At 41.5% G+C, this 131,586-nt stretch overlaps 2 protein-coding genes across 3 annotated transcripts; both read right to left on the reverse strand.

Annotated features, from left to right (window-relative positions):
- Positions 1-34,578: 34,578 nt before the first annotated feature.
- On the reverse strand, positions 34,579-37,892 carry kcne4 (potassium voltage-gated channel, Isk-related family, member 4). Its single transcript, XM_072255486.1, has 2 exons — positions 37,777-37,892; positions 34,579-37,577 (listed from the first exon to the last, which is right to left on the reverse strand). Exon 2 carries the CDS (start codon positions 37,538-37,540, stop codon positions 37,103-37,105), a length of 438 nt encoding a protein of 145 aa, XP_072111587.1. The 5' UTR covers positions 37,541-37,577; positions 37,777-37,892; the 3' UTR covers positions 34,579-37,102.
- A 1,626-nt stretch (positions 37,893-39,518) lies between these two features.
- Positions 39,519-119,175, reverse strand: acsl3a (acyl-CoA synthetase long chain family member 3a). Of its 2 annotated transcripts, XM_072255484.1 has the most exons (15): positions 119,089-119,175; positions 110,545-110,963; positions 79,474-79,651; positions 71,444-71,553; positions 70,475-70,613; positions 67,916-68,066; positions 64,814-64,937; positions 64,355-64,426; positions 61,260-61,399; positions 59,785-59,957; positions 56,186-56,260; positions 53,732-53,923; positions 52,099-52,213; positions 49,190-49,347; positions 39,519-42,415 (listed from the first exon to the last, which is right to left on the reverse strand). In XM_072255484.1, the coding sequence occupies exons 2-15, from the start codon at positions 110,881-110,883 to the stop codon at positions 42,258-42,260; spliced, it is 2,124 nt and encodes a 707-aa protein (XP_072111585.1). In that variant the 5' UTR covers positions 110,884-110,963; positions 119,089-119,175; the 3' UTR covers positions 39,519-42,257. The 2 variants fall into 2 exon arrangements, with proteins under 2 accessions (XP_072111585.1, XP_072111586.1); XM_072255485.1 differs by lacking the exons at positions 39,519-42,415; positions 49,190-49,347 and having other exon boundaries at positions 52,105-52,213; positions 53,739-53,923.
- Between the last annotated feature and the right edge of the window lie 12,411 nt (positions 119,176-131,586).

Here is a 131,586-nt window from a genome sequence, read left to right on the forward strand (position 1 = left end):
GGGAGAAAGGTATTGCTATTAAAGCTGGAATTCACTAACTGACCAAAGAAATGGAGAGTTACGTAAAGCAGAGAGAAAAGTCAGAATCACGTGTGACCAATTGCCCAGAGGTAGGAAACAGGCTGGTTATTAGAAGCTCGGAGGAGGTAAAAAGGGAAATAAAAGGAGCAAAGTGGGGTTACGAGAAAAGACACTGGCAAACAAAAGGGAACTCAGTGACCAAAATGGAGGCCAAAGGGCCAAGGTATTAAGTGAATACTTCACATCAGTCTTTACTGAGGAAGAAAACTCCCTCTAGACTCACAGAAAAAGAAATGCATAGTTGGGATACTGAAAGAGATGCAGGACAGCCAGATGTGCTTAAGAGGATGAGTCACCCATTACACAATTTCTGCATCCCTGGCTGCTGAAGAAAATGACGGAGGAAATTTGGAAATTGTGATTCAAATAGTCCATTTGAAAGGTCAAAGGTTGATGTTTACAAGAAAAAAACATTCATCTTTAATTTCTAAAGAAATCTTTGACCACATTCTTACTGTAGTGCATTGCTAAAATATTAACAGTAATGTAAGGATTACATTTATTATCAAAGTATGTGTAAGTTATACAACCTTAAGATTTTTACAGGCAGCCACAGAACAATAACCTGGAAAAAAAACAAATTTAAAAAAGAAAGAACACCCAGTGTATAGAGAAAGAGGAAAAAAAACAAAGCATAGAAGCAATAGAAGTAAACAACAGCATTCTGAAGCAAATTGAGTACATGAATCTGAATCCCAGGTGCATCCGGAGTAGGTCCAAAGCCTCAGCCTCAGTTCAGAGGAGCAAATCACCACGAGCACAACCTCCAGAGCAGTTTCACAGTCTCAGCACCCTGGAAAGAGGAGTGAAAATCGCAGGAGAGCGAGTGAAATCAGCCCGACCCTTGCCACTGGCCCCAACATCCTGCCTTTCCAGTCTGTCTGGGCTGGCATTTAAATCATGCAAACACTGGACCCTGCCTCGCATGAGGACCTGGGCACCAGTGCAGTAATATGCTTTGGGCCTAGTCTGTGCCACCCACCCAAAGCCATTCTTAACATCTCCAAATCAGCAGGGCGCTCAGAGTCATCCAACTCTGATACTCAATATTGATGGATATGGATCAAGTGCCAAACAATAGTTGCAATTTTAAGTGGGGTCATTCTTTAGAAGTTGAGTTCTGATTGTGTTTTAATACTGCAATCTAAAAATAAATAATTTATGATTTTACAATACTTTAATACCAACCCATCATCTAAATGGGATAGGTTGATTTCACAACTGTTTGAGGCAGGATAAAAGGCCCTGCATAACATTTCATACATTGCATCCGTATCATTTCTACCCTACAAGTCCGAGAGCTCTCACTACAACATACAAAAACTGTTAGAGTATTTCTTTCTCTCTAGAACAAACAGGAAGTGGGATTTTCCCTGGGTTTGTAATCCACCTCATTTACTTCATGTGCTCAGAAGTCAGAGTCCAACAACAAGTGAAATGGAACATACAAGGCTGCCAAGACAACATTTTTTACTCAGTGACTGCAAAAAGGATTCAGAGACTCCCCACAAAGAATATTTCATGTCTGTTGGCAGGATTTTATTTACTATTTTAAACTTAATTTTTCCCCTCCTCTTCTGCTCCAATCCAACAAAGAAATGCCTACAGCAAGCATGTCATTTAGCAGTGATTACTGAGTAACGCAGCAGTGTAGTAGTTAGCACAATGTTGTTATGGCTTGGGGCACCAGAGTTCAATTCCAACGTCCTCAGTAAGAAGTTTCTATGTCTTTCCCTACATTTGCTTGGGGTTCTTCTCAGTGTCCAAAGATGAACTGGTTAGTAGGTCGATAGGTCATTGGAAATTGCCCTGTGACTGGGCTAATGTTAAATCGGTGGGTTGCTAGCAGCACGGCTCGAATGTCAGAAGGGCCTATTCTGTGTTTATAAATAAACATATGAACTAAAAGCGTTTCACTGCTTCCAATAGTCGAGGCTTGTGCATCCAAGTGGCACAGTGCACTGATTTTAATGTGTTTCTTTCTCAAGTATTCAGTTGTTAAGTTAGTTAGACCATAAGACACTGGAGTAGAATTAAGCCATTCAACCCATCGAGTCTGCTCCACCACTCAATCAATTTATATTCTCTCTCAACGCCATTCTCCTACCTTCTTCCTGTAACTCTTGGCACCCTTATTAATTAAGAACATATCAACCTCTGCTTTAAATATATCTAATGACTTGGTCACAATGAATTCCTTAAAATCACCACCCACAGCCTAAAGAAAGTCTTCCTCATCCCGTTGTATATAGACATCTTTCTTTTCTGAGGCTTTGCCCTCTGATCATAGTTTCTCCCAACTGAAGAAACATCCTTTACACATCCACCCTAACTAGGCCTTCCAGTAGGTTTTAATAAGAGCCCCTCCCTCATTCATCTAAGCAGCAGAGTCAACAAATATTCCTCATACTCTAATTCCTAGGAACAGTCTCGTACGTCTCTCTTGGGCCCTATCCATTGCCAGCACATCACTTTATAGCTGCAGAGCCAAAACCACTCACAATATCCAGAAATTTGTGGTAGAAAAACAATACATCTGCTTGAAAATTTTGTATACATTTATAAAACTATCACATTTTAAAATCAGTCAAATGAATCTCAAGGTGAAGAAGAAGCACATAGAAGTGAGATAAATTGGCTGGTTGAGGGGTGTTACAACAACAACCTCACACTCAACATTAAGGAATTGACTGTGGACTTCAGGAAGGGAAAATCAGGAGAACATACACTCTCCCACATACCAAAGTAGTACAGGTTGAGTTTTAATAAGCAGTGGATATGCTATGTTGGCATTGGAATCAAGGTGACACTTATGGTCTGCCCTCAGTACATCCTTGGTCTGTGTTAGTCATTGATACAAACAACTCATTTCACTGTATGCTTCAATGTACATATGACAAATAAAGATACTCATCTCTTTTTATTTACATTTCCTGACATATCAGTAATAATATATTTGATTCTAATTCTCAGTTTGCATTCCCAAAAACAGAAGTACAATAAGCAATCACTGTTGCATTCTGTATAGGAAGATGCATTGCCTACAGTGACATACCAGGAAACTGGCATGAATCCAGCAGCAAATTGGAAACAGATTAGAGGTTTTGGTGCTGGGCAGACTGGACCAAGTGCTCAGGCTACTCAGCACTGAGAATTAAAGCTAAGGCTGTACCCCACAAGCATATAAAGTGTAGCACACGAAGTGTAGCACACACAAAATGCTACAGGAACTCAGCAGGTCAGGCAGTATCTACAGACAGAGATAAACAGGGCGCTGGAACAAGGATCCAATCACAGACCCAGTATTATGCACACAGTGATATTAATTGAGTATCAAATCCCAAGGTACAAACAAAGTCAGCATTAAAGTTCAATCAGAAATCAAAACATCTAGAGAAATCCAAAAACCAGAATCAGGAAAGGGGCAGGGTAGAAAGGCTCAGGAAAACTCACTGGCACAATCTAGCAACAAACAGGTGAAAACACAGGACTGAAATACACTGACAATAAACAGAGAGGCAGATGATAGGTGGAGCACAATGAGACACAGGTGGCAGCAAAACAGGTAATAATGAGAAGCAGATGAGAGACAGAGTACTCAGTAATACAGGGGCCGAGGTTGAGCAGGAACGGGAACAGGAGCACATAGCAATACAAAACCACAAACTGACGGCTAGGGGGAGACACACAAAAAGACTGAGTTCAACTGGAGGTACTGACAGTTTCAGACTGAGACCCTTCATCAGGACTGGAAAAGAAGGGGACAGCAGACAGGTTAAGAAGGCCAAGGGTGGTGGGGGGAACTGTGTGCCTTCAGGCTCCTGTAATTCTTTCCTGATGGTAGCAATGAGAAAAGGGCATGTCCCACTGAAGGAACATCTTTAATGATGGATATCACCATTTTGAAGCATCGCTCCTTGAAGATGTTCTGTATATTACAGAGGCTAGTGCCCATGATAGAGTTGACTAAGTTTACAAGTCTCTGTAGCTTATTTCGATCCTGTACAGTAGTCCCCTCCCATACCAGACTGTGATGCAGAAATACAAAACTGTAAATTTAAGTGAAGACAGTGAGTGTTAACATATTCTTAATGCTAATGGCATTCACGTTAAAGTTATTACTATAAAGCAGACACAAGCATTCTGTGATCTGAATTTTCTACATTTATGAATTTAAATTTGAAATTAAAATATCGCTTTTAAGACAGACAATTCTTATACTTTGGAGAAGGAGCAGGACTTGAACTTTGGAAAATGTAATTTTCAAAATCAGAAGTGAAGGGGACAGAAAGCAATACAGCTGAGTAATATGAAAATACAGTGCCTATAAAAAGTATTAACCCCCTTTGAAAGTTTTTTTGATTTATTGTTTTACAACATTGAATCACAGTGGATTTAATTTGACTAAAACAGATCTCTACGGAGCCATCTAAATTAATTACAAACATAAAACACCAAATAATTGATTGTATAAGTATTCATCCCCTTCAAGTCAAACACACCAAATCAAAACTGGTGTAGCCAATTGGTTTTGGAAGTCACATAATTAGTCAAATGGAGATCTGTTTTTGGAGAACTGTTGTGCAGTCAAGGTGTTTCAATTGATTGTAGTAAAAATACACCTGTATCTGGAAGGTCCACCTGTGGATGAGTCAGTATTCTGGCAAAAACTACACCATGAGGACACTTGCAGTACAGTAAAGTCAATTATCAAGAAATGGAAAGAACATGGCACAGCTGTAAATCTGCCTAGAGCAGGCTGTCCTCAAAGACTGAATGACTGTTCAAGAAGGGGACTAGTGAGGGAGGCCACCAAGACAACTCTGGAGAAGTTACGAGCTTCAGTGGCTGAGATGGGAGAGACTGCGCATACAACAACAGTTGTATTGGTGCTTTACCAGTCACAGCTTTCTGGGAGAATGGCAAAGAGAAAATAACTCTCATGAAATATCACTAGGGTTTGCCAGAAGGCATGTGGGAGACTCTGAAGTCAGCTGGAAGTAGGTTCTATGATCTGATGAAACCATAACTGAGATTTTTGGCCATCAGACTAAACACTATGTTTGGCGTAACCGAACACTGCACATCATCAAAAACACACCATCCCTACCGTGAAGCATGGTGGTGGCTGCATCATGCTGTGGGGATGCTTCACTGCGGCAGGCCCTGGAAGGCTTGTGAAGGTAGAGGGTAAAATGACTGCAGCAAAATATAGGGAAATCCTGGAGGAAAACCTGATGCAGTCTCCAAGAGAACTGTGACTTGGGAGAAGATTTGTTTTCCAGCAAGACAAGGACCCCAAGCATAAAGCCAAAGCTACACAGGAATGGTTTAAAAACAACAAAGTTAATGTCCTGGAGTGGCCAAGTCAGAGTCCAGACCTGAATCCAACTGAAAATTTGTGGCTGGACTTGAAAAGGGCTGTCTACTCACGATCCCCATGCAATCTGACAGAGCATGAGCAGTTTAGCAGGGAAGATTGTGCAAAAGTTGCAGTGTCCAGATATGCAAAGCTGATGGAGACCTATCCACACAAACTCAAGGCTGTAGTTGCTGCCAAAGGTGCATCAACTAAATACTGACTTGAAGGGGGTGGATACTTATGCAATCAATTATTGATGTTTTATATTTGTAATTAATTTTGATGATTTTGTAGAAATCTGTTTTCACTTTGACACAAGAGTCTTTTTCTGTTGATCAGAGTCAAAAAAAGCCAGATTAAATCCATTGTGATTCAATGTACAACAGTAAAACATGAAAACTACCAAGGGTGGTAAATACGCAAGCACAAGGAATTCTGCAGATGCTGGAAATTCAAGCAAAACACATCAAAGTTGCTAGTGAACGCAGCAGGCCAGGCAGCATCTCTGGGAAGAGGTACAGTCGACGTTTCGGGCTGAGACCCTTCGTCAGGACTAACTGAAAGAAGAGCTAGTAAGAGATTTGAAAGTGGGGGGAGGGGATCCAAAATGATAGGAGAAGACAGGAGGGGGAGGGATGGAGCCAAGAGCTGGACAGGTGATTGGCAAAAGGGATATGAGATGATCATGGGACAGGAGGCCCAGGCAGAAAGAAAAGGGGGAGGGGAACCCAGAGGATGGGCAAGGGGTATAGTGAGAGGGACAGAGGGAGAAAAAGGAGAGAGCTAGCATCTAGTGGAATTAGTCCTTACTCTTAATAATTTCTCCTTTGATTCAATGTAAAACAGTAAAACATGAAAACTACCAAGGATGGTAAATATTTTTTATAAACACTGTAGTTTTGACTTGGGAGTGCAGTATATAACTGGAGAAAGGAATTGAAATCTGCAAAATGTAAAACATATTGGGAAATGCTTTTATCTTCTACCAATTTTTTGCCCATCTATTAGCACAATACTAATTGCTATAACATGGGCTTACGGATTGAATTTGGGTATTCAACTGATGCAACATCCTTATTGACTACTAATACTGGAATTTACTATCACTGAGGTACTGCTATCCTGCAATTGCCTAACTTCCTCTGCTATCTTTGCAGACTTCTACCAGTAGGCGTCAATCCAGTCATATGCATCTGATGTTAAGAGAGGAGTGCTCAAGTTGCATCAGTTGTATACCCAAATTCAACCCGTAAGCCCATGTTATAGCAGTTAGTATTGTGCTAATAGAAATCAGACATTAAGACTGTGAGATGCATGGAAAAGTCTGACTCAAAGAGCGACCTGACTGATGCAGTCAACCTTATCAAAGAGTTGGCATTAACTCCTTTGGGTTTCCAGTGTTGAGGCACAGCATGTCCAATGAGAGAACAATGCAGACTCACAGCTCTAAAACTAAATTTTGAAGCAGCCTCCAAATTGAAATAAAAATCAACATTTGGAGTGTAGACACTTGCAGGAAAAAAGAATCTTCAGTCAATGTTGGAGCATTAGCAAATGCTTGGAACTTCTTTTCTCATATAATGCAAAAGAAATACTTACTGGAAAGGACAAGCAACTGATTGAGGACACTATATGTAAACCTGAAGTTAATTGTTCTATTCAATCAATGAGTAGCTACTGTTCTGGCATCAGTTTCAAAGGAAACCTGATGAGGTGATTCCCTAGAAAAAAATTTCAGTAACGGCTGTTCTGGTAGGAATGATGTCAAAGTGGATTTGAGTATCAAAACAGAAGAATATCCTGGGTATTCAACAGAACGGGAGGGCTTCTGTACCAGGGCATATGATTTAGTGGCCATTACAGAAAGCTGGTTGCAAGGTGGAGATGACTGGGAATTAAATATGCAAGGGCACCAGGTAATACAGAAAGATAGGCAGGAAGGCAGAGGAAGTGGGGTGGTGCTCTTGATTAGGGATGAGGTCAGGGCAATTGTGAGAGATGATATAAGATCTACAGAGCAGAATGTAGAGTCCATCTGGGTAGATATTAAGAACAGTAAAGGGAAAAAAAATCACTGGTGGGTGTTGCCTATAGGCCACCTAATAAGAATATTGCAGTGGCAGAGGTGATTAACCAATAAATAACTGAGGCTTGTAAGAATGGAACGGCAGTTGTCATGGGGGATTTTAACTTCCACATAGATTGGGTGAATCAGGTTGGTCAAGGAAGTCTTGAGGAGGACTTCATAGAATGCATCTGTGATGGCTTTCTTGAGCAGCATGTTAGTGAACCTACAAGGGAAAATACTATCTTAGATCTAGTCCTGTGCAATGAGACAGGTAAGATTAACGATCTCATAGTCAGGGATCCTCTTGGAAAGAGTGATCATAGTATGATTGAATTTCGCACACAGATGGAGGATGAAATAGTTAGATCTAAAACTAGTGTATTATGCATGAACAAGGGAGACTACAACAGGATGAGGGAGGAGTTGGCTAATGTGGACTGGGAGCACAGGCTATTTGGTAGGACAGTTGAGAACAGTGGAATATTTTCAAAGAGATTTTTCACAGTGCTCAACAAAAATATATTCCAGTCAAAAGTAAGGGTAGTAAGTGTGGGGAGAGCCAGCCTTGGATAATTAAAGAAATAAAAGATAGTATCAAATTAAAAGCTCACGTGTAGAAAGTTGCAAAGAGTAGTGGGAGACTGGAGGATTGGGAAAACTTTAAAAAGCAACAAAGAACAGCTAAGCAAGAAATAAAGAAAGAGAAGATAGAGTATGAAAGTAAATTGCACAAAATATAAAAATAGATAGCAAAAGTTTTTATAAATATGTAAAGCGGAAGAGGATGACTAAAGTCAACGTAGGTCCCTTGGAAGACGAGAAAGGGAAATTGATATTGGGTGATAAGGAAATGGCTGAGGCATTGAACGACTGTTTTGTGTTTGTCTTCACAGTGGAGGGCACGTCTAATATGCCAAGGGAGGATGTTATGGACAAAATGGGAGGTGAGGACCTCAATAAAATCACAGCCACTAAAGAGATAGTGATGAGCAAACTAGAGGGCCTGAAGGTAGTTAAGTCCCCTGGTCCTGATGGGATGCATCCCAGCATGCTGAGGGAATTGGCAGAGGTTATAGTAGACGTGTTGGTAATCATTTATCAAAACTCTCTAGACTCTGGGTGAGTCCCGGCGGACTGGAAGACAGCAAATGTCACACCACTTTTTTAAAAAGGATGTAGGCAAAAGATGGTCGACTATAGGCCAGTTAGCTTAACATTTTTAGTCAGGAAAATGCTTGAAGCTGTTATTAAGGAAGAAATAGCGAAACATTTAGAACGGAGTGGTTCCATTAGACAGATGCAGCATGGATTCAGGTCCTGTTTGACAAACTTACTGGAGTTCTCTGAGGACATAATGAGTGCAATAGAGGGGAACAGGTGGATGCCTTATACTTGGATTTCTAGAAGGCATTCAATAAGGTACCGCACAAGAGACTTATAAATAAGATACGGACGCATGCAGTCGGGGGAAGTGAATTGGCATGGATAGTGGATTGGTTAACCAATAGAAGGCAGAGAGTTGGTTTAAATGGGTGTTTCTCCTGTTGGCAGTCAGTAGTGAGTGGGGTGCCACAGGGGTCGGTGCTGGGCCCGCAGCTGTTTACCATTTACATTGATGATTTGGAAGAGGGAACTGAGTGTAGTGTAGCAAAATTTGCAGATGACACTAAACTGAGTGGAAAAGCAAATTGTACAGAGGATGTGGAGACACTATAGAGGGATATAGATAGGTTAAGTGAGTGGGTCAAGGTCTGGCAGATGGAATACAACATTGGTAAATGTGAGATCATCGACTTTGGAAGGAATAATAGAAGAGCAGATTATTATTTAAATAGTGAAAGATTGCAGCATGCTGTTGTGCAGAGGAACTTTGGAGTGCTTGTTCATGAATCACAAAAAAGTTGGCTTGCAAGTACAACAGGTTATTAAGAAGGCAAACGGAATGTTGGCCTTCATTGCTGCAGGGATTGAATTCAAGAGCAGGGAGGTCATGCTGCAACTATACAGGGTACTGGTGAGGCTGCACCTGCAGTACTGTGTGCAGTTCTGGTCTCCATACTTGAGGAAGTATGTATTGGCCTTGGAGGCAGTGCAGAGGAGGTTCACCAGGTTGAAGGGGTTAACCTATGAGAGATTGAGTCGCCTGGGACGGTACTCTCTGGAATTCAGAAGAATGAGAGGGGATCTTAAAGAAACATACAAAATTTTGAAAGGGATAGATAATATGGAAGTAGGAAAGTTGTTTCCATTGTTAGGTGAGACTAGGACTAGGGGACATTGCCTCAAGGTTCAGGGGAGAAGATTTAGGACGGAGATGAGGAGAAACTGTTTTTCCCAGAGAGTGGTGAATCTGTGGAATTCTCTGCCCAGGGAAGCAGTTGAGGATTCTTCACTAAATATATTTAAGATACAGTTAGATAGTTTTTTACATAGTAGGGGAATTAAGGGCTATGGGGAAAAGGCAGATAGATGGAGCTGAGTTTACAGACAGATCAGCCATGATCTTATTGCATGGCGGGGCAGGCTTGATGGGCCGGATGGCCTACTCCTGCTCCTATTTCTTATGTTCTTCTTAGTCATAGTCATAGTCATACTTCATTGATCCCAGGGGGAAATTGGTTAATTCTTATTGTCTTCTTATATGAAGACAAAGGAAAAACAGTGCATCTGGTACCACTCTAATAGAAACAGCAACATGTCAATAAATCCCCTGTTCACTGAATAACTTCTCCGGTGTATTTCCTCCTTTGAAGGCGATAATACAGGCTAGCATGAGTTCAGAAGTGATCTCTAGGTAGCATTTTCAAACAGGCAGAATGATTGATTGATGGCAGTCCAAGTGGCAAATGTGGCATTAAAAAGTTAAGAATTAATATAATTTAGTTGAACTGAACTCTAGATTTCCTCTTCATTCTGAAGAATATTTTGTTTATGTGGCTAGTAATCCCGTTGGTCTAATTGCTTCTGTAAATTTTTCTTGATAAACACTTTTCCTACCAATTAGTCTTGTTCTATTTCACACTGAGTTATTGGTAAGACCCAGATTCTCTTCTCTTGGCTCTCAACGATGAATCTTTATAGATTTGTTGCTGAATAATGTCCATCTTCCCCAGGCTGTCCCTTGCTGGTAAATATTACCAGCTGGTATGTGCTCTTCAAAAACAAATATGCCCTGTTTTGTGAATCATTTGATATGAAGTTTCTTGAAGTGAAAATTACCAGTATTTCTTTATGCACTGTAATAAAGAAGAACATATTGTTCTCTTGAGTCGGTAAAAATGATTCATCTCTCTGGCACATGATAAATCAAAAGAAAAGAGAACAATAATTCCTTTGAAAGGGTTAGTTTTGTACTTTGTAGCCTAGCCCACGAGAATAAAATGGAATCATAAAATTCTCTCCAGAAAATGTGCTTACCAGGTAGACTATACAGTGCTATGTATTTTTCAACAAAAAATTATTAAGTTTTGATTTTCCTACGCGTAAATCACAGAATTGTGATCATTTTGCACAGTTTGCAGAATTTGCTCCGCTGATCATAATTTGTGCACATCAGATGTTTGCCACATGGGAAATGCACTGACTGACATATTTAATGTTCAGAGCACTGACAGGTGAAACTGGATCATGTTTTACAACATTTACTGGCTACTCACCAACAAACTTTTAATTTTCTGCAACACAGCTACTTGACATTTAGTTCACAATTCTGCTTCAGTGGTCTTTGGAGGCTGCTTGGATACTAAGGAAGCTCCTGAAAGTTGGTGGATCAGCTTCATTTCAGCTTTACTGTCCTTTCTCCACATTACTTCTTTGCCTTGACAACATCTGGGGTAATCCCACTGAATATTATCCAGTGTTAGAACTATGGACAGATAGGTTCAGACATCACAAGAAGGAAGTAGGATTTATGTGAAATGAACCTGTCAGAAAGCTGTCCTCCCATCTCCAACACTTTACATGAAATGTATGGAGAAACTAATATTTCCTCAGTCAGTGGTGGCAAACTTCTGTTGATGGACCTCTTCCACTGCTACTCCCCCACCACCCTGGTCTCTCAAGCTACCCTTTACCCCTCTGCACATCTCTGAACCCCCATCTTCCTCCCACCTCACTTTCCCTGAACACTCTAACCATCCACTCTCCTCTAACCCCTTCAAACTACTACCCTCCCCTGCCACCAGTTCTAACCTCTGCCATGCCTTCACCATCCCCTCTGACATTCCCCACTCTGAGGTAGAACATTCTGTCATCAGCAAGGGCTTTTTCTTTGACCCCCCAGCACCCTCACCTCAACAGTTCTGCACCTGCCAAGACACCAAGTTCGTCTTCCATTGTCTCCATCTCTGGGCCAACTTCTTTGGCAAAGATTCCCCACACCCCACTGATGAATCCTTCTCCTATCTTCAACCTTTCTTCTCTTCTTGGATGTCTCGGACTGGCCTTCTGCCCACTCTGGATCCTTTCATTTCTAATTGGTGACAGGACATCAATCGTCTCGACTACCACTCCCCTCATATATTCCAGTCTCAGCTTCTTTCTAAGCACACTGCCCTTCACTCTCTCCATTCTAATCCTAACCTTATCACCAAACCTGCAGTCAAAGGCAATGTTGTTATAGCCTGGCAGAGACTACAACAGCATTGCCCTCTATCTTGCTGATGCCAGATGGCAACTCTCAGACACTTCTCTTACTTATCCCTGAATCATGACCCTTTTGAGAAGCAACAGGAGATTTCCAATCTATAGCCTCAAACCTAATAGCTCCCCTACTTTTGTTTCCACCTGCTGCCAGTACCTCCAGTTGAACTTTGTCTTTTTGTGTGTTCCCCCTAGCCATCAGTCTGTGGTTTTGTATTGCCATGTGCTCTTGTTTGTTTTCATCCCCCACGTGCTCCTGTCCCCACTCCTGCTCTACTCCAGCCCCTGTATTACTGAATACTCCATCTCTCACCTGTTTTGCTGCTACTTGTGTCTCATTGTGCTCCACCTATCATCTGCCTCTCTGTTTATTGCTCAGTGTATTTCAGTCCTGTGTTTTCACCTGTTTGTTGCCAGATTGTGCTAGTGAGTTTTCCTGAGCCTTTCCAGCATTTTTATCTGAAGTCTGCCTGTCTGTTAATTGTCTCTGCCTGATTCTGGTTTTTGGATTTTTCTGCATGTTTTGATCCCTGCCTGAACTTTGATACTAACTTTGTTTGCGCCTTGGGATTTGTTACTCAATTAATATCACTGAGTGCACAGCACTGGGTTTGCGATTGGATCCCTACTCCAGCGTCCTGACAGTACAATCTGGCCAGAATGGACCCAGCAGACCCTGATCGTCTGATAACTGACCTGGAGCAACAGGGAGTTGCTGGGAGACACCAGAACTAGCTGGACTCTGTGTTCAGGGCAGTGGAGTTGCTTTCTGCCAATGTAGCCGATCTTGTGGCCCAGACTCAGTCACTCCAGCTGTCCCAGGGTGTGCATCAACATTCTGCGACTGCATGTTCTGCCCCGCCCTCTGTGGTCTTGCTTACTCCTCCAATCCAAGAGCCCTGTCTACCTCCTCCAGAAAAGTACTTGAGTGAGCCTGGTACCTGCTGCTCTTTTCTTTCCCAGTGCACCCTCATTTTTGAATTACAGCCAACAACATTTCTAACTGATCGAGCCAAGGTAGCCTACATCATCACCCAACTGTCTGGTCAGGCGCGAGAAGGGGGAACAGACGTCTGGGAGGCAGGCTCACCTTTCTGCAGTAATTTTCAGTTATTTTCGGAGGAGATGAGAAAAGTGTTTTGATTGCTCCAAACATGGGAGAGAGGCTGCCCGTGAAATGCTGCACGTGTACCATGGATGTAGATCTGTGTCAGAAGACGCCATAGAGTTCTGGACCCTAGCCACCTCCAGCGGCTGGAACTCGGAGGCACAGTCTGGCATCTTCCTGAACGACCTCTCCAAAGACATCAAAGATGAGTGGGTCACCCAGGATCTTCCTGTCACCTTTGAAGCCTGGTGGTTTTGGCCATCCGTATTGATATTCGCCTTCAGCAGTGCCACAAAGGGAGGGGGTTCCATAGGTGCCCTGGGGGTACTGGGTGAGTTCCAAGCTCCTCGTCAGTCTACGTTGCCCTGCTGTTTGCCCCCATCTACAATTCCTGTTCTAGAGCCCGAAGCTATGAAGGTTGACTGTACTGCCTGACGCTGACTGAAAGAAAGGAGAATCAGCACCCATTCCTGCCTGTACTGTGGCCAACCAGACCACTTCATCTCCACCTGCCCAGTAAAAGCCAAGCGCTCACCGGTAGGACAAGGAGTACTGGTGAACTTGACCCCTGTCCGGCCCTCCTCAACGCCACTCACTCTCATACCTGCTTCTCTGAAGTGGGACGTCCAACAGCGAGCAGTCTCAGTCTTGGTCGATTCTGGCGCGGAGGGGTGTTTTATCGATTTTGGTGCGGAGGGGTGTTTTATCGATTCCAGCTTGGCTGTCCAGGGGGGATTACCCATGTCTGCTCTCCAGTCACCATTAATAGCCAATGCCTTGAACGGTCAGAGAGTGGCTAACATCACCCATGTCACGGTCCTGGTGAGTGTCAGTTTACCTGGCAACCATCATGAACAGTTAACCCTTTATGTTATTGACTCTCTCATGCTCCCATTGTCCTGGGCCATCCCTGGTTAGTTAAGCACAACCCCCCACATTGACTGGATCAGTTGTAAGATTGTAGGCTGGAGCCCATTCTGTCACTCCCACTGCCTCCACCATGCTCAGATCCCCTTGTCTCCAAGCCCAAATCCCCCCCGAGGAATTTCCAGACAGTGCTACCCCTCCTGAATACATGGACCTCAAGGCTGTGTTCAGCAATTCTTGGGCCACTTCCCTGTCGCCTCATGGTCCATGCAAGGAGGTACTACTCCAGTTGTACAAGGCCTTGGTGAGACCACACCTGGAGTATTGTGTGCAGTTTTGGTCCCCTAATCTGAGAAAAGACATTCTTGCCATAGAGGGAGTACAAAGAAGGTTCACCAGATTGATTCCTGGGATGGCAGGACTTTCATATGATGAAAGACTGGATGAACTAGGCTTATACTTGTTGGAATTTAGAAGATTGAGGGGGGGATTTGATTGAAATGTATAAAATCCTAAAGGGATTGGACAGGCTAGATGCAGGAAGATTGTCCCCGATGTTGAGGAAGTCCAGAACGAGGGGTCACAGTTTGAGGATAAAGGGGAAGCCTTTTAGGACCGAGATGAGGAAAAACTTCTTCACACAGAGAGTGGTGAGTCTGTGGAATTCTCTGCCACAGGAAACAGTTGAGGCCAGTTCATTGGCTATATTTAAGAGGGAGTTAGACATGGCCCTTGTGGCTAAAGGGATCAGGGGGTATGGAGGGAAGACTGGTACAAGGCCCTGAGTTGGATGATTAGCCATGATCATACTGAATGGCGGTGCGGGCTCAAAGGGCCGAATGGCCTACTCCTGCACCTATTTTCTATGTTTCTATGTTTCTATGATTGCGCCATTGACCTCTTCCCTGGCACATCTCCCCCAAGGGGCCACCTGTATTCCCTGTCCATACCTGAAACAGAAGCCATGAGTAAGTACATTCAAGAGTCTCTGGCTGCAGGCGTCATCCGGTCGTCTTCCTCCCCTGCTGGTGACGGGTTTTTCTTTGTTGAAAAGAAGGGACGGCTCCTTGCATCCATGCATTGATTACCAGGGACTGAATAAAGTCACTGTTAAGAACTGTTAACTTCTTCCACTCATGACCTTGGAATCTGAACTACTGCAAGGAGTCTCAGTTTTCACCAAGCTTGATCTCCGTAACACCTACCATCTTGTCTGCATCCATGAAGGGGACAAGTGGAAGATGGCCTTCAACACTGCCTCAGGCCATTACGAGTATCTGGTCATGCCACTTGGTCTCATCAATGCCCCCGCTGTCTTCCAAGCCCTGGTAAATGTCATTCTCAGGGACATGCTGAACCAATTTGTTTTTGTGTATCTCAATGACATTTTGTTTTTTTTAAAGTCCCTTGCTGAACACACAGGTCATGTCCACAGAGTTCGCCAGCTCAAGGCAAGAACTCTAACCAGTCACCTACTGGTCTGTTACAACCACTGTCTATCCCCAAGAGATCCTGGTCCCACATTGCCCTGGACTATGTCAGTGGTCTTCCCCCCTGCCCCACCTGCCCCCCCCATCAGATGGGAAAACCACCATTCTTACAGTAGTTGATCATTTCTCCAAGCCTGTACACTTCATTCCTTTACCTAAACTCACCTCTGCCAAAGAAACAGCCAGATTAGTAGTACTGCATGTTTTTAAGTTACATGGTTTACCCGCAGATGTTGTCAGACAGGGGCTCTCAATTCACATCCAACTTCTGGAGGGCATTCTGTAATCTTCTGGGTGCCTCAGTGAGTCTGTCTTCGGGATTCCACCCACAGACCAATGGCCAGACCGAGAGGGCCAACCAACAGCTGGAGATAGTATTGCGGTGTCTGGTCTCCCAGAACCCCTCCGCGTGGAGTCAGCAGCTACTCTGGGCCAAGTACGTCATAAACTCTTATCCGTCCTCATCCACCGGTCTGTCCCCCTTCGAGTGCTGCCTTGGCTACCAACCTCCACTGTTTCCTGCCCAGGAGGAGGAGGTTGGCTTTCCAACTGCCGAGGCATTCATCCGCTGTTGTCAGCGGACGTGGAGGCGCACTCACTCTGCCTCTGCTAAATCAAGTGTCAAGCTGACAGCCATCACTCCAAGGCCCCACGTTACCGCCAGGGACAGCGTGTGTGGCTTTCAACCCAAGACCTGCCCCTTAAGGTCGATTCCTGCAAGCTCCCCCCTCACTTCATTGGCCCCTTTCTCATTGCTAAAGTCATCAGCCCTGCTGCCGTCCATCTCAAGCTCCCCTCCACTCTCCACCACATCTTCTGTGTGTCCCACATCAACCTTTCATGAGCCACCCCATGTCCTGTCCCCAACCCCCACCCCCCACGGCTCATCGATGGGTCAGAGTCCTTCACGGTGTATCAACTGCTGGACGTTGGTCGCCGGGGCCATGACCTCCAGTACCTTATGGACTGGGAGGGCTACAAGTCCTGAGGAGAAGTGCTGGGTCCCCGCCTGTTAAATCCTGAACCCCTCTCTCTTCAGGGACTTTCATCGCCAGCACTCGCTCTACCTGCCGTGATGCCAGGAGGCGTCCGTAGAGAGGGGGTTACTGTCAGTACCTCCAGTTGAACTTTGTCTTTTTGTGTGTTTTCCCCCTCGCTGTCAGTCTGTGGTTTTTTTATTGCCATGTGCTCTTGTTTGTTTTCATGCCTCATGTGCTCCTGTCCCCTCTCCTGCTCTACTCCGGCCCCTGTATTACTGAGTACTCCGTCTCTCATCTGTCTCTCATCTGTGTCATTATTACGTGTTTTGCTGCCACCTGTGTCTCATTGTGCTCCACCTATCATCTGCCTCTGTTTATTGCTCAGTGTATTTTAGTCCTTTGTTTTCAGCTGTTTGTTGCCAGGTTGTGTCAGTGAGTTTTCCTGAGCCTTTCCAGCATTTGTATTTGAATTCTGTCTGTCTGAATATTAACTCTGCCTGTTTCCCGATTCTGTTTTTTTTGGATTTCTCTGGATATTTTGATCTCTGCCTGAACTTTGATGTCAACTTTGTTTGCACCTTGGAATTTGTTACTCAATTAATATCACTGAGTGTACAGTACTGGGACTGCAATTGGATCCCTGCTCCAGCATCCTGACACCTGGTCCTGCCCCACTGAATTTGTGTCCACATACCTTGACTCCATTTTGTCCTCCTTGGTTCAGCCCCTTCTCACCTACATCAGTGACACTTCACATGCTCTCCATCACTTCAACACCTTTTAGTTGCCTGGCCCTGACTGACTTATTTTCACTGTGGGCATCCAGCCCTGATACACTTCTATCCCCCATCAGGAAGGCCTTATGACTCTCCATTTTTTTTTCTTGACAACAAACCTAGCCAGTTACTTTCCACCAACCTCCTCCATCTGGCAGAACTGGTTCTCACACTCAACAACTTCCCTTTCAGCTCCACCCACTTTCTCCAAATCAAGGGTGAAGCCGTGGGCACTCACATGGGTCCCAGCTAATGTATATCTGCCTTTTTATTGTCTACAATGAACATTCCCTGTTCCAAGGTAGTATTTATGGACAGGAATAAACTGTCAATGTTTTGGGCTAAGACCCTTCATTATGACCTGATGAGGAGTTGTGGCCTGAAACAGCAACTGTTATTCCTCTCCATACATGCTTCCTGCCTTGCTATGTTCCTCCAGCATTTTGTGTTCTGGATTTCCAGCATCTTCAAAATCTCTTGCACTTGCTTTATGTTCCAAGACTACACTGGTAAAGCTCCCCAACACTTTCTCTGCCACACTGATGACTGCACTTGTGCAGCCATGCTGAGCTCGTCAATTTAATCACTTTGCCTCCAGCTTTCAATCTGCTCTCAAATTAACTTGGTCCATCTCTGACACTTCTCTCCCCTTTTTGAACTCTGTTTCCATCTCTGGGTACAGATCATCTACTGGCATATTCTACAAACCCATTTCCTCCACAGTTACGTTGACTATACATCTTTCTATCCTGTCACTTGTAAAAATGCTATTCCTTCTCTTGGTTCTTCTCCAGTCATCTTTTTTCAGGGTGAGTCCTTCTATTCTGGGACATCTGAGATGTTCTCATTTTTCAGAAAATGAGGATTTCTTTCCACAACCATCTATACAGCACTCACCCACACAGTACTGTGCAGGTGTCTTGGGCACATAGTAAAAAAAATCTAAAGCGAAGATGCTTTCAAAACTAATGAAATGAGAAGTTTCTAAATATCAAAAATACTATAAACGTTTGCACAATACCGTCTCACCTCCATATCCCACACATCCACCCTCAGCAACATAACCAGGGTAGGCTTCCTCTTGTCTGCAAATAACAGCCCGTGCCTTCCACCCAACACATCAGTCTCTGCAATTTCCTCCATCTATTTCCAATGGGATACTACCACAAAGAACATCCTTCTCTCCAATGTTTCCCCCATGCCCCACTTCCACTTTCGGTGGAGATTTTTCTCTGTGACTCCTACTTCTGCTTGCCCCTTCCCACCACTTATACCTGCATCCGTGCTAAGTGCATCACCTGCCCCAACACTTCCTCAGCACCATTCAAGGCCCCAAACTGATGAAGTTGCCTTTCATCTGCGAGTCTGTCGGTGTCATTTACTTTATCTAATGCAGCTTCCTCTACATCAGCGAGATCCGACGCAGATTGGGGGACCACTTCATCAAGTACTTTCACTTCATCCATTGCAACAGCCAGGTTTTCCCCATAGCCACCCATTCCAACTCCATTTCCCATTCCCACACCAATATTCTGTCTACAGCCACCTCAACTGCTACAATGAGGCCAGAAGATTAGAGGAGAGGTAACTCGTGTTCCGTCTTGGTCGTCTCCAACATATTGGCATCAACTTTAATTTCTCTAATTTTTGGCAATCACTCCCTTCTGTTTTCCTCGATTCCCCTCCCACTCTCCATTTTCTATCATTCTGGTGGCCCTCTCACCCATTCCCTACCATCACAACCTTGCCCATCACCTCCCTCTTGTTCCCCCACCTCCTTTCTTTTACTCCATAGTATACTATCCCCTCCTGTCACATTTCTTCTTCATCCCTTTGCCTCTTTGACATATCACTTCTGAGCTCTCACAACATTCCCTTTCATCATCCTTATCCCACCCACTTACCTTCCCCTTCTCAGTTCTATTTCCTGCCAGCTTATGCTCTTCTTCCTTTCCCTGCCTTTTGATGGGTCTTGGCCTGAAATGTTGACTGTTCATTTCCTTCCATGGAGGCTGGCTGACCTGCTGAGTTCTTCCTGGATTTTGTGTGTGTTCCTTATAATTCAAGTACGCTGCATCCTTTTCCCACCCCAACTTGGAATAAAGTGCAAGACATAGAAATCACTATACGTTACAAAATAAACAAAATGCAAAAGGCAATATTTACTGAGTCCTTATGAAGAATCTTGGCCCAAAATGTCAACTGTTCATCTCCACCCATAGATGTTGCCTGACCTGCTGAGTCCCTCCAGAAGTTTGTGCATATTGCTCAAGATTTCAGGCATCTGCAGAATCTCTTGTGTCTCTGTCATTGCAGATTTCCAGTTTTCTACCCCTGTACAGGCTGCTCTGCCTATTTAGATCACTGTCATTCTGATCTCTGAGATTTCAGCACACCACAAATGGGGGCGGGGCTCTGCTGAACATCTCTTTAAGCAGAGAATACTGCTACACAAATTTCCATAAGTACTGTGATTTCATAGAGAATATCCTTTAGAGTTTGCAGCCATAACATCGATTAGTTCAAGAATGGGTCAGTAAATGTCCAGTACTGAAGGGCTATTCATTGTAAGTCATGCATTAACAAGATAAAAGCAGTGCTATATGTTCAAAACACATATATTTGAAGAGCCATCAAAATCAAATACAATATTCAAACTGCAAAGGTGTAAAACAAACAGAGAATGTGAGGATTAATACTATTGTGCATGTGATCAAAATCACTGGAAAGAGACTGAAGCTGGTGACATACTGCAGATGCCTTTATTTATCACAAGCAGTCATTCTTGTGGAGAAACTTGAGGTAGAATCTCCCAAACTCAAAGTACATCACATATTTATACCCTTAAGATCAAAGGTAAGAGCAGGTGATTCAATACAACTTCAATAGTTACAATGACATCATTTACTTCAATAATTTAGGTTGACAATGCTGCCTTTGAATTACTCATTTACAGCAAGGGACACCTCTAAATGTTCAAACATCCCTGCTGGGACAAACTAATTGACACGGATATTCTAAAAACTTCTGAAGACAGAGAGCCGGATGCCCAAGTTTAGTGTATGTGTGAGCTGACTCTCTTGAGTAGACATTAGATCAGCTGTCAATTGTAACTATACCTGTGACCAAGTTTGATATGCTAAGTGAAAACATCAACCTGGATTTCCATCTTGAACACAAGTCACAATGGTGCAAATAATTTAGCAATGTTGCCTGGTTTGATGGAAGTCAATTAGCATGACCTGATTGGCTTAATGTCTGGCTGATGCATATGTGAATTTTGCAAGCCATATCTCTTAGTCTGTGGGCCAGCCTGTGCTTCACAGACAGTGCAAGGTGTGCTTTAACTTTAATTTATTGCTGTCAATTTACAATCCACATTAAAAAATGAAGATTGGTTCTCGATTGAGTTAATATTTGCTATATTCACATATCTCCAGAATACTCCCTAAGCAATACCAGAAACCTTCCTGAACATAACATCCGACTTCTTGCCTTTCAAGTGTAAACCTAGATTCACATTCTCCGCAGAAATTAAGCAGAGAACTTTACCTTTAACTACTAATAATTTTAATTGTTATTTAATAATCTATTGAACATAAAGAGTTTTATAGATATTCAAAAATAATACAACCCATTCAACATAGTAAAGAATCCCATCAAGCAATATTTGAGATCTAGCATCTTAGGGGGACAGTTAAAGTGACCAAATTCATGGCCATAGTCATAAGCTTTAAGTACTGATTTAGAAGCCAAAACAGTGTTAAACAAGGAGGCTTAGGCAGGAGATTTTGGAGTTTGTGCCTCCAGCAGCTGAAAATGAGGCTCCTGTACATCTCTGACGTTCATTTCTTTACTACTGAATCAGAGTCAGCATCAGGCGTAATATCACTGGCATATATCATGAAATTGTTGCTTTTGCTGCAGCAGTACTTGATAATAAAATCTATAAACTACAGCAGGTATATACATATTTTTAAAAATTAAACAAGCAGTGCTAAAAGAGAGGAAGGAAAACAATACTGAGGCAGTGTTTATGGGTCCATTATCCATTCACAAATTTGATGGTAGAGGTGAAGAAGCTGTTCCTGAAATGTTGAGTGCATATCTTCAGGTCCCTTTATCTCCTCCTTGATGGTAGCAATGAGACAAGGACATGTCCTGGGTGATGGGGATCCTTAAGGATGGATGTCATCTTTTTGAGGAGTCACCAGTGATAATTTAAAAACGAACCTGAATGAGAATGAGTGGAAATAAGCGAACACAGTGGATGAGTAAACTGAGTTTAGCTCAGGGTTATAAAAGAAGGAAGGTAGGAAGCTGACCTGGACGTCAATGAAATAAATCAGTTCAGAGGTCTGAAAGGAGAAAGAAGAATTGATATTGTGCCTTTCACTCACAACACGCTGGAGGAACTCGGCAGGTCGGGCAGCATCCGTGGAAAAGATCAGTCGACGTTCTGGGCCGGAACTCTTCGTCAGGACTGAAGAGGGAAGGGGCAGAGGCCCTGTAAAGAAGGCGGGGGGAGGGTGGGAAGGAGAAGACTGGTAGGTTCCAGGTGAAAAACCAGTAAGGGGAAAGATAATGGGGTGGGGGAGGGGAAGCAGGGAGGTGATAGACAGGAAAGGTGAAGAAGATATAGGGGAAAACACAATGGTTAGTAGAAGGAGGCGGAACCATGAGGGAGGTGATAGGCAGCTGGGGGAGGGGGCAGAGTGAAATAGGGAGAGGGGAAGGGAGGGGGAAGGAATTACCGGAAGTTGGAGAATTCTATGTTCATACCAAGGGGCTGGAGACTACCTAGACGGTATATGAGGTGTTGCTCCTCCAACCTGAGTTTAGCCTCATCATGGCAGTAGAGGAGGCCATGTGTGGACATATCTGAATGGGAGTGGGAAGCAGAGTTGAAGTGGGTGGCTACTGGGAGATCCTGTCTGTTGTGGTGGACGGAGTGGAAGTGTTCAACGAAGTGGTCCCCCAATCTGCGTCGGGTTTCACTGATGTAGAGGAGGCTGCATCGTGAGCACCGGATGCAATAGATGACCCCAACAGACTCACAAGTGAAGTGTTGCCTCACTTGGAAGGACTGTCTGGGGCCCTGAATGGTGACAAGAGAGGAGGTGTAGGGACAAGTGTAGCACTTGCGCTTACATGGATAAGTGCTGGGTGGGAGATCTGTGGGGAGGGACGTGTGGACCAGGGAGTCACGGAGGGACCAATCCCTGCGGAAAGCGGAGAGGGGTGGAGAGGGAAAGATGTGCTTAGTGGTGGGATCCTGTTGAAGGTGGCGGAAGTTGCGGAGGATAATGTGCTGGATTTGGAGGCTGGTGGGATGGTAGGTAAGGACAAGGGGAACTCTGTCCCTGTTGTGGTAGCGGGAGGATGGGGTGAGAGCCGAAGTGCGGGAAATGGAGGAGATGCAGGTGAGGGCATTATTGATGACAGCAGAAACCACGATCCTTAAAGAAAGAGGACATTGGAGATGTCCTGGAACGGAAAATCTCATCCTGGGAGCAGATGCAGCGGATACAGAGGAACTGGGAATAGGGAATGACATTTTTGCATGTGGCGGGGTGGGAAGAGGTACAGTTGAGGTAACAACAGACAGGATCTCACGTCCCAGCTTCCCCTCCCATACCCTTTTATCTTTCCCCTTACTGGTTTTTCACCTGGAACCTACCAGCCTTCTCCTTCCCACCCTCCCCCCACATTCTTTATAGGGCCTCTGCCCCTTCCCTCTACAGTCCTGATAAAGGGTTCCGGCCTGAAACATTGACTGATCGTTTCCACAGATGCTGCCCAACCTGCTGAGTTCCTCCAGCGTGTTGTGAGTGTTGCTTTGACCCCAGCGTCAGCAGATTATTTTGTGTTGCGCCTTTCACTCCCTCTGGATGTTTCAGTGCACTTTCCAGATGAAGACATGGATGTGGGTTTCAGGGTAAATGAGTAGAGCTCACAGAGATAGGCAATGTTGCAGTGGTAGACATTAGCAGACTCAGTGGAAAAACAGGATGTTTGAGAAGTACTCAGTTGCCGTATGTACTGCTTAAACATTAAATGAATGAAACCAATCCTAAAATGAATGAAACCAATCCTTCTTTCGAAGAAGGAGTCTGAGAGTCTGAGTGGGAGGGCCGAGAAAGACATTTTTGAAATTTTCGTTATTTTTTTTCTCCAACGGCGTTCTGAGAGGCGGGACTGCGCAGGCGTGTGACGTCGGGCTGTGCAGCGCGGCAGATTTAAAAGGAACAGAGCCTCATAGAGCGGGCAGCGGGAGGAGTAGGGCTAGGTGTGGGATGCTGACTCGAGGTGGCTTGACTGGAAGCTGGCTGTGTTTTGGAACCTGTTGAGGGAAAGAGTGGGGAAGGAACGGAAATTGCTGGGAGGGGGTCGTGTGGGTCCGGTAATGGCGGACAAGATAAGAGGCGGGGTTGAGGGAAAGAAAGTGGAGAAGGAGAGGGATAGAGACTTGGGACCAGAGGTAGGCAGCTGGGGAGAGGTGGATTATTGTGAAGGGAAAAATAAAGGGAATGAGGAGGTAGTGAGGGGTCGGATGAATAAAAACCAAGACAAAGGGAATAAAAGAATAAGAAATGATAGTGGAGAAAGCTCTGAAAGTGAGGAAGATGAACAAGCTCAGAGAGGAGCTGTTGTCATAATTAGGTTTAATGAGAAGGCTCAGGGACATATGAAGAAAATTAACCCGTTTGTGCTAACAACAACTCTGACAAATAAGATAGGGGAAATAGTATTTGCAAAAGTCCTTAATGATGGCAACTTATTGGTAAGATGTGTGAATGAGGAACAACTTGAGAAAGCACTCAAGCTAAAAGAGATAGGAAAATGCAAGGTGGAATACACTGGGAGGGTGGGAGCACAAAACAGTGGTTGTAAAGGAGTGATCACGGGGATACCAATGAGTATAAATATGGAGGAGATAAAGAGGAATATCAAAGGAGGGAAAGTAATGAATGTTCAAAGACTGAAAACAACAAAGGAGGGAGTGAAAAAGGAAAGTGAATCAGTATTGATTGAATTTGAAGAAGAAAGAGTGCCAAGGAAGGTGTTCCTGGGTTTCATGAGTTACCCAGTAAGGGTGTATGTGCCAAAGCCACTGAGGTGCTATAATTGTCAAAGGTTTAGACACGTGGCTAAAAACTGTAAAAGGCAGAGGAGATGTGCTAGATGTGGGGGTGATCATGAATATGGAAAGTGCAGAACAGGAGTTCAACCAAAATGCTGCAATTGTGGAGGAGCTCATAATGTTGCATATAGTGGGTGTGCGGTTGTGAGACGGGAGACTAAAATTCAAGAAATAAGAGTGAAAAGAAAGATCACTTATGCAGAAGCTGTAAGAATGTCAAGAGAACAGAATAATGTTCCTAATGAACAGGGAGCAATAGGGATACGAGAGATGCAACAAAGAACAAATGACAGGATTTATGTAGACAAAAAGGCTCTAGTAACATTCATTGCAGGAGTGATTAATAGTACTGCTGAGGTAAAGTCAAAAAGTGACAAAATTCAGCTGGTGGTAAAGGCAGCAGTAAACCATTTAGGGTTAGTAGGACTGACATGGGAGGAAGTGAGGGAGAACCTCAGTAATCAGTCAAGCCAGGAAGTGTCATGTGTTGGTTAATACTAATTATGGTGATTCTTTTACAATGGAATGCAAAGAGCTTACTGGCCAATAGCCAGGAATTCAAGCACTTTATTAAAGAAATGGTTGTAAAACCGGATGTAGTGTGTATTCAGGAAACTTGGTTGAAACCAACTTTAGACTTTGTGGTATATGGGTATACAATGATAAGGAAAGATAGAAATCTAGGGGGAGGAGGGGGTTGTGCTATGTTAATCAAGCAAGGTATACCATATAGGGTACTGGAGAAAGGAGATGATCAGGAATACATAGTGGTGGAAGTGTGGGAGAGAGGGGAGGGAGTGGTTATAATTAACTACTACAATCCATGTAAAAGGTTGGATTTGGACAGCCTATTAAAGATACAAGGACAAAACAGACATAAAGTAGTGTGGTGCGCAGATTTCAATGCTCATAGCACAATATGGGGGGGATCAGATTACAGATCCAAATGGAAAGGTAATTGAAGATTTGATGGAAGAAAGGGACTTGGTGTGTATGAATGATGGTAGCGGCACAAGGATAGATATAACAACAGGAACTGAGGCAGTGTTAGATATTACGTTAGTGTCTAATACCTTGGCTGGCATTAGTAACTGGGGAGTTTGGACTGCTTCAACAGTAGGCAGTGATCACTACCCAGTTTTGTGTTCAGTGGGTGAAAGAGTTGAAGTAAGACCAGGTGGCGGAACCCCAAAGTGGGTGTTTGAAAAAGCTGATTGGGGTAAGTTCCAGAAGTTGAGTGAAGAAGGGTTGACAAAGATTGATATTTCTGAAAATGTAGATGAATTAAACAGTCAGGTGACTTCAGCAATTATCATGGCAGCAGAAGGATCTATACCTAGGAGTAAAAATAGGATGAATAGAAAACTGGTACCATGGTGGACAGAGGAATGTTGTCAGGCTGTAAAAAACAGAAATAGAGCATTCAGGCTACTTAAAAGAACCCATAATATGCAGCATTTGGTTCAATACAAGAAAGCACAGGCAGTGGTGAGAAGAACTATACGTCAAGCTAAAAGGGCAAGTTGGAGGAGTTTTTGCGACAAGGTAGGAAGAACAACACCTGTGGGAGAGATATGGGGAATGATTAAGAGGATGGGAGGAGATAGAAGGGAATGGGAATATCCAGTAATGATATCTGAGGAGGAAACTGCAGTCTCCAGTAGGGATAAGGCTGAGGTCATGGCCAAGTCATTTGTACTGATACACAGTTCAGAAAATTTGTCTGAAGAAGGGAGAAGAAGAAGGGAAAGAATAATGAGCCAACACCCAGGTGTGTTAAGCAGGAGGGAAGGAACAGATGATATAATTGATGATCCATTTACATTAGCAGAAATGGTGAGAGCAATAAAGAGATCGAGACCAACCTCCCCAGGGAAAGATCTGATATGCTCTGTGATGCTAAAAAATCTAGGAGAAGGAGCACTCTTGAAGTTGCTGCATTTTTATAACAGAGTGTGGGAGGAGGGAAGATTACCAAGTGCATGGAAAGAAGCAGTAGTAATTCCAATAAGGAAGCCTGGCAAGGATCTGTCAAAACCCACTAGCTACAGACTAATTTCATTAACATCAAGTATATGTAAGATAATGGAAAGGATGGTAACAGAAAGGTTATCATATGAGCTTGAGAAAAGGGGAATGCTGGCAAGTTATCAGAGTGGTTTTAGAAAGGGAAGGAATTCCATGGACTCAGTGATTATGTTAGAGACTGAAATAAGGAAGGCCCAGGCAAATAGAGAGTCAGTAGTGGCAGTGTTCTTTGACATTGAAAAAGCTTATGATATGATGTGGAAGGAAGGATTATTAATTAAACTGCACAAGATGGGGGTTGGTGGGAGAGTTTTTAATTGAATTAAAGATTTTTTGTTTGGTAGAAAAATTCAAGTTCGGATTGGATCAGAATTATCAAACAGTACATAGTGGAAAATGGCACACCTCAAGGTAGTGTGATTAGCCCGTTACTTTTCATCATTATGATCAATGATGTCTTCACAAAGGTACCAGTGGATATAGGTAGGTCACTGTTTGCGGATGATGGGGCCTTGTGGAAAAGAGGCAGGAACATGGACCATATAATCAGGAAACTACAAGAAGCAATTGATGAAGTGGTGGAGTGGGGTTATGATTGGGGATGTAGATTTTCAGTAGACAAAACTCAATCTGTATTTTTTACCAGGAAAAGGGTTGAGGTAGGGAAGAAGTTAAGGATATATGGGGTTGAATTAGAAAGGGTTGCATCATTTAAATTTCTGGGAGTTATATTTGATTCACGATTAACATGGGCAGACCATATCAGGAAAGTTGAGGAGAAATGTAAAAAAGTAATAAATGTGATGAGATGTTTGACTGGTAGGGAATGGGGAGCAAGTTGTTCAGCTTTGAAGAGGATGTATGTGGCTTTAGTAAGATCTGTATTGGATTATGGAAATATAGTATATGGATCAGCAGCTAGGTCTCTTATAAGGAAACTGGATGTGATTCAGGCTCAGGCCTTGAGAGTGTGCAGTGGGGCTTTTAAAACGTCACCAGTGTCAGCCCTACAGGTAGAAATGGGAATAATGCCTTTGGAACTAAGAAGGATGCAACTGATGGCAAACTACTGGGCTAACTTGCAGGGGCACAATGATTCTCACCCTACTAAAGGAGTGTTGCAGGAGTGCTGGGAAAATGGGAGGTTTCAGAGGGATACCTTTAGTTGGGTAGGGAATGATATCGCGAAAGAATGTGGAGTATTTGATCTGAGGATAAGTCCTTCAGTAGTTTATCCGGTTGTAGCTCCATGGAAGCTTGTATGGCCTGACATAGACTGGCATTTGTTAGAGGTAAAAAGGAAAGAAAGATATAAAACAGATTTGGTAAATGCATTTAACTGTCATGTGATGGAAAAGTATAGTGATTATACTCACATTTATACAGATGGTGCGAAGGAACCTGCAACAGGAGTGACAGGGTTTGGGGTGGTTATACCAGCAAAAGAAATTGGAATCAGCAGAAGAACATCTAATAAGTTAGGAGTGTTTACAGTGGAGATGCTGGCGGTGTTGGTTGCGTTGCAATGCGTGCAGAAAGCCAGACAAGCCAAAGCATTGATATGTTCAGATTCATCCTCAGTTCTAGCAAGTTTAAGGTCTTTTCACACAAACAGTCGGCAAGATGTACTTTATGAAGTCCTTCAGTTAGTTACAAGAATTGCAAATCAGGGAGGTCAGGTAAAATTTCTATGGGTTCCAGCACATATAGGGGTGAAGGGGAATGAGAGGGTGGATGAGTTGGCAAAGAGGGCGTTAAAGAAAGAAAATGTGGAAATGCACATTAGTATCAGTAAAGCAGAGGTTAAGTGTGTAATCTGGGAAAAAGTCAACCGAATGTGGCAAGAAAGATGGGACAGGGAGGGGAAAGGGAGGCATTTATATCAAATACAAAAGAGTGTTGCAGTTACTAGGGTAGGTAATGGAAACAGAAGAGAGGAAATTGTGTGGAGTAGGTTAAGGCTGGGGCATTGTGCATTAAACAAAACATTGAAAATGATAGGGAAACACCAGACAGGATTGTGTGAGGAATGTCAGGAAGAGGAGTCAGTAGAACATGTAGTTCTGATTTGCAGGAAGTATGGGATACAGAGAGAGATGATGAGAAATAAATTAAGGGAGTTGGGGATGTAGGAATTCACATTAAAAGGGTTGCTGGGCATGGGTGAGAGAGCACAAGTCTGGGTATTTTTAGCATTTTTAAGGGGAACAGGGGTTTTTTATAGAATATGACGAATAAACAGGAATAGGATACTAGGATGGTCAAAGATGGGAGGGTGAAGTGTGTGTGTGTGTGTGTGTGTGTGTGTGTGTGTGTGGTATGTCATGTATGTCTAGTGCACATTCTGGAGCAGAGGGTGGCAGTAATGCACCATTAAGCTGGATGCCAACCACCGTAAAACAAGATACAGACAGACAGACAGAGAGCGGGCAGCGTAGTTTGCGGGCGGCGGAGTGAGCCGGGAGCAGAGTGAAGACTTAAGGGCTTCGGCGGAAACAGGCGAGGAAGGTTTGGCATTCATTTTCTGTTGTTATTTGAGGAGAGGGGCAGTATGAGTGTGAGGGCAGTTTGCTGTTCTCGGTGTCAGATGTGGGAGGCCCTGGAGTCTACAAGCCTCCCGGACGTCTACATCTGCGCCAAGTGCATCGAGATGCAGCTCCTTAGGGACCGCGTTACGGAACTGGAGCTGCAGCTCGATGACCTTCGTCTGGTCAGGGAGAGTGAGGAGGTGATAGAGAGGAGCTGCAGGCAGGTGGTCACGCTGGGGCTACGGGAGGCAGACAAGTGGGTCACGGTTAGGAGGGGGAAGGGGAAAGGTCAGGTAATAGGGAGTACCCCGGTGGCTGTGCCCCTTAACAACAGGTACTCCTGTTTGAGTACTGTTGGGGGGAACAGCTTACCCGGGAGAAGCGACAGTGGCCGTGCCTCCAGCACAGAGTCCGGCCCTGTAGCTCAGAAGGGTAGGGCAAGGAAGAGGAGGGCAGTTGTGATAGGGGACTCGATAGTAAGGGGGTCAGATAGGCGATTCTGTGGACGCAGTCCAGAGACCCGGATGGTAGTTTGCCTCCCTGGTGCCAGGGTCCGGGATATTTCTGATCGTGTCCAAGATATCCTGAAGTGGGAGGGTGAGGAGCCAGAGGTCGTGGTACATATAGGTACCAATGACATAGGTAGGAAAAGGGATGAGGTCCTGAAAGGAGAATATAGGGAGCTAGGAAGGGAGTTGAGAAAAAGGACCGCAAAGGTAGTAATCTCGGGATTACTGCCTGTGCCACACGACAGTGAGAGTAGGAATGCGATGAGGTGGAGGATAAATGCGTGGCTGAGGGATTGGAGCAGGGGGCAGGGATTCAAGTTTTTGGATCATTGGGACCTCTTCTGGCGCAGGCGTGACCTGTACAAAAAGGACGGGTTGCACTTGAATCCTAGGGGGACCAATATCCTGGCAGGGAGATTAGCGGGGGCTACTGAGGTGACTTTAAACTAGAATGGTTGGGGGTGGGAATCAAATTAAAGAGGCTAGGCGTGAGGAGGTTGGTTCACTACAGGGGGATGGGAACCAGTGCAGAGAGGCAGAGGGGTGTAAAGTGAGGGTAGAAACAAAAAGTACTATGGAGAAAAGTAAAAGTGGCAGGCCGACAAATCCAGGGCAAGCATTAAAAAGGGCCACTTTTCAGCATAATTGTATAAGGGCTAAGAGAGTTGTAAAAGAGCACCTGAAGGCTTTGTGTGTCAATGCAAGGAGCATTCGTAATAAGGTGCATGAATTGAAAGTGCAGATTGTTATTAATGATTATGATATAGTTGGGATCACAGAGACATGGCTCCAGGGTGACCAGGGATGGGAGCTCAACGTTCAGGGATATTCAATATTCAGGAGGGATAGACATGAAGGAAGGGGAGGTGGGGTGGCGTTGCTGGTTAAAGAAGAGATTAACGCAATAGACAGCAAGGACATAAGCCGGGAAGATGTGGAATCGATATGGGTAGAGCTGCGTAACACTAAGGGGCAGAAGACGCTGGTGGGAGTTGTGTACAGGCCACCTAACAGTAGTAGTGAGGTCGGAGATGGTATTAAACAGGAAATTAGAAATGTGTGCAATAAAGGAACAGCAGTTATAATGGGTGACTTCAATCTACATGTAGATTGGGTGAACCAAATTGGTAAAGGTGCTGAGGAAGAGGATTTCTTGGAATGTATGCGGGATGGTTTTTTTGAACCAACATGTCGAGGAACCGACGAGAGAGCAGGCTATTCTGGACTGGGTTTTGAGCAATGAGGAAGGGTTAATTAGCAATCTTGTCGTGAGAGGCCCCTTGGGTAAGAGTGACCATAATATGGTGGAAATCTTCATTAAGATGGAGAGTGACATAGTTAATTCAGAAACAAAGGTTCTGAACATAAAGAGGGGTAACTTTGAAGGTATGAGACGTGAATTAGCTAAGATAGACTGGCAAATGACACTTAAAGGATTGACGGTGGATATGCAATGGCAAGCATTTAAAGGTTGCATGGATGAACTGCAACAAATGTTCATCCCTGTTTGGCAAAAAAATAAATCAAGGAAGGTAGTGCACCCGTGGCTGACAAGAGAAATTAGGGATAGTATCAATTCCAAAGAAGCAGCATACAAATTAGCCAGAGAAAGTGGCTCACCTGAGGACTGGGAGAAATTCAGAGTTCAGCAGAGGAGGACAAAGGGCTTAATTAGGAAGGGGAAAAAAGATTATGAGAGAAAACTGGCAGGCAACATAAAAACGGACTGTAAAAGCTTTTATAGATATGTAAAAAGGAAAAGACTGGTAAAGACAAATGTAGGTCCCCTCCAGGCAGAAACAGGTGAGTTGATTATGGGGAGCAAGGACATGGCAGACCAATTGAATCATTACTTTGGTTCTGTCTTCACTAAGGAGGACATAAATAATCTTCCAGAAATAGTAGGGGACAGAGGGTCCAGTGAGATGGAGGAACTGAGCGAAATACATGTTAGTAGGGAAGTGGTGTTAGGTAAATTGAAGGGATTGAAGGCAGATAAATCCCCAGGGCCAGATGGTCTGCATCCCAGGGTGCTTAAGGAAGTAGCCCAAGAAATAGTGGATGCATTAGTGATAATTTTTCAAAACTCGCTAGATTCTGGACTAGTTCCTGAGCATTGGAGGGTGGCTAATGTAACTCCACTTTTTAAAAAAGGAGGGAGAGAGAAACCGGGGAATTATAGACCGGTTAGCCTAACGTCGGTGGTGGGGAAACTGCTGGAGTCAGTTATCAAGGATGTGATAACAGCACATTTGGAAAGTGGTGAAATGATCGGACAAAGTCAGCATGGATTTGTGAAAGGAAAATCATGTCTGACGAATCTCAGAGAATTTTTTGAGGATGTAACTAGTAGAGTGGATAGGGGAGAACCAGTGGATGTGGTATATTTGGATTTTCAGAAGGCTTTTGACAAGGTCCCACACAGGAGATTAGTGTGCAAACTTAAAGCACATGGTATTGGGGGTAAGGTATTGGTGTGGGTGGAGAGTTGGTTAGCAGACAGGAAGCAAAGAGTGGGAATAAACGGGACCTTTTCAGAATGGCAGGCGGTGACTAGTGGGGTACCGCAAGGCTCAGTGCTGGGACCCCAGTTGTTTACAATATATATTAATGACTTGGATGAGGGAATTAAATGCAGCATCTCCAAGTTTGCGGATGACACGAAGCTGGGTGGCAGTGTTAGCTGTGAGGAGGATGCTAAGAGGATGCAGGGTGACTTGGATAGGTTAGGTGAGTGGGCAAATTCATGGCAGATGCAATTTAATGTGGATAAATGTGAAGTTATCCACTTTGGTGGCAAAAATAGGAAAACAGATTATTATCTGAATGGTGGCCGATTAAGAAAAGGGGAGGTGCAACGTGACCTGGGTGTCATTATACACCAGTCATTGAAAGTGGGCATGCAGGTACAGCAGGCGGTGAAAAAGGCGAATGGTATGCTGGCATTTATAGCGAGAGGATTTGAGTACAGGAGCAGGGAGGTACTACTGCAGTCGTACAAGGCCTTGGTGAGACCTCACCTGGAGTATTGTGTGCAGTTTTGGTCCCCTAATCTGAGGAAGGACATCCTTGCCATAGAGGGAGTACAAAGAAGGTTCACCAGATTGATTCCTGGGATGGCAGGACTTTCATATGAAGAAAGACTGGATGAACTGGGCTTGTACTCATTGGAATTTAGAAGATTGAGGGGGGATCTGATTGAAACGTATAAGATCCTAAAGGGATTGGACAGGCTAGATGCAGGAAGATTGTTCCCGATGTTGGGGTTGTCCAGAACGAGGGGTCACAGTTTGAGGATAGAGGGGAAGCCTTTTAGGACCGAGATTAGGAAAAACTTCTTCACACAGAGAGTGGTGAATCTGTGGAATTCTCTGCCACAGGAAACAGTTGAGGCCAGTTCATTGGCTATATTTAAGAGGGAGTTAGATATGGCCCTTGTGGCTACGGGGGTCAGGGGGTATGGAGGGAAGGCTGGGGCGGTGTTCTGAGTTGGATGATCAGCCATGATCATAATAAATGGCGGTGCAGGCTCGAAGGGCCGAATAGCCTACTCCTGCACCTATTTTCTATGTTTCTATGTTTCTAAAAGTTAAGAAATCAGTAAGCACCTCTTGTCAGTAAGGCAGTAAGCAGCAGTGAAGGGCTGAAAACTTGAAGAAAGGGCAAATAAATATACCAACAAAAGCCTGGCAATAAGCTATCCACTGGAGGAACCTACATTAGGGGTTTGAATCAGAATCCTGCAGCTCTGCAATGTTTCAATCCAAAACAGTGACAGTTCCTCCTCTCCCCCCTCCCACATAGATGCTGCTCCTCTAGCAGATTGCTTGTTGCTCCAGACTCCAGCATTAGCAGTCTCTTATGTCTCCAAAGGTTGGCGATAAATGGATAAACACACACATTTTATGATTTTGTTTGTTGGCCTTGTTGATCAGATCTGGATATAAATCACAGTGTTTAAATCCTTCCTGGAATTTTCCAGTCTCTAAGCCCTTGCATGTCTATACTTTTGTTTACTCTGTAACTAAGACTAGTCCCAACAGTTACAGCATTGATATCAAACATGGCATAAAAAGAGTAAAAGCAGAGCTTTACCATTTGAACTGATATAGAGTCATGGAGCACCAGAGCACAGAAACAGGCCCTTTGCCCTTTTTAGCCTGTGCCAAATGCTGTTCTGTCTAGTCCCATCAATCTGCACTTCCCCCATAGCCCACTATACTCCCCCCCCTCCATGTAAATATCTAAATTTCTCTCAAATGCTGCAATCAAACCCAATCGACCACTTCCTCTGATAGCTTGTTCCACACTCACGCCACACTCAGGTGAAGAAGCTCTCCCTCAGGTTCCCCTTCAATATTTCACCTTTTACCCTTAATCCATGACCTTTAGTTCTAGTCTCACCCAACCTCAGTAGATAGAGCCTGCTTGCATTAACCCTATCTATTGTGTGCAATTCTAGTTACAATACTCTAAATTTGGCCTCACCAACATCTAATGCAACTTCAACATAACAATCCAACTACTGCAGTCAGTACATTGATTTGTCGAGGCCAATGGGCCAAAAGCTCTCTTTTTGACTCTGTCTACCTGTGATGCCACTTTCAAGGAATGATGGATCTGCATTCCCAGATTCCTCTGTTCTTCCACACTGCTCAGTTCCCTACCATTCACCATGCAAGTCCTCTCAAACTGCAGCAACTCACAGAAGCATCTCTAAATTAAAAATAAATAAAATTAAGAGAGCAATAGAATCACAAAGGAATGGAATGATATGGTGACAGCATTATATTCTGTCTGCCATTTTCCCAGCTGGTCCAGATCCCACTGCAAGCTTTGATAGCAACCTTGGCATTATCTGCGAAGTTTAACACATTGTCATCCAGACACGTATGAGGTGTTAAGGCCATTTCACAGAAAGCAACAGCTGCATGTGCCGGGAGTTTAGAAAAATCAAGAAAGAAGCTTAAAAGATTTTTCCAGCTTTGCACATTTTTTCATTACATTGCATATTTTAAGTGTACAAGGTTGAAAACCAATTAAAGGAAACCATTAGGATCATTCTCACTACAAGCAGTACCTACAGTATTATAATGGCTGTATGTTATAATGTGTAAAACTGACAGAATAGTCATTGGATCAACATGTCCCCGCCAAGGAATGATGGCAAACATCTATGTAGCTTTAATGTCCAATTAGTATAATCTATTTATTCATTCACACTGTAACACTAAATCAATTTTTTGTAGTTGTATTCGATTTGGGGATCCACTGTAGGCAAATACAAAAAAAAAAGTTATGCCAATGTGCTTACAGTAAAACACTAGAATTCAAGGAAAATTTTTCAGTAATGAAAACAATACAAATTGGTGTGGATCTGAATGTTTAGAAATCACGTGCATAAATATTATTTGATGTTATTAACAAGAATCCAGATCACAAATGGTCATCTATCAGTATGAAACGCAGCAAAGAAGAACCTGGTGCAGAAACAAAGAAGAACTTGGCAGAGAAACCCAAAATGTTAACTGTTTATTTCACTCCACAGATGCTGCCTTACCTGTTGAGCTCCCCCAGCATTTTGAGTGTGTTGCAACTTTCACTATTGAAGTTATTTGCAAACTATTTTATTAATATTTCAGCTTTTATTGAAACTGACTTAAAAAAGAGTGCAGTCATCATTGTTCCTATCTGTGGACATAATGCACATCGTTCATCGCACACCTCTTGAAGAACTTACTCCAAAACAATGATGCCCAAAGGACAATTTTCCAACAGCTGAAGCTATTGCATTTATTGCAGTCTGCCCCTACCAGCTGGAGGTTGTTCCCCACCTAGAAGCCTGCACACAATAATCTCCTAAAGAGCTGATAGTCAACCATTTGATAGACAAGTCAGTAAGAAATATTCAGCTGTTGTATTCTTACAAAAAATTGATTTGCAGGTATTTATTATGCGTGTGGTTTTGGGACAATGCCAGTGTCAACCTCATCCATCACTTCATGGATATTACTCAAGTAAACACAAGGAAATCTGCATATGCCGGAATTTCAATCAACACACATAAAAGTTGCTGGTGAACGCAACAGGCCAGGCAGCATCTCTAGGAAGAGGTACAGTCAACGTTTCGGGCAGAGACTCTTTGTCCTGGCGAAGGGTCTCGGCCCGAAACGTCAACCGCACCTCTTCCTAGAGATGCTGCCTGGCCTGCTGTATTATTACTCAAGTAATTGTCTTTCCTTACTTTCACAAATCCTCTCCACCTCTTACCTCCATTTTTGTTATTGCTTTACTTTTGACTTTCTTGAACCTTTTTTTTCGGCAACTGGTTTCCTCTCAAAATCAGATGCCAGGGACAAGTAAGTAATGCACAGAGACAGATATTGCAAACAGAAAGGTGATAGTGCTCAGCTTAGTTGATTTAGCTGTGCATTGACTATATTGTCCAAGACATGATAACTCCCCTGCTATAATTCCAAGTAGTATCCAGGAACTTTTCTTTGCAATCACAAAATAGACCAGAAGGCCCTTTGCTTAACATTTTATCCAAAGATAATGGTTTGGCTAGGCAGTACACACACTAGATTCCAGGGGTGATTGATAAGTTTGTGGCCTAAGGTGGAAGGAGTCAATTTTAGAAAACCTAGCACATTTATTTTGCAACATAGTCCCCTCCTACATGTACACACACAGTCCAGCAGTCGTGGAGCATATGGATCCCATCTTTGTAGAAGTGGTCCACAGCAGGGGAGATTGATAAGTTCGTGGCCTTAGGTAGAAGGAGATGAGTAAAACAGCTCTTATTACATGCACGTGCAGTTCAACTCTTTGAGTGAAAATGCAGAAAGTTTAAAGTTAATAACTCATCTCCTTCTACCTATATCTCCACTGCATCTGACATTCATATTTGATATGAATATAAATCGTATTCTTAAATTCAGCTAATTTTAATTCAACTTAACAATAAATATTTACAGTTATTTTGCAGATTAACCTAATATTTACAAATTAATTTAATAGCAGTGGTATAGTTTACAGAATATTTGTCAAGAGTCCAACGCCAGTTTCATCCGGAAGATTTTCAATTTTCAAGTGTTTCCAGGCTAATTGCCAATGAGAATTTGTAAGCTTTTTGAAGATCCATAGACGAAGCCTTGTTGATTTGTTGACCTTCTTGCTTAAATTCTTTATTTCAACACATAATATCTACGGATTAACTATAAAATAGTAGCAGTCTGTTAAACAGCAATTCTGCAGAGAATTACAATCGAATGTTTAACATGTGTACCGTACATCTTATAAACGCTGCCACTAGTGTCCAAATATACAGATTTTGACTTTTAAGAGTCAATGGGTGTATTTGCAGAAACGTCTTTCATGTCCTTTATGTTCATGCTCTTGTGAGTGTCCATTGGGAAGTGATGGCTAATTCAAGAACTAGCGTGCGACAGGCACCACATGTGTAGTGTACCAAAATCATGGGCTTAGTCACCGTCTGGAATTCCTTCTTTTCCATCATTTTAAGAAAGGGTTTCAGCTGGCGGATGAGAGCCGCCCGAAATGCCGTAGAACAGAGCTTCATTTCCAACCAGTGCCTCTCCTTCCAAGGTGAGTCGGAACTCTTGAGCTGTCTCCGAGCTCAAGCTACTTTCCATGGAGCATACGGCACAGGACAAAGACGGCACCACGCTCTCTGGCAAATTGCCGAACACCCGTGGTATCTGCAACAACATCAATGCAGCCCACTCTCCGCTGTCATCATACAGAAAAAGTGCGTCGTCTTTCCGCTGCCGCTTCTTTGACTTGATGTAACACAGCACTATTCCCAGGAGGAAGGTTCCATAGAAAGACATGACAATTAAGATGTACAGATATTCGCTGTCCTGGGAGTCACTTGCAGCCTTCGCTGTCTGTGTACCTATTTCGGCGAAGTTGGTTTCACTGGAATTGTACATCATTAAATCGATAGACTGCAATTTCTTAAAATAGAAGATCCTGGTAGAAAGAATTAACAGGGAATCAGGTCTACTCAAATTAAACTGTGTATCGTGTTTCTTTAAATGAAAGTACAACATTAAAGGGGCTGAAAAAAACTAACTTGCATTTTGCATGCACTGAAGCGATTATTAACAAACGTGGAACATGTGCAATCAATTTCATTTTATAGAATGTTACCAATATGGCATTTACTTACCAATCGGTATAAAATATATCTTTCAAACTTCTCAGAAGGATGAAGTGGTTTAAAAATTGGAGCGCAGTTCAGCTCAGTTATGTGTGCAGTAATTCCCTTCGTTGCAATCAACCGACTTTTATATAGATTTCATTCCGCACCATCACGTGCCAAGGGAAGTTAACTCTGAAGTGAGGAAATCTGGATTCATTTTACTGAGATTTTGGACGAGACGAACTTTTGACTTAAGCAGGAAAATTGGCAGTAAACTCACTCTAGTGACGTGTGAATTTTGCTCTTTTATGAAGTTCATTCGAGAGAGCAAAATACAATCAACGGACAAACGTGCAGGACTTCATTCGCTGCTCTATAAATGTTGCAATTAATAACTTTGCCATTGGCAAAAGAAGCCGTTTCGCTGATAAATTTAAGGATTTAATTCTCATAGCAACACAATTTGCGAACGTGAATTTGTGCATACATTTTAATCCTAATCTGATTTTGGAAACATATTGCTTTTTGTGCTGGTGAGGATGCAAGAGCACACACTGGAAGTGGGAAATACACTGAACGCGGGAAACCCGTTAGGTTGTCCATTGGGTAGGTGCAGATTTACTATTTACATATAGTTTCAAGCCCTTAATATGGAAGCTTGAGTTTCTTTTAATAAAAATATTTTAAAGTTTCTTGGTATGGATTTATATTAAAAAAATCAAACATCGTTATCAGGATCTCCCCCAGGTAGACTTCTCGCCCATTTTCATATTCAAGTTTACTGGAAACAGGCAGCAAATTACTATTTGGCAATTGAGAAGTGTGAGTGTGCGCGTGCGCGCGTTTTAAGAGCGCATCAAGAACGTGTCCCACGGAAACAGACATTGTAGCTTCTGAGAATCTGCTATGACATTGCATTCACACGTCACGTCATTCTTGAAACAGTTGCGGCTATTGCACTGATAATCAACGGCTTGTCAGTAAATCGGAAGTTCTTGCGTGTAAACCTAATCTTCGTCCACGAACAGATAAAGTAAATAAAAAGTAAACTGCCCTACGTGTCAACATTTAAGACATGAACTGAAGATGCACAATAGCAAAGCTTTTAATAATTCATTACAAGCAGGATAATATTCGACCCATCGAATCAAAGCAAACCCATTCCCCCACTTTCCCTGAAATAAGACCACAATGCTCAGAAGCAGAGTTAGGACATTTGGCCCATCAAGTGTGCTCTGCCATTCTGGCAGCCAACCAAAAAAGGCTCCCTTTATTCCCAATCTTTGCCTCCTGCCAATTAGCCAATGCTCTACCCATGCTAGTATCTTTCCTTTAATACCATGGGCTCTTAACTTGTTAAGCAGCCTCATGTGTGGCACATTGTCAAAGGCTTTACAAAAATCCAAGTACACAACATCCATTGATTCCCCTTTGTCTTTCCTGCTTGTTGTTTCTTCAAAGAATTCCAACAGATCTGTCAGGCAAGACTTTCCCTTAAGGGAACCATGACAACGATGGCCTATTTTTATCATGCACCTCCAAGTACCCCAAAACCACATCCTTAACAATCTTCCCAACCACTGAAGTCAGACTAAATAGCCTATAATTTCCTTTCTTCTGCCTCTCTCCCATCCTGAAGAGTGGAGTGACATTCACTTACACATTTCAGCAGTAGATCTACATATAACTGAAGAGCTCTTGTTAAAAAAAATGGCAATTTTACAAGTTTTTGCATCTTCAAAAACAAATCAGAGTTTAACTAACCAAAATCAAAGTGGAAATCACAAATTACAATTTTATTTTATAACTGAAAACATATCCAAATACAAATAAATAAATGAATATATTTTGTAACGCAGTTCACATAGATGTTTGCAGGAAGTCCACTGAAAATTTCTAGACTTTTGTCATGAAATTCATTACATTAAATACTAAGATTACTGTACAATTGACTAACTGGAAGAAAAATTTAACTTGCACTAAATTTACAGTCCCAAAGGTATTTACATATAGAAATGAACCAATAAATACCAAGATTTAATGCAGGTGCCACACTATAATTCCTTAAAACAAACAGTAGTCAAGGTAGAGCAGAACAAACTTTTACCAGTCTGTTTTACACAAGTGTACGCACTTTTATCTTATATACATTTTAACCTTTGTTTCCCACTCCTCACATTTACATTTAGAGAGTCTAACCATAAACCATGCGCAAAACATAACACAAGCTTATTCATATGAAACAAACAAGTTCAATGCACTCCTGTGAAATCAGACACCATGACAGTGAACTTACAATTGCGTTTGTCATTACTGTACTGAGCTACCGAATCACTGTTCTTAGGACAAGTAATAATAACTTGGATTCATTTCTCCAAAGGCTGTTGTTATCCCACCACCAACCCCCTCCCATCCCAGCCATCTCATTGTGAACATGATTACTTTGTTTTAAAAATGTTCACAATATTTTATATATAAATCAATGGACATGCATTCCAAATTCTACCCACTTAACTACAATTGACACAAACCTACTAGTCATGAAATCACAACTGATAGCCAGAAGACAATTAAACTTAGTAGTAGTATTCTTAAAAGTAACCAACTTGAGAACTGAAAGGTCAACAATCAGCAAGAGGCTGAATGATTACGATTTTGAGGGTCCTGTTTTCTGCAAATGTTGTTCTCACAGTGAAAGTAGCTGTCTACATCATATGTAAACTCCAAACGTTATTTTACAGCTGCAATTAAATTGAGTGACCTGTTTACACAAGTCAAAAAACAGGACAATCACGAATTCAGGAAATGATGGGAAAAAACCACCCTGTTTTTTTTAAAGTCACAGCTCATGTATGGTGATGTTTCAGCACGTCCATTTTAAAGCCATGATACCTCAATTCTGCAAGCAAAGTGTAAAGGTGAAAGTCTTGAGAAAAACATGCTTTTTTGTTTCCATAATTCAAGAATCTGTCTAATGGCAATTTGGTTTTTGCCAATTACAAAATGAAGACCAAGGCAAAATGATCAGATAATGGCAAAAGTACAAATTTCTACTTTGAATATACTGGATACTTTAAGGGGCAACATCTCTTTTCCCAGAGTCTGAAACCTTTTGTTCCTACTTACATCAAACAACTGGACTTCAAGAATATAGAGGAACTATTAGTATGATCATTGGGCAAGCCATCCTGGTAAATCAGTAACAACTGTTCTGAATTGGTTTGTATAAAAGTGGATCCTCTCAATGAACTTCTACAAATGCATTTCTGTTGTAGTGTTTTAACATTCAACTGCACAAGCTTTACTAAAATGCAAAACTGTTTATCATTTTTGAGGCAGTTAACAGCAGAATTTGCATATTTCCTCATTAACACTTTACCACTAATTTAATAAAAGAATCAGTACAATACATGAAAAGACAGAAGTGGGTGTTAAGAAAAAAGTGTGACTTATAAGCTTAGTTCCAGGTGTCACAGAAGTCAGTGCTTGTTAGGCTTTTCCTCAAGAATAATTTCTACCTCTCCCCCCATTCTTCCGTGAAGATACTGACTGCTTAGTGCTTTTGTACCCTAGTACCCTAGTGAGGCCACAATCCATGCATGGAATTTATCAGCGAGTGTAGGCAGAATATTAGAGCAAGGACATCACAGACAAGTTCAATCCTGTACTCAGCTAACAATCACATGAACACTTCCAACCAGACTTAACATTGGAGGCTGTAACTATGGCCAATTTTCATTCCGAAATTAATTGCACAAACCACTATCTTAACTAATTACAAAGCAGGGCTATCCTACATATCCGATATTAAATGATTTTTATGGCCCAGCTTATCAGTGGCTAGTTGCATCAGAAGTCGCCTACAAATAATATTTATCTCAATTTCTTAAACCTTTTCAGATTTAGCCCTGCACTGATTAAAACCCTATTAAGTTAAACATTGCACAAGTGTATAATAAATAAACTGTACGTTTCCACAACCTAGAACACAACTGTATTAGAGGTTCAAGAGATCATGTAGTTACATTTGTTCTTGTGGATTATTGAGTAATAATTTATAAACACAAACACAAATAAACAAATTATTTTTGTTTCACAAACAACAGGAATTCTGCAGATGCTGGAAATTCAAGCAACACACATCAAAGTTGCTGGTGAACGCAGCAGGCCAGGCAGCATCTGTAGGAAGACTAACGAAGTTAGTCCTGACGAAGGGTCTCGGCCTGAAATGTCGACTGCACCTCTTCCTACAGATGCTGCCTGGCCTGCTGCATTCACCAGCAACTTTGACGTGTGTTGCTTATTTTTGTTTCAAATGGTTTAGCAATCTTGACCTGGATAAATGTTAATACCTATAAAGAATACTACAGAATAACCTATTTTATAATGTGATGTTCTCTTTTTGATTAATCCTATGACCTTAGTTTTGAAAACATTGTGTTCTGATGTCTGTTATAATCATCTTTCAGAGTCATTCCTATTTATTTGGGTTGTGTGGAATGCAGGTATTATTTTCCACCATACATTCGTTCAATGTCCGCTTGATAGTGGGTTTTGAGTTCCTTCCGTTTCAATTTGAAGGCATCTGTCACCAGGCCTGTCTCTGGAGTCCAAGGTTCAGGACTCAACCGCACTTTTAATGGTATTTCAAATTTCTCCAATTTTGCTGCAAACAAATGCCAAACAAGTAATTAAAATTACAATATATATAGATTTGAATCTACAAAACACAAATTATAACACAAAAAGAACTGCTTCCTTCCTGTCAGTCGGTGTTAGCTTTTATCCTCTGAATGATCCTAATCTATTCTGCGCCCTTTGTCCCCAACCCCCACCATTTCTGCATTCCTTTAATCTTTCTTACCTGCTTAACCCATCCTTAAAATGTGAATTTGATTACCCCACTGCATTTTGGCATTTGGAAAGAATGGAAGGGTATGGTTATAAAGCTACATTCAATATGACTCAGGTATTCATTAATGTGAGAAAGTAAGTCTTTAAGCACAATGAAAAGCGACTTACCAAGCTGCCCATTGTGCATTACTTAAAGTTGGAATCATTTAGGACTTTCAAAAGGCAACTAAATTGACATGAGGGAAAACAATTTTCAGGGCCACAGGAAAAGGGGCAATGGGTATGATTTAATTGCTTTAAAAAGAATTTCACTGTGGCTTCAATGGCCTCCTGTCAGTTTCTACTCAGGTACCAAGTGTATTCACCAAGTCACTTTAGAAGCTATCAAGAGTTCTAGACCATTGCTCCAACAGCACAGATTCAAATTCCAGTGTGGAAACTGGGGAAATTAAATTTTAATTACTAAGTAAATGTAGATTTTTTAAAAGTTAGTCCCAGTAATGATAAGCATGAACCTACTATAAACCCATCTACTTAATATCCTTCAGTGTAATGAATTATGTCGCTACATCTAATCCTATACAGGTGTGCAAATAACATAAGGCTTACAAAAACCAGAGATGCAGAGCTACAATCTGTTATTCTAACTCAGCCTGTCCTGTGTGACTTCAAACCCACCATGGTGCCTGACTCTCATCTGCCTTTAGTTCAAAAGAGTGGATATTAAATGCTGGCCCTGCCTTCAACATCAACATAATAAAAAAATCCAAAATAATTTTGTGAAAGGGTATTCCACTGCCTTACAACCTCAGTGAACTTTAAAATATACACTTTATGGTTGAATTTCCAAAATCAGCTTTTGTGAAAAAACTATTGCTTTTCACCATATAATCTCCCTATCAAATGAAAGACACCTTGCTTGCAGGAATCTGCCTCTAAGATTAAAAGTGTAAGAGTTTGATTCGTATTCAGATTTTATTGTGGCACTGTGGTTCAGGTAACCGATCGGGGAGGGGGGGGGGTGAGAGAAATATGGCTGTAATTGTGGAGAGCATAGACAATTTCCTGCCAGAAGGATTGAGAGCCCTGATGTCTGTATTGCCTAGCTGGTGCCTGAGTTCAAGACATCTCATTTGACCAGCAGAAGAATTTTGAGTGGGAGGAGAAAAATCCAGCTGTTGTGGTCCATGGGAGGGGGTGGACCAACAATACAGGTAGAACAGGGAAAGGGGTTCTGTTGAGGGAATTTGATCAATTAGGGACTGAATTAAAAAGCAGAACCAAATGATTAATATCCCTGAATTACTAAACAAGCCACATGCAAGTTGACATCCGGTCAAGTAGTGAGTTAAGTATGTGGCTCAAAAATTGGTGTGGAAGAAGTGGGTTTGAATTTGTAGGATATTGGCATGAGTACTGGGGGAGGGACTGTTCCAATGGGACAGGCTGAGGCCTGCATCCTGGTAAATTGCATAACCTGTGCTATGGTTAAGACTTTAAACTAAACAGTCATGGGGATGAAATAGAAACATATGGAAGGTATCAGTAACATGCCAGAAATTCAAGAGTCAGGGTGGGGGGTGGGGGGCAGAAAAAAAGGCTATAAATCAGAGTAGATTAGAGGATGATCCCTAGGTTGAAAGGGTTAACACATTACTGGTTGTGGGCCTGTTCTTGCTGGAGTTTAAAAAGACAAAGGAGATCTCATTGAAATCTACTGAATTTTAAAAGGCTTGGATAGAGTGGATATGGAGAGAACATTTCCAGTAGTGGGAGAGTATAGGAACATAGGGCACAGCTCAGAATAAAACAAATCCCCTCAGAATAGAGATGAGGAGGGATTTCTTTAGCCAGAGGGTGCTAAATCGATGGAATTCATTCTGACAGATAGCTGTGAGGCTAAGTGATTGGGTATATTTAAAGCAGAGGTTGGTAGCTTCTTAATTAGAGAAGGTGTCAAAGATTATAGGGAGAAGGCATGGGCTGACAGAGAATAATAAATCAGCCATGATCGAATGGTGGAGAAGATTTGATGGAGTGAAGGTGGCCCCATTCTTTTCCGATGTCTTATAGTCACCATCAGCACATCACTAAGATCATGGTCAGGAGTTTACTATAAGCTATGATCATTTACAACTTAAATGTTTCTAAAATTAGAAATAAAGTCTGCAGCATTCAAGATACAGAGATCACATTATGAATTGTCAAATGCACTATCCTTTAAAAAGCTCAGAATTTGTAGGGTGAATGATTTTAAAAGGGAACTTTAACCTTATTAAATTTTTAAAGCGCAATAGCCATTTTTAATGTAGTAAAAGATAGCACTTAAAATTTAAAGCAAACCTAACAAAATGGAAGCTGCAATTAGAATTTAAGACTTCAAGTTCAGATATTTCTATGCGTTTGTAGATATGTATCTGAAATTGAAGTTAATATGCTTGTATAATAAATTTTAATTGCAGCTTCCATTTTGTTAGGTTTAAAGCAGAGCGGAAAAACACCCAAATCTACAAATGAAATGCTTGAGGCTTTTGTTCCCGTTTACTTGGCCTCAACAGAGATCATTTCCTGCAGAAATCAGCAAATCTGCCACCTTTAGCAAACTTACCGAAGAGTCAGTGATATACTCCTACATCTATAAAAACTGGTTCATGTACTCCTAGCAGGGGCAGAGATTTTTAGTTTCCATCATAACTATCTCAGGTAAAGCCTTGGATCAGTCAACATTAACTGTATCACCCTATGATTTGTGCATACTCTGCTGATTCATCGGCTGGGATATGCCTCAAGCTAATATGAAAGCTGTGCAATAAGAACAAATCAAAATCGTACCCTGCAGCAAAGCCAACAGCCAACATTACCAAGAGTAAAGAAAATCCAACTCATAACTACTTAATCAGTGATATATCTTCACTATACTGCTTTCTAAAACATTTCAATCTGACCTGCTGATGATTCCCAGCATGTTATGATTTTAAATGCCCACTATCTGCAGCTAAGCCTCGAGTTTAAACATCAAACTTCTGTTAAATGTCTGAATTCATTGTATCCTATAATAAATGTCAGGCCTTGAAATCATAAGACCATAAGACATGGGAGCAGAATTAGGCCATTTGGATTATCAAGTCAGCTCCACCATTTCATCATTGCTGATCCAATTTTCCACTCAATCCCAATCTCCTGCATTCTCCCTGTATCCCTTCATGCCCTGACCAATCAAGAATCTATCAACCACTGCCTTAAATATGCATATAGACTTGGCCTCCACAGCTGCCTGTGGCAACGAGTTCTACAGATTGCCCACTGCCTGGACAAAGAAATTACTCCTCATCTCTATTTTAAAAGAACACCCCTCTTTTTGAGGCTGTGTCCTCTGGTTTTAAGACTCTCCCACTATAGGAAACATCCTCTCCACATCTACTCCATTACGGTCTTTCACCATTTATAACCATATAACAAACCATGTAACAATTACAGCACAGAAACAGGCCATCTCGGCCCTTCTAGTCTGTGCCGAACTCTTACTCTCACCTAGTCCCATCGACCTGCACCCAGCCCATAACCCTCCATTCCTTTCCTGTCCATATATCTATCCAATTTAACTTTAAACAACAACATCAAACCTGCCTCAACCACTTCTGCTGGAAGCCCATTCCACACGGCTACCACTCTCCGAGTAAGGAAGTTCCCCCTCATGTTACCCCTAAGCTTTTGTCCTTTAACTCTCATGTCCTCATTTGATAGGTTTCAATTAGGCCACCCCTCAATCTTCTGAATTCCAGTTAACACAGGCCCAGAGTCAGAAAACACTCCTCATACAACAAGCCATTCAATCCTGGAATCATTTTCATGTGCCTCCTTTGAACCCTCTCCAGTATCAGCACATCTTTTCTAAAAGAAGGGGCACAAAACTGCTAACAATACTTCAAGTGAGGCCTCACCAGTACTTATAAAATCTCTACATTACATCCTTGCTTTTATGCTCTAGTCCTCTTGAAATGAATGCCAACATCACATTTGCCTTGCTCACCACAGACTCAAACTTCAAATTAACCTTTAGGGAATCCAGCACAAGAACTCCCAATCCTTTTGCACCTCTTTTTTTTTGTATTTTCTCTCCATTTAGAAAATAGTCAACCCTTTTATTGCTTCCAACAAAATGCATGACTATAAACTTCCCGACACTGTATTCCAACTGCCATTTCTTTACCTATTCTCCTAATCTTCTCTTAAGTCCTTCTGTAGCCTCTCTACTTCCTCAAAACTACCTGCCCCTCCACCTATCATCTTCAAACTTTGCAACAAAGCCATCAATTCCATCATCCAAATCATTGACATATAACATAAAAAGAATTGGCCCCAACTCAGACCCCTGTGCATGATTCCAGGATTGAATGGCTTGTTGTATGAAGAGTTTTCTCACACTTGCAGCCAACCAAAAAAGGTTCCCATTATTCCCACTCTGCCTTCTGCTAATCAGCCACAGCTGTACCCATGTTAGAATCTTCTCTATAAGTACTCTGGGCTAGCAGCTCATTAAGCAGCCTCATGTGTAGCACCTCGTCAATGGCCTTCTGAGAATCCAAGAATACATCAACTGATTCTCCTTTGTCCATCTATCTTGTTATTTCTTCAAAGAATATCAACAGATTTGTCAAGCCAGATTTTTCCTTGAGGAAACTATGCTGATTACAGCCTATTTTATCATGTGCCTCCAAGAACCCTGACACCTCATCCTTAGTAATTAACTCCAATCTCTTCCCAACCACTGAGGTCAGAGTAACTGGCCTATAATTTCCTTTCTTCTGCCTCTCTCCCTTCTTGGAGTGACATATTAATTTTTCAGTCTTCCAGAACCATTCCAGAATCTAGTGATTCTTAAAAGATTATTACTAATATCTTCATGAAACAGGGAAATCTCTTTTTCCCTTATTCGGGAGAGAGAAAGCCTGTGGTATGTCGAATTACCAGGTGAACAAGTAGTCTTTGGGATACTGCAAGTCTGTATCTTAACTGATGCTTTGCACGAGCGCTCAGTGGAGGGTATAGATTTTTTTTGCTGGTGGGGGGGGTCATTGCTTTGCTGCTGCGTGGGAAGGGGAGTTGGGGGGCTTTGGGATTCTAACGTTTAATTTTTATTCATTCTTTGGGGCACTCCTCTATTTTCGTGGATGTTTGCGAAGAAAAAGAATTTCAGGATGCATATTGTATACATTTCTCTGACATTAAATGTACCTATTGATCTCTTCAGCCACCTCTTTCAGAATCTGGGGTGTACACCATCTAGTCCAGGTGAATTATCTACTTTCAGTTTTCCAAAAACTTTCTCTAGTAATGGTAGCTTCACACACTTCATGACCCCTGGCAACTGGAACTTCCATCATACTGCTAGTGTCATGGACAGTGAAGACTGATGCTAAATATTTATTCAGTTCACTTGCCATTTCATTCTCCTCCATTGCTCCCTCTCCAACAAACCAATATCCATTCTCCCCTCTCTTTTACACTTCATGTATCTGAAGAAACTTTTGGCATCCTCTTCAATATTACTGGCTGGCTTACTTTTGTATTCTATCTTTACATTCTTAATGATTTTTTAGTTGCCATCTACTGCTTTTTAAAAGCTTTCCAATTCTCTAATTTCCCACTAAGTTTTGCTCTATTACATGCTCTCTCTTTGGCTTTTATGTTGGCTTTAACTTCTCTTGTTAGTCACGTCATCTTTACTTTAGAATACTTCTTTCTCTTTGGTATGTATATATCCTGTGCCTTCCAAACTGCTTCCAGAAATTCCAGTCATTGCTGCTCTGCCATCATCCCCAACAGTGTTCTTTTCCAATTAGTTCTGACCAACTCCTCTCTCATGCCTCTGTAGTTCCCTTAGTTCCACTGTAATACTGATACAACTGACTTTAGCTTCTCAAATTTCACAGTGAATTTGATTGCATGAAGGGTTGCCATGAAGGGTTCTTTTACCTTAAGACCTCTAATAAATTCTAATAAATTACACAACACCCATTCCAGAATAGCTGGTGGGCTCAACCACAAGCTGCTCTAAAAAGCCAACTCACAGGCACTCTAGAAAATCCCCCTCCTGTAATCCAGCACCAATCTCATTTTCCCAATCAACCTGCAAATTTAAGTCCTCCATGGCTATTGCAACATTGCCCTTTTGACATGCATTTTCTATCTCCCACTGTAGTTTGTAGGCTACTATTTGGAGGTCTGTATACAACTCCCATCAGGGTCTTTTTACCCTTACAGTTCCTTAGCACTATCCCACAATGATTCAACATCTTCCAACCCTATGTCACCTCTTTCTAATGATTTGATTTCATTCTTTTTTTTTAACCAACAGAACAATGTTGCCCCCTCTGCCTTCCTGCTTGTTCTTTTAATACAATGTGTATCCTTGGACATTAAGCTCCCAGCTATAATCTTCTTTCAGCCATGAAACCATATCTATTGTACTTGATCAATGCAGTTGAAACTACAGACTGTTCTAAGTAATCCATAACATCATGTTTGAGGATTAAACATGAACTGAATTCATTAATAGGACAGTCTTTTTTTCTTTCAAGCTCACCAATTGTAGCAGCATCAGTGATCTCTCTCAGCACTTCTTTCTCCATTTCTGGGTGGTTACAAATCTCAGCCCAGCTTCCTATTACATTCTTGTGCTGAGCCAAAGTTAGCAGTTGTTTCTGATTGGGCACCACAAAACAGATGACATATGACTGATCACTAGGGAGAAAACAATTTGTGAATTAACTTTTGGTTGCTAAACATTTATAGACATTAACATTTCAAGAAAATGTCCAAAGTGACAATAATGGACAGTTTGAAAATTTTACCAGACATGGATTTTCAAAATTTATACAGCAGTAATTGAAGAGGTGCATTTTGCATGGAAAATGACAGTTACTCTGAACCATTTTTACCAGTGATTACTAAACTATCCCTGTAGCAAGGGCTGGAATTCTCAGAAATTAAGCAATTGACTTATTTAAATTAGCTAGATTTAATAAATATCCTTAATTGTTTGAAGTGTCATAGTAGATTTTTATAGATCAGTTTCTTTTTAAAATAATATTAAAATTATGATGCTTCATCTTGGTGAATGCTCCTGAATGTTGCTTGCTTCATCTGTTTTGCAGGTGGGGCTGTGTCCTAAACAGTCCTCATTTGTTTTATTTACTTTAAATGTTCATGACTTTGAATTATGAGATGCATTTTCAGCACAAAATACTATTAACCAAAAAATCAAGACCAAATTCCAGCTATGTTACAAAAATTGAATTTCTAGAGATAATTTAAAAAAAACCTGAAATATACTAATTCACGATTTAATTGTTCAAAGCATCAAATGGTATTCATTAATATACGTGACCTTAGTAAGATTTTGCAATTGTTATAAATTGCTGGAGACAAACTGATAAAATCTTAAGTCACAAGTAAGAGAGAACACAAACATTTGTCTAATTAATCTGAAAGAACATGAAACACATCGCACAAGGAATTGTAGCTTACAGCAGACGAATATCAGAGGGAACGAAATACTAGACAACAGAAAGGCAGAAAGAATGGTAATAAGCATACAGTACCTTGACAAAGTACACGGCCTCCACAACTATTTTACTGTCTCATTTTCTAAATTTAAAATATATTGAAGTAGGATTTTTGAGGTAATCTACAAAACATTGTGCATCATGTCAAATCAAAAGAAAAATTCCAAAACCTGTCAATTTACAAAAAAGTAAAAACCAAAATTGTGAGGCTGAAAAAAGTATTCATCTCCTTTGCAATTACTATGCCAACTTTCCTCAGATGCAATACTCTATATTACCTTACCAATTCATCCAATTTGCTGATGTACAAAATTTGTGGATCACCTATTTCAGTTAATAAGAATAAATGCCCTCTCTCTCTGTAAAGTCCAACAGTATGGTAGATTTTCAACAGACCAAACCAAAAGGAAGACAAAAGAGCATTCAGGAACAAGTGAGGAAAATGATCATTTTAAAAAATAACAAATCTGCAGAAGGGTACAACACCATCTCAAAGGCACTAAATATACCTCAGAGCTCAGTGCAGTCCATTGCAAAAAAAAAAGGAAAAAATATAAAACCACAGGCACAGTCTGCCCCTCTAAACTTAGTCACTCAAGAAGAGTCACACTTGTAAGAGAGGCTGCCGTGATGCCAACAGTCACTGACTGAGAGCTGTAGAAGTCAGGGGCTGCAACTGGAGATGACGCTTACGGCTCCACAATCTTCAAGGCCTTGGACAAAAAGGGCATTTATGGAAGAGTGACAAGGAAGAAGCCCTCTTTGAAAAAAAAATCATATCCTTGTCTGTGAATTTATAAAGTATCACCTAGAAGATACTGCAAAGATGTGGAAGAAGGTCCTGTGGTCAGATGAGATTAAAGTGGAACTTTCTGGCCTCAAAATTCTGATAATAAAAATCTAATACTGTGCATCAGCCAGGTAACACCATCTCTACTGTAAAATACGGTAAAGGTAGCATCATGATATGGGGATGCCCTTCAGCACAAGGACCAGAAATCTGGTCAGGACTGATGGGAAGATGAATGCTGCTAAATACAGAGAGATCCTGGATAAAAAACCTGCTAGCCTTTGTTAGAAAGCTTAAACTAGGGAGGAAGTTAGCTTTTCAGCAGGACAACAACCCAAAGCACACTGCCAGAGCAATCATGGAGTGGTTTCAAATGAAGAAAATGGATGTCCTTGAATGGCCCAGGGTCTTGGGTTTAACCCAAGTGAACATCTCTGGCAACACTTCAAGAATGCTGTCCACAGCTGCTCCTCAACTTACCTGACACAACTCGAGCAATTTTGCAAGGAGGAATGGAAAAATCTTGCTCCATCACATTGTGCAAAGCTAATAGAGACTCGCCCAAAATGATTACTGGCTGTAATAGCATTAAGGGGTAGTTCAGTTAAGTACTGAGTAAAGTGGGATGAATACTTTTGAAGTGCTGACATTCCAGTTTTTGAATTTTTAGTTTTTCATGCTTAACAATTTTCCCTGTTTTTTTTGAGCTCTACTGTTGGGGAAAAAGCAAATGATTCACAAATAAAATTTCCTAGTTAAACAGATCAAAATCCCTGGTTGTAATATTCATTTATGTGAACAAAGGCTGAATACATTTTACAAGGTACTGTACTATAGTGTAAGCAAAATCAATCTGACACTGCCAGATATAAGGGAAGAATTTCTTCAGCTTTACACCGGGAATTTTCAGGTTAGACATGGGAAAGAGACAAGCATTTGAAATGCTCTCTGCTGTCCCTGGTGTGTACACCAAAGAGCAATCTATGCTTGTACCTGGAAGGAATTTAATTACACTTAATTTTGGTAAAAAGAATCCATTCGTGGACTGGCATCCACACAAATATTTGCAGATTTTATGTTTTAGATTCTGTAGAGCAACAGGTTATTCAGAAAGGTAGAAATATACACAAATCTCACCTGTTTGCATAGACACAGATATTATCAATTAATGGACTGTTCTTCAAAGCAGACTCCACCTTTCCCAAGGCTACATATTCCCCAGCTTGGAGCTTCACAAGATCTTTCTTACGATCTATAGAGAATGGACAATTGCAGTTATAATTCTTGAAATTAAAGCATTCTGTTTAAAAAAAATTCACAAACATTATCTTACATCTTACAATGTCAACACAGATTTTACCCAGATTCAATCTGTAAAAAAACTGAGATTGTTTGTATATGAAATAACTTGAAGATTAGGAAAGGAAAGGTACGTCGCATCCAGAGTTTCTCCGGTTAGCAGACGATTTCCCTCCACGCCTCTCTGACGTAGTGGGGAACCGCGTACGAGGCAAGTTACAGCAGTGGTTTGCCATTGCCTTCTGCCGGGTGAGTTTCCAAAGAGATCACCAGCTCATAACCCAGCATGGATGGAAAGCGTGCAGGGGAGCCGGCTGGATTCGAACTCGGGACCTTTCATCCCGAAGTCCGACGCTGATGCCACTACGCCACTAGCCAGGTCACTTGAAGATTATGAACTTAAAATTGTCAATTCTTAGAAATGTTATTAAATTAAGAATAATTACCAAATTTGGTTGTCAAGTACCTCAAATTAATAAATATTCTGGCTGGTTTAAATAATCCTCTTTGAAAAGCAATATATGTGCATGGAATGGGCTGCCAGCAGCGGTAGTGGAGGCAGAAACGATAGGGTCTTTTAAGAGACTCCTGGATAAGTACATGGAGCTTAGAAAAATAGAGAGCTATGGGTAAGCCTAGGTAGTAAGGTAAGGACATGTTCAGCACAGCTCTGTGGGTCAAAGGGCCTGGATTGTGCTGTTGGTCTTCTATGTTTCTAAGAGATATGCCTGGATGAATAATATACATATCCCCATCACTGTGCACAATGCTAGAAAGAATCCGGAGGAGATGGGAAGTCATTTGGCCTTAGTTGAAAGGTATAGTTTGATCATCACCATTTAACCTTTCAGGTGATGTTTCATATAATCATAGTGTACAGAGATAACAGGAAAATATTATTCCAATGAAATTAAGATCATTAACAATTAAGCATACATTCTAATCCTTCACTGTAAACTGTTACTGAGGATAATGAATTAGGTCATATGTTAAACAAGACCAATCTCTTTGCACTAGACTTTTGCAGTAGATGCAAACTGCAACCAATGCTTTACAAGATTGCTTGTATTCCAACAGCTGCTTATCAGGCATTACGAAAAAAAAATTAAGCCAACGTAGAAAAAAATTTTTGATTAATTCCTGGGGGCAAACTGGAGAAACATATGGCAATGCTTCAGCAGAAACATTTAAGTTTCTTTTAAGGGCAAAAGAGTGATCTCATTAGGTTTAGCATTTGCTGTTGAAAAATATATTTTCCCAAGATTATAGTGACTTGTAATTGGCAATATCCCAAAGGCTAAACTTTGAAGGGAAAATAGCTTTTAAATAGTGTTTGGAAATAGACCCCTGCCCAAATATACTTTTGTTGAATTCACACTTACCATTATCACAAAAGTTTAGGTTTTTCAATTCTAGTATTACATAATGATTGAAATTTACATTCAGTTATCAGAGATCTACAGACACTAACCAATGACCTTAAGACATCCATCGTTTTGAAATTCGCCTATATCCCCAGTACAGAACCATGCCTGCCCATCCTTATCCGTAAAATAATCTTCCATTGTTTTGGATTTATTCTTGAAGTATCCCAAGGTAACATTTGGGCCACCAATAATAATTTCTCCTCTTGGATGAGGCTTGTCATAAACAGTATATCCACCTAGTTAACGAAATAGGAAAATAAAAAGGTGATGTATAGAGTTAACACTCAGACAGAAACATGCAAGGTATAGCCAACTTTATCTGAAGCCTTGAAAAGGTACAGAGACGTATGTTTGTGTGTTGCATATCCAGGTTAGCCATTGTAATAACTGTTGAGGCTGACAACTACTTCATATCATCGGTCCTCTGGAAAAATCAGAATGGTAATCTATACATGGAGCCAAAAGAGACGGTGGAGATCCCAAAAGTACTTTATGCATCTGTGTTTACTCGGGAGATGGACACAAGAGTCTAGAGAGCAGCAAAGCAGCAGCGAGGTCATGGCTCTATATAAATTACATAGGAGGTGTTTGCTGTCTTGAGGCAAATTAAGGTGGATAAATTCCCAGGGCCTGACAAGGTGTTCCTCAGATCCTACAAGAGGCCAGTGTAGAATTGCCAGGGCCCTAGCAGAGATATTTAAATCATCCTTAGTGACAGGAGAGGTACCAGAGGATTGGAGGATTGCCAGTGTTGTTTCACTGTTCATGAATGGCTCTAAAAATAAATCAGGAGCTGGTGAGCTTGACAACAGTAGTAGGAAAGTTATTGGAAGGTACTCTGAGGGACTGGATGTACAAGTATTTGGATAGACATGGACTGTTTAAGGATAGTTAGCAGAGCTTCGTGCGTGGAAGGTCATGTCTAAGCAATCTTACAGCTTTTCGAGGAAGATACCCAGGAAAATTGATGAAGGCAAGGCAGTGGATGTTATCTACATGGACTTTAGTAAGGGATTTGACAAGGCATGGAAAGTTGTCAAGGTCCAGTCACTGGGCATTCAAGATGAGGTAATAAATTAGATTAAACATTGGCATTGTGGGAGAAGCCAAAGTGGAAGTAGATGGTTGCCTCTCTGACTGGAGGCCTGTGACTAGCGATGTGTCACAAGTGATAGGTTCGTTGTTGTTTTTCATCTAAATCAATGATCCGGATGATAATGTTGTCAACTGGATCAGAAATTTGCAGACGACACCGAGATTGAGGATGTAGTGGACAACAAGGAAGGCTATCATGGCTTTGCAGAGGGATCTGCACCAGCTTGGAAAAATGGGCTGAGAAACAGCAGATCAAATTTAATGCAGACAAGAGTGAGGACCAACCAGGGTAAGTCTTACACAGTGAATGGTATGATACTGAGGAGTGTGGTAGAACAAGGTGATCTGAGAATACAGGTCAATAATTCATTGAAATTGGAGTCACAGGTAGATTCGTTCGTAAAGAAAATCAAAATATTCAGTACCGGAGATGAGATGTTATATTGAAGTTGTATTTACCCTATTGGTGAGGCCCATTTTGAAGTATTATGGGCAGTTGTGGTTACCAACCTACAGGAAACATGTAAATAGGTTGAAATAGTACAAACAAAATTTACAAGGATGTGGCTGGGACTGGAGCACCTGAGTTATATGGAAAGATTGAATAGGTCAAGACTTTATTCTTTGAAATGTAAAAGACTGAGGGAAGATTTGAAAGAGGTGTATGAAATTATCATGGACATAGATAGGGTAAATGCAAGCAGGCTTTTTCCATAGAGGTCGAGTGAGACTACAACTAGAGGTCATGGGTTAAAGGTGAAAAGATTAAGGGAAACATGAGAGGAAACTTCTTCACTCAGGGGGTTATGAGAGTGTGGAACAAGCTGTCGGCACAAGTGGTGCATGTAAGCTCAATTTCAATGTTTGTGAAGTTTGGATAGGTACATGGATGCGTATGGAGGGCTATGATCCAGATGCAGTTCGATGGGATTAGGCAGTTTAAATAGTGCAGCAGAGAATAAATGGGCTGAAGGGTCTGTTTCTGTGCTGTACTTTTCTATGACTATTTACCATAAAGTTTTTTTTTGGTGTTTGTTTTGAAACAGAGTCCAAGTGCCTGTAAAGTTCTGCTAGCTGAAGAGAAAGAAACGTGACAGCAGCCCTTAGCAAGCATTCAGACACAGATTGACAGGGAATAGAGGGATATGATCTTCTGCAGAAAGATCATTTAGTTTAGATTGAAATCATGGTTTGCTCAGGCATTGTGAGCTGAAGGGTATATTCCTGTGCTGTACTGTTGCAAGGTGTCATAGGGAAGCTCTATAATGCAGCTATAAATTCAGAACAGAGACATTACCATTCAGCAGAAAATTGTACTGGAATAAATCGAAGTTAAGAAATGGGAAATTAAATATTTCACTTCTTACTAGACATTTCCATTTCAAGCAAATGACAGTGCTCACCTTCTTCCCAGTTTTTTAATGTAATTTCACAGCAGGGAAGTGGAGCTCCCACACGGCCAGTAGTGAAGTCAAATGCTAGAATCAACAAAAGTCACTTGAATGAAACACATCTAAAAGTTGTTAAAAGATTCTGAAGTACAGAAGTTTATAGAGAATTGAATACACTTTGGCTTGATATAGCTAGAATAAGTCAATGGAGAGACATTGAATGCTTTGCATCCCCCATTCTCCATCTCCAGTAATCTAAATTGGGGTTTCAAGGGGCAGCCAAAGACTTCTTAAAAAATAGCTGGTCACTGATATTATAACTACAATATATCTGAAAAGGTTTTACTAGCTAATTTTCTACTGAAAGCCTATCAGAGTACATTATACTGTACTGATTGAGGTTAATATTGTACACAACAAATGAATCAGTTGAGCTAAATAAGCTTTTCTATTATGGATTTACTTTTGAGATGAAATTGATTTTCTTTGGGGGTTTAGTACTTGGGTTAAAATCTTTCACTAAGGTGAGATAGTCTACAATCAAGATTAATTAACGGATGAATTACCAGGTCAGATTTTTTGTTGTGGGAAAGTACACAAGAATGCTGTCATTTATTCACATTACAAATAAAATATAGTAGATCACAGGCTTTGGATGTTTGCAGTTGTGAAAAACTATTAAAATGCATCTCATGTTTTAGGAATCATTTTAGCATAATTTATTGAGGAACTATTCATAGTAATAATATTAGTTCTCTTTATATGTAATTTATTTTAAAACAACCAAAAGATCACGACGCTTCCATTTCAGCTAATTAAGTGTTCCTTCCAATGAAACAATGAAAATTAATTTACATTGTCCACTGGATAATGCACCAAATGAAACTCAAATCTACCTATTATCAAACTAATTTAAACCTTCCACCCACAGTGTATACATTTCAAGATGCAAACACAGAAACACAGATTTGGTAATAATCTTCCCCATCAGTACTGGGGAAAAGTACGACAACCTATGGATGGGAGGTGGATGAAGTGAGGCTGCAATGTGATTTAGAGAAGATGGAAGAGTGGGCAAATGCACAGCAGCTGCAGTATGACATGAATTAGTGTCACATTATCCATTTTAGTTTGAAAAATGATTACCTGAATAATTACAGTGGGAAAAGTGGTGGTGCAATGACACCTGGCAAACATTCTAGTGCACTAAACATTTAGAAAGGCAAATTATATGATGGCTATCATTCCAAAAGGATTTAGTTTTGAGAGCAGGGATGTTTTGCTGCAGCTGCATGGGGCCTTGGTGAGAAGTCATTTGAAAACAATGTGAAAGCATCATTTTGGTCTCCTCATCTGAAGATGTTCTTGTGAATGAAGTTAAAGTTTACAAGACAGACCCTGAAGTGGCAGGAGAGATTGAGCTTGATAGGCCTATGTTCAGTGGAACAGAGAATCATGTGATCTCAAGTCTTCAGGAGTATGCAGTTTAGACCAGGATTAGAAGAAATGTCTTGATCCTGAGCCTGCTGAAGCAATGGAATTCCCCAATGTGGAAGGTACAGTGGGCAAGTTAGCTACTATATTCAAGGCATACCTATGTATATTTCCTAATGCTAAGGAGACCAATGGATATGGGAGGGCAGCAGGAACAGGACATTGAAGTGGATAATCATAATGGAACAGTGGAGCAGGACCAAGTTGCCTACTCCTATTTTCTATGCATTTTCATATCTAGGTTTCCCCAAGTACAAACCCACGTGAGCTGCTAAGTCTTCATTCACACCAGTCTACTTTCTATGGTATTATAGTCATAGAACATGGAAATGGGTCTTTTGGGCTAACACATCCTTGGCCAGCCAGCCATACTAATCTGATCCAGAAAATGGCACGTATTCTTCCTGGCAGCAGGGATTCAAGAGTTCATCAAAAAGTTTGAATGCTGACAGTGAGTCTGCTTCTACCACTCTCTCAGGCAATGTGCTTCAGGTACTCACCATCCTTTGGGTGAAACTCAATTTATACTTCAAGCTCAACAGAAGAAGCAACAGCAGCAAACATTTGTGAATTGATCAAATCAGATAAGAACAAGCAGTAAGGCCTCCACCTTCCCCATTCTCTTTTCACTCTCTTACCTCATCTCCTTGTCTGGTCATCGCCTCCCTCTGGTGCTCCTTCACCCTTTTCTTTCATTCATGGCCTTCTGTCCTCTCCTATTAGATTCCCCCTTCTCCAGCCCTGTATCTCTTTCACCAATCAATTTTCCAGCTCTCTACTTCACCCCTCCTGGTTTCACCTACCACCTTGTGTTTCTCCCACCTTTTAAATCTACTCCTCATCTTTTTTTTTGTCTTATCCTGCTGAAGGGTCTCAACCTGTAGCATTGACTGTACTCTTTTCCATAGATGCTGCCTGGTCTGCTGAGTTCCTCCAGCATTTTTGTATGTAGCCAAAACTCATCCAACAGGTCAGAAACTCTGGATATTTTGGTGAACATGACGTATTGCAAAATGAAGACCAATGATATTAATTGATAATCTTGATTCATGAACTTAAATGTTTCAAGAATTAACTGCCGCAATAAACCTGCGTTACTTCATTAGATAAAAGCAAACTGCAGTCAAAATGATTACATATAGCATCAGTAAAATACCAATTCAAAAATATCAAAGATGTATCTGATACTGGAAAAAGTTTACAAACTGCCTTCTAAAAATAGCTAATAGGGAGACAATTTCTAATAACTTTTTGCCCTTTAGTATTCATCTACATATAGTAGTAATACATTTATTTATTGTTATTTATATTTGCATTTACACAGTTATTCATTGATCCAGTTAACAGTTACTGTTATATAGATGTGCTAAGTATGGCTGTAGAAAAAGAATCTCAGGGTTGTATGTGGTGACTTGTATGTACTCTGATAATTTTTACTTTGAACTTTTTGAACTTTGTTAGAAATCACTAATACTATAAAATGTCATGTTAAATATATACAGTTAAATATATCAAGAAAAAGATAAAAGGAATAAATGGCTTTAGTTTTATTTCAATAGAAGGTGGTCCGTAAGCCATCTTTTCCAAATAAGTTCACTTCTTAAGGTTGAACACACAGATCCTTGAACATACCATTTCATTCGGAATTAGAAAAGACTTGGTATGTCAGCAAAACTTGCACAAATTTTGACAAATGTAGCGTGAAGGGCATTCTAATTAGTTGCTTCACCATCTAGTATGAAGGGTCCACTGCACAGGATCAGAAAAAGCAGCAGTAAGTTGTAAGCTCCATCATGGGAACTAGCCTGCCCAGCATTTGAGAACATCTTCAAAAGATGATGCTTCATAAAGGTAGCATCTGTCATTAGGGACCCCCCATCACCCTGGACATGCCCTCTTCTCATTGGTATCATCAAGGTCATGATACAGGAGCCTGAAGACACACAATCAACATTTTAGGAATAGTTACATATTTATTTTAATTTGTTTTTTGATTATGCATTGCAATGTACTGCTGCCATAAAATAACACAGCTCATGACATACGTCAGTGATATTAAACCAAATTTTGCTAAGCACGAAACAGTTACAAAGTACATTTCCCAGGAGATGACTAACCATCACTAATAGTTCCGGCTCCACATGTCTCTGTTAATCCATATCCTTGTCCAACAGGGCAGCAAAAGCAGATGTTCATGAATGTTTGTGTGGATGGTGATAATGGAGCACCTCCACACAGAATGAGCCGGGTCTTTCCTCCTAGCAATAAACGTATTTTCCGGAAAATCAACCTGCAAAGGAAAATAATAATAGTTTAAATATGTCAGCTCCAGATGAAGAATCAGTCAATGCAAATAATGTTAAACAACTTGAAATAATAAAATAGACTGGACTAGATAAATGACCAGTGGGAAATACAATTTGTATTGATACTATGGCTTGTAGCAGCAAAATTGCTGAAAGTTATATTAAAATTGATACCAGAGAGCTAGTAGAAGTACAAACATGAGAAAGTCTGCAAATACTGGAAATCCAAAGCATCATACACAAAACACAGAAGGAACTCAACATGTCAGGCAGCATCTATGGAAAAAAAGAGTAAACACTCGGTGTCTTGCGCCATGTCAGTTCCTCAGGACAGAAATGGTTGTTCAGCAGGATTTAAATATGACTATTGAATTCAGAAAAGATGGAGCAAAATCAGTTTAAGTGATGGCAGTGACAGAGGACCATGTTGAAGTTGAAAGAATGATCAAAATATAGTACAGGAAAAGGCTACAATGAGGGCTTGTGAAATGATAATTCTGGGCAGCATACCAAATTCCTACAAACTTTTATAATATACTTGATCATTTTAACATTGATTAATAATTATACATATTTGCATTAAATGGTGCAACATTTATTATACTTTGTTGAGGAAATAGTTCCTCTGTACTACCAATAACTGCTACACCCCCCCCCACCGGTAAATGAAGAATGACAGTTTATGTTGCTACGTCCTTACAAATCAACAGTGCTACACCACATGGATACAACCACAGTTTAAAGAAATTTACTGCACAGCGATTATTCCCATTCCACCTAACATGTTCCAGCTAGTTCGGAATCTTTTATTGAACTTAACATAATTAATCCATATCAACCGGAGTAACTTCAGAGAGGAACAAAAAACTCAAATGTCAAAATTCACCAAAGTAAAATTATCTTGTTAAGATAAAGAAACTTATGCGCTGGTATCATATATCTTAAGAGTGACAGAAACAAATGTTTTAAAAAAGCTTATTTTCAACAATATTTATTCCTTACAAATAAAACTTCTGCAAGTGCCATTTGTATCACAAGTAAAATCATTATTTGAAGTTATAAATCAAAGCTTCCCAACCTGGGGTCCATGGACCACTCAGTCATAACGAAGTTTGAGAACCTCTGTTATAAATGATTGCTGATAATGTTTACACTATTTTGAGATTTTAAACCCAAACCTCTACCCCACAGTTAAGAAAAACAACGAGGCATGCTTAGTTCTATTCAATTTAGCACATAACTTCATACACTAACATAAAACAATTTAGAAGTTTTAATCATCTTACCAGTCACAGATGGGTGTGTTGTAACCTACAGCAATCTGTTCCTTTTTGTAATTGTAGGCAACAACAAAGAGAGTTCGTTGTATACTATTCATGTCTTCTACTTTTGTTACTATATTCTTATAAATTCGATCCATAATTTCCTGTTGGCACAAAATGAGATAGAGTAACTGTAGGCTTGTTGACATTACATGAGATAGTGTAGGTGGTTAGCACAACACTTTACAGTACAGGTGACCCAGGTTCAATTCCCGCCTCTGGCTGTAATGAGTTTGTACTTTCTTCCCATGACCTCACAGGTTTCTTCCAGGTGCTCTGGTTTCCTCACACAGTTCAAAGATATACCGGTCAGTAGGTTAACTGGTCATTGTAAATTGTCCTGTGATTAGGCTAGGATTAAATCGGGGGATTGCTGGGTGGTTCGGCATGAAGGACCAGAAGGGCCTATTCTGTGCTGTATCTCAAGGGATAAATCAATCTTTTCTGAAAACATTGTTCCCTTTTTTTGATCAAATTCTAGTGTCTTTTCAAAGGAACCTGGGCTATCCTTTTTAATAATATGCAGCTCTATAAAACTCTGGTTAGGCCACACTTGGAGTACTGTGTCCAATTCTGATCGCCTCACTATAGGAAGAATGTGGAAGCATTGGAAAAGGTACAGAGGAGATTTACCAGAATGCTGCCTGGTTTAGAGAGTATGGATTATGATCAGAGATTAAGGGAGCTAGGGCTTTACTCTTTGGAGAGGAGGATGAGAGAAGACATGATAGAGGTATACAAGATATTAAGAGGAATAGATAGAGTGGATAGTCAGCACCTCTTCCCCAGGGCACCACTGCTCAATACAAGGGGGCATGGCTTTAAGGTAAGGGGTGGGAAGTTCAAGGGGGTTATTAGAGGAAGGTTTTTTACTCAGAGAGTGGTTGGTGTGTAGAATGCACTGCCTGAGCCAGTGGTGGAGGCAGATACACTAGTGAAATTTAAGAGACTACTAGACAGGTATATCGAGGAATTTAAGGAGGGGCGTTATATGGGAGGCAGGGTTTGAGGGTCGGCACAACAATGTGGGCCAAAGGGCCTGTACTGTGCTGTACTATTATATATATAATATGCTGTACATATCACAGAAATACAGGATAATTTACTAAGAGGAATTTTAAGCAATTGAGAAGCTGCTGTTCCTTATTATTAGCCAATGCAACAAAATTCATACTTCAAACTCCTTGATCAAAAATGAAAGTTATCTCCACTGTACTGATGACCAAGAAATTAAATGTTGTCTGTAACAAAAACATGTCTATGGTGGATGGTGTGTATTTTACAAACAAAAGCCTAGTTGGAAACATTCAGTCTGTTGCTCCAAGTATGCCCTAGAACAGTGGTCCCCAACCTCCAGGCCGCGAAGCATGCAGCGGTGCAGCGGTAGCCAAAGTGCACCCAGCGCATCTTTAAGAAAAAGCCGAAATAAACAAGCTAATTAATCGCCTCTGATCTGGGCCGACATTTACGTAACGGGTGGCACCTAATTAATTCGCAGCCCGGAGGTTGGGGACCACTGCCCTAGAACATACTGTATGTTCAAGTCTTCCGAATTTGGACTACCTTTGTCCACTTGTCTGGTAATTGCATAAAATTATGATAATCCACTATCCAGCTATTGAGAAATCAGGAACATTTGACAGCTGGCTAATGAGATGATGCTTGCTGAACTCCCCATCCACTCACCAGGGACCCAGCTCCTGTGCTCACCACCAACCTGACAGCACCCTTGTACACTGCAATCCCTCTTAAACTCACCTGGCTCTGTATTTCACCCTCTCATCAAATCTAGCGGGTTCACTGGAAAATTTATACCATTGTGTAATCTCTCTAAAAGGGCGAATTAAGTGTATGGGAAGTTTTATAGAATGTATGACAGCCAGGAAAATCTGCAGGAAAAAAATTCAATAATCCAGCAACATGTAAACTGTTCAGACAAGAAGATCCCATATACTTGTAATTTCTTCTCTTAACCAACTCTTTGCCAGCGTCTTTAGGCTCAGATCCTCCAAAATCATTAATACTGCATGAAATTGAAACCATGGGCCATGCCTGACCCAAAGCTAGAAGTGATGAGAAACTTTGCAAGATAGACTTTTATACTGTTATGGTTTAACAGTGTGTTGTCAAATTTAATTTTAAAAAACCACAGAATTAGCTTTGGCACCAATAGGAACATTTAAATATCAAGCTATTAGTGGTAAGGAAAGCAAATACAATGTTAGCTAAAATATAAAAGCATAGATGTAATGTCAAGGCTTTAAGGAATTGGTCAGACCACATTTGGCTTATTGTGAGCAATTTGAGGGTCCCTTATTTAAGATATGTTGGCATTGGAGAGGATCTAGAGGAGGCTCACGAGAATGATCCTGGGAAGGGATTGATGACTCTGGGCACGTACTCATGGTGTTTTGAAGAATGTGGAGGGTGGGGGGAGGAGAGAAATCTCATTGAAACCCATTGAATATTGAAAAGCCCAGATAGAATGGATGTAGAGAGGAGGCTTCCTTAGTGGGAGAGTCTAGGACCAGAAAGGATAGCCATAGAATAGAAGGATATTCCTTCAGAACAGAGAAGAGGGCAAATTTCTTTAGCTAGAGGGTGGTGAATCTATGGAATTTAATGCATGAATGGCTGTGGTGGCCAAGTCACTGGGTATATTTAAAGCTGATGTTGATAAGTTCTTGAATAGTAAGGGCATCAAAGGTAATGGAGAGAAGGCAGGAGAATGGGGTTGAGAGGGATAATAAATCAGCCATGACCAAATGGTGGAGCAGGCTCGATGGGCCGAATGGCCTAATCTGCTCCTATTCTTATGGTCTTATTGCTCAGATGCAGATCTCTTACCGGAAGAGAAACAATTTTAACCAATGAGCGAAACAATATCCTTCCTGCTTATTCTGTTAGTGCAACATTAAAGAACTTCGACTTAGCATTCTGTATTTGAGCAGCACTTAAGATGAAAATTAATCAAATGTAACAAGCTTTTCAGGCAATAACCTGCAATAGCACTTGTTAAAATTTAGATGTTAATTTTTGTCAATTATTTAGGAACTCACCGGTACAGCTGCTAATAGCGTTGGCTTAAGTACAGTTGTATCACCTTTGCTTCCTTTCTTGATTTTAGCAGACTAAAAGAGAATAAGTATAAAAGCACCCCATAGGAAAATTTAGTTGTGCATGTGACTCAAATACATTTTCATAGTTAATATACATTTGCAACAGATGTTTCAGCTTTCAAAGCATACAGTAAAAATATAGAAAGAGTATAGCTCCTCTCAAATAGAACATGCATCACTATTTTTCAACTTTCAAAAGAATGGCGATAATTTAAATATTCTAATTCAGATAGAAAAGTACGCATAAAATTAGCACAAAACTGCTGCAACATTAAAGTTAAAATAATTGGTAAGCTGTTTACGGACAAAACACTGTTGGTTTAAAATTCAGATCAAATTATTATGAAGGAATGAAACAAAATGTTCAAAAACAAAAAAAAAACCTTGTTTAATCTGTACCTGGTCTGCCAAGGTTTGAGGAGAAGAGTAACCAATGCAACAGCCACATGCCATGCACAATGTTTCTGCACTCAACTCCAGGACGTGTGCCAGAGGCAGATAACCAATGTAGGTATCCTTCGGTCTTTAAGGGGAAAAAAAACACACATATCAATGCTTAACATCATCACTATAAAATCTTTAAAAATAATTATATTTAATACTTGATATTTTGGCTCAATTATGTCTGTGTTAAAAGATACAGTATTCAAGGCTCAACAAAGCCACTGATTGCATAATTTACTTCAACATTTTACTCTAACACCGAGATAATGTTTCACAGAGATATGCAGATCTTCCAAAGAGATGTTAAACCAAATTTGTATCTGCCCTCCAGTGGACGGAAGGGAAAGAAGGCCATTGATCTAACAAAAAAAAGTTTCCCAATTTTCTGATCAATATTTATCTGTCAATCGGCATAAAGGCATAGAAGCGAATTAGGCCAATCAGCCCATCGAGTCTGCTCCATCATTCCATCGTGGCTGATCCCGAATCCCACTCAACTCCATATATCTGCCTTCTCACCATATCCATTGATGCCCAGACCAATCAGGAAACTATCAACTTCCACTTTAAATATATCCATGGACTTAGCTTCCACTGAAGTCTGTGGCAGAGTATTCTACAGATTCACTACACTCTGGCAAAAAAAATCCTCCCTACCTCTGGTCTAAAAGGCCAATTTTAAGGCTGTGCCCTCGAGTTCTGGATATCCCCACCAGAGGAAACATCCTATCCACATCCACCTTATCTAGTCCTTTCAATATTCTGTAGATTTCAATGAGATCCCCTCTGCATTCTTCTAAATTCCAGTGAGTACAGGCCCAGAGCTGCCAAATGCTCCTCATATGTTAACCCATTCATTCGCAGAATAATCCTCATGAACCTCCTCTGGACTCTCTGCAATGACACCACATCCTTTCTGAGATATGGGAAACAAAACTTGTTGGCATTACTCCAAGTGCGGCCTGACTACTGTCTTAGAAAGCCTCAGCATCATCTCCTTGCTCTTATATTCTATTCCCCTGAAACAAATGCAAACATTGCTTTTGCCTTCTTTATCACAGACTCAACCTGTAAGTTAACTTTCTGGGAGTCTTGCATGAGGAGTCCCAAGTCCCTCTGCTCCACTGATGTTTGAATTTTCTCCCCATTTAGATAATAGTCTGCACTATTGTTCCTTTTATCAAAAATGCATTACCATACTTTTCCCAACACTGTATTCGATCTGCCACTTTTTTTGCCCATTCTCCAATTTGTCCAAGTCCTACTGCAATCACATTGTTTCCTCAGAACTATCTATCCCTCCAACTATCTGCACATCATCTGCAAACTTTGCCACAAAGCCAACAATTCCATTATCTAAATTATTGACAAACAATGTGAAAAGTAGTGGCCCCAATACCGACCCCTGAGGAACACCACTGGTCACTGGTAGCCAACCAGAAAGGGCCCCCTTTATTCCCACTTGCTGCCTCCTGCCTGTCAACCATTTGTCTATCCATGCCAGTATCCTTCCTGTAACACCACAGGATTTTATCTTGTTAAGCAGCCTCATGTGTGGTACTTTATCAAATACCTTCTGACATTCACTGCCTATCCTTTTTTTCACTCTGCTTGTTACTTCCTCGAAGAATTCTAACAAATTTGTCAGGCAAGATTTCCTTTTACAGAAACCATACTAACTTTGTCTAATTTTATCATTCTTATTAACAGGCTCCAACACTTTCCCAATCACTGAGTTTAGGCTAACTGGCCTATAATTTCCTTTCTTTTGCCTTCCTCCCTTCTTAAAGAGTGGAGTGACATTTGCAATCTTCCAGTCCTCCAGGACCATGCTAGGATCAAGTATTTTGAAAGATCATGACTAACGCATCCATTATCTCTCTCAGGACTCCGGGATGCAGTCCATCTGGTTCAGGTGACTTGTCCCATTACTACTAGACCAGCATCATTTTCCAGTGGTCCAATATCAACTCGCACCTCCCTCTTACTCTTTATACACTTGAAAAAACTTTCAGTATCCTGCTTTGTATCATCAGCTAGTTTGTCCTCACATTTCATCTTTTCCTTTCTTATAGCTTTTTTAGCTCCCTTTTGTTGGATTTTAAAAGCTTCCCAATCATTCAAATTCCCACTCACTTTTACTGCCTTATATGCTCTTTCCTTGGCTTTTATGCAGTCCTTAACTACCTTTGTCAGCCTATGGTTGCCTATCCCTGCCATTTGAGAACAACTTCTGTGGGCAATCCCAAAATTACCATCCTTGAGGTCTTACTTCTCAGCTTCCTTCCTAAATCCCTGTGTTCTTTTTTCAGGCCTTCCTCCCTTTTTCTACCTATGTTGTTGGTACCAACATGTAACACAACTTCTGGCTGCTCATAATCCCTTTTCAGGATATTGAAGACACGTTCAGAAACATCTCAGACCCTGGCACCTGTTACCAAACAGATTATGTACATGTCACATTTCAAAATATTTAATTGATACAAAGCATTTTGATCCATCCTGAAGTTATGAAGAGAGCTATATATGCAAGTACTCTTCCTTTCAAAAGGATCATTTGCACAACATTTTCAACTAAGAATATAAACAAAATTCATCCCTGTTGACTGCATTGTTATTAGTATTGATTGTAGTTGAAGCAGTGCAAATCAAGTGGCAACTCCTGCTACAACTCTAGATTAGAGTATTGAAGAACCACCCAGAGAAGATTTGGCTCAACTGAGGATATCGTATAGTGTACTAGTCATGTACAAATGTGAATACTGGGATCTAGTCATAAAGTGAAAATGTTTAGATAGAAGCCATTCCTCAACTGGGTGATGGAATGAGAAAAATAGACTAAAAAGTATACCCAATCTAATGTGTTGCAAGGTTTCTAATTTTAGTAACAGTTTTTTTTTAAACTTTCCATCCAAGTAATTGCATTTATAAATCTTTCTCTATTTCATTATCAAAATTTAAAACAATGAAGGTCCAAGTCAAATCCCGCATAACATTTATTTAACTTCTTCCAAGAAAATACAAGTCAGCAAAACTTCCTTGACTTATTATACACACCCCAAGTCAGGAACTCGGTCACACATTCCCGCTATTCCAGCAATGAGGTTGCTGTGTGAAATCATCACTCCTTTGGGTAGTCCCGTGGATCCACTTGTGTACATTATTACTGCAATATCTAAAGCTGCAGGTTTTGTCCGAGCTCTATTCACTAGGTAGAAAAAAATGACAATGTTTATAATAATTTAAAAGGAAAGCAGATATGTTGAAAAACAGTTTCTCCCATTACTTGACATTTCAGCATTTTTCCATTTTATCTATTTTTAAGATGCTGTTTTAATGATTACCATCTCAATGCCAACTGCACATCCGTTGTTGGTCCATTTTGTGTGCAGTCTTTCATTAATTCTATTGTGATTCTTTGTATTTACTGTGAATGCCAGCAAAAAAATGAATCTCAGGGTAGTATATGATGACATATACGCATGTACTTTGACAATAAATTTACTTTAACCATATAACAATTACAGCACAGAAACAGGCCATCTCGGCCCTTCTAGTCCGTGCCAAATGCTTACTCTCACCTAGTCCCACCGACCTGCACTCAGCCCATAACCCTCCATTCCTTTCCTGTCCATATAGCTATCCAATTTAACTTTAAATGACAATATCAAACCTGCCTCAACCACTTCTGCTGGAAGCTCATTCCACACAGCTACCACTCTCTGAGTGAAGAAGTTCCCCCTCATGTTACCCCTAAACTTTTGCCCCCTAACTCTCAACTCATGTCCACTTGTTTGAATCGCCCCTACTCTCAATGAAAAAAGCCTATCTACATCAACTCTATCTATCCCCCTCATAATTTTAAATACCTCTATCAAGTCCCCCCTCAACCTTCTACGCTCCAAAGAATAAAGACCCAACTTGTTCAACCTTTCTCTGTAACTTAGGTGATGAAACCCAGGTAACATTCTAGTAAATCTTCTCTGTACTCTCTCTATTTTGTTGACAGCTTTCCTATAATTCGGTGACCAGAACTGTACACAATACTCCAAATTTAAATCTTTGATTTTCTTCCACAACTGCCACTTTTGCCAGAGGTCTTTCTCAATTTAAAAAAAATTATACCTATTCTAAATGAATAATTAATCACTTCGTGGATTTCTTCTTGCATTTCAAACCGCTAAGATGACCTGCTGAAACTATGCCTCACAGCTCCACCAGCTCAGGTTCCACCCTGACCTCAGAGGCTGTGTGTGAAGCTTATACATTCTCCCTATAACCACATGGGCTCCTCCTGGTGCCCTGGTTTCCCATCTTAAATACATACTAATTCACAGGTTATTTGGGCACTGTAAATTACCTTCAGTGTAGGTGGGTGCTAAGACAATCAGGGGAGAGAGCTGATGGTTCTGGGAAAGAATAAGCTACAGGGAAATAAAGTGGGGGTAGGGGGAGGGGGGAGAAATTTCTCTGAATGGGCTGAATATAGCATCCTCCCAGTATGGAAAATAGCATGGCAACATAACTAGGGTCTCAGTTTCGGTCACTCTGCTCAAAGTCTGTTTGACAAAGATGTACAGCAGCCTCTTCATAAATGCAAGAAAAATTGCCTCATATGCAGTATGCAGAAATAGCGGATTTGGTTTATCACCTGAGCTTGCTTAAATCAAGTTGTGACGAACCTCAATAAAAATAAGCTATCTGGTTTCATGTAAACCAGTTCTGAAACAAACTAGCAGTCTCAATGCACTGTTTGGCAATTCTTAAAATGCTTTAATGGAGCCAAAAACATAAAAAGAAAGATACAAGAGATGCTTGCTTCTGTTACTCCTGATAGACTGGTGAGATCTGTCGTAAATTGGGGAACCACTTTGTCGAGCGCCTGCGCTCCATCCACCAGAAGCGAGACTTCCCATTCCAATATGTCGGTCCATGAACTCTTCTAGTGCCAAGATGAAGCCACCATCAGGGTGGAGGAGCAACACCTTAGATTCTGTCTGCACATGAGCCTCCAATCGAATGGCATGAATATCAATTTCTCCTCACAGTAAACAAATTACCTCCCACCCCCCCTTCCTCTATTCCCCACTCTGACCTTTTATCTCTTCTCACCTATAACTTCCCCCGGGTCCCCTCTTCCTCCTCTTTCCCAGAGTCCACTTTCCCCTTCCTATCAGATTCCTTCTGCTCCAACTCTTGACCTTTCCCACCCACCTGGCTTCACCCATCACTTTCCAGCTTACCTCCTTCCCCTCCCCCCACCTTTTTATTCTGGCATATACCCCCTTCCTTCTCAGTCCCGAAGAAGGATCTCAGCCCAAAATGTCGACTGTCTATTCATTTCCATTAATATTGCCTGACCTGCTGAGATCCTACAGCATTTTGTATGTGTTCCTTAAGTTATTATCATGAAGAAACACCATTCCCCTTTAATTCTTTTTGCATCCTGAAATGTAAAGGTGGCTTCAGACATTACCTTTTCTCTTTCAAATGTTGATAGATCTGCCATGCATTTCATACAAGTTTTTAGTACATAAAAAAACTCTGCACCATTCCCTTGCATAGTGATACAAAAATAAACTTAAAGGTAGGGAAAAGAATAAACAAATTACACACAGTTGTCTGGTTTTGCACCCAATGCTTCCACTGCTGCCATGTTGTGAACCATGACTCCACGAGGATAATCAGCCCACGCAGTTGGCTTGTCATCTACAATTATGATATGTTGCAGTTTTGGAACATTAAGGAGGATTTCCTGTAGAGAAAGGTTGGGGAAAAAATGAAAAATACAGGATGAGCATAGATCTACCACATTAAAATAACTCAAGCCAAATGTAATCATAGCTACCCTGTTACAAGATGGATATGTAAGCACTTCAGAAAGTGCTGTACAATAGTGCCCATGAAGTTTAAGAATTCAGACCATTCAGATTGGGAACAAAATGGGTAAGTGGAAATCTTATTAAAACAAATTGAAATATTTGTGCTCCTTAAACATGCATATTGTTTAAATCAGTTTAAAATATCAAAGAAAACAGAAATGAATAGCAAGAAATAACCTGAATATCATAATGGCATTATCAGTGGAAAATGTACAAACTGCCAAAGGGTGCAGAGAAGAGCTTCCAGAAACTATGATCATATTACTAGCATTCAAGTGGACTTTTTCCAAAGGTTCAAAGGTACAATGTAATGTCAGAGAAATGTATATAATATACATCCTGAAATGCTTTTTCTTCGCAACCTAGCTTTTTACCTAGCTCATTTTTGATTTCAATTTGAGAACAAATTTAATATCCTGAATTTTAGGGGAAAAAAATTAAAACAGAATTATTTTCATAGGTATCTTCACAAAGAGAAAGCCCATTTTATCTCAGTAATAAACAAAACAGAATTTCATGTTCATTTTATGTTTGATTTATTAACTCTTGGACAAACGGAACAGTTTACCAAATCTCTCATCCTAGATAGCAAGAAAGCATTATTCAATTTGGGAGTTTTGCAAGTTACATTAATATTTACTCTTGTAGAGAAACTAAGGAAAAACAAAAAGTTTCCAATTAGCAAGAGAATGGTACAACCTACCTTTAGCTTTGTTTGAAGAAGTTTCTTGCTTGTTATGATGTGAGTAACTTCAGTTTCATTTAAGCCATGTGCAATTGCTTGACCTCCCAAAGTTGCATACAGCGTAACAACTGAAAATTAAACCAACTGAACTTCAGTGCAGTTCCTCCTTATGAAGGAATATATTGTACCCCACACCCCCTTCCCTCATCCTACTGCATCATGTTTTAGTTGCATCGGAGGAAGGTCTGCAAAGGCTACTCTCAGGTCAGGCAACTAACTGCACAGTGGATGATAATTAAGGAGAGGATGAATGACTTAACAACAAATGTGTTGAGATGTTGAGGATGCTGTGGCTTGGCTGTAGTGGCAAATTTGGGAATAAGGAATATAACTGTGAAGGGACAGATTGTAGCAGCGAAAAGGAATTATGCAAGCATTTCACTTTTCTCCAAATATTCCAGTCCAGTGCTGGTAACACCATGTGGTCCTGTGCGCATTCACCGACCAATAACTCCAAAATAATCTGGTCGAAGTTCCTTTGTAACGCTCCAAAGAACCAACCATGGAAATCAAATTTGGTCCACAAGGTTGACCAATTCAAGTCTCCCATCAAATGTTCTAAGTGATACAAAATGATTCAGCAATAGCTGATATCCAGCAACATTTGACAAGATGCATTCCCTACCAAAATGTTAAATTCAGGTGAATGTAAAACTACCCTCTTTGCTCACATACACTGTCACCAAAAAGCTGGTAACCCTTTTGCTAGAAAACAATAGAGGCACATTTTATTCATTATATATAAACTGTTAGGTTGTAAATATTTCATAAGGTGGTCAAAAAGATTGTTGCTATGAGAAAACTATTCTAAAACTACAAAATTGTTAAATAATGGTGCTTTAAGAATTATGCATTGACAACATGGAGAAGGGTGGGAAGGAGAAACGGAGTTAGCTAATCAGCACCACACATCAAAGTTGCTGGTGAACACAGCAGGCCAGGCAGCATCTCTAGGAAGAGGTGCAGTCGACATTTCAGGCCGAGACCCTTCGTCAGGACTAACTGAAGGAGCCGAAGAAATTACAGATGGGGAGCAGTGAGAGATGGTTTCACTGAACTCCCGTCGAAGAGAGGATCTAAACTTCTTCTGTGTAGGCATCACTGGAAGAGGCTTCGCAGTAGTGAATTTAAAGGCAAACAACAGGAATTCTGCAGATGCTGGAAATTCAAGCAACACACATCAAAGTTGCTGGTGAACGCAGCAGGCCAGGCAGCATCTCTAGGAAGAGATGCAGTCGATGTTTTAGGCCGAGACCCTTCGTCAGGACTAACTGAAGGAGCCGAAGAAATTACAGATGGGGAGCAGTGAGAGATGGTTTCACTGAACTCCCGTCGAAGAGAGGATCTAAACTTCTTCGGTGTAGGAGTTCACCAGCAACTTTGATGTGTGTTGCTTGAATTTCTAGCATCTGCAGAATTCCTGTTGTTTAGCTAATCAGCCCTGTCACTGGCCTGGATGTCATTAGCTTTCATTCAAGACACTAACTCTCAGGCATCACTAAATGGATACATGTGGAAGATCATGTAAGGCTTCCTGGGAGCATAAACTTTAGACTGCACATATGCTGATGCAATCAGACTGGCTGAGGCCAACAGGAAGGGCAATGATGTGCTCTACAGCATGAATCAGCAAGCAAGGGAAGCACCTACCAAAGCAGAACAGTTAAAAATCAGACTCAATCAGCATCAAATGTAGCTAGAAAAAATTTCTTGTGCTTCTGGATATTTGGATGTTAGAGAATATATACATCCTGACAAACAATTAGCAACAGTATCAAATTTCATTATGCCTCAGGTAAAACACCACAATATCCAATTACACATGAAGTTAGTTTGCAATAAAGCTCACAAGGTCATAAGTGCTGCATCATTGTGATTGTCAATACTACAGTATCTTATCAAGTCCTAAATACAATCATTAAGGAAAGAACTGTTACATCTAGAGGGGTTCCAGTTGTCTGCCACAAAGCAAGTCATTGCCAGGGTCTGCCAGGAGCTGCTCTGTGGCCAAAAAACTGCATTGCTAATTGAAATGGACTTGAGACAGGAGATATGACCCTTCACTGAACAACAATTCCAATGAGAAATACAAAGCTGCAAGAACTACTATATATTATCTTTAATCAACTTCACAAGCTTTTCATTCTATGAAATAGGATGAATGAAGCATTTTCCTCAGATACAGCTGCCCACAGAAACCCACCTCCATTCATGCCATAATCCTAACCAATCTCAGCAATGACCAGCATCAAATAAGGCTGTGTCATTACCATAATATATTTCAAACATCATTGCGACAACATGCACATTCCCTCCAACACGCCTCTCACAAGTAACCTTCAGTGCTGTTGGGAAAGAGTTCAATTGATGGCAACTGCACCCGGCACCAATGTTAGCCAAATGTCAGTAGGCAAGCTGAAATATGCAGATGCTTGCATTTGGAAGGCTTTGAGGCACCACACTAGATCATTGACATTCACAGAAACCACTATACATGTCATACTTAATATCCACATATCCCACTAACCTGCTTCTACAGTACAATGGCACTTTCCAATAACAAAATGTTCATAGCAAAACTGCAGAATGCAAGATCACCGAAGATCTCAATGATGAAATTCACTGTCCTGCTCAATATTTAACACAGCCTTTGGTTGAGGGATGGAAAAGTATTTTGAGAGACAAAACTCAGATCTGGGTTATATATGGCAGGCACCTTACAGTACTGAGAAAATACCAATGTTATCTCTGCAAAGTCCATATCCTCCTCTCCCAGTTCACCACCTTCAGCAGGGAGATTTCAATTAGACTTAGTCAGGCAATGTATAGATCATAAGATCACAAGAGAAAAGAGCAGAATTAGGCCATTTGGCCCATCAAGTCTGCTCTGCTATTTCATCATGACTAATCCAATTTTCCTCTCAGTGCATGACCATACACTTCCCCACACTGCATTCCATCTGCCATTTCTTTGCCCATTCTCCTAATCTAAGTCCTTCTGTAGCCTCTCTACTTCCTCAAAACTACCTGCCCCTCCATCTATCTTCATATCATCTGCAAAGTTTACAACAAAGCCCTCCATTCCATCATCCAAATCATTGACCTATAATGCAGAAAGAATCTATCCCAACACAAGACGCTTGTGGGACACCTCTAGTCACCAGCAGCCAGCCAGAAAAGGTTCCATTTATTCCCACTTTTTGCCTCCTGCCAATCAGCAACTGCTTTATCCATGCTAGAATCTTTCCTGTAATACCATGGGCTGGTAGTTTGTTAGGCAACCTTGTCTAAGGCCTTCTGAAAATCCAAGAACACATCAACCGGCTCTCCTTTGTCTATCCAGCTTGATATTCCTTCAAAGAATTCCAACAGATTTATCAGGCAAGATTGTCTTGAGAAAACCATGCTGACCTTGGCCTAGTTTATCATGTGCCTCCAAGTACCCTAAGACCTCATCCTTAATAATCGACTCCAACATCTTCCCAGTCACTGATGTCAGACTAACTGGCCAGTAGTTTCCTTTCTTCCGCCTCTCTCCATTCTTGAAGAGTGGAGTGACATTTGCAATTTTTCAGTCTTCCAGAACCATTCCAGAATCTAGTGATTCTTGAAAGATCATTACTAATGCCTCTGCGGTCTCTTCAGCCACCTCCTTCAGAACTCTGGGGTGTACGCCATCTACTCCATGTGACTTATCTACCTTCAGACCTTTCAGTTTCCCCAAAAATCTTCTCTCAAGTTATGGTAACTTCAGACTTCATGACACCTGACACCCAGAACTTCCACCATACTGCAAGCGTCTTCCACAGTGAAGACTGATACAAAATACTTTTCATTAGTCATTTCATTCTCCCCCAATACTACCTCCCCAGCATTGTTTTCCAGTGGTCTGATATCCACTCTCACCTCTCTTTTACACTTTACTTGTTGGAAGAAACTTTTGACATCCTCTTTAATACTATTAGCTAGCTTATTTTCGTATTCCATCCTTAGCTTCATAATGACTTTTTAGGTGCTTTCTGTTGGTTTTTAAAAGCTTCCCAATCTTTTAATTTTGCTCTATTATATGACCTCTCTGGTTTTTATGTTGGCTTTAAATTCTCTTGTTAGCCATGGTCCTGTCATCTTTCCTTTAGATGACTTCTTCCTATACAGTATGTATATATCTTGTGCCTTCCAAATTGCTTCCAGAAATTCCAGCCATAGCTGCTCTGCTGTCATCCCTGCCAGTGTTCTTTTCCAATCAATTCTGGCCAACTCCTCTCTCAAGTGGCCTCTGTAGTTCACTTTACTCCACTGTAATACCAATACATCTGACTTTAGCTTCTTCCAAATTTCAGGGTGAATTCAATCACATTACGGTCACTGGCCCCGAAGTGTTCTTTTACCGTAAGCTCTCTAATACATTCTGGTTCATTGCACAAAACCCAATCCAGAATCACTGATTGTCTCATGGGCTCAACCATGAGCTGTTCTAAATAGCCATCTTGAAGGCACTCTAGAAGTTCCCCTTCCTGTAATCCAGCATCAATCTGATTTTCCCCAATCTACCTACAGATTGAAATCCCCCATGACTATTGTAACACTGCCCTTTTGGCATTCATTTTCTATCTCCCATTTTAATTTGTAGGCCACATCCTTACTACTGTTTGGGGGTCTGTACAGAACTCCCATGAGGGACTTTTAACCCTTGCAGTTCCTTAGCTCTATCCACAATGATTCAACACCTTTTAACCTTATGTCACCTCTTTCTAATGATTTGATTTCATTTTTTACCAAACAGAGCAATGCCATCCCCTCTGCCTTCCTGCCTATGCTTTCGATACAATGTGTATCATTGGATATTAAGCTCCCAGCTATAATCTTTCAACCATGATTCCGTGTTGCCTACAACATCATACCTGCCAATCTGTAACTGTGCTGCAAGTTCATCTACCTATATAGATCATGCGGTTTGCATGCCTACCACTAGATTTCTGAAACAGAAAAATTAGTAACTCTGCATTGAGAAGGGATTACCAGGTAGATTTAAGGAACATGTTCAAAGATTTATGAAAAGGAATGGAACACCTTCACTTACATGGGGAAATCCCTGACCCACGACTGCTCAAAGTAGAAAGTCACATTTGTATTGAAATAGGGAAAGGAAAGAAATGAACAATCAATTACCCTTCAGCTTTTCTGCAAATGACCTGTGATTTTTTTTTTAAACCAGCTACTTTGTTTGAACTCACGGGTGAAGATTTTACTAAAAAGCAGTTTGCCAGGATCTTACTGTGCCAAACTGACAGCAATGTTGGCATTTCTACATATGCAAGTTGAAACTTGCAAATACCAAAGTTTCCATCAGTGACTCAAATGAAGCCTCTGGGAATGAGATCTGGCCTGACAGCTTACTATTCATGATAGAAATTTGTCAGGAATTATTGTCAACTGCTCCAAAGTGCAAAGAATATTTTCCTATGACTTTTCAAAAGACATTTTATAAAAGTCTTGGAGCGAATTTAAAATCTCTAAAAAAAAATAATCAAATTCTTAGTCTGTTTTTTTTTTCAAGAAAGCTTTAAATAGTTAAAAGTTGGAACAGGTTGTATCCCAAGTTCAACTTTTTGTCCTATTTCATGTGCAAGGCTGGCTTGACAGTCTCAAATGCTATTACTTCTAAACCTGCACAAATCAAGAATAAAAATCTTGACAGAAGAAAAAGAAAAATCTTATGATATATTGCGACACAAAGATACACCGAAGTATGCTGATTTTATGCGTGGATGAAGAGCAAGTTATTTCAGTTCTTTTCTGATAGTATAATTCAAGCTAATAACTACTGGGATAATAGTTCCATCAAAACATGATCCTCAATTTGCACCAGAAGTTTAATGCTATAGCATGTTTTTTTTAGGACAAGCTAATTCATCTCACACTCCTGCATACTGGTGAGACCCAATGTAAATTGGAAGACTGCTTTGCCGAGCACCTACGCTCTGTCCCCCAGAAAAAGCCGGATCTCCTAGCAAAAGCAGGATCTCCCAGCGGCCACCCATTATAATTCCACTTCCCAAACACAATGTGTCAATCCACGGCCTCCTCTACTGTCGTGATGAGGCCACACTCAGACTGGGGGGACAAAACCTTATATTCTGTCTAGGTAGCCTCCAACCTGATGGCATGAACATCGATTTCTTGAACTTCCAGTAATGCCCTCCCCCTTCACCATTCCCCATCCCCTTTTTCTTCTCTCACTTTATCTCTTTGTCTGCCCATCACCTCCCTGTGGTGCTCCTCCCCCCTTTGCTTTCTTCCATTGACTTCTGTCTACTCCTATTAGATACCCCCTACTCCAGCTCCGTATCTCTTTCAGCAATCAACTTCCCAGCTCTTTACTTCACCCCTCCCGGTTTCACCTATCACCTTGTCCTTCTAATTCCTTCCCCCCACCTTTTAACTCTACTCATTTTTTTTCTCCAGTCCTGCTGAAGGGTTTCGGTCTGAAACATCGACTGTACTCTTTTCCATAAATGCTGCCTGGCCTGCAGAGTTTCTCCAGCATTTTGTGTGTGTTGCTAAGCTAATTCACCTGTTTAATTTCTGAATAATGTAACCTCATGTTTTAATGATCAAAAATGACCACATTCCTTATTTGACAGCTGCAAAGATCATTACTGCTACTTGCAAATTTGAGTTATTTAGCAAATTGGAGCTTTGCTAGGGCAAAAGCATGCTAATATTGTGGTTCAAAGAATGAACAGTATGTACGTGCCTTGAGATCTGAAAATACTGAAAAGGGAGCCAGATTTGGCAATGCTGAATGGCTTCAAAGTCCAGCTCGATTTTAGTATACTGTGCTAGTATTAGTTGGCTTGCAAAAAAAAAAGGATTAGAACCATGAAATCTGTGGACATTAAGTGTAAGAGGTGTTCTGAGATCAGGAAGGTCAAAGTGCAGTTTGGAAGATTAAGACCAATAAAAAGCTGCTCTTAAGAGTAAATGTACACTACAGTTTTAAAATTGGCATAAAATACATTTGACCCAGATTAAGAACTACAATAAATAATTACTACTTTTCCAGCTCCCCCAATTGACAAGATTGCATTGTTATTGAAGGGGTGTGCATTGCATTGTTATTGAACGTGTTGGCACATGGCCAAGTGGTTAAAGCGTCAGTCTAGTGATCTGAAGGTCGCTAGTTCGAGCCTCAGCTGAGGCAGCGTATTGTGTCCTTGAGCACATTGCTCTGTGACGACACCAGTGCCAAACTGTATTGGCCTTAGAGCCCTTCCCTTGGACAACATCGGTGGCGTGGAGAGGGGAGACTTGTAGCATGGGCAACTACCAGTCTTCCATACAACCTTGCCCAGGCCTGTGCCCTGGAAACCTTCCAAGGCGCAAATCCATGGTCTCACGAGACTAACAGATGCCTATATAAGAATTACAACACACTTTGTACTTGAAGCTCACAGACAATTCAAAAACATGAACTAGGACAATTAGCTTAAAACCTTTCAGGAAAGGGAGCAGATAAATTAAGCTAATTACATTACTCACTTCCTGCAATTTACTTCTTTCCCTGAAGTAGCAAGCTATCCCATCATACAATTCGAACAGCAGAGTTCAATTTACCTTTGTTATTTTGTGAGAAATATCTGAAACTGATGGTAGTCACCACAGCTCAGCATGACCCTGCTTACATATGACACCTTCACAATAGCACTTTTTTTAAAAAAAAAATCTGAGGTTACTACATGCCAATTAAGTGGAAAACTTCGCTGTAATTTCTAACCCAGGTGCTTTAGCATAACATAACATGATGCGTTTCTACCTGGAAATTAAATGTCATTACTATAGTCATTACATCACTGCAAATTTGTTCAGATATATACACCCCTTCAATAACAATGCAAATGTTATCTCGTCAATTGGGGGAGCTAGAAAAGTAGTAATTATTTATTAGAGAAAACAAACATTAGGAATATATTAAAAGATTTACTCACGGGGAAAATTGTACATGAAGCAGGATTGTGCAGCTATCATCCATTCAGCTCTGGTTTCACAGAAGATGGCTATGTTGAATTTGGGTCGCTGGCCCAATACAGCCAACCCACTGCCAAAGTGCAGAACACGACGGTAGACCTCGTCATAGGTCAGCCATTTATAACTCCCAAGAATCAACTAGTTTGGGCAAAAGGAAAAAAAGCAGAAATTTTCAATACTAATACTGTAAATAAAATTACATGTTATACATACAAAATCAAACTGGATATAAAAATTAGCAGTTTGACTGTTTAATTCAAAGTACAGCAATCACTGTGCAAATTTGATGCTTAAAAAGCTAGTGCAATCGCATTTTCCGATTCAGCTACTCTTCATTCAATGGTTTCAGTGAGGCAGGCCATCTGATGCTCACACTAATACCAGTCAGATATAACACTATGGTGAGGTACAGCAAACTAAACATGAAGATATCACAATTTCACACCCTGCAGTGAAACTACTGTGCTTATTGAAGTGTCTGTTGACTTCCCCCACTCCCACTTCTCCAATCCCTAGTTCCTGTCCACTCAAGCAACTATGTTTGGAACAATTTGAACACACACGATCGAGTGGGGAAAAGGGAATGAGAAAAAAAGTGCAATTTCCAATACTTCTATTTTCTGCAAACCAAGTTGCCATTAGAATTCATAGGTATCTCATATGTTCTGTATTAATTTTGAAATGATTCTGATTTAGAGTTCACCAAACACATTTGCTGCTGATGCCACATTCAGAAAATAGAACTTACTAGACAACAAAATTCAAATTAGTTTTTTCCAATGTGGATAATAACTATAATGTTGGGAACTAGAAGCAAGTGCATATTAGACCGAGTACTTAGCTCCATGTCTGAGAAATGATCTCTGCATCATCTTAAATCTTAATTAATGAAATTATGTATTACACCACTTAATGAGAGCTACAGGGAGGTAGTCACACCTAGGCTGTCGAAAGCAGATCATTGGGTGACAGTCAGAGGGGGGAAAGCGAGGGTGAGCAGACAGGTAGTACAGAGCACCCCTGTAGCCATTCCCCTGAATAATAAGTTTACCGTCCTGGATACTGTTGACGGGGACGACCGACCAGGTGTGAGCCACGGTGGCAGGGCCTCCGGCACTGAGTCTGACCCTGTGGTGCAGAAGGGTGGGACGGAAAAGAGGAGAGCTGTCGTCATTGGAGACTCTATAGTCAGGGGAGCAGACAGGAGATTTTGTAGACGTGAGAAGGACACCCGCATGATTTGTTGCCTCCCGGGTGCCAGGGTCCGGGATGTCTCTGACTGGGTGCACGACATCCTGGTACGAGAGGGAAAGCAACCAGAAGTCGTGTTGGGACCAACGACATAGGCAGGAAGAGGGATGAGGTCCTGAAGTGTGAGTTTCGGGAATTAGGCAGAAGGCTAAAGAACAGGACCTCAAGGGTGACGTTCTCAGGATTGTTGCCAGTGCTACGTGACAGAGATGGTAAGAATGGGAGGAGATGGCAGTTGAATGCATGGCTGAGGAGTTGGTGCAGGGACAAGGGTTTTAGATTTTTAGATCATTGGGATCTCTTCTGGGGAAGGTGGGACCTGTACAGATTGGATAGGTTGCACCTGAACTCGAGGGGGAGCAATATCCTTGCAGGTAGGTTTGCTAGCATGGTTCGGGAGGGTTTAAACTAATTTACGAGGGAGATGGGACCCAGAGCGATAGAGCAGTGAAAGAAGTGCATGGAGTAAAGCCAGATCTAACATACAGAGAGGCTTTGAGGAAAGAGAAGCAGAATAAACGGTGTAAAGACAGTAAGGTAGAAGGGCTGAAATGTGTGTACCACAATGCAAGAAGCATCAGGAACAAAGGTGATGAACTGAGAGCTTGGATACATACATGGAATTATGATGTAGTGGCCATTACAGAGATTTGGCTGGCACCAGGGCAGGAATGGATTCTCAATATTCCTGGATTTCAGTGCTTTAAAAGGGATAGAGAGGGTGGAAAAAGGGGAGGAGGGGTGGCATTACTGGTCAGGGATACTATTACAGCTACAGAAAGGGTGGGTAATGTAGCAGGATCCTCTTTTGAGTCAATATGGGTGGAAGTCAGGAACAGGAAGGGAGCAGTTACTCTACTGGGGGTATTCTATAGGACCCCTGGTAGTAGCAGAGATACAGAGGAGCAGATTGGGAGGCAGATTTTGGAAAGGTGCAAAAATAACAGGGTTGTTATCATGGGTGACTTTAACTTCCCCAATATTGATTGGCACCTGATTAGTTCCAAGGGTTTAGATGCGGCAGAATTTGTTAAGTGTGTCCAGGATGGATTCCTGTCACAGTATGTGGACAGGCCGACCAGGGGGAATGCCATACTAGATCTAGTACTAGGTAATGAACCGGGTCAGGTCACAGATCTCTCAGTGGGTGAGCATCTGGGGGAGAGTGCCCACCGCTCCCTAGCCTTTACAATTATCATGGAAAAGGATAGAATCAAAGAGGACAGGAAATTTTTTTAATTGGGGAAAGGCAAATTATGAGGCTATAAGGCTAGAACTTGCAGGTGTGAATTGGGATGATGTTTTTGCAGGGAAATGTACTATGGACATTTGGTCGATGTTTAGAGATCTCTTGCGGGATGTAAGGGATAAATTTGTCCCGGTGAGGAAGATAAAGAATGGTAGGGTGAAGGAACGATGGGTGGCAAGTGAGGTGGAAAATCTAGTCAGGAGGAAGAAGGCAGCATACATGAGGTTTAGGAAGCAAGGATCAGCTGGGTCTATTGAGGAATATAGGGAAGCAAGAAAGGAGCTTAAAAAGGGGCTAAGAAGAGCAAGAAGGGGGCATGAGAAGGCCTTGGCGAGTAGGGTAAAGGAAAACCCCCAAGGCATTCTTCAATTATGTGAAGAAAAAAAGGATGACGGGAGTGAAGGTAGGACCGATTAGAGATAAAGATGGGAAGATGTGCCTGGAGGCTGTGGAAGTGAGCAAGGTCCTCAATGAATACTTCTCTGCAGTATTCACCGATGAGAGGGAACTTGTTGATGCTGAGGACAATATGAGTGAGGTTGATGTTCTGGAGCATGCTGATATTAAGGGAGAGGAGGTGTTGGAGTTGTTAAAATACATTAGGACAGATAAGTCCCCGGGGCCTGATGGAATATTCCCCAGGCTGCTCCACGAGGCGAAAGAAGAGATTGCTGAGCCTCTGGCTAGGATCTTTATGTCCTCGTTGTCCACGGGAATGGTACCGGAGGACTGGAGGGAGGCGAATGTTGTTCCCTTGTTCAAAAAAGGTAGTAGGGATAGTCCAGGTAATTATACACCAGTGAGCCTTACGTCTGTGGTGGGAAAGCTGTTGGAAAAGATTCTTAGAGATAGGATCTATAGGCATTTAGAGAATCATGGTCTGATCAGGGACAGTCAGCATGGCTTTGTGAAGGGCAGATCGTGTCTAACAAGCCTAATAGAGTTCTTTGAGGAGGTGACCATTCATATAGATGAGGGTAGAGCAGTGGATGTGATCTATATGGATTTTAGTAAGGCATTTGACAAGGTTCCACACGGTAGGCTTATTCAGAATGTTAGAAGGCATGGGATCCAGGGAAGTTTGGCCAGGTGGATTCAGAATTGGCTTGCCTGCAGAAGGCAGAGGGTGGTGGTGGAGGGAGTATATTCAGATTGGAGGATTGTGACTAGTGGTGTCCCACAAGGATCTGTTCTGGGACCCCTACTTTTCGTGATTTTTATTAACGACCTGGATGTGGGGGTAGAAGGGTGGGTTGGCAAGTTTGCAGACAACACAAAGGTTGGTGGTGTTGTAGATAGTGCAGAGGATTGTCAAAGATTGCAGAGAGACATTGATAGGATGCAGAAGTGGGCTGAGAAGTGGCAGATGGAGTTCAACCCAGAGAAGTGTGAGGTGGTACACTTTGGAAGGACAAACTCCAAGGCAGAGTACAAAGTAAATGGCAGGATACTTGGTAATGTGGAGGAGCAGAGGGATCTTGGGGTACATGTCCACAGATCCCTGAAAGTTGCCTCACAGGTGGATAGGGTAGTTAAGAAAGCTTATGGGGTGTTAGCTTTCATAAGTCGAGGGATAGAGTTTAAGAGTCGCGATGTAATGATGCAGCTCTATAAAACTCTGGTTAGGCCACACTTGGAGCATTGTGTCCAGTTCTGGTCACTTCACTATAGGAAGGATGTGGAAGCATTGGAAAGGGTACAGAGGAGATTTACCAGGATGCTGCCTGGCTTAGAAAGTATGCATTATGATCAGAGATTAAGGGAGCTAGGACTTTACTCTTTGGAGAGGAGGAGGATGAGAGGAGACATGATAGAGGTGTACAAGATAATAAGAGGAATAGATAGAGTGGATAGCCAGCGCCTCTTCCCCAGGGCACCACTGCTCAATACAAGAGAACATGGCTTTAAGGTAAGGGGTGGGAAGTTCAAGGGGGATATTAGAGGAAGGTTTTTTTACTCAGAGAGTGGTTGGTGCGTGGAATGCACTGCCTGAGTCAGTGGTGGAGGCAGATACACTAGTGAAGTTTAAGAGACTACTAGACAGGTATATGGAGGAATCTAAGGTGGGGGCTTATATGGGAGGCAGGATTTGAGGGTCGGCACAACATTGTGGGCCGAAGGGCCTGTACTGTGCTGTACTATTCTATGTTCTATGAGGCTAAATTCCTCTTAGTCAACACCTGAAATGCTGCATCATCATAGGACATCTCTTTCAAGACAACTGTACATAGTTATGCAGCAGATATCAAGGCAGTAGACTCCTTTTGATTGAACAGCAGTGCAAGTTTAGTTATTAGTATGGCCAAATCATAATTTACAATGATGAAAATAAACACACTGGAAATACCGTTGCATCAGTTTGAGCAGTTTGTGTAAATTCATACAAACAAAATGAATTCTGCTATTGTTCTTTAGTCCAAATGCAAGATTTCTTGTAACACATTTTGGTGAGGGAGTTGGCTTGTTGTTTAACTCTGCAATAATCAAAGACAAACTCACATTCACATAATTAAAGAAACAAAACCTGTGCACGACAAATGTTGAAAATGCACTTTGACCTAAGGAGAACAAGGGACCACAGATGCTAGAACCTGGAGTAACAATCTGCTGGAGGAACTCAGCTGGTCGAGCAACATCTGGGGGAGGAAATGATGCGGTGTTGACCCAAAAGTTACCAATTCCTTTCCTTCCACAGATGCTGCTCAACCTGCCAAGTTGTTTGTATTGGTCAGTATATTTAGCATACCTATGCTGCAACAGAAAAGCCACAAGTCTGGAAGAGGTAAACAAAACTTAAATTTCTCACATATAACTCTGTTGATCTTTTAAAAAAACATTCACAGTGCAAACATACATCAACCATTTTCTTACTGACGCACTGTATTTGATTTGTTCAGGCTTATATCCACCTCCGCCTCCCAGGAAAATAGCTTTATCAGTTTGAAAGGGAAATGACAGAATTTTAAAATCATAGGTAACATAAAGAAATATCATGCTTGTGTTAGTGTGGTAGCATGAGATAACAGGATGTTTATGAAACTCATGACTACATATACAATGAATGAAGCTTTCATTCTAGGGCAAAATACAATGTATGTGATAATTGTGTTCCATTGTAGCAGCAGAAAGCCGTACAGACAAGGCAATCTAACCAAACGTGGCCCTTCTGATGAACTAAAGTTGCATTTTACTACCAAGGATGGACTGTAATCCAAGTAAATATGAAAGAATACCAAGTTAATTGAGTTACAAAACCATTGTTACTTTAAGCAGAGGGTTTGATGTTGAAGAATAATAAGTTATAGCTGCAAGTAGAATTACAGGGAAAAAATACCAGGGTAGATGTTTTCATTGAAAACCAGAGTTTACACTCTTCCACAAAGAAACACGGAAGGGCACAAGTTGAATGAACAGCTGCACACTCATCTGTCAAGCAGAAATCTGACATAAAATTCATGCTGCTAACAAAACAATAATGGAACAAATTAACATAACTATCTTCAATGAGAATTTGTACATTAAAGACAATAGGTGAAGAATTTGGTTTTGGCAAGGAAATATTTGATAACTTAGTATGGATGACCATTATAACCATGAATACAAAATGAAATAGGAAAAGTGTATCAAGTGAGATAACAAGTTTAAAGTGGTTGCAAAGATGGATTGGAAAGTTTAGATGGAGGGGCAAGAAATAAGGAAGGCACATAAATCGGTGAGTAAAACAAGACTGAAGTACAGAAGCTAAGGAAGGAAAGTGGTGTGAACTTCAATGAGGTACTCAGGACAAGTGGAAGAGAACAAAAAATTGAGAAGCTCAAGTGCACAGCAGGAGACCACAGAACAAAAGTTATGCAGGTAAAGCAGAACCACAACTGTGGTTGAATGATTAAAACTAGTAAACTGCATCACCATGTGTGAATCTTCAGTAAGGCAGATAAACAGATCATATCCAGAGGGTATAGTTATCTATATAATCACCCTAAGATTGGGACATCTGTGCAGGGAATAGAAAGAACAGGTCCATTCAGAATCAACTTTAAAACAAATCAGAACCTGTGCCTTGACGAATAAGCTATAGAAAGATTGTAACTGATGCAGCAAGCATACAGAAGTTTACAAGTGTAAAGGAAAACCCAATCTCTCCACCCCACTCCCCAATGTAGACTGCTGCATGTTTGTTCTTCTTCCCACTCTCCCCCCACCTTTTTTTAAATAGGGCCTCTGCCCCTTCCCTCTTCAGTCCTGACGAAGGGTTTAGGCCCAAAACGTTTCCACTGATGCTGTCCGACCTGCTGAGTTCCTCCAGCGTGTTGTGAGTGTTGCCTTGTTCTTCTTCCCCTGCTCAAAGATAACAATTAGCTCTTTAGTTTTATTGAAGTTGGGCAACAGGCTGTTTTTGCAGCACCACCAAATCATCAGAGATCTGATTTTGTCCTGGTAAACTGACTCATTGCCAACTGTTGTCCGAAAACAGTAGCGTTTTCTGTGAATTTGAAAATGGCTCTACTTAACCAGAGTCTACTGTTAAAGATTACAACAGGGAGCCAAGCAAGCAGCTAGAGGTGCACCTGTGTCAATCAACAGGGAGGAGACCAATCCTCAGAAGTCTGCCAATGAGGAAACTTGTATCCAATTACAAAGGGAGATAGAGGCCCAGGTCTTGAAACTTGATGAGTTTTGATGGAAATTTAAACTTTCGAGCAACTTGCCAAGTTAGCTGTTCTGAAACACAGATGATTTCCTGAACTGCTGTCATCCACAAGAATTGGCTTTGCTGAAGTCCACCACAAATAACACCTGTGAAGAGTTCCAGAATATGGATCATTCATACTTTGAGGGCCATCTGTCCACAAAAGAAAGGTATTTTAAAAATCCACCACCTTTAAATATGGCTGCATAGCCTTTGGTAAATTGAGAAAAAGGGTCCTTGAAAATCAAAACCTCTGACCTGGCATAAAGCTCATGGTTTACCAGGCAACAAGATAGTTTCCATGTGTTTCTGAGACTTGGGCTACCTACAACAAACAGCTCAATCTACTGGAAAAATAGCACTAATGTGGCTTCTGCTAAATCATCTAAATTCACTGTTAAATGGACCAATACCAGTGGTTGCTCCCATACCAAAATTTCCATCTTTGAGATTTTCAGTGTACTTTGTTAACTGTACAGCGTAGACCACATCATTTACAAATTGGACAGAAGACTTGTGAAACATTTACTCTATTCGGAACTCTGGTACAAGGAGAATGACAGAGAGAGAATCCATCTTCTTTTACTGCAAAGTTTAGAAGAAACATTCAGGATGGTATAAACAGAACTTCAAATCTGTGTATTGGGAACAAGCAGAAGCACTACAAAACCTGTGGAAGGACGACATCATAAACTATCCACTTGTCCTACCAACCATCTTTTACCTCATCTGTGGGAGTCTGCAGTTCTCACATGACATCTACTATTGCAGAATCTACAAAACACAAGCTAATCATCCTCTAGCCAGTATTGCCCAAGACAGAAAAAAGATTAACTGAAAAGTGCATTCAAACAATGTTTAGAGATATGTGGAACAAACATCCACTTCCTTGGAATAACACTGCCATCCAGAGACAAGCTTAAGTACCAACAAATTCAATTCAGAAATACACATCCTTGAAAATGTGATGCAATACTCAAGCTCCATGAATCAGAATCAGGCTTAATATCACTGGCATATGTTGTGCAATTTGTTGATTTGAAGCAGTAGTACATTGCAATACATAATAAAAACTAAATTACAATAACATATCAAAACAAATTAAATAAGTAGTGCAAAAAAAATAGTGAGGTAGTATACATGGGTTCGCTGTCCATTCAGAAATCTTATGGCATGGGGCAAGAAGTTGTTCCTAAAACAGTGTGTTTCTTCAAGTCTCTGTACCTCCTCCTCGATGGTAGCAATGAGAAAAGGCTATGTCCTAGGTTATGGGGGTCCTTAATGATGGATACAGCTTTCTTGAGACATCACGTTTTAAAGATGTCCTTGATGCTGGGGAGGATAGTGCCCATGATGGAGCTGGCTGAGTTTGCAACTTTCCGCAGCTTTTTCTAATCCTGTGCCGTGGCCCCTCTATTCCAGATGGTGATGCAACCAGTTAGAGTGATATCCAAGGTGCACATGTAGAAATTTGCTAGGTTTTGGTGACATATCAAGTCTCCTGAAACTCCTAATAAAATATAGCTGCTGCCATGCTTTCTTCATAATTGCATCTGATTTAGATATTTATTTTGTTAGTCAAATCACAATGAAATCATATTGCAAAGATTAGTTTTAAGAGTACATGTCCTACAGGATTAAATTAAAATACATAGATAAATGTGTACAGCATTTCTGCCTCACCTCTTCTGCTTCCACCCAGAGCTAAATTCAGTTCTCATTGTCCTCATTCTCAGCTTACAAGTTACTCTGCATAACTTCTACCATCTTCAATAAAGTTAGACATACCTACTCTCTTTCCACATACCGGAACAACCAGATCTTCCTCCTCCCCTTTATTGGCTTTCAAAGCCACCCCATCTATTTTATTTCCCCATTCTTTTCCTTTATAACCAATTCTGGCTCAGGTTCACTGAGCTTCCTCTGATTCTCCTGCTGTTTACCTATACTTGGAGAAACTTACAGTATCAGCACATTCGAAGAAGGAGTCTGAGAGTCTGTGTGGGAGTGCCGAGAAAGACATTTTTGAAATTTTCGTTATTTTTTTTTCTCCAACAGCGTTCTGAGAGGCGGGACTGCACAGGCGTGTGACGTCGGGCTGTGCAGCGCAGCAGATTGAAAGGGAACAGAGCCTCATAGAGCGGGCAGCGTAGTTTGCGGGCTGTGGAGTGAGCCGGGAGCAGAGTGAAGGCTTAAGGGCTTCGGCTCAACGGGCTTAGGCGGAAACAGGCGAGGAAGGTTTGGCATTCATTTTCTGTTGTTATTTGAGGAGAGGGGCAGTATGAATGTGAGGGCAGTTTGCTGTTCTCGGTGTCGGATGTGGGAGTCCCTGGAGTCTCCAAGCCTCCCGGACGTCTACATCTGCGCCAAGTGCATCGAGATGCAGCTCCTAAGGGACCGCATTACGGAACTGGAGCTGCAGCTCGATGACCTTCGTCTGGTCAGGGAGAGTGAGGAGGTGATAGAGAGGAGTTGCAGGCAGGTGATCACGCCGGGGCCACGGGAGGCAGACAAGTGGGTCACGGTTAGGAGGGGGAAGGGGAAAAGTCAGGTAATAGGGAGTACCCCGGTGGCTGTGCCCCTTAACAACAGGTACTCCTGTTTGAGTACTGTCGGGGGGGACAGCTTACCCGGGGGAAGCGACAGTGGCCGTGCCTCTGGCACAGAGTCCGGCCCTGTAGCTCAGAAGGGTAGGGCAAGGAAGAGGAGGGCAGTTGTGATAGGGGACTCGATAGTGAGGGGGTCAGATAGGCGATTCTGTGGATGCAGTCCAGAGACCCGGATGGTAGTTTGCCTCCCTGGTGCCAGGGTCCGGGATATTTCTGATCGTGTCCAAGATATCCTGAAGTGGGAGGGTGAGGAGCCAGAGGTCGTGGTACATATAGGTACCAATGACATAGGTAGGAAAAGGGATGAGGTCCTGAAAGGAGAATATAGGGAGCTAGGAAGGGAGTTGAGAAAAAGGACCGCAAAGGTAGTAATCTTGGGATTACTGCCTGTGCCACGCGACAGTGACAGTAGGAATGCGATGAGGTGGAGGATAAATGCGTGGCTGAGGGATTGGAGCAGGGGGCAGGGATTCAAGTTTTTGGATCATTGGGACCTCTTTTGGTGCAGGCGTGACCTGTACAAAAAGGACAGGTTGCACTTGAATCCTAGGGGGACCAATATCCTGGCAGGGAGATTAGCGGGGGCTACTGAGGTGACTTTAAACTAGAATGGTTGGGGGGTGGGAATCAAATTAAAGAGGCTAGGCGTGAGGAGGTTAGTTCACTACAGGGGGATGGGAACCAGTGCAGAGACACAGAGGGGTGTAAAGTGAGGGTAGAAACAAAAAGTACTATGGAGAAAAGTAAAAGTGGCAGGCCGACAAATCCAGGGCAAGCATTAAAAAGGGCCACTTTTCAGCATAATTGTATAAGGGCTAAGAGAGTTGTAAAAGAGCGCCTGAAAGCTTTGTGTGTCAATGCAAGGAGCATTCGTAATAAGGTGGATGAATTGAAAGTGCAGATTGTTATTAATGATTATGATACAGTTGGGATCACAGAGACATGGCTCCAGGGTGACCAGGGATGGGAGCTCAACGTTCAGGGATATTCAATATTCAGGAGGGATAGACATGAAGGAAGGGGAGGTGGGGTGGCGTTGCTGGTTAAAGAAGAGATTAACGCAATAGAAAGGAAGGACATAAGCCGGGAAGATGTGGAATCGATATGGGTAGAGCTGCGTAACACTAAGGGGCAGAAGACGCTGGTGGGAGTTGTGTACAGGCCACCTAACAGTAGTAGTGAGGTCGGAGATGGTATTAAACAGGAAATTAGAAATGTGTGCAATAAAGGAACAGCAGTTATAATGGGTGACTTCAATCTACATGTAGATTGGGTGAACCAAATTGGTAAAGGTGCTGAGGAAGAGGATTTCTTGGAATGTATGCGGGATGGTTTTTTGAACCAATATGTCGAGGAACCAACTAGAGAGCAGGCTATTCTGGACTGGGTTTTGAGCAATGAGGAAGGGTTAATTAGCAATCTTGTCGTGAGAGGCCCCTTGGGTAAGAGTGACCATAATATTGTGGAATTCTTCATTAAGATGGAGAGTGACATAGTTAATTCAGAAGCAAAGGTTCTGAACTTAAAGAGGGGTAACTTTGAAGGTATGAGACGTGAATTAGCTAAGATAGACTGGCAAATGACACTTAAAGGATTGACGGTGGATATGCAATGGCAAGCATTTAAAGGTTGCATGGATGAACTACAACAATTGTTCATCCCAGTTTGGCAAAAGAATAAATCAAGGAAGGTAGTGCACCCATGGCTGACAAGAGAAATTAGGGATAGTATCAATTCCAAAGAAGAAGCATACAAATTAGCCAGAGAAAGTGGCTCACCTGAGGACTGGAAGAAATTCAGAGTTCAGCAGAGGAGGACAAAGGGCTTAAATAGGAAGGGGAAAAAAGATTATGAGAGAAAACTGGCAGGAAACATAAAAACGGACTGTAAAAGCTTTTATAGATATGTGAAAAGGAAAAGACTGGTAAAGACAAATATAGGTCCCCTGCAGACAGAAACAGGTGAATTGATTATGGGGAGCAAGGACATGGCAGACCAATTGAATAATTACTTTGGTTCTGTCTTCACTAAGGAGGACATAAATAATCTTCCAGAAATAGTAGGGGACAGAGGGTCCAGTGAGATGGAGGAACTGAGCGAAATACATGTTAGTAGGGAAGTGGTGTTGGGTAAATTGAAGGGATTGAAGGCAGATAAATCCCCAGGGCCAGATGGTCTGCATCCCAGGGTGCTTAAGGAAGTAGCCCAAGAAATAGTGGATGCATTAGTGATAATTTTTCAAAACTCGTTAGATTCTGGACTAGTTCCTGAGGATTGGAGGGTGGCTAATGTAACTCCACTTTTTAAAAAAGGAGGGAGAGAGAAACCGGGGAATTATAGACCGGTTAGCCTAACGTCGGTGGTGGGGAAACTGCTGGAGTCAGTTATCAAGGATGTGATAACAGCACATTTGGAAAGCGGTGAAATGATCGGACAAAGTCAGCATGGATTTGTGAAAGGAAAATCATGTCTGACGAATCTCAGAGAATTTTTTGAGGATGTAACTAGTAGAGTGGATAGGGGAGAACCAGTGGATGTGGTATATTTGGATTTTCAGAAGGCTTTTGACAAGGTCCCACACAGGAGATTAGTGTGCAAACTTAAAGCACACGGTATTGGGGGTAAGGTATTGGTGTGGGTGGAGAGTTGGTTAGCAGACAGGAAGCAAAGAGTGGGAATAAACAGGACCTTTTCAGAATGGCAGGCGGTGACTAGTGGGGTACCGCAAGGCTCAGTGCTGGGACCCCAGTTGTTTACAATATATATTAATGACCTGGATGAGGGAATTAAATGCAGCATCTCCAAGTTTGCGGATGACACGAAGCTGGGTGGCAGTGTTAGCTGTGAGGAGGATGCTAAGAGGATGCAGGGTGACTTGGATAGGTTGGGTGAGTGGGCAAATTCATGGCAGATGCAATTTAATGTGGATAAATGTGAAGTTATCCACTTTGATGGCAAAAATAGGAAAACAGATTATTATCTGAATGGTGGCCGATTAGGAAACGGGGAGGTGCAACGAGACTGGGTGTCATTATACACCAGTCATTGAAAGTGGGCATGCAGGTACAGCAGGCGGTGAAAAAGGCGAATGGTATGCTGGCATTTATAGCGAGAGGATTCGAGTATAGGAGCAGGGAGGTACTACTGCAGTTGTACAAGGCCTTGGTGAGACCACACCTGGAGTATTGTGTGCAGTTTTGGTCCCCTAATCTGAGGAAAGACATCCTTGCCATAGAGGTTCACCAGATTGATTCCTGGGATGGCAGGACTTTCATATGAAGAAAGACTGGATGAACTGGGCTTGTACTCGTTGGAATTTAGAAGATTGAGGGGGGATCTGATTGAAACGTATAAGATCCTAAAGGGATTGGACAAGCTAGATGCAGGAAGATTGTTCCCGATGTTGGGGAAGTCCAGAACGAGGGGTCACAGTTTGAGGATAGAGGGGAAGTCTTTTAGGACCGAGATTAGGAAAAACTTCTTCACACAGAGAGTGGTGAATCTGTGGAATTCTCTGCCACAGGAAACAGTTGAGGCCAGTTCATTGGCTATATTTAAGAGGGAGTTAGATATGGCCCTTGTGGCTACGGGGGTCAGGGGGTATGGAGGGAAGGCTGGGGCGGGGTTCTAAGTTGGATGATCAGCCATGATCATAATAAATGGCGGTGCAGGCTCGAAGGGCCAAATGGCCTACTCCTGCACCTATTTTCTATGTTTCTATTCCCAGTATGAGGAAGGAAACTAGAGCAGGTTTTCAATAAGGCTTCTGCAGTGTCCTAAACAGGAGACCAATTCAAAAGGTTAGACTCCATGGGATACTGGGCAGCTTGAATCAAAAATTAGTTTAACAGAAAGAGACATAGGGTGATGGTTGAATTTTTTTTTGTGATTGGATATCTGTGCCTACTAGTACACACAAACATGATGGACTGGATAATCTCACAAACACGAGGAAATCTGCAGATTCTGGAAATTCAAGCAATACACATCAAAGTTGCTGGTGAATGCAGCAGGCCAGGCAGTCGACGTTTCGGGCCGAGACCCTTCATCAGGACTAACTGAAAGAAGAGCTAGTAAGAGATTTGAAAGTGGGAGGGGGCGGAGGAGATCCGAAATGATAGGAGAAGACAGTAGGGGGAGGGATGGAGCCAAGAGCTGGACAGTTGATTGGCAAAAGGGATATGAAAGGATCATGGGACAGGAGGCCTAGGGAGAAAGAAAAGGGGGAGGGGGGAAACCCAGAGGATGGGCAAGGGGTATAGTCAGAGGGACAGAGGGAGAAAAAGGAGAGAAAGAAAAAGAATGTGTGTATATAAATAAATAACGGATGGGGTACGAGGGGGAGGTGGGGCATTAGCGGAAGTTAGAGAAGTCACTGTTCATGCCATCAGGTTGGAGGCTACCCAGACGGTTTGAGAAGTCAATGTTCATGCCATCAGGCTGGAGGCTACCCAGATGGTTCATGCCATCAGGTTGGAGGCTACCTCGTGTCCCATGATCCTCTCATATCCCTTTTGCCAATCAACTGTCCAGCTCTTGGCTCCATCCCTCCCCCTCCTGTCTTCTCCTATCATTTTGGATCTCCCCCTCCCCCTTCCGAATCTCTTACTAGCTCTTCTTTCAGTTAGCCCTGACAAAGGGTCTCGGCCTGAAACGTCGACTGTACCTCTTCCTAGAGATGCTGCCTGGCCTGCTGCGTTCACCAGCAACTTTGATGTGTGGACTGGATAATCTATTTCCTTGTTTTATTACTTCATGAACGTAACTTCCAGGAGAAAATATTATGTCATTCTCAGGGAGATTGTACACCTGCAACACGGACAACTCCAAGCATTCAGAATCAAAAAATTAGGATGGCTGGAGCTGTGCGGTACCTGCACAACCTGTAGTGCCATCAAGACCTTTGAACTTCATTTGTACTACTTCCAGTTTCCTCTACACTTAAAGCCCCATGCATATTTGACAACTACTTTGTTGAACTTGTCTCACTGCACGAGGGTCACTGAGGTTCCTGATGCTTTATATCTTATTCTACACCTACGCTGACTCCTTACATTTCTCTGAAGCTTAACCCAAGCTTGAAAAACGAGAAATGTTGTAGCTCTCAGGATCCAAGATTGAATTCAGAAAGTTAGCCTGGCCAATTCTGATGAAACAGCAAACAGTGGCAATAATAACTCAGTTATTTTTCCCCTATAGATAACAGTGCATTTCCAGAATTCCCCTTTATTTCAGTTTTCAGTATCTACTACACCTTGTACAAATAGTCTTGTACCTATACATAGATTGATTGCATGTCCATAAAATGACGCTCGGCATAGAAGTGTCTGTACATAAGGTGACTGACAGGAAATGATGAAGTAGTGGTGGTTGGGAGTATGGAGGAGAGAGCTAGTGGGTGGAGATGTTGATCAGCTTTGCTGCTTGGAGAAAGTAACTGTTTTTGAGCCTTGTGGTGTTGGCATAGATGCTATGTAGCCTCCTCCCCGATGGGAGCAGGACGAACTGTCCATGAGCAAGGTGGGTGGTATCTTTGATGTCATTACTGTTTTTTTTCCCAGCACCTTTCTGTATACATGTCCTTGATGGCAGGTAGGCTTGTGTCGGTAATGCGTTGGGCAGTTTTGATGACCCTTTGTAGAGCCTTCCTAACCGCTGTAATGCAGTCTCCTTACCATGAGGTGATGCCTCTGCCCCTTCCCTCTACTGTCCTGACGAAGGATTCCGGCCCGAAACGTCAACCGATCTTTTCCATGGATGCTGCCCGACCTGCTGAGTTCCTCCAGCGTGTGGTGAGTGTTGTTAGGGTGCTCTCTACTATGTATCTAATAGAATAATGCGAGTACAGATGTGCATGGTGCAGCTCCCTTCAGCTTCTTCAGAAAATAGAAACATGGGTGAGTTTTTCTGATTGTGTATAATGTGCTCTGTGACCACGAGATGTTTTGCAAGATGTATACTCCCAGGAGTTTGAAACTGTCCGCAGTTTCCACTGCTGTGCCACCAATGCAAAGAGGGGTGTGAGTGATATGAGTTCTCCTACAGTCGATAACCATCTTTGTCTTGTTGACATTGAGGAAGAGGTTATTTACCAGGAGCCAGGCCTCGAGCTCTTCCAGATCATAGGCCATCTTGTCACTGTTGGCTTTGATGGTTAAAGAAGAGCACCAAGAAGAAACAAAATTACGTAAAATATCATAGTTTGTCTGCACTTGAGGAAAATCTAAAATAAGTCATAAAGATTTATAAACAATAAGGAGGAAGAGGGAAAACAGGTTTTTAGAGCTCCAAACACAAGGAGATCACAAATTGATAATAAGCGAAAAGCCATTGGCTGACAACTTTAATACAATGGTTGTCTAGGATCTTGTAGTATGACAAGGATATAAAAGTGTAAATTCTCCGGAGCTGGCAGCAAACAGACAAGATTTTGAGTTAACAAGAAAAAAAAACAACAGAACTACCAGTAGGCAGGTAAAATAGTATTTAAAAGATCCAGGAAGAAATCTGGTTGACAGCTGACAATCATTCCCCCGTATAGCCCTTCCCTAGTAGGCCTTCTCCATCGAAAATATGCAATTATTCATTCTAAATCTAGATTAACACCAGCAGACTAAACAACCCCTCTGTTACTCCCCTTAAAATCTTTAATGTTTCAATAAGATCACCCCTCATTCATCTCAACTCCACTGAGTATAGACTAACCTTCCATTCAATGTCAACCTTTTCATCCCAATCAACCCAGTAAATCTTCTCTGCACTTCTTCTAATACAAGTATATCCTTCCTTAAATACAGAGACCAAGACTGATGCAGCAGTCTTTCAAGTTTAAATTCACTAGCACCATTTAAAAATAAACTATTAATATAACTTTATATTCCATATCCCTTGCAATAAAGGCCAATATTCTATCAGCCTTCCTAACTACTTAATGAACTTGCAGGTTATTTTATGCTTCATGAACTAGGAATCCTAGAATGCTTTGTACAGTTGCAGAATCATTCTATTTCAAGGATAAATCGTTTTAAATTCTTCCTTCCAGTGGAAACCACATTTTTACCTATTATACTCCATCTGCCAGCTTCTTGCCCAAATATTTTACCTTGCCCACGTCTCTTGGCACACTCTTATGCCCTCCTCATGACTTGCTAATCTGTCTGCTACAGTACACCAAATCCTTTCATCTAAGTGATTATAAATTATTGCATGTCAGCACTGATCTGAGGCACCCAACTGTTTACTAATTGCCATTCTAAAACCATATTCACTGCTATCTTGTACAGCAGCAACCTTTAAGTGTCGTTACCATGTACCTTCTTGAAAAACCAAAATTATCTACTGGTTCCCATTTATTGGATTATGAAGAATTTCAAAGCGCCCGATGCCTTCCCCAAGAGCTCTTTGTCCACTTTGATCTGTCAAAGGCCATGATCCTCACTATATCTTCCCCTCTCCCCACCCGCCTCCTGTTCCTTCAGAGTCTCTTTCTTTTTCTTCTTGTTCCTTCTTCTGGAGATGGAGAATCCCAAGACCCCAGAGCAACTAAAAATAGTTTCACTTGTAATATGCAACATATTAAACGTGATACAGCAATAATGAAGGTACCCACTGGTGATCAAATCAAAAGGGCATGAAATTAAACACAATTTAATACTTGACAGACTACATATTACACTTGCTTTAGTAGTTTGAGGCTAAGGGATCTCTCTGCCTCTGACCACAGTATATGCCTCTGCCAATATTTGCTGTTTTTACCTAGGGATGAATAATACCTATACACACAATCACACATTTGGAGTTTTGATGCATGTTGAGGATTGAGAGGGGAGAGGCAAGAGACAAATATCAGCGAGGTGAGAATCCCCAATTTTCACCCCAGAATTGACATTATGCCCAACACCGTGCGATATGTGCTATGACAAATGTTTAGAACATCTAAAGGTTAAAGCAAAGCCCTTTCCAAGCAAATATTTTGTAGATGCACATTCTGCAGCCTTAATGAGGTGGTGGAAGGAAAATAATGTTTTGGGGAAGGACCTTGGCCAAGATTAGCTTGTACTTTGATGCAGCATAAATCCAAGCAAATGTTCAAAGTCAGGATACTCTCTACTGTGCATCTGTACAAGTTTGTGAAAGCTTCATAAGACATGAAAAATTTATCTAAACTTCTAAGAAGGCAGAGGTGCATGTTGTGTCTTCTTTGTAATGCCATTTGTGTGTTATTAAACACTAAAAGAGACTTGGAGTTTAGCATAACAAAATGTAAACAGTCCAGCACTAATAGTCACACTATAATCGAAAATAGACAGGGCAGCAATAAACTTAACACTTAATATTCAATATCATAGTTTAACTGGCATGAAAGCAGCACGCCCAATTTTGAAATAGTAATATAAAACTAAGCATTTATTTCCAATGAAAAGTATGTTCATAACAATACAATGTCATTTTTGCTCCTTGTGCAAATGTGAAGGTTCTGTTACTCTAAGCTCAGTCAGCACAGTGCTCTCATTAGTCCAGAACTTTTAAAAGGTTTGTATATGATTTAAATATCCATAAAGGCTATGCCCAAAATGTGGTTTCATTTGAAATTAGATTGTAATTCTTGACTGAAGGTATTGTTCATGTAAGGGAACAGTTTTATTACTATCAAGAGATTATCAAAAGCAATCCATAGACCATAAAACCATAAGTGTTAGTAGCTCTAAGCTAATACAAATAGATTAGCAAGGGAATCAAGCCAAAATACTGAAGTTTTCACTTAGTTTCAGGAAGGACTTTGCTTTATGAATTGATGGAACGATATATTCACAAAGGCAAATTAAAATAAAACAAGTTATCGTTATATTGTCCATTTTTCACTGCAGCCAGTCAGGCGACTTACTGCAAACACCACTGACAAAGTTTCACATTCAGGCACTGTACAGAGGACCCTCGGAAGCATGACAAATAACTTCATTAATTGCTCCCATAACCAAATAAGTGTTAGCAAAAGTGATTTTAGTATATTCTTGAATAAAACAGCAAAAACAGTCCTAATCATCATTGCTTCATAATGTCAAGTTTCACAGAAAATGATAGAAACCATTCTTATAACTATGTAAATGAAGATCCTTAATACATGAAAATATATAGAAAGACTAAATTTTGGATAATTTGTTTCTACTATTAATTTTAAAGTTCTAATTTTAGTAACTGCAATTATATGACTTGAATACATTATGAGCTTTATAAATTAGTTACCACATTGGTGATTGGGACTGTGACAGAACAGGTTGGCAATGTTAATTTTCCCACTCACATTGCCCCTTTGCCTGGTTAGTCACTCCTCCGTGTTCTATCAGTGGTCTCGTTTCCCCAGTAGTTCACACACTTTACCCTCCCATTCTGCAGTTCTTGAGAGTTCACCATTTACAGACCCCAACAGTAAAACAATCGTTAGTTTGGAAAATCAAAAAAAATCCTTTCAATTAACGTGCTGTACAGTTTATAACTCAAAAATAAGGATTCTAAACATAGGCATTCCAGTTTTGTTTATTTTCACTCACACTGTTACATCAGTTTTTGTAGACAGCAGAACCAAGAAAAGACCCAAGGGACAGTTTGGAGCATACTAAAATAATGCCTGGGTGAGTGGCAGCAGGCATACTACACCCTACACAGGCAACACCATGGGTGGGGAGGGATTATTCTTTTATATTCACCTGAGCATATGGACACTGATGTATGGGTTTAACTAAGGCATCTGTTGTGGAATAAAACTGTAGGATGTCAGAATTCCTGTTTAAAACGTTATGGTCTGGTCACATGATTGTCACCACCCGCCTCCCCCTGCCCCCCCAGACCAACAGTAGAACTGTCTAGCAGAGTTAAACCCTCAGTCAGGCTTTGTTAGAGAGGTGTGGAAATTAGATTTAATGGTTGGTGAATAGTTATATCAGAAAGTTAAAGACAAAGTTAAAGACAAAGTGCGTCATGGAGAAAGCCTCCGTATATTTGTAAATTTTTGTACATACTCATTCATTTTTCATTTGTCTACTTGTAATTTTTTTTTCTTCACAACTTTTGGGCAGCTTTTGCACTTTTTCCTCCTGGCACTAAATGAAACCCCTTGGCACTAATGTGCTGTTGCAGCTTACCAACTGCTTTTTTCCCCCCAACTGGTGACCCTCGTCAGGTATGTTTACCCACATCTGACAGTGCGGTTGTAACAGGGACCCACTGACTATCAAAGACAAACATACATACTAACACCATCTATTGCTTGCACAATCAAACAATAGTGAATGTTATCTGATATGGCACAAAGGACACAAAACTACAGCCCTCTGTACAATAACCTTGAAAACTAATGCCAAACCTAACAAATTATAGTATACCCAGAGAATCAAGCATCAGAGTGCAGAAATAAATGACACACCACACTTTACTAAATATAGCAACTGCCATTCATGAATTCCTCTTGTTATATTTACATCTTCACAAGTGATTTACAAATACATAAAAATCAATACTTAACCTACTTTCAGGAATACCTGGAATATTCTAATAGGTTGCAAAAGGACTTACTTTCTCTGTCACTATGACCTTCTCTTCTTCCTGTGCTGTCTCACCTGAAGAATTCTATAATATGAAGGGTCAGAAAACAATGGTAAAATGAAATACCACCTGTCCAGTAGGACAGGAAACTTATGATTTTACCCTTTTCTACTAAATTCAACTTTATTACTTAAAAATCTCATTCACTTACGTAAATAAGCAATACTATACATCTGAACTAGTTACACTAAACTTCACAATAAAATTGCTATTATAATGAAATGTGACAAAAAAAATCACACCAAGAATATCAGAACTACAACTAAATCTCAAACAAACCGATTAAAGGAAGCTATGTCCAGATGTTTGTATGCAACTATACCAGCCTAGTGCTATGCGCAAACGTGTGTTGGGAAACCAAACTTATTGTTAATTTTTTAAATGCTACGGTAAAGTATCTAACACTTTTTATTTTGTTGTCTTTGTTTATTGCTACTCTTCTTGTCAAGATTAACCCATACAACAACCCAATAACAAATAGAGAATAAAATATTTTGGACCTGAAATTGTAACATTAATAATATCAGTCACAAATTGTAAGAAACTGCTTCTGGATGTAAGCCAGTTACCTGGCTGTCTGATCTGTAAGGAATGATCAACTTTGAAACAGCTGTACCAATCTCTTCCCCGAACACTCACATAATTACAAAGCAATACAAAAAGTTCTCTTAAAAAAAAAGTTCTAGAGCAGAGGTTCCCAACCTTTTTCAACCACGGACCAATACCATTAAGCAAAGGGTCTGTGGACCTCAAGTTGGGAATTCCTGTTCTCAAGCTTTACCATGTTCAAAGCACAACTTCTACACATTGGATTCAGGTTGCATCAAGTATAGTGCACTGCAAGGAATGATCAACTTTGAAACAGGTATTGGAGTTTAGCAAGGTCACAGCCTTACTCAGATCAAGATAATAAGCTATTACTGACAGGCATCTACATTTTCTGTTCAACAGCCTCAATTAATGCCTGAAATTGTTATATTGGACATAAAACAAAAGTTTGCACTTGGGCTCAGGTTCAAGATCAAATTCAAGTTCAAGTTTAATTGTCATTCAACCATACATGAATACCTATGAATACAGCCAAAGGAAACAGCATTACTCTGAGGCTAAGGTGCAAAACACAACATCAAGTCATACACAGCACAAGACACATATAGAACCTAAAATAGCAAGCACATACAAGATATCAGTAAAATACAGTCACACAAAAAAAATACAGTCCAGGACCCTGAGTCCATGAATGCAGTCTGCAATAGACAATAGGTGCAGGAGTAGGCCATTTGGCCCTTCGAGCCAGCACCGCCATTCACTGTGATCATGGCTGATCATCCACAATCAGTACCCCGTTCCTGCCTTCTCCCCATATCCCTTGACTCCACTATCATTAAGAGCTCTAACTCTTTCTTGAAAGCATCCAGAGAATTGGCCTCCACTGCTTTCTGAGGCAGAGCATTCCACAGATCCACAACTCTCTGGGTGAAAAAGTTTTTCCTCAACTCTGTTCTAAATGACCGAATTCTCAAATTGTGGACTCTGGTTCTGGACTCCCCCAACATCCGGAACATGTTTCCTGCCTCTAGCGTGTCCAATCCCTTAATAATCTTATATGTTTCAATCAGATCCCCTCTCATCCTTCTAAATTCCAGTGTATATAAGCCCAGTCGCTCCAATCTTTCACATATGACAGTCCCGCCATCCCGGGAGTTAACCTTGTGAACCTCTGCTGCACTCCCTCAATAGCAAGAATGTCCTTCCTCAAATTTGGAGACCAAAACTGTACACAATACTCCAGGTGTAGTCTCACCAGGGCCCTGTACAACTGCAGAAGAACCTCTTTGCTCCTATACTCAATTCCCCTTATTATGAAGGCCAAAATGCCATTAGCTTTCTTCACTGCCTGCTGTACCTGCATGCTTACTTTCAGTGACTGATGAACAAGGACACCAAGGTCTCGTTGTACTTCCCCTTTTCCTAACTTGACACCATTCAAATAGTAATCTGCCTTCCTGTTCTTGCCACCAAAGTGGATAACCTCTTATCCACATTAAACTGCATCTGCCCACTTACCCAACCTGTCCAAGTCATCCTGCATTATCTCAACAACCTCTGCACATTTCACACTGCCACCCAGTTTTGTGTCAACTGCAAATTTGCTAATGTTACTTTTACTCCCCTCATCTAAATCATTAATGTATATTGTAAATAACTGCGGTCCCAGCACCGAGCATTGAAGTACCCCACTAGTCACTGCCTGCCATTCTGAAAGGGTGTTAATCCCTACTCTTTGTTTCCTATCTGCCAACCAATTTATGATCCATGTCAGTACCCTAACCCCAATACCATGTGCTCTAATTTTGCCCACTAATCTCTTATGTTAGACCATATCAAAGGCTTTCTGAAAGTACAGGTACACTACATCTACTGGCTCTCCCTTGTCCATTTTCATAGTTATATCTTCAAAAAATTCCAGAGGATTAGTCAAGCATGATTTCCCCTTCGTAAATGCATGCTGACTCAGACCGATCCTGTTACTGCTATCCAAATGTGCCACTATTTCATCCTTTATAATTGACTTCAGCATCTTCCCCACCACTGACGTCAGGCTAACTGTAGTCAGTCAAACACAATCTGGCTTGTCATCCTGTTGAAGGGTTTCAGCCTGAAACATTGACTGCATTCTTTTCCATAGATGCTGCCTGGCCTGCTGAGTTCCTGTGTGCGTTACCTGGATTTCCAGCATCTGCAGGTTTTCTCTTGTTTATGGCTTGTCATCTGCTGAGTGAACAAAGGGACACAGCACCAACTCCAGCTTGGACGCTGTGCCACACAGCCCCTGACACTCTGGTGGAGCGCACCAACTCCGACGCTTCTCTCTTGAGCAGTTGTAAACAGGCAACACCATGATTTGAGGCTTTATCCTCCTACAACTGAGGTCATGCAGCTTCCCTGCCATATGCCAATAAATCAGTGAATCAGACTTTCAGCATTCCACATTAACAATGTTCAACAGGGTCTTGCAATAATTATAATTTAATTATCATTATTGCTTATAAGATCAGCCACACAAAACAAAATCAAATACTTGCAATAAAAAACAAAATAATTTGAAACTGTATTTTGCTCATTAAGTTCCCTATTCCATCTTTCTTCCCATACTTATTCAAGCATAATCATCATCATCATCATCATGTGCCATGCCCAGATTGAGCTTTGACTGCCATGGCCCACACACTCCTGTTTTGGGTCAAGTGGATCAATTCATTGGTATTCATTTCCAGTTCTCTGGCTGCTGTCTCCATCTTCATTTGTCTTTGTCTTCCTCTTGGTTTCTTCCCTTCAATCTTTCCCATAATTACCGTGCATTCTAACTCCTCTTTCCTAATCACATGTCCAATGAAATTACATTCCCTTGTCATGATCTCATACATTATTTCTCTTTTTGTGTTTGCTCTGTTCATGACATCCTCATTAGATATTCGTTTCATCCATGATATTCTTTGCATCCTCCTCAAAAACCACATCTCTGCTGCTACAATTCGTTTCCTCATGTTACTAGATATTGTCCAACATTCTGAGCCATATAACTGGATAAACGTAACATTGCAGTACTCTGAGGCGGGTTGTCATGCCTAGTTTAGTTTTCAAGCATAATAGCCCATCAAAAAACACTTCTACTGAAGTTCATCTCTTAAGTTTAAAAAGGTTTACAATCTACATCAGGTAACCTTTTTCTGTAATGTCCAGCAGCAAGTGATCTCCATTTAATAGTTCTTCGATATTATTGAAAGGCACTTAATGTAAGGGAGTAGAGTGAAAACAGGACAGATAGTCTAGTAAACTAACTAGACCACTGAATATATACTGTGAAGTTTGCTGTTTTGCGACAGTTGTAGAGCGCAATACAATAATATTATAAATTACAATAAGAAATTACATAAATTAAATTAGTACAAAAAGAGAGCAAAAATAGTGTGGCAATATTCATGGGTTGACTCTCCATTCAGAAATCTGATGGTGCAGGGGAAGAAGCTGTTCTTAAAAACTGAGTTAGAAGCAAAGCTATAAAGAAAAATGCAGGGATCTTGAGAAAGGAGGACCAGGTGGGGCAAGGTTCAAAATTTAAGATTAAGGACGAGGCAAAAGTAAATTTGCTATTCGTGTGCTCTTTATAGGTCATGGACAATCCATAGGAAGGAGAACTCTGAGAGCGTAGAGAAATAAAATAGTCTGTAACTCACACAACTTTTCTAGCAAACTCAATCCTGATAGAACAAGACTAGATGGCAAGGTGGCACCAGTGAGCCACTGCAACATTCTGCAGGTTACATACAATACCTCGAAATATACTTCTAGAATTGCTCTCACTGTAACCTGCAGCATTTAATTTCCCTTTGTTTAAGCAATGTACTTCTAAATTGACTTAATGGACTACAGATTTCACTATCTTCTGAAGGACTTGGCAAACTTAACTCTCAAGCAAGCAGCCACAGCACCTTTAAGTGGATGAAAGCTTATTGCCATTGTCAGAAGTTGGGGCGGGGACAGGATTCCAAGCCACATTGGAACAAAAGGAAGAAGACCCCCTCTACCCAACATCTTGTTAGCAAACATGCAGTCATTGGAGAACAAAATTGAGGACCAGAGGATAAGTTTGACGTATCAAAGGGAAATGAAAAGGTGTTGTGTTCTGTTTTACCAAGACATGACTTACTCCCAACACGCCAGAAACAGCGATCAGGCTCAAAGGCTTCTCGACACACAGGATAGACCGAACAAATGATTCAAAGAAAGCAAAAGGTGGAGGTGTGTGTTTCATGATAATGTCTATGATACTCCAATGTGGAGGTTTGTCAAACTCATATTCCGCTGACCTTGAATACCCAATGATCAAATGCTGTCGGTTCCATTTACCAAGGACGGTCTCATCTGTGATCCTGACCACAGTTTACATACCACCAGCAGCTGACTATGATCAAGCACTTGAGATACTGCATGATGCAGTCACCAAACAACAGTCCATCCTAACACATTCCATATCCTAGTCAGGCATTCCAATCAGGCTTGTTTGAAGAAATCCCTGCCTAATTACCATCAGCACATAACCTATAGCACCAGAAGTCTCAACATACTAGACCACTGTGCCTACTGTTCCATGCACAGACTGCATGTTGGGAAATCTGATCACTTGACTGTCCTTCTCCTACCTGCATACAGGCAGAGACGAAAGAGCAAGGCTCCAGAGATTAGGACAATGAAGGGTTTGTCACGTGAGGCAGAGGAGCAGCTACAGGATTGGTCTGAGTTGCTGGACTGGGCCATCTGTGGATCTGAATGAATACACCAATTGTAGATGAGTATGTCCCCTCAAAATCAGTCTTCCCCATTCAAGAAGCCCCAGATGAACCAAGATATCTGCAATCAGCTGAAGGACAAATTAGAGGCATTCAAGTCTGGTGATCAAGAAAATTACAAGAGGTCCAGGTAAGATCTCTGAAAAGCCATCTGTGGGCAAAGTGTCAATTCCAGACTAAACATGAATCAATGAAGGATGCTCGAGAGTTGCAGCAGGGATTGAATGCTATCCGATGAGGTCAATGCCTTCTATGCTCACTTTGACCGTCACAAACGCCCACATCTTCCGATGACCCGATGATTTCAGTCTGAGGCCAACGTGCAAGCATCCTTTAGGAGGGTGAACCTATGGAAAGCATTCAGCCCAGATGGAGTACCTGGTCAAGTACTAAAGACCCAGCTGATCAACTGGCTGGAGTGTCCACTGAGATTTTTAACCTCTTGATTTGGCAAACTGAGGTACCCACTTGTTTCAAGCTGGCTTCAATTACACAGGTGCCCAAGAAGAATGTAGTAACCTGCCTCAATGACCATCATCCAGTAGCACTTACATCTGCAGTGATGAAGTGTTTTGAGAGATTGGTGATAAAACGCAACTCTTTTCGAAGTGGTGACTTGGATCCACTCCAGTCTGCCTGCTGACAACAGGTCCACAGCAAATGCCATCTCATTGCCTCTTCACTCAACTCTGGAATATCTGGACAGCAAAGGTGCTCTTTACTGACTAATGCACAGAATTCAATATTATTATTCCCTCAAAACAAATAAATAAGCTTCAAGACCTTGGCCTCAATACCTCCTTGTGTAATTGGATTGGATCCCCAACCTCCGCAGGTTCCAGAGTTTGGATTGGCAACATCTCCTTCACAATCTCCATCAGCACAGATGCACCAGAAGGGTGTGTGCTTACCCCCCTGCTCTACTCATTTTACATTTATGATTGTGTGGCTAAGCACAGCTCCAATGCCATATTCAAGTTTGCTGATCACACCCTTGTTGCAGGCTGAATCAAAGGTGATGAGAAATGAGCATAGAGGAGGAAGACTGAAAATCTGGCTGAGTGGTGCCATAACAACAACCGTTTACACAATGTCAGCAAAAGCAAGGAGCGGACTGTTGACTGCAGCGGGAGGAAACCAGAGGTCCATGAGCCAGACCTCAGAGGATCAGAGGTGAGAAGGGTCAGCAGTTTTAAAATCCTCAGCGGACCTATCCTGGGCCCAGCATACAAGTGTGATTACAAAGAAAGCACAACAGCATGTCTAATTGCTTAGGAGTTGCAAAAAATTCAGCATGACATCTAAAATTTGACGAACTTGTATAGATGTGTGGTGGAGAGTATATTGAGTGGCTACATCATAAATTAGTATGGAAACACCAATGCCCTTGAACAGAAAATCCTATAAAAAGTAGTGGATACAGCACAGTCCATTACAGGTAAAGCACTCTCCACCATTGAGCACATCTATATGGAGTGTTGTCACAGGAAGCGGTGTCCATCACCAGGGACCCCCACCACCCTGGCATGCTCTTCTCACTGCTGCCATCAGGAAGGTGGTACTTGAGCCTCAGGATTTTCACCACCAGATTCAGAAACAGTTATTACTTCTCAACTATCAAGTTCCCAAAACCTATGGACACACTTTCAAGGACTGGTCATCTCATTCTCGATATTTATTGCTTATTTATTATTACTATTATTTCTTTCTTTTTGAATTTGCACGGTTCATTTTCTTTTGCATACTGGTTGTACGCCCAGTTGGTGCAGACTTTCATTGATACTATTATAGTTGTTAGATTTATTGAGTCTGCCCACAAGAAAATGAATCAAGAGTTGTATATGGTGACATGTATGTACTTTGACAACAAATTTACTTTGAACTTTAAACATGAACATCTACATTTTGCCAGTGAATTTTCATGTCCATTGGATATGGAGTTAACTATCTACCAAGCCAGTTCCTCTGATGCCATGCCCCTTTGATGAGGGGGCAAAAAGAACAGACGCAAAAAAAAAATATGAAGTTCAAGAACTCACCAACGAAATGAAATGCACTTGGACTATCTTCAGATTTACATAAAAACCAAGCACTGCATTTAGTTCCTTCTGCAATGAGATAAATAACTGTGTCTTTACTGTCAAAAATTTCCCAATTTCTTTCACCGAGGTTAATATACCAGGGCCTTTAATAGCACAAAAATTTTAAACAACTTGCTTTTTGTGCTTCATTGTCTGCTGCTAAATTTCAATGGACGAAGCCTGAGACTGGAAGTTTTAAGAATCTTTAATCTTTGAGTGAAAGGACATCCCAAGAAATGCAGTAGCAACGAATTCATAAAGTTATTGCTAACTCATACTAATGAAAATCATTAACAATTCATCTTTATACAATTTGAAAATGTTAAACTTTTGCAGAACATGTGAATGGTGGGAGGAAGACAGAGATATCCTAAGAAGTGTCCAAAAGTAAACAGTTCTGAACATGTAGATACTTGGCATGTATCAACTTCCCTGTCCATAATAAGTATGTACTAATCTGATGTCCCTCAAGAAAAGCTCCTGAATGTTATGCACACAAGCTGGCATAACCACAAAAAAGGTAGTATATGTAGTTCATTTTTCCCAGGGGAGTTGAAGAATAGACAAAGCAGGTTTCTAATAAGCAGGACAGGTTTCTAATAAATAGGGAAACCCATCCTAAACTATTACTTTATTGACTGGAAAGTTTAAGAACCCTCAATCTTTGAGTGAAAGGATATCTCCAGAAATGCAGAGGCAACAAATTCATAAAGTTACATCCGTCTGGGTAGCCTCCGGCCTGATGGCGTGAACATTGACTTCTCTAACTTCCGCTAATGCCCCACCTCCCCCTCGTACCCCATCCATTATTTATTTATATACACATTCTTTCTCTCCCTCTCCCCCCTTTTCCTCCCTCTGTCTCTCTGCCTATACCCCTTGCCCATCCTCTGGGTCCCCCCCCCGCCCCTTTTCCTTCTCCCTAGGCCTCCTGTCCCATGATCCTCTCATATCCCTTTTGCCAATCAACTGTCCAGCTCTTGGCTCCATCCCTCCCCCTCCTGTTTTCTCCTATCATTTCGGATCTCCCCCTCCCTCTTTCAAATCTCTTACTAGCTCTTCCTTCAGTTAGTCCTGACGAAGGGTCTCGGCCCGAAACGTCGACTGTACCTCTTCCTAGAGGTGCTGCCTGGCCTGCTGCGTTCACCAGCAACTTTGATGTGTGTTGCTTGAATTTCCAGCATCTGCAGAATTCCTCGTGTTTGGGAGACAAAAGATCAGCTCTGATGACAGTCCAAAGGCATATCTAAACACAAGATTCTGCAGACGCAAGAAATCTAGAACACAAACAAGATGCTGGAGGAACAAAGCAAATCAGGCAACATCTATTGAAGGAAGTAAACAGTTGCTTCAGAACAAGACATCAACTGTTTATTCCCCTCCATAGGTGTTGCCTGACACTGAGTTCTAGAGCTTGAATAAAAGAATGCTAATATATCAATGCCCTTAAGTTTTGTTGAAAAGGTAATCACAGATGTCCTCCGCTTTTCGAACGTTCGCTTTACGAAACCTCACTGTTACGAAAGACCTACATTAGTACCCTGTTTTTGTTTTCAGAAGGTGTTTTCACTGTTACAGAAAAAAAGCAGCACGCGATAAAAGGCAGCGCGCGCCCCGAGCAGCCGCTCTCCCCGGTTTCAGAACTGCATTCTCGCCGGCATTGCTTAAACATATGCCTGTGAGCAGTCGTTAGCAAGATGAGTTCTATGGTATCGGAAAAACTTAAACGAGCTCGTAAGGTGTTACACTTAGCGTAAAACTAGACATAATTAAGCGTTTCGATCGTGATGAACGAAGTAAGGACAAAGTGAGTTTGGCTTGTGCAAGCTGACGAACGTGATGTTGAAGAGGTTTTGGCATCCCATGACCAAGATCTGATAGATGAAGAGCTGATGCAATTGGAAGAAAAAAGGATAACAATTGAAATCAAATGCAGTAGCGAACTGAACGTGAAGCAACTGTGTGAGATTTTCACTGCAATGATAAAGTACGACTTTAATTTTGAAAGGGTACGTAGGTTTAGGGGATATTGGTAGGATGGTTTCAGTGCTTACAACGAACTGTACGATAGAAAAATGCGCGAGGCTCAGCAGTCAAGCAAGCCTTTAAGTGACCTTATTTTTTTCCCGGAGTTGTGGCAATTATTCAAAAATTTATCCGATGCTCTACAATACCAATTATGTTGGGGCTCATCATCCAGGACTGATGATTTGCCAGAATCTGATTTAATTAAAGTTCAAAGTACATTTACTATCAAAGCATATATACACCATACAACCTTGAGATTCATTTCCTGACAGGCAGCCACAAAACAAAGAAACCTCAACAGAACCCACCAAAAAAAAATCGTCAAACACTCAATGTGCAGAGAGAATTTTTTAAAAATCTTGCAAACAAAAGCAAGTAAATAGCTTCAGAACTGGAGTTTTACAAAAGACATGAAGCCAGGCTTCACTCCAGCTGGGTCAGGCAACAGTCACAGTTCATTACGAGACCACAGACATGAAGCCAGGCACACTACAGCTGGCACAGCAGTCCAGCACAGAGCAGAGCAAATGTGGAGCAGCAAGCAGAACCAGCCTGCCACTCATCTCCAGTCCCAACACCTTGACCTTTTCAATCTGACCTGGCGCAAAAATTGTCCAAACATCGTGTCCTTCCTCACTCTTGGGGATGTCACATCTCAGCTTTAATGTGGACTCCACTTGTCACGACTAGGCATTCCCTGCACCTTCGCCACCGCACGTCTCCACTTACCACAACATGGCTACATTTTACACCAGTGGACTTAAATGACATCAAAAATAACTGAAGATATGCTGAAGGAAAGTTCTATTATTTCTTTTCCATAACTTGAATGGGAAGGATAGGCAGAACCAAAATCAAACAACCTTAAATACTGAGGGGAAAAAAGTAATTAATCTGCAGTGAGCAAAAATCAAATATGACAAGGGATCTGGATACTGATTTTCACTGCATCCAAGTAAATGTGAAAAGTTAGTTTGTTAGCCATCCATTTCGAACATTTCAAAACATTTCTTACCCAACTTCTTCCCATTGAGCTGGTTTTGATAGAATACCATAACTGATCAAAATGGATTGAGACATAAATGCGCAAATGACTTAAAGAGAAAAAACACTAAGATGACAATAACAAGATTGTAAAACATACATTCAAGTGTAAAAAATTGTAACAATTACCTTTTTGAAGACCTTTCCACTCGGCTGAATTTCATCTTCTTCACTAAGAATTTCACGTGTTCCTAAACAATTCCTATTTCTAAAACGTTCAGTAGCAAACTGAAAAATTTTATCCAGAGTGTCAGCACCAGCATACAGGTTTGCTATTAGATTATCCAGGCTTTCCACACATCTATATGGGCCAGCAGGATGATTGGTAATTGATTTTGCTCTTATTCTGGACCTTCGTTGTGAACATCCAAAGAACCATAAAGGCAAAATAAATATGACATTGCATGCCATGATCATAAATTGCAAAAATAATGAGAAGATGGGATTAACACCCTTCTTCAACTTCATTTTGCTTGGAGGCCTTGATCTTGCAATCAGAAATCCAATGTGCTTCTAAGATAGAGGCTAGTAGTCCAATTTTCTCAAGCCTAAAGATTTAAAAAAAAGGTTAGATATAAAACATTAAACAATTGTTTTAAAATTTAATACAGATTTTACAGTCTCTTACATGATAATAACTTCAAATTTTAACATCTTTAATGTGGTATGCAATGTGGTAAACAAAACATTAAAAACAAGAATTGGTTAAGGAAACAGTTAAAAGCTAGTAAAGAGAAAGATTATGGATAGAATCCCAGAACAAAAGGACCTGGGTGGCCAGAAACACGTCTCAAATGGGATAATTAAATGAATGAGGTCAAAGTTTGAAAAGGACCCAAAAATGTCAATGGCTGAAGGAAACACAAACACTCTATTAAATATACATCATAAGTGTAGATTAACCACTATGAATGATTGAGTGGGGTTCTGTACTGGTTAAGATATACTCAATTTATTTTGAAAAATTGACAAGGCCAGCCAGAAGAGCCTTACAATGTTTGAGTTGGGAAGTTAAAAAAGTCAGCTGCAACAGTTCTATCTGTTAATGAACAACAGCACAATTTGAACGTCAGATTCTACATTTCATAGATGCCCAAGTTACATGAAGGGTAGCAGGAGGATGCAGACAGACTAAGAAACATGGCGATTTGATAGAATTGATTCAAAATTGGCACGAGCATAGAAGACAGAAGGTTGTGGTGGAGAAGTCACATTCTAAATGGTGAACTGCAGGAATCAATGTTGGGACTCCTGCTGGTATGCTTTCTCGCTATTTTATCCCGTGTTTTCTCTACAAGGTCTTGTAGATATCAGTATAACTAAATACACTCAAAACAAAATAAATTATTAACACAAATAAATATGAAGCTAATCTACATGTTTTATGCAATTTCAATATTAGTCAACTGAATTAGAGAATTGAATCATTACAAAAATAGTAAATGTAGGTAGTGTTGAATTGGGTTGGGTCATGCACAAATCAATGAACATTAAAATGCAGGTTCAAACAATTTTAGGAAGGTAAAATGGCAAGGGAGTTGGCTACAATCATATAGGGCTTTTGCAAGCTCCCTTGTGTAGTTTTGATTGCATTGTTCAGGGAAAACTAAACTTGTCTGAGAGACTGAAGCATTGCAACAGAAGTTTACTAGGACTGGAAGGCATAGGACCAGAATTAGGCCATTTAGCCCATCAAATCTGCTTCACCATTCAATCATGGCTGACTCTTCTGCCTTCTTCCCATAATCTTTGATGTCCCTTACCAATCAAGAACCTATTAATCATTGCTTAAAATATACCCAACGACTTGGCCTCCATGGCTATAGTGGCAATGAATTCTACAGATTCAACATCCTCCTCATCATCTTTGTTCTATAGGGATTTCCTTCTATCTAGATCCCCCCACTTATTGAAAACATTCTCTCCATGTCTATCTAGGCATCTCAATATTCGAAAGGTTTCAGTGAGATTTCTCCCTCATTTTTCTAAACTCCAGCAAGTACAGGCCCAAAGCCATCAAATGCTCCTCATACTAACCCTTTCATTCCTAGACATCCTCCGACCCTGACCCATCCTTTCCAATGCCAGCACATTCTTTCTTACTACCTTATTTCTTATGATACAGTAGTAGGTATGTATTCAAATATAACACCTTCAGTCCTGTACTCCTCATCTTTTCAATTCTGTCTCCATGTTACTGGAAGTTAAATTCTTATTCCTTTCTAAACTTTGTCTTTTGCTATTCTAGAAACTTCTGTAACCTCTGCTGCACTCTCGTTCCCTTTTACTTTATCCTTACTTCTCCAACCTGATGAACTCATTCCACAACTATTTTCAAAGCCCTATTCACAGCTCCAGTTACGCAATTTGCCAATATTCTAGTCCCCGCTTGATTCAGGTGGAACCTGCCCCATTGGAACAGATCTCTTCTTCCCCAATATTGATGCTAATGTCCCAAAAAAAATTCACATCCACTTCTCCCACACCAACCTTTAAGCCACACTTTTAGCTCTCCGATCCCGTTAACTAGGTGCCACTTTGCATGTGGATCACGCAAACAATCCAGAGATTACCTTTTTGGTTCTGTGTTTTAATTTAGTCCACAGCTGCTCAAATTTTCTCAGCAGAACCTCTTTCCTTGTTCTTCCAATGTTGTTGGTCCCCAAATGGACCTTTTCTCTCCCCCCTCTAAATTCCTCTTGTAGGCTAGGTGAGATGTCCCAGACCCAGGAACCAGGCAGACTACATAGCCTTCCTATAGTCCCAACTCAAAAGAGAATTGGAGCAAAGTTCATCATTACATAACAGCTAAGTGGATTAAATGTGCACATGCAAGGATAGAGTAAACGCCTGCATTGGCTTTGATTGCCTGAGGGGATCAGAAGGAAATTTTTCCAGATGCTTTTCCTCCTCAAGCATGTTATTTTTGTTTCTTCCAGAAGGCAGCACCGCATATACAGAATATACAATATATTCATTATTCATTAGCACAAATGTTAGACTTGTTTACCTCTCCCATCACTTGGCATGCTTTTAAGTATTTCCCACAAAATCACACACATGTAATTGGCAAAACCAATGTGTTGAGAAAATATCTTGTTGATACAGCATTAAAAAATCTGCTAATCAATTATGCACAGCCTAAGGTAACACAAAAAAGCTAACTGACAGAAGGAACAAATTAAACATAAAAGAAAGTAAGTTTATTCAGTCTAAACAAGTTATAGATTGTCAGGCAGACAATGCAAACTTCCAACTTCTCATAAACTCCATGCATTATTAGCTATGCCTTTTAATCAGGCTCTGTTCTGAATTGCATGACACAAATCAAATCATACCCAATTGCAGGTTGGGCTCAGGTCGGTTATAAATTTTGATAAAACATTGAATGGAGTCCATTTCGGCTTTGCTAATATTGGCCTAGCTCATTGTTTTACCCTGGTCAGTATGATTTGTTTAGCAAAAATATAACTTCCAGAAAGTTTCAGAAAATTTCAGTTGAATGTGGTGTTGCATCTTCAAACAATTCAACAACACTTACAAGATTTTATCTGCAGTACTAGTCACCTCACTGTGCAAAAAGATTGTTTTTTGCAGACTTGGGTTGGGTTGGTGTTTATTTTATGCACCAGCCTACCTCTAGCTCAAAGATACTTTGCACCTGGTGTTATTCTTACTCATCTCCTTAGGCAATGTAGGAAATCATTTTACACACAGAAACCGAGTCCTGCAGGAGTCTGTACCTGTTAAGATCCAGCAGAATAAAGTAGCAGGTGGTACACTAGGAATCAGTTTGTTTTTGCCAAAAAAAATTGTCGCAGTGATTAAGTCACTAAACCAGAGTACAGAGGCTTTAACAATTGATCCACAGAAGAGTACATACACCATTTGAGTAACAACCACCATGAAACTATCAGATGTCATAAAAACTCATCTGACTATTCCCACTATATGGAATTCCAGAATAACATGGTTGATTCCTAAGTGGAATTAGGAATGGACGCATCCTATTAAAGTGGTCACATCCCATTAATGCAGCCTTCTTTGAATAAAAGTAGAACTTGCATACGTCTTCACTAGTTAAAGTGGGCTTCCAAGACAGCCAATAATTATGCAAAAAAAATCAAACAGTGTGAACTACAGTTAAGTCTTAATTTCACAGGTTGCCCTGGATGGTTAGAGAAAAAAAAACTAGAATGTCATTATTTATTTCCACTGAAGATGCAGCAGGTCAAAAACAAACCATGCTTGTGTTTTGAGAAGATGAAACTTACATGTTCAATGGCCAACCTTGCAGTGGGAAGAGAAAAGGTGCTCACGAGAATTTCATCTCCACACCCACCTCCTAATATAATAACTTGTTGACTCTCCACCTTTCAATGCAGTGAATGAAATCTTCAAGTGACAAATTAAATTAAAACATTATTGCAAATAACTGCCTGATAACAATTCCCCAGCAATGCACCAATAGTGGATTCCTGTCCCTTCACATACTTAACTTTTTACCTCATTGCTTCCCACAACCTACGAACCAAACACAGTGTAAGAGTGAATCACTTCTTTATTACTTCTAACTTAGCATATATTTGATGCTGATAATGCAGCCCCAGCTACACTGGTAAAAACAAATACACATTGGATGACCACTTTTCCAAGCATCTCTACCCAGTTCGCAAGTGACCCAAAGCATCACCCCAAACAACAGGAATTCTGCAGATGCTGGAAATTCAAGCAACACACATCAAAGTTGCTGGTGAACGCAGCAGGCCAGGCAACATCTGTAGGAAGGGGTGCAGTCGACGTTTCAGGCCGAGATCCTTCGTCAGGACTAACTGAAGGAAGAGTGAGTAAGGGATTTGAAAGTTGGAGGGGGAGGGGGAGATCCAAAATGATAGGAGAAGACAGGAGGGGGAGGGATGGAGCCAAGAGCTGGACAGGTGATGGGCAAAAGGGGATACGAGAGGATCATGGGACAGGAGGTCCGGGAAGAAAGACGGGGGGGGGGGGACCCAGAGGATGGGCAAGAGGTATATTCAGAGGGACAGAGGGAGAAAAAGGAGAGTGAGAGAAAGAATGTGTGCATAAAAATAAGTAACAGATGGGGTACGAGGGGGAGGTGGGGCCTAGCAGAAGTTAGAGAAGTCGATGTTCATGCCATCAGGTTGGAGGCTACCCAGACGGAATATAAGGTGTTGTTCCTCCAACCTGAGTGTGGCTTCATCTTTACAGTAGAGGAGGCCGTGGATAGACATGTCAGAATGGGAATGGGATGTGGAATTACCCCATCACTTTAATACTCCATCCTAATCTGACGTCGAATCTTTAGACTCCAGTGTTCTAAAAGCCCAACAGAAGTTCAAAGTACAGAAAATATTTTTTTTCCTCTACAGATGTTGCACAACCTGGCAAGTATCCCCAGTATTTTCAATGACACCTGGGTTCAGAAAAAGACATTAGAAACCACAGAATATTGGAGAGGCTACAAAAGAAAAATGCAATGTAACACTTTAGATTATGAGGACACTCAGTCCTTGTTTATTGTCATTTAGAAATGCATGCATTAAAAAATGATACAATGTTCCTCCAGAGTGATATCACAAGAAAACACAAGACAGACCAAGACTAAAACTGACAAAAACCACATAATTATAACATATAGTTACAACAATGCAAAGCAATATCGTAATTTGATAAGAGCAGACCATGGGCACGGTAAAAAAAAAAGTCTCAAATTCCCGATAGCCCCAACATCTCACACAGACGGTAGAAGGGAAAAAACTCTCCCTGCCATGAGCTTCCAGCGCCGCAAACTTGCCGATGCAGCATCCTGGAAGCACCCAACCACAGTCCGACTCTGAGTCCGTCCAAAAACTTTGAGCCTCTGACACCGAGCACCATCTCTGCCAAGCACTTCGACCCCGGCCCCGGCCGCCAAGCAACAGGCAAAGCCAAGGATTCGGGGCCTTTCCCTCTGGAGATTTCAGATCACACTGTAGCGGCAGCAGCAAAACAGGCATTTCAGAAGTTTCACCAGATGTTCCTCCATGCTCTCACGTTTGCCTCCATCAAATCAGAACTGTGCACGGCACCCTACTTGACACATAACAGATATTCATCACCGGAGAGGCCGCACGCGCTGCGTCGCGCCGCCATCTTCTCCTCCCGCCACGAGCATTAAATTTAACACTCTCCATCACATTTCTATTTTCCCCTGAAAAACAGCAATATTTGGGTCCATATCTAAAGTGCCATCCACAAATACAAAATACCACAATCTATTGCTGTTTCAAAATTAACGGTCAACCCTGCTTTCTTTGCTCTTACAAGTTACAATTATGATATTTGCCCCATAATGTTCAGACTAGTTCCCAAAAGTACGTCTGCATCAGTCCCCTCCGCTTATTTTTTCTAACATGCTAAGCAACTTCCTTTTGTTAATTTTGCCACTTATCCATGCAAAGGCAAAGTTTACAGTTGGCACATCTTTGGGATGTACAGTCGCAGAAAATGCAAACATGCCATAAATCCAGATGGTCAAAGGAGGGCCTGTTAAGTCAACCCAGTACACAAGATCAAATTGGAGTTACTGCAGGTGTATGCAAAATTTACAGACACATCATTCTCCTTCAGCAAAGAACTATTGAAACATTCCAGCACTGCAAAGCAGTAAATTTAAGAATTTGATAACCCAACCTTATCCTCCAACTACAAGCCTTCCACCCTTGTTCTGAGAGGAATGACCTTAATCAAGCTAAGCATATCCTACCAGTTCCCCACCAAGTAAAAATTCTGTATTTCAAACAAATTCATTTTAAAACCCACCACCACACCAAAAAATATCACGAATAGAGTTCCACCCACAAATTTATCGCATACAATCAGGCATCAACTACAATTCCACCCAGTCCGATACAGCAAGTACTTTACAATCTTATGTCTTTCTTTGAAGCAGCACAAATTTACTCCAAAAGGCAAAAAACAAAGTAGTTATGTTTGTCTTATACTGAAAATAACCTCATGAAAGAAAGAAAAACAGGGGCCTGGTGGGAAGGGAGGGTTAGATTGATCTTAGAATAGCTAGCAGATCAGCACATTGCCGGCTGAAGTGCCTGCACTATGATCCTCTCACTTTTATCTTTGATCGCTATTTTTCAGCCCTGATCTTGGATTGAGAGAGAAGATATTCCTCAACACATTTACGTTCCTAACGCATTTGCTTTCAGCTTTTGGGAGATAGGGGGAAAGAACATTAGGTACATTATGAATGGTTCAAAACAGTGCTCCAGCTCCATACACATCACATGTTATGTTATGTAAATAGTCTGAACCTGACATGAGAAAGCTGGAGATGAAAGATCAAGTAGCCCAAATTCCAATTAAGAGGAATGGAATATCCTTTCTGGAACATACAAAGTTCTGAAATGCCTTGATAGGTTGTCTGTTCCAATCTCCTTCTTCACAGCTACACAGGAAGTTATAATGGGAAAAAAAAATCAGTTTTAAAATATAAAAATGTTCTCTGGGATTCTATGTTTGTCACAGTGGCCCTTGGTGGATAAATATAAAATCAGCCAATCATACAGTGACCCCTACTGGATGCCGTCACGGATTATCTGACAAGAGCAGGTCAACTATAGAAGTTCTGTAACCAGGTATCTACCTACATTATTTAGTATACGCTTCAAATAGTATAGATATAGGGATTCATGTTAAGTCAATGCTCTTGAAAAAACAAATGTCTAAATAAATAATTTACCTTTAGGTTAATACACAGTTACAAACAATAATCTTATGATGGCAGGCATTTTATATTTAAACACAAGATGTCATAAGCAAGCACACTAATGATGCCACGTAGTATACTGAAATTTGCAAGTACTTTTTTTTTTACAAGTATTCCACAATTCTAGTGGTAATTTAGGGAATGAAACTAACAACTGGTATCGGTTAAAACAAAGCTACTTGATCACTGTAAAATCCCATTAGGTTTATAAATGAAATCTAGGAAAGGAAATTGTAAATTTTGCCTCCTGTGACAATCATTGGGAAAGACTATAATTTACCTTTTGACTTGTGTTGGGCTTTATTAGAACACTCAAAAACTCTTCAACTGCTCGGGCAAAGCCATCTCAAAGTATGTAAAGATGGGGCAACAAATGTTAAACTTAGTTAAATGCAAAATTATATAGCAATACGAAAAGACTCTAATCATTGCCGATTGCCTACTAACACTGCCTTTATAATTTCGAAGCCTAGCATGGTTGAGTTGTTAATTTAATCGTGCAGATAAGAGTAACGATTGCCATTTTATTCTTCTCGTCCAGCTAAAACAGCTGGACGAGAGGAATAAAATGGCAAATAGTTCGAGGAGCTGGGCTTCAATCGATATCACGGTATTTACCTCTAGGTTAACACCTGCAAACAAAACGCCATTCTCCTGGATACAGGTGTCCAGCGGACGACCTGCAGCCTGCTAAGTAACCAGGAGCAACCACTGACATGATGGTGGCCTACGTAACAAGTAATTGCTCAGTCTCCGCGGCAATGACAGGGGGCTTGTAAATTGAAAACTCTGAGCGGAACCACGACCTGCTCGCTCCCTGCGCCATCGGTGAGAGACGCACGCACCCACAGGGAGGGAGACAGACTGGCTACTGATCGGTCAGCACTCACCAGTTAACCTAGTTTCCGCAACCACTCCGCCGCCGCGCTCACACTTATCAAATCCCGCTGTTTCCCGTGGCAGCCGAAATCGCGCGCCTGCGCCGTTCAACGGTAACGTCAGGCGATCGGCCGTTGGCGGAGGAAACTTTCCTACCCTGATTGGACGAGAGGCTGGTGATGCGGCCAAAATCGAAGGTGGCGAGATGATTGGAGGAGGGGATAATGACGCGGCGAAGGTGAGGCTGTTGACGTCGATCAGCAGTCAGTGGCGGGTTGGATTTGGAGGTGGGCTGTTTGTCCGCCTACTTAGCCCAATGCTGCCCATCTGGTTCAATATGGGGAAAAAGAGGAAACTGCATTTTGTTTCTAAATCACGGCCGAAGAGAATAACTACATCAAAACTGATTGATTGGAAAGGCTGCTGCAAGTTGATTAAAATATGAACAGCTTAGCTTGCTGGTCTACAGAGTAATCCAAACACGTTAGAGTATGAGAGAGAATTGTCAATGATTACGGTTTTATGTTTTTTTTTGTTTCTGGCTGCTTTACTGTCATTATTGGATTTCCCTTTCATTTGTTACCCTTTGGAATTCAGCAAAGGATGACAAATTGATCAAGGAAAAACAGAATCTGAAAACAAACTAGCGAAAGGTGTATATAAATTAAAGATTAGGTTTTACAACTGAAACAGAAAAAATGCAGGAAACACTCAAGAAATTGAAAAACCATTGGGGTATAAAACTTTGTGTTTCACATTGAAGAGGGAAAAGGTTTACAAAAAGGAAGTCACATTTAAATAGTCCATTGGAACTTTTTAAACATACCTTATTAAAATAGATGAGAGAAAAGTAGAGAATGTAATAAAGATTTTCTCTTTTAGTTCACCTTGGTCTCTGCTTTCCAGGTAGAGTCAAGTAAAACCTCTCTCACCCTAATCCACTTTTGTTTCCAGCATTGGATGAGATATTCATCCGCACAGACCACAACCTCTTGTTCCAGAAAGAGAGGCAGAGGATAACCAAACTGACACCTGAACGGTGAGCTTCCATATGCCAAATGCTGTAAGGTGTTGTGGGCGATATCTGCCACATTAAACGGTCACACCACTTATCAGGTCTTTCTGAGGGCAGGCATCTTAAGGTATGTTCTAAATCTTGGTTGGTCTGCTCCGTCTGGCTGTTGGACTGTGGGTGAATCCCAGAGGAAAGGCCTGCTGTTGCCTCTATCAGTTTACAGAAATGTGCTGAGAATCGTGGACCACGATCCGAGACAATGTCCACTTGGAAGCCCTGGATCCTGAAGACCTAATCCAGGATCTCTGCCACAGACAGTAGCTTCTCCAAGGCAATGAACTTGTACACTTTTGAAAACTGATCAGCAATTACCCTTGGATGGCAGGAGACCCGTGACTAAGTCCACAGAGATCTGTACCCAAGGTCTTTCTGGAACAGGTAGGGGGTGGAGGAGCCCTTGAGGTTAGGTACAGGGCTCGTTGTTCCGGGTGCACACCTCTCATGCCTGCCTGCCAAACCTGTTTTGTCATCCTAGGCCACCAATGACTCCTCTTGATAAACTCATGGGTCCTGGCAATCTTTGGGTATGTGGTCATACTCCACAATGTCCCCATTTGAGTACCTGGGACTAGACAGAACCTGGGACGAACAGCCTACCTGGAGGACTGTTCTTAGGAATCTCCCCTTGAGCTGGGTCTCATGAGTAAGAGCATTGATTCCCCAATGAATTTGCACTATCACCCTGGCTTGGAGCAAAATAGTGGTTAGCTGTTCTTCTCATTCTGGTTTGTCAAACTTACCAGACATCTGGCTTCTGGTTCTTCAACCCCAATTGATAGGTCAGGATAAATTCAAAGCAGTTAGCCGGCTGGAGAGGACTGCACATGGGTGCAGTTTACCATGCAAAGGTTGTTGTTGAGATAAGATGGCACCCACTCCAATGTCTGAGGCATCCACCTCCATGATGAAGAGAAACCAAAATGGGAGCTGTTGTGGACCGCTGCTAAGCTCTGAAAAAGCAGTCTCCACCTCAGTGATCCAAACAAAAGGGCCTGTGGATTTCTTAGTTAGCAGTGTCAACGGTAGAAGTTTGCAGACCCCAGGAATGCCTGGATTTTTTTGATACTCGTTGGTAGTGGCCATTATTCGACTGCCTGAGTCTTGCTAGGGTCCATCTTGAGATTGCCATTGGAGATGATGAACCCAAAAATGAAACAGTCGTCATGAGAAACTCGGACTTCTCCAACTTGACATTAAGTCGTTGATATAAAAGCCTCATTAAAATGTTTCTGACGTGAGTGGTATGCTTATCTATGGACTTCAAGAAGATTAGGTTACATCCATGTAGATGAAGGCATACTTGTGGAGAGTATTGTGGAGTAAGTCATTTACAAATGGCTGGAGCATTCTCAAGGCCGAAGGGCATAACCAGGTTATCCTAATGCCCTGATGGTGTATTGAACGCAGTCTTCCATTCATCGCCTTCCCTAATACGGACCAGATTGTATGTACTTTGTAGGTCTAGTTTTATTAATACCCTCATCCCATGGAGCATCTCGAAGGCCGTATTCATGAGTGGAGCGGGGTAGCGATTCTTGGCTGCTATGCAGTTTAATCCCCTATAATCAATGCATGGCATAGCCGCCTATCTTTTTTTTGTATGATGAAGCCGCCTGTGCCGGCAGATGAGATGGAGGGCAGAATGAAGCTCATGGCAAGAGCCTCCTTTATATATTCCTCTGTTGTGCTTCCCCGTGGGCCTAAGAGTGGGTAAAATTGACCCCACAGGGGGCAAGTACGGGGCAGCAGGTCTATAGCACAGTTGTAGGTTTGTTGCGGTGGAAGAGTCGAGGCCTTTCCCTTGCTGAAGACCTCCTCTAAGTCCTTGTGGACGGAAGGGATTTCGACCAGTTTGAGTGCCACTATCTCCTCTGGTCCTTCCTTCGTGGATGACTGCTTAGGCTTCTTAGATGGCAGGGGTGATTCAAAAGACCTCAAAGTCCTCTCGCTACGCTCACAAAGCTCACTCATAGAAACAAGGGCCAAATCAGAGTCCAAATCCCCATCTGTATCCTCAGACAACGGCAGCGATGTGTTACAGAGGGTTCTTTCCTCCACCCCCACCTGGGAATGGGCTTCAAGGATCAGCGTAAAGGAGTCTTTCCCTTTCTTGAGACCTGGCAGCTGGATTCCTTCAGCTTAGCAGCAAGTTTCCCAGACTGCTCGGACATCTCCTTGGGCCTCTCCTGAACAAGAGATTCCCTTTTTCCAGTTCCTGTGGGATCCTTACTTGACAGTGGCAAAACTTGCACAGTCCTGTCGACAGGAACTGGCCTTTCCACTGTAGAGGGCAGGGCTAGGTCTCCAGAAGGTCTCAGGTTTTTTCACACTGAAGGCCACCCCCTTATTGGTCATTGGTCACAGCAGAGTCTGGGTGTCGGAACACCAGGCAGCAAACAAACCCTTTTACAAAGACTGGACCAAGCAATGATTCTCCCTTCCCTCCAGTCCATGGATGGGTTATGCTGGGACAGCCGATGGTACCGGAGGATCAGGAATATGAGTGGAGAGTCAATATGTAGAAACTAATGCCTTCCACATCATCTCCTGTCCTCATGTACAACACCACAGACTTACTGAATCTGCCCAGAACCTAGTGAACCTACAGCTTCAGACGCTCAGCCCTCAGGTGTCCTGCTTCCCTGCAGTAAAAGCAGCACCGTTGACTCCAATGCCAGGACCTCTCGTCGGCAGAGGGTCCAGTGCCACTGAGCTGCATATGTTCAACTGGATTTTGAGCAGGCGACGGGCTGGCCATGATCCAAGGTTGGGAAGTAGGACTGCAATGTATAGGGACTGGGCTCAGGCCAGCTCCCTTTGACCTCCTGAAGTGGTTCTACTTTCATTCTGCAAGATGATTATCAAGATGAATGGATTGATCAATCAGACCTTTAAGTTCTCGGCTGGCTGTCCCAAAGCAAGGGCATCCTTGACTTCATTTCAGAGTTCACAGGGGCCAAAGCTTACCTATTCATTACAATGGGATAAGCGTCCTTTATCTAAGATTAAACAAAATTGGGAAAAGGATCTTAATTTGACTTTTATGACAAAGGATTGGATGCGGATTTTGAAGTTGGTTAACTCTTCTTCAATTTGTGCTACCCATTCATTGACTCAATTTAAAATTGTACATCGTTATCATTTGACGAAGGAGAGACTTTCTAAAATCTTTTCTAATGTTGATAGTCATTGTAATAGATGTAAAACTGAGATAGCTACACTGACACATATGTTTTGGTCTTGTTCTATATTGGAACCGTTCTGGAAGTCGTTTTTTTCAACAATTTCTAAAGCACTTAAAATTAATCTACAACCTAATAAATTAACTGTGCTTTTTGGAATAGTTCCTCAAAATATTCATGGTATTTCTGTGTCTGACCAACATGTTATTGCATTTGTTACATTGATAGCTAGGAAGGCCATTTTGTTGAAGTGGAAGGATACATCAGCTCTCACTTTGTCACAATGGTTCTCTCAAGTGATGCTATGTCTTAGTTTGGAGAAAATTAGAAGTCGAACCTTTGAACCTTTATTTGATTTTGAGAAGAGATGGGGCTCATTTGCTCGTTATTACCATTTGAGCTAATGGATATAATTTTTCCATGATCTAATTGTAAATTTTTTAGTATATTTGCTTTTCTTGCTGGTGGTTTGATGTTTATTTTGAGAAGTTTTTTGTATGACGCATGGCTCCGGGTTGTTTTTTTTTCTCACTTTTCTGCTTAGTAGGTTTTTTTGCTATCACAAAATTTTTTTTCAATCTTTAAGATAATGTCTTTTTTGAGACACTGTAAGTGTTGTTACTTCAATGTCCTCATGTTATTTTTTCCGTATTATATAACAATAAAAAGATTTGAAAAGAAAGAAAGAAAGCCTACCTGTTCCAACCACTCTCCTGGGCCAAGGTACGAAATTCGATCACGTAGTCGGCCATATAGTCATCAGGCGGTCTGAGACTCAGCTGGCTCCGGTGGGATGATGAAACACCATTCTCATGGCGGCCATGAATTCCTCTGAATCCGAGCAAATCTCCAACCTTCGTTCCTGATGCATGGTGGCCCAGCCCAGAACTCTTCTAGTCAGAAGGAAGATAATGAATGCCACTTCTCCACATTCCGAAAGGAACCAGGACTTGAGTTCAAATACTAACGAACATTGGACGAGGAAGCCATGGCAAAAACCCAGGTCACCTTCGAATCTCTCTGGTGTTGACAGATGGACTGGCTCTGCAACAACTGACAGCCTCACCCGAACGACTTTGGCTTCCTCCCTGCAGTAGTTGGCACACGGCAACCTGGAAGTCGTGTATCTCCCGGCTCTATCTTGAAATTTTCTCACTGTGGCTGGCCACAGCCGACAAAAGGCTCTGATGCCCTGTTGGTTCCATGTTGGCTTAATCATACTGTGACAAGATTCCTTGACGAGGATAGTTTGGACCCAGATAGTGAGATATCTGAAGCAAAGATCAAGATATGGTATCAAACTGGTTCTGAGCATGCAACAAACACGAGACAATATTACTAGTAGCCTTATGATTGAGCACTGAACCACAGTTCAGGGGTTCCTTAAATTCTCGATTCTTGGCACCCAAAACATGATTACCAATTAGCGGGACTGTCCTGAACCCTTAAGGGGCTGCACCAGCTATCCATTCTCTGGGAAATTAGAGTGTCCAATCCCAGAAGCTGGCCCAGTTGGAGCATCTCGCAACAACAAGTGCCTTAGGACTCGCACCACCAGGTTCAGGAACAGTTACTGCCACTCAACCATCAGGCTCTTGAACAGAAGGGGACAACTACACTCATTCTACTTCTGGTGTTCCCACAACCGATGGTCTCACTTTAAGGATGCTTTATTTTGTAAAGCAGGTAATAACATCAGATTTTAGTAGGAAAAGGTTAAAAATATCTGCAAATACCCCCCGCCTGTTGATCTGCTCAGGATCTAAGGATATGGCCAGGGACTCCTGATGTAGCAGATGCTTTCTGTGGGGTCACAATCCCAAAAGACTGGTTTGACATCTGCAACAGTGATTGTGGGTGCGGGTGTGTTGAAGGCTACCAGGGCGGGTGATGAATTTCTATTTCCTTTATGTTCCAAACGTGCGCAGAATGTGCTAACCTCACCAGGGAAGGGATACGCTGTCATTGGCAGTGCTGCTTGACTTCATTTTGTAGCCTGTTAGAACATGCAAAACCTACCATACCTGCTGGCTGATCTAGCATTCAATTTTGAACTCTTGACATCCGGGTAGATTTACAAAAGTCCTATCTTGATTGTGTAGGACAGAGACACCCAAATGGAATGAATAGACTTGGACTTTAGTAGGGAGTGGATATCTTGGTTCAAACAAGGTTTCTGGTTTGGGAACACCCAGACTGACCTTTTGGTGCACAGTTTCTACACACTTTTGACTGGCTGCTGAGTTTTTGATTTTGTTGAATCGGGGAGTTGGCTTGAGGAACCAAATGGCACAGTTTTTTTTTAGGGACACAGATTCATTTGTACCTTCTGAAGAGAACTAAACAGTTACTTGAAGGAGAAAAGAAAATATTTACAGATAAAAGTAAAGAATGAGGGAATGGAATTATGGATTACTCTTTAAAAGACCCCATCTCAATTCCATAACCAAATGAACCCATTTTAATATGTTCAATTTTATGATGATGTGGTTTATCTTTAATGCTCATAAAAATCTTAAATGAAATTGAAAGCTTCTATTTTATTTTCCCTATCATTTCAGATGATGATGAGGAGATGTCAAGCAACAAGTAGATCAATTAGTTGAGTGGTGTCACAACAACAAAACCTTAAGCTCAACGTCAGTTAAGATCAAAGAATTGATTGAGGACTTCAAGAAGGAGAAGTCGAGGGAACACACACCTGCCCTCAGAGAAGGATTAGAATTGGAAAGGATGAGCAGTTTCAAGTTCCTGTGTATCATCATGTCTGAGGATCCATCCTGGGCACAAAATATTGATGCAATTACGAAGAAGGCATGACAGCAATTTTATTTCATTAGGAGTTTAAGGAGAATTGGGATGTCACCAAAGACACTTGCAAATTTCTACAGGTGTACAATGGAGAGCATTCTGATTGGTTGCATTGCTGTCTGGCATGGAGGGGCCACTGCACAAGATAGAAAGTTGTAAACTCAGCCCGATCCATCGTTCCCGCTAGCCTCCCCAGCATGGAGGATGCCTTCAAAAGCGGGTGCCTCAAAAATGCAGCATCCATCATTAGGGACCCACATCACCCAGGACATGCCCTCTTCTCATTGCTACCATCAAGGAGGAAATCCAGGAGCCTGAAGACACACACTCAACATTTCAGTAACAACTTCTTCCCCACCGCCATCAGATTTCCGAATGGATAGTGAACCCATGAACACTACCTCATATTTTGCACTACTTATTTAATTTAATTTTCTTTTGTATGTACTACTTATTGTAGTTTATAGTTTTTATTATAATGGATTGCAATGTACTGCGGCAGCAAAATAGCAAATTCCACAATGTATGTTGTGATATAAACCTGATTCTGATTTTCTCTGTTTTTATTCTCAGATTTTGTATTTTAACTTTGCTTTTACAAGGTAGTTTTTCATGTGACTCCTTCCACTTGGTGGGATGCATGTGGAGTGAATATGCTGAGAGAAAGTCAAATGCCATCAGAAATCCCATTTCATTGCCAATCTGCTCAGATGTTTTAAGTAGTATAAGACAGACTAGATTGACAATCCAACAATTCTACTATGGATGGAGCCCAGTAACCCCTAGAACATTATGGAAAGTGGTTCTGAGCTGCAGTTACCAAAAACATTTTAAACCTAGCTGATTTTAAAGTAATACATTTAGAGATTTTTATATTGATCCCAATTCTTGCCATTTACCAGTGGTCTGAGAAGGTCTTGCACTAGAAAATTATTTTAGAATCTAAATTAAAACCAGAATCACTATCAAGTTTATTATCACTGACGTACATGTAAAATTAAATGTTCTGTGGCAGCTAGACAAAATTAGCTGCAATAAAAGTAAATAAATATATAGTACAAAAGATGAATATTGAGGTAGTGTACTTGGGCTCATGGGCTGTTCAGAAATCTGATGGCAGAGGGGAAGAGGCTGGTCCTGAAATGCTGAGTGTGGTTCTACAGGTTCCTGTACTTCCTCCCTGATGGTAGTAATAAGAAGAGGGCATGTCACAGATGGTGACGGCCCTTGATGATGGATGCCATTTTGAGGCATCGGTTTTTGAAGATGTTCTCAATGGTGGGGAGGGTTGTGCTTATGACAGAAGTGGCTGGGTCTACAATCTGCAGGCTCCTTCAATCCTGTCATATCTTAAGGCATCATGCCCTATACTGTCTTGATGGCCTTTGACAGTTCAAGTTGTCAAAAGCCTATTTTGCTTAAAATTGATACAAGTAATTAATTAATTGTATAATTCAAAGCCTACTTAATCAGTCTTCACTATTGGAGCACCATCTATGAGATAGAGATAGAGAAAAATTCAACTGTAAAAGCTAACATGAGAATTCTCCATAGGACTTTTACATACTGGATTCCCAATGGACCGGGCAATATAATCAAAATCTTCCACTGAGATTTGCAACATGCCTCAGTGTTCAGCTCTAAGCTGTTCTCTAAGGGTTGAGCCGCTGCCAGCATTGCCCTCATACAAGCACACAATTCTGTACCTTGCCCAACAAGCTATCTAATTTATTTTGATGATCTGGTTTTGGTATAGCAAAATATTTTTAGGAAAGTCATTAGCTTTCTTCACATTAAAGGACCAAACAAAACTCTTAAATCTAATGAACATGTACTGATTTTTATACCCAGTAGTCAAGGATAAAACTAAATTCTATTTTCAGCGTTAATACATTAATTTTATTAAGGCTGACAATTTAGCAGCGGGCACTCAATCTGAAACACTTGGCTCACTGCTATACAGTGGATTCTTTTTAATTGAGGCCAGTACATTTTGGCCCAATTAAGTGGCTGCCCAAATTAGCCAAAGTTTCATGGAAGTAGTTTAAAATGTATAAAAACTGGGTAACAAATTATGTATTTAAAGGAAATACAGAACAAGATAGAGCACAAACGGTACCACTACAGTACTATAAAACTGTAGTTCCTAATAATTATCACTGGAGGAATTCATCCAATGTACACTGCCGTGTTTTATTTATTGACTGTGCATGAGCAAAATCAGCGCAGACATATAGTGCAGATAATGGACAACCTTCATACAACACGTTCAACGATTGGATCCTACAAATCTTCATTTTCATTGTAACCTTCAAGATGATTATTGATGCATACAAATTCTTCGTAGTTCCTAACTTGATGAAGTAGTAAAATAGAGAATCTTTCACTCCCTGCCGCTTCCGGCATTTCTGGTACTGAATATTTGAAACCACAATGAGCAAAACAATTCCGAATTGTCTTACTTCTTATTTCTTGCAAATTATCAGTGACAGAAATCACTGCCTTTTGAACACAAACACACGCAAATAGTGCTATTTAAAAACTGTTCACTCAAAGCACAGTGTCACGCTTAATGGCCACACAAGTGCACACAACTAAACTCATAATTCCCACACCCCGTACCGCTTGATTTTACCTCCTCCCCAAGATCCACAAGCCTGACTGTCCCAGTAGACCCATAGTTTCTGCCTGCTCCTGTCCCACCGAACTTGTACCTGCCTACCTGGACTCCATTTTGTCACCCATAGTTCAGTCCCTCCCCACCTACATCCGAGATACATCCCATGCCCTCCACCTCTTCAATAACTTCCAGTTCCCCGGTCCGGACCGCTTCATTTTCACTATGGATGTCCAATCCCTATACACCTCCATTCCCCATAGAGAAGGCCTCAAAGCCCTTCACTCCTTTCTAGATAATAGACCTCATCAGTTCCCCTCCTCCGGTTGGCGGAACTGGTTCTCACACTTAATAACTTCCCTTTTGGCTCTTGTCACTTTCTTCAGACTAAGGGTGTAGCTAGGGGAACTCGCATGGGCCCTAGCTATGCCTGCCTCTTTGTTGGTTATGTGAAACAGTCTGTGCTCCAAACCTATGCTGGTACTGCTCCCCAACTTTTCCTTCGGTACGTTGACGACTACATTGTTGCTTTTTCCTGCACCCATGCTGAGCTCGTCAATTTCATTGACTTTACTGCTAACTTCCACCCAGCCCTCAAATTCACTTGGTCTATCTCGGACACTTCTCTCCCCTTTCTCGATCTCTCGGTCTTCATCCCTGGAGACAGACTGTCCACTGACATCTTCTACAAGCCCACTGACTCTCATAACTACCTCAACTATACCTCTTCCCACCCTGCCACATGCAAAAATGCCATTCCCTATTCCGAGTTCCTCCATCTCCGCTGCATCTGCTCCCAGGATGAGGTTTTCCGTTCCAGGACATCTCAAATGTCCTCTTTCTTTAAGGATCGTGGTTTCCCTTCTGCTGTCATCAATGATGCTCTCACCCTCATCTCCTCCATTTCCCACACTTCGGCCCTCACCCCATCCTCCCGCCACCACAACAGGGACAGAGTTCCCCTTGTCCTCACCTACCACCCCACCAGCCTCTGGATCCAGCACATTATCCTCCGCAACTTCCGTCACCTTCAACAGGACCCCACCAATAAGCACATCTGTCCCTCTCCACCCCTCTCCGCAGGGATCAGTCCCTCCCCACGGATCTTCCACCTGGCACTTATCCCTGTAAGTGCAAGTGCTACACCTGTCCCTACACCTCCTCTCTTGCCACCAGTCAGGGCCCCAAACAGTCCTTCCAGGTGAGGCAACACTTCACTTGTAAGTCTGTTGGGGTCATCTATTGCATCCGGTGCTCCCAGTGTGGCCTCCTCTACATCGGTGAAACCCGACGCAGATTGGGGGACCGCTTCGTCCAGCACCTCCGCTCCGTCCGCCACAACAGACAGGATCTCCCAGTAGCCACCCACTTCAACTCTGCTTCCCACTCCCATTTATATATGTCCATACATGGCCTCCTCTACTGTCATGATAAGGCTAAACTCAGGTTGGAGGAGCAACACCTTATATACCGTCTAGGTAGTCTCCAGCCCCTTGGTATGAACATAGAATTCTCCAACTTCCGGTAATTCCCCCCCTTCCTCTATCCCTATGTCACTCTGCCCCCTCCCCCAGCTGCCTATCACCTCCCTCATGGTTCCGCCTTCCTCTACTACCCATTGTGTTTTCCCCTATTCCTTCTTCACCTTCCCTGCCTATCCCCTCCCTGCTTCCCCTCCCCCACCCCTTTCTCTTTCCCCTTATTGGTTTTTCACCTGGAACCTACCAGCCTTCTCCTTCCCACCCTCCCCCTACCTTCTTTATAGGGCCTCTGCCCCTTCCCTCTTCAGTCCTGATGAAGGATTCCGGCCCGAAACGTCAACTCATCGTTTCCACGGATGCTGCCCGACCTGCTGAGTTCCTCCAGCGTGTTCTGAGTGTTGCACACAACTAACGTTAGTTAGAAACTTCAGCAACTGTCTCCTGTCCCACTTAAGCAGCATACTGGCCGAAATAAATGAAGGAAATCATGGCTATTTTCTCAATTAGTTTTGTACTTTAAGATTTATTCCAAGTAAGCAGCTGTCCTGATTAACTGATGGCCCAATTAACCACAATCCACTGTACTTGCCAACTGCTGTGTACATATATCTATTGACGCTTCTGGACACATCTTCAGTGATGTTCCTGGAATCATCGGGTGTTTCGTGTCTTTCAACATCATACAACCTCCTCCAGGTGACCCAGCCGGGGCTGATCAGACCCCACCTTGTGTCCAGATGGTTAGCTACTTATGACTCCATGGCTCCCCTCTTTTGAGCCACAGCCATCTTGAGGCCCTCTCTGCTGAATCGGTGGTACTGCGGATGGCTCTCCTCTTCCTCTCTCCCTCGATGCCCAAAATGCTGAAGGCTCTAACTAAAGAATGGGCTACGAATCCCCTACAACCACCCTCCACTGGGTGACACCTCGCTCTCCATCCAGCCTGCTGACAGTTACAAGACTGTTACTGTAAATGTATATTGATTTTTCTGTTAACCTTAATTAAAGTACAGGTGAGTAGCTTCTGCCATCAAAGTGCTACTGGAGGCAACTGCCAGTCTAGGCTGAAATATCTTCCCATACCACTCACACCTCCTGCAGATTTGTTGAGATAAGCTACTAGCAAGCAAAGCAAGTATCTCACATTTTATCAGACTACAGCAAAGTTCCTTCAAATAATATATGAGGCACTGAAAGCTCTGCTAATAACAAGGGACCATTTTTGGATATCTGCCTGGTTTATTTTGTGGGAAATACGGTTCATGTGACATTTAGACAAAATTAATAAGAATGAGAAAGGAAACAGGGAAATATGTTTGGTTAGCTTCATATCACTGGTAAAG

The sequence above is a fragment of the Mobula birostris genome, chromosome 4, assembly GCF_030028105.1.
Source record: "Mobula birostris isolate sMobBir1 chromosome 4, sMobBir1.hap1, whole genome shotgun sequence".
NCBI classification, from domain to species: domain Eukaryota; kingdom Metazoa; phylum Chordata; class Chondrichthyes; order Myliobatiformes; family Myliobatidae; genus Mobula; species Mobula birostris.

Bases quoted from the DNA above. Each gene is read 5' to 3' on its own strand.
- acsl3a (XM_072255484.1), bottom strand. From the start codon at position 110,883: ATGAAGTTGAAGAAGGGTGTTAATCCCATCTTCTCATTATTTTTGCAA. The intron at 70,614-71,443 runs GTAGGTTGTACC...CTTTCTCTACAG, and splicing joins TTCTTCAAACAAAGCTAAAG to GAAATCCTCCTTAATGTTCC. The intron at 53,924-56,185 runs GTGAGCACTGTC...TTCGTTAACTAG, and splicing joins ATTAAAAAACTGGGAAGAAG to GTGGATATACTGTTTATGAC.
- kcne4 (XM_072255486.1), bottom strand. From the start codon at position 37,540: ATGATGTACAATTCCAGTGAAACCAACTTCGCCGAAATAGGTACACAG.